Source organism: Mercurialis annua, linkage group LG2 (genome assembly GCF_937616625.2).
Source record: "Mercurialis annua linkage group LG2, ddMerAnnu1.2, whole genome shotgun sequence".
NCBI lineage: Eukaryota > Viridiplantae > Streptophyta > Magnoliopsida > Malpighiales > Euphorbiaceae > Mercurialis > Mercurialis annua.
Window position 1 is genome coordinate 5673686 of NC_065571.1, and position 138929 is coordinate 5812614.

At 32.4% G+C, this 138929-nt stretch overlaps 22 protein-coding genes across 34 annotated transcripts in view; 11 read left to right on the plus strand and 11 right to left on the minus strand.

Annotated features, from left to right (window-relative positions):
• Positions 1-4335: 4335 nt before the first annotated feature.
• LOC126669931 (classical arabinogalactan protein 25) lies at positions 4336-4994 on the minus strand. Its single transcript, XM_050363573.2, has one exon. It carries the CDS (start codon positions 4912-4914, stop codon positions 4513-4515), a length of 402 nt encoding a protein of 133 aa, XP_050219530.1. The 5' UTR covers positions 4915-4994; the 3' UTR covers positions 4336-4512.
• A 2548-nt stretch (positions 4995-7542) lies between these two features.
• LOC126669667 (bifunctional 3-dehydroquinate dehydratase/shikimate dehydrogenase, chloroplastic) lies at positions 7543-12192 on the plus strand. Its single transcript, XM_050363191.2, has 11 exons — positions 7543-7813; positions 7889-8160; positions 8240-8345; positions 8461-8679; positions 9579-9925; positions 10175-10238; positions 10351-10459; positions 10545-10688; positions 11045-11193; positions 11318-11480; positions 11969-12192. The coding sequence occupies exons 1-11, from the start codon at positions 7790-7792 to the stop codon at positions 12007-12009; spliced, it is 1638 nt and encodes a 545-aa protein (XP_050219148.1). The 5' UTR covers positions 7543-7789; the 3' UTR covers positions 12010-12192.
• Positions 12193-15406: 3214 nt separating this feature from the next.
• LOC126667748 (uncharacterized) lies at positions 15407-20234 on the plus strand. Its single transcript, XM_050360810.2, has 2 exons — positions 15407-15565; positions 16715-20234. The coding sequence occupies exon 2, from the start codon at positions 16878-16880 to the stop codon at positions 19836-19838; it is 2961 nt and encodes a 986-aa protein (XP_050216767.1). The 5' UTR covers positions 15407-15565; positions 16715-16877; the 3' UTR covers positions 19839-20234.
• A 1085-nt stretch (positions 20235-21319) lies between these two features.
• Positions 21320-26473, plus strand: LOC126667189 (uncharacterized). The gene is made up of 8 exons (XM_050360150.2): positions 21320-21689; positions 21861-22127; positions 22704-25069; positions 25154-25423; positions 25491-25571; positions 25838-25949; positions 26053-26119; positions 26249-26473. Exons 1-8 carry the CDS (start codon positions 21590-21592, stop codon positions 26343-26345), a joined length of 3360 nt encoding a protein of 1119 aa, XP_050216107.1. The 5' UTR covers positions 21320-21589; the 3' UTR covers positions 26346-26473.
• A 6-nt stretch (positions 26474-26479) lies between these two features.
• LOC126667190 (uncharacterized) lies at positions 26480-31163 on the minus strand. 2 transcript variants are annotated; one of them, XM_050360152.1, is made up of 8 exons: positions 30729-31163; positions 29109-29516; positions 28829-28934; positions 27950-28262; positions 27739-27811; positions 27183-27273; positions 27024-27103; positions 26480-26860 (listed from the first exon to the last, which is right to left on the minus strand). In XM_050360152.1, exons 1-8 carry the CDS (start codon positions 30777-30779, stop codon positions 26726-26728), a joined length of 1257 nt encoding a protein of 418 aa, XP_050216109.1. In that variant the 5' UTR covers positions 30780-31163; the 3' UTR covers positions 26480-26725. The 2 variants fall into 2 exon arrangements, with proteins under 2 accessions (XP_050216109.1, XP_050216108.1); XM_050360151.1 differs by having other exon boundaries at positions 29103-29516; positions 30729-31161.
• Positions 31164-31373: 210 nt separating this feature from the next.
• LOC126667226 (pentatricopeptide repeat-containing protein At2g36980, mitochondrial) lies at positions 31374-33855 on the minus strand. Its single transcript, XM_050360194.2, has one exon. The coding sequence runs from the start codon at positions 33642-33644 to the stop codon at positions 31791-31793; it is 1854 nt and encodes a 617-aa protein (XP_050216151.1). The 5' UTR covers positions 33645-33855; the 3' UTR covers positions 31374-31790.
• Positions 33856-34732: 877 nt separating this feature from the next.
• Positions 34733-36151, plus strand: LOC126670759 (uncharacterized). Its single transcript, XM_050364581.2, has 2 exons — positions 34733-35001; positions 35873-36151. Exons 1-2 carry the CDS (start codon positions 34902-34904, stop codon positions 35995-35997), a joined length of 225 nt encoding a protein of 74 aa, XP_050220538.1. The 5' UTR covers positions 34733-34901; the 3' UTR covers positions 35998-36151.
• Positions 36152-41167: 5016 nt separating this feature from the next.
• LOC126669467 (probable 1-deoxy-D-xylulose-5-phosphate synthase, chloroplastic) lies at positions 41168-44454 on the minus strand. The gene is made up of 10 exons (XM_050362938.2): positions 44134-44454; positions 43905-44039; positions 43647-43811; positions 43409-43559; positions 43049-43320; positions 42683-42956; positions 42302-42609; positions 41931-42212; positions 41559-41843; positions 41168-41418 (listed from the first exon to the last, which is right to left on the minus strand). Exons 1-10 carry the CDS (start codon positions 44254-44256, stop codon positions 41266-41268), a joined length of 2148 nt encoding a protein of 715 aa, XP_050218895.1. The 5' UTR covers positions 44257-44454; the 3' UTR covers positions 41168-41265.
• Positions 44455-46101: 1647 nt separating this feature from the next.
• LOC126669470 (uncharacterized) lies at positions 46102-46817 on the minus strand. Its single transcript, XM_050362943.2, has 2 exons — positions 46718-46817; positions 46102-46485 (listed from the first exon to the last, which is right to left on the minus strand). The coding sequence occupies exon 2, from the start codon at positions 46476-46478 to the stop codon at positions 46302-46304; it is 177 nt and encodes a 58-aa protein (XP_050218900.1). The 5' UTR covers positions 46479-46485; positions 46718-46817; the 3' UTR covers positions 46102-46301.
• An 82-nt stretch (positions 46818-46899) lies between these two features.
• LOC126669469 (NADH dehydrogenase [ubiquinone] 1 alpha subcomplex subunit 8-B) lies at positions 46900-48768 on the plus strand. The gene is made up of 3 exons (XM_050362942.2): positions 46900-47007; positions 47141-47349; positions 48393-48768. The coding sequence occupies exons 2-3, from the start codon at positions 47156-47158 to the stop codon at positions 48523-48525; spliced, it is 327 nt and encodes a 108-aa protein (XP_050218899.1). The 5' UTR covers positions 46900-47007; positions 47141-47155; the 3' UTR covers positions 48526-48768.
• Positions 48769-48987: 219 nt separating this feature from the next.
• On the minus strand, positions 48988-52886 carry LOC126669468 (serine/arginine-rich SC35-like splicing factor SCL28). Of its 2 annotated transcripts, none has more exons than XM_050362941.2 (7): positions 52548-52886; positions 52396-52473; positions 52094-52258; positions 51908-51969; positions 51722-51761; positions 50153-50383; positions 48988-49265 (listed from the first exon to the last, which is right to left on the minus strand). In XM_050362941.2, the coding sequence occupies exons 1-7, from the start codon at positions 52721-52723 to the stop codon at positions 49256-49258; spliced, it is 762 nt and encodes a 253-aa protein (XP_050218898.1). In that variant the 5' UTR covers positions 52724-52886; the 3' UTR covers positions 48988-49255. The 2 variants fall into 2 exon arrangements, with proteins under 2 accessions (XP_050218898.1, XP_050218897.1); XM_050362940.2 differs by having other exon boundaries at positions 51908-51972; positions 52548-52884.
• A 5293-nt stretch (positions 52887-58179) lies between these two features.
• Positions 58180-63796, plus strand: LOC126669386 (squamosa promoter-binding-like protein 7). The gene is made up of 10 exons (XM_050362839.2): positions 58180-58972; positions 59059-59231; positions 59315-59514; positions 59626-59700; positions 59805-59912; positions 60431-60548; positions 61053-61188; positions 62231-62387; positions 62605-63138; positions 63261-63796. The coding sequence occupies exons 1-10, from the start codon at positions 58356-58358 to the stop codon at positions 63549-63551; spliced, it is 2409 nt and encodes an 802-aa protein (XP_050218796.1). The 5' UTR covers positions 58180-58355; the 3' UTR covers positions 63552-63796.
• Positions 63797-77854: 14058 nt separating this feature from the next.
• Positions 77855-79498, minus strand: LOC126667266 (1-aminocyclopropane-1-carboxylate oxidase homolog 3-like). The gene is made up of 3 exons (XM_050360238.2): positions 78904-79498; positions 78509-78830; positions 77855-78391 (listed from the first exon to the last, which is right to left on the minus strand). The coding sequence occupies exons 1-3, from the start codon at positions 79428-79430 to the stop codon at positions 78137-78139; spliced, it is 1104 nt and encodes a 367-aa protein (XP_050216195.1). The 5' UTR covers positions 79431-79498; the 3' UTR covers positions 77855-78136.
• Positions 79499-83722: 4224 nt separating this feature from the next.
• On the plus strand, positions 83723-84865 carry LOC126669200 (chaperone protein dnaJ 50). The gene has a single exon (XM_050362605.2). It carries the CDS (start codon positions 83807-83809, stop codon positions 84707-84709), a length of 903 nt encoding a protein of 300 aa, XP_050218562.1. The 5' UTR covers positions 83723-83806; the 3' UTR covers positions 84710-84865.
• Positions 84866-84963: 98 nt separating this feature from the next.
• On the plus strand, positions 84964-88788 carry LOC126669201 (LEC14B homolog). Of its 2 annotated transcripts, XM_050362606.2 has the most exons (5): positions 84964-85459; positions 85541-85660; positions 85974-86045; positions 87386-87524; positions 88181-88788. In XM_050362606.2, the coding sequence occupies exons 1-4, from the start codon at positions 85274-85276 to the stop codon at positions 87410-87412; spliced, it is 405 nt and encodes a 134-aa protein (XP_050218563.1). In that variant the 5' UTR covers positions 84964-85273; the 3' UTR covers positions 87413-87524; positions 88181-88788. The 2 variants fall into 2 exon arrangements, with proteins under 2 accessions (XP_050218563.1, XP_050218564.1); XM_050362607.2 differs by lacking the exon at positions 88181-88788 and having other exon boundaries at positions 85974-86579; positions 87386-87523.
• Positions 88789-90063: 1275 nt separating this feature from the next.
• Positions 90064-94755, plus strand: LOC126670180 (LEC14B homolog). Of its 2 annotated transcripts, XM_050363848.1 has the most exons (11): positions 90064-90305; positions 90481-90958; positions 91052-91171; positions 91400-91477; positions 91652-91828; positions 91967-92044; positions 92353-92528; positions 93351-93509; positions 94040-94100; positions 94381-94568; positions 94684-94755. In XM_050363848.1, the coding sequence occupies exons 2-11, from the start codon at positions 90563-90565 to the stop codon at positions 94700-94702; spliced, it is 1452 nt and encodes a 483-aa protein (XP_050219805.1). In that variant the 5' UTR covers positions 90064-90305; positions 90481-90562; the 3' UTR covers positions 94703-94755. The 2 variants fall into 2 exon arrangements, with proteins under 2 accessions (XP_050219805.1, XP_050219804.1); XM_050363847.2 differs by lacking the exon at positions 90064-90305 and having other exon boundaries at positions 90317-90958.
• Positions 94756-96510: 1755 nt separating this feature from the next.
• LOC126667192 (uncharacterized) lies at positions 96511-100213 on the plus strand. Of its 2 annotated transcripts, XM_050360155.2 has the most exons (3): positions 96511-96739; positions 96825-96939; positions 99741-100213. In XM_050360155.2, exons 1-2 carry the CDS (start codon positions 96589-96591, stop codon positions 96935-96937), a joined length of 264 nt encoding a protein of 87 aa, XP_050216112.1. In that variant the 5' UTR covers positions 96511-96588; the 3' UTR covers positions 96938-96939; positions 99741-100213. The 2 variants fall into 2 exon arrangements, with proteins under 2 accessions (XP_050216112.1, XP_050216111.1); XM_050360154.2 differs by lacking the exon at positions 99741-100213 and having other exon boundaries at positions 96512-96739; positions 96825-97314.
• Positions 100214-110989: 10776 nt separating this feature from the next.
• On the plus strand, positions 110990-116132 carry LOC126669167 (nucleoside hydrolase 3-like). 5 transcript variants are annotated; one of them, XM_050362553.1, is made up of 13 exons: positions 110990-111095; positions 111381-111580; positions 111814-111993; positions 112079-112189; positions 113087-113425; positions 113509-113685; positions 113785-114069; positions 114154-114276; positions 114354-114551; positions 114628-114881; positions 115002-115206; positions 115285-115554; positions 115644-116132. In XM_050362553.1, the coding sequence occupies exons 2-13, from the start codon at positions 111419-111421 to the stop codon at positions 115935-115937; spliced, it is 2598 nt and encodes an 865-aa protein (XP_050218510.1). In that variant the 5' UTR covers positions 110990-111095; positions 111381-111418; the 3' UTR covers positions 115938-116132. The 5 variants fall into 5 exon arrangements, with proteins under 5 accessions (XP_050218510.1, XP_050218508.1, XP_050218509.1 ...); XM_050362551.2 differs by lacking the exon at positions 110990-111095 and adding an exon at positions 111143-111248; XM_050362552.2 differs by lacking the exon at positions 110990-111095 and adding an exon at positions 111190-111291.
• A 1740-nt stretch (positions 116133-117872) lies between these two features.
• Positions 117873-119894, minus strand: LOC126670747 (histidine-containing phosphotransfer protein 1). Its single transcript, XM_050364567.2, has 6 exons — positions 119527-119894; positions 119316-119446; positions 119170-119238; positions 118460-118531; positions 118264-118336; positions 117873-118116 (listed from the first exon to the last, which is right to left on the minus strand). Exons 1-6 carry the CDS (start codon positions 119584-119586, stop codon positions 118057-118059), a joined length of 465 nt encoding a protein of 154 aa, XP_050220524.1. The 5' UTR covers positions 119587-119894; the 3' UTR covers positions 117873-118056.
• Positions 119895-126611: 6717 nt separating this feature from the next.
• Positions 126612-129932, minus strand: LOC126669620 (probable prolyl 4-hydroxylase 4). The gene is made up of 7 exons (XM_050363126.2): positions 129729-129932; positions 129598-129655; positions 129397-129501; positions 128974-129031; positions 127770-127945; positions 127202-127271; positions 126612-127095 (listed from the first exon to the last, which is right to left on the minus strand). The coding sequence occupies exons 1-7, from the start codon at positions 129866-129868 to the stop codon at positions 126800-126802; spliced, it is 903 nt and encodes a 300-aa protein (XP_050219083.1). The 5' UTR covers positions 129869-129932; the 3' UTR covers positions 126612-126799.
• A 1915-nt stretch (positions 129933-131847) lies between these two features.
• LOC126668898 (receptor-like cytosolic serine/threonine-protein kinase RBK2) lies at positions 131848-136466 on the minus strand. Of its 3 annotated transcripts, none has more exons than XM_050362123.2 (8): positions 135404-136466; positions 135184-135320; positions 134585-134995; positions 134191-134442; positions 133658-133812; positions 133492-133571; positions 133126-133261; positions 131848-132536 (listed from the first exon to the last, which is right to left on the minus strand). In XM_050362123.2, exons 1-8 carry the CDS (start codon positions 135457-135459, stop codon positions 132177-132179), a joined length of 1587 nt encoding a protein of 528 aa, XP_050218080.1. In that variant the 5' UTR covers positions 135460-136466; the 3' UTR covers positions 131848-132176. The 3 variants fall into 3 exon arrangements, with proteins under 3 accessions (XP_050218080.1, XP_050218079.1, XP_050218078.1); XM_050362122.2 differs by having other exon boundaries at positions 134585-135016; XM_050362121.2 differs by having other exon boundaries at positions 134585-135028; positions 135404-136465.
• A 240-nt stretch (positions 136467-136706) lies between these two features.
• The window catches only part of LOC126668899 (uncharacterized protein At4g15545), a 3336-nt gene continuing 1113 nt past the window's right edge, over positions 136707-138929 (minus strand). Inside the window, exons 5-9 of one of the 2 annotated variants that reach the window (XM_050362125.2) lie at positions 138631-138723; positions 138215-138472; positions 137471-137513; positions 137184-137262; positions 136707-137100 (exon numbers count right to left, since the gene is read on the minus strand). In XM_050362125.2, the coding sequence (XP_050218082.1) occupies positions 137008-137100; positions 137184-137262; positions 137471-137513; positions 138215-138472; positions 138631-138723 (566 nt within the window). In that variant the 3' untranslated portion in view covers positions 136707-137007. Of the gene's footprint in view, positions 137101-137183; positions 137263-137470; positions 137514-138214; positions 138473-138630; positions 138727-138929 lie in introns of both variants that reach the window. The other variant, XM_050362124.2, reaches the window with a different exon arrangement.

A 138929-nucleotide genomic window follows, 5' to 3' on the forward strand; every position in this document is an offset into this window, starting at 1 on the left:
ATTATTTTACAAGTGCTTAGCTCTTTTTCTAAATAGTTTTTATTTGGAGATTATTGACTAAGAATTTTTTTGAATCGTCACAAATTTTGTATAAGTATTAAGAAAACAAGACAAGCTATAAATGACATAGTTGGAATCGTACAAGAAACAACGTCAGAACCCTTCAATGACTTAGAGTTATGCAAATGAATTTCACTTGAGCATCATTCTTCTTTTCATAATGAAGGAATCATATGTATTAAATTTATGAAGATTTAATGAAGAAAAGTAGGAGGTTTTTAATCATTTTTAAATATATGTATTTCAAATTTATAATTATATAATAAAAATATTTATTTATTTGAAATCATATGTTTATATTTAATCTTCAATCACATGTAACATTTATTATTCTTATTACTATTAAAGGATGACAAGTTTAGTATGCAACAAAAAAATAAATAGAAAAATAAAAATAAAAAATTACAAATTATTGAAATAAATATTTGATATAAGTATATGCTTTAAAGAATTAATAACATATTAGAGATAAAAATTAATAAAAAGATTTACATAATTATTTATCAAATATATAATATATACTATTTTTCTCCATAAATAAATATATAGCATATTATAGTATTCATTTAGGAATTACACATTTATAATTTAATTTATTTTGAATTAATAATGAAATTATTAACTTAAAATTATAAACAGTTAAATAAAAAAATTATTATAGGATATAGAACATATGATTGATAATATAATTTATACTTTTCTTATTTGACACATTCCAATCCCACAATATTTTCATATTGTTTATAATTTTCATGACATCACATTATTTATTTTGATGACCTTATTAACAAAAAGAAAAAAGGTATAATAAATTTTAATTGCAATTTAGAATTTAAAATAATAACTGGAAATATTTATTTAGTTTATTATGAAATTAATTTGGTATGATAGATGCAAATGAAGTTGTGTAAATAAAAAAAAATTAAAAATCTAGCGTAGAAAAGATAAACCTATAAATTTGAGATGAGTTGTTATTTGTTTTGAATAAACAAATACAAATATAACCTCTAAAGCAGTAGTATAAAATATTAAAATTTTAAAAATAGTTAAAAGAGGTGATCTATTTTTTAGTTTTATTAATTAAGAAATAGAAATAAAATTCGATACGAACATGAGTTGTGTATTATAAAACGTAATCTTAACAAGCCGTACCTTGAAAATTACTAACATTTAGAATTAACACTTATAATGAAAACTAATTTACTTATTTTATCTTTTGAAAACAATTTAATAGCTGCAAATATTTAACTACAAAAATATTAATTTATCATAATACCTAAATATAAAATAAGTTACAATTAGTTCATAAACATAATTTTATAAATAAAAAATACAATCAAAATCTTACTAATTAAAATTTATAAAAAGTATTAATAAAAAATAAAATAAACAAAAAATGTGCAACGCACAGGTCTAAAGCTAGTTTAGAATGGAACAAGATGCATAACCTTATTCATAGACCACCTAATAAGATAACAATTAAATTACATAATTACTTTACCATCACAATAATTAAATTCTTAACTATCTGATAAAAAATAAAGACAAATAAATTTTTTATAAAGAAAGACAGCAAACATGATAAAGTTAATGTGGTCTCCGTCTATACTTTTAAAAGGTTTTGATCTATTTTTTTATTGATTCACATATAAATTGAAATTTATGTATGCTTCGTCAATACACTTTTAACCAACCAAACAAAATGATAAAAAATATTTAGATATTTGTTTTATTCTATTGAAAATAAAACAACTTAAAATGGAATTAATGACTGCTTTTAATGGCAAGAATAATTTATTGACGGCTATTGAAGAGAAAAATAGATAAAAAATTAGACGACTAGAGTTTTTTTATTTGAAAAAAAAGAGAGAAAATACAATTTTTATTTAGTTAATTAAATATTCGAGCACAAAATGAATTTATTAACGTGCGTGGAGTGTAATTGGAAATAAAAAAACTATCGTTGGAGCCTCACAACTTGAACTAATGAGTGGATTGGTTATTTGACGAGAAATGTTATATTCTTGCTTAGTCACTTGAAAACAATATTCAGTTTTTCCAATAAACTTAATTTTTTTAAAACCGAAATACGCTTATCAAAACTAGACTTCAGTTGATAAAATTAAAAAGCCTAATGGTAAAAAAAAACAAACCTTTACGACTTGTTACAATTATATCTAAACCTTTCAATTTTTGCAATAATATCCAAATTGCATTTTTTTTAGTAATAATAGTCAAATTGATGGCTAAATTTATTGTTTTCAATTAAGATATTAGGCTATTATTATGTTTTGATAATAATATAGTAAAAGTCCCAAAAATGGCAAAAAACCTCAAAAAAATTCACATAAAAAGTGTAATTTGGATATAATTGCAACAAAATAATGCAATTTGGATATTATTGCAAAAATTAAAAGGTTTGAATATAATTGCAACAAGTCGTAAAGGTTTGAGTTTTTTTTCCATTAAGGCAAATTAAAATATTTGGTCATAGATGAAAAAATAAAAATAAAATTCTTTTGAAAATATTAAATAAATATTTGCAATTGAAATGTATTCAACAAAACTAAGCTAAAATCAGCGTATTTTAAAAAGTTCAACTGTAAATGAAAAAATAAAAAAGATTTGATATTTTTCTAATAGTTAATCTATATTCAGGGTGAGTTTTTGATGGGATTAGTGGAGGAATTTGAAATCGGCACAGAAGTAGAATTATTTAGGATATTGTCACTATTCAAGATGCTGCAGATATGATTGAGAACCTTATTGCATATAATTCTCAAAACTAGTTTGGATCAAGAGTTCAAGAAATTGTTCTACATTTCAAACTATTTTTAATTAATTTCCTGCATTTACCTTTTTATAAGTTACTCTGCTTCTTGCAAGAAACTGTATAAGCCTCTCTGTATTCTTTTTGTCATTGTCATCAATTCAATATGTTATCATTCTATAAAGGCCTAACGCTTTAAAAAAAATCCAACCATTTAGCCTTTTTTAATCATATTCCGACGTTAAAAACTTGTAAATTTTATCCTATTTTATATTTTTGTGTTTTAACTACACCCTAATAAAAGTATTGTTGTAAATATATCTACCTATATTAAGGGTAAATAAATAATTTATAAAGCTCGATTAGACACACAAGCTTATCAAACCAAATATTTTGTAGTTTAATTCGACTTGGCTTGATAATTAAGTCGAGTGACTCGAATTCGAACTAAACTCAACTTGATATCGATCTTTAATACTTTTCGAATCAATTTTAAATAACTTGCGAGTTAACGCAACTCCGATACACTCCTAATGCTACCATGGAAATTCTTTGATTATTGTTTATGTTTAGTTATATGGAAAGATTTTTCCATCTTTGAAACCCTAACCCTAAATGGATTCACATTAATGTAGATCAATTTAGACTTGGGATTCTTCAAGAGAAATGATGACAATGAGAAGTAGACAAAAGCATATTAACCTAACCAGCATTATTATTTTATCATTCATAATTAGTTAACATGTGACACATTTTGTTTACAAAAATTTCACCTAATACATGGCCTCTCACATGCTTTTTTGCAATAATAATTACTCCCTCCGGTCCATAATATTTGTCGCATTTGAGAATTTCTTTTGGTCCATAATATTTGTCACATTAGAGTTTTAAGAAAGCATTAATTGCTATTTTTCCAAAATTATCCCTAGCAATAAATACTTTGTAAGGGTAAAAGAACTAGTCAAACATAAAATAAGTGGTAATTAATATGGACAATTTAATAAAACTATACACAAATTAAAACATATTTATTGTTTTTTTAATCTATATGAAATGGCCAAATGCGACAAATATTATGGATCGGAGGGAGTATCATTTGTCTCCATATTGGTTTGGATCAAGATGAGAGAAATCCTGCTGAATTGCTCACTTACTGGAAACCACTTCAATACATATTGCACTAAATTGCTATATACGCATTCAACTAGGGGTGGTATTACATTCTCGTCAAACCGAATCGAAAATTTAGAGAACTAATTCTTCATATTAAACCGAGTTAGTCGGTTAAATTGACTTTTCAATCGCTTTATACTAAAACTTAACTAATTTATTCTATGTTTAAAACCGAACTGCTAAGAAAATCACATTCTCAAAATATCAAACTGAGTTTATCGTTTTAATTATTTAATTTGGTTCGACTTTCACGCATCCCTGCGTTTAACTCATAACAAGATAAAATAACAAAAAAAATGAAGAAAAAAAAAATAGTGCATCACTGCACAGTCTGCACGAAAACTTATCCAAATTTATTCTACGCCGATTCATTTTCGTAATCATGAAAACTTCAATATAACTTTAAATTTACAACTAAAAAATTAAAATTCCGCTGTCTTTCTAACTCAGCGTTCCGTTTCAGCATTTTCATTTCCGTGCCATAATGTTCTATCCAACAAAGTAATAACTTACATTTTGAGAAGTAGCAGTAACCAATATGATATACATCCAACAAAAACACTCGAGTTCACTAAACTTTGAGGTGAGGCACAGGAAGCTGGAAATGGAGAAAATGCAGAATCAGGGCCTAGTGCAGCCCAATGATCATCATCATCGGGATTAGGTGGGCTCGGAGTTGAGGAAATGGTCGGCAGAGATGAGACAGCCGGAGAAGGCAAGGTTTCCCCCGGAGAAGGCAGGAGCGGAGCAATATCCGGTGACAGTTCTTCGAAAGGATCAGAAAGTGGAAGAGAGTCCGAATTTAGCAGAGCAGCTGATGATGAAGAAAATAATGGAAAGGTTATTAATAAAGATGCAATAAAGAACCAAAAAGAGGCCATTCTAATGATGAAGAAAATCAAATGGTGCATTTAATTATTGGAGAGTAGTAAATTATCAAAGTTTTTGTGTGAGGAAAATATGTGGGGTAGACAGTAATGATTCAAGCTTTTTGAAGGTCTGACTTAAGAGCATTATATGGGCCACATGGGACTCGTGGTAGGGTATGCATCCGGTTCAAATCCAACTAAAGCAAATTGAAATTTTAGTTTTTTTTTTTTTTTTTCAATTGAATGAGCCGAATTTATAAGAATAGTGATTTTTATAAGCCAAATCGGTGAGTTGGGATGATTTTTCAGTTTGGTTCGAGTTGTATTTTGTATTCAAACTTAATTGAAAACTCTTATATAGAAAATCAAATTGAACCAAACTGTTTATAAATTTAATTATTCAATTTGATTCGGTTTTCACACATATCAACGGTGGTGATGAGAAATGGAGGTTAGTTGGCATGTATTTGCAAGAGACAAAAATTTGGTGAACTTAGTTGGATTGGGATTCCCCTCAAGTTGATTTTAAATTTGAAGGGGTCATGTTCACGATCTACACCGTTCGTTATAAAATAAACGGTGTAGATAAAAAAAACACAATTTTAATCAAATTAATTATACCGTTTATTTTATAATAAACGGTGTATATCGTGAATATAACCCTCTCAAGATCAAATGAATTTGAGGGAATCTCAATCCAATTTAGTTTCATATATTTGTTTCTTGGCATTGTAGATTGATGATTGATTCTTGGGGTTTTCTTAATCTAAATATAATCAGATCTTTCATTTATTAATTTTAAATCTAATGGTAAAAAATATCCAAATTTTTATAATTTGTTGTAATTTAAATAAAATTATTTAATTTTTATAATAATAGCCAAATTGATTTTTTTATTACAATAATAGCCAAATTGCTGACTAAACTTGCAACAAAAAAATGCAAGTTTGGCTATCATTGTAATTAAAAAAAAATGCAATTTCACTAATATTACAGAAATTACAAAATTTAGGTTGAATTGCAATAAATCGTAAAGATTTGAATTTTTTTAACCGTTAAACCTTAATTTTATCAAGTTAATTGATTACTTTCTAATTTGTAGTATATTTGTATACTAAGCAGTCGAGCTTAAAAATGACACACGTAAAAATTACTTGTCTATCAGTCTCTGACTGTATCTTCGATCTAAAGTAAATCCATTAAAGATAAAGGTTAATCATCTAAAAATATTCCACATTTACTTTTTCGCATTTATATCTCAATATTAATATTTTTATCACATTTTTCAACTTTTAATTTCAAATATAGCTATTTATTGAAAAAAATAGATTTAAAAATATTCAAACATGTACCTTCATATTTGACACATAATCTAAATAAAAAAATTATATTTTGAAAAGTACTAAAGATTAAAATTGTTTATCAAATATGAAAGGTGTGTTTGAACATTTTTTGTCTGGAATTCCAATTTTAAAATGTAAGTACATTTAAAATAAAAAAATAAGATAAAATTGATAATTTTAAAAAATTGGAATATAAATAAAAAAATAAGTATTGTTTGAATGGGTACATTTTAAAATCAATATTATTTTCATGGACAATTAACATAACTTTGTGGACAATTTACCCTTTCAACTTGTAAATATGGACAATTAATATATAAATTAAGTTTGTGGACAAATTAGTCATGAATATGGTGACTATGGTCAATTAACTCCATTTTCACAAATTAACTTACAAGCTGAATGGCAAATTACCAATTGAGTGAACAATTGGCTTACAATTTGAAGGGGTATACATTTACAATAATGAAGAAAATCACAAAAAGATGGATATTGAAAAAAATTACTAAAAAAGAATTAGTTAATCATAATCATCAAATTTACGACTAATTTGCTTATAAAATAAATATTATATATTAATTGTTTATTACTTATAAATTAAGGGGTTAAATTACTATTTAAGTCTAAACTTAATTGTAAATCAAATAATGAAGTTTGTTCATTTTGTTAACTAAAACAAAGGAAGTGGTGGTAGAGATGTCGATAAGTCGAATCGGATGCAATAAAAGTGGTGGCAGATATTTAAAATCTGGTCTTGTTGCTTTGGAACTCATTTTTGAGAATTGTGTCAATTTAGTAAAACAGTTTAATAATATTTTATTTTTATCTGCGAATCGAGCTGCACATTTAGTAGCGTAAAATGTCCATTTTATTTCAGATCATCATAAGTGATTAACTGTCTTGTATTATTAATGAGATTCCGCTTTTATTAAAAAAAAAACAACAAACAAAGGAATGAAACATATTCGAACAAAGGGTCAACGCGCCCCTAAACTTGTAACACGGGGTCATCTAACCCAATTTATACTTGTTTGAGCAACTAACCCCAAAATTCTTTATTTTTGAATCAAATAACCCATAATTATATTTTTAAAACGCGTAAAATATAAATCGAAGGTAAGGTATGCAAATTAATAATTAGATATTTTCCTAATTGTTGCGATATAATTATTCTAAATTTATTTTTTGAAATAAAAATATAAATTATGGGGTTATTTGACTCAAAAATGAAGAGTTTCAGGGTTAGTTGCTCAAACAAATATAAATTGGGTTAGATGACCCCGTGTTACAAGTTCAGGGGGCGCGTTAACCCTTTGTTCAAACATATTCTGATGGGGGAGTAGGTCCCAAGATTTTCCTCAGGTTGATGATGGCGGATAGCCTGATTTTAGCAGCAATATGTCAAGAAACGACGTCGTATCCCCTAGCAAAAAACAACAAAGACTGATATTGACATTATCACTCACCTACTACTTCATCATCTTCTTCTGCTACAATATTATGCTATTTCTTATCAACACTTAAACCACCTAACATTCTCTCTGCCACCATTGTTGCAAGCTAAGAATCATCGAATGGAATCAAGCGGCACCGTTTTGGTAACTCTTATTTTTTTCTTTATTCCGCTCAATATAAAACAATCTTTCACTAATTTCGTTTCATATTTCCAACAGTCGGCTTCTTCATCTTCTTCTGCTGACGGGGCGCAAATGAGGAGCGGTGGAGCAGGAGCAGGGGGAGAATTAAGGAGAAATGCAACCCTAATTTGTGCGCCAATTATGGCGGATTCTGTTGATAAAATGTTGATTTTGATACTTAAAGCTAAAGAAATTGGTGCTGATCTTGTTGAAATTCGTTTAGATAGTTTAAAAACCTTTACTAATCCTCACAATGACCTTAATACCCTCATCACTCGTTCTCCTCTGCCCACTCTTTTCACTTACAGGTAAATAGTCTTGTAATAAAGTTTAATTGTGTTCTTGTTTGGAATATGTTATATCTTATTTTTGAAATGTGTTTTATAGACCAAAATGGGAGGGTGGTCAGTATGATGGTGATGAAAATGAAAGATTGGATGTACTTAAATTGGCCATGAAGTTGGGAGCTGATTACGTCGATGTTGAACTTAAGGTAACTTTTACGATAACTGTTTTTTTTTATTTAGATTAAGCTTGATTTTGCGTATTATATGGTAATCTTAGAGGTGGCAGTTTAACTACTCGAAATGTGATTCCATAATATGAAGGTTGCTCGCGAGTTCAATGATTCCATAAGTGGAGAAAAGCCGGAGAAGTGCAAAGTTATTGTATCGTCTCATAACTATCATTATACTCCTTCTGTTGAGGAACTTGGTAACCTTGTGGCAGAAATACAAGCTGCTGGAGCTGATATTGTGAAGTTTGCAACTACTGCTGTTGATATTACTGATGTAGCACGCGTTTTCCAAATTACCGTCCATTCCCAAGTAAGCAGCTTTTTTAGTTTAATGTTCTGTTTTATTTATGTTTCGTGCATACTTTCTGCTCATCATCTGCTGGAAGAAGATAGCTTCTCTTTGCACGCCTTTGTTGCTTATGATGCGAGGTGGTATGATAGCATTTTATTTGTAAAGGGCTGATATAGTGAACATTGTGAAGAGAGAATATTTATAGCATCGTATCTCTTGAAGAACCTTGAATTGCAAAAGAGAATACTTATAGCATCGAGGGTAAATGGCTGATATTATAAACGTTGTGAAGAGAGAATACTTATAGCATCTAGGGTAAATGGCTGATATTATAAACGTTGTAAAGAGAGAATACTTATAGCATATAGGGTAAATGGCTGATATGATAAACGTTGTGAAGAGAGAATGCTTATAGCATCATATAATGTAAAAGAAACTTGAATTGCCGAAAGGGAAGGGTTATTGACATTGTTATTGATTTTCTTGCATTCTGGTTATGATGATTGTGCTAAAATATGGTCAATTGGTGCAAGTAATGTTAATGGCATCTGAAATGAATGCCTATTTAAGTAATTTGTCTAAAAAGTGATATTTTTTGGTGGTGATAGGTGTCACTTGCATTTCTAATTAAAGTGTTTCAAGTCCCAAATTTATTTCTCATGGCTTTTGTTTTATTACTTTTTCCTTTTGGGCAAAGGAGCATTCTGGAATAGAATTCTAACATACTTGTACTAAAACTTGTTATAATATGCTTGCTCACCTATTGGCCTACTATATTTGTCAGTATGTTAATGTAATTTCTTTTTCTCAGAGGTTTCTTACTTTCAATTTGTTGTGTCTAATAACTCTGGAAGTTTATCAGTGATGGTTTTCTAAAGCATAATCATTTGTTTTAGATCATTATTGACACTTCTCAGGTTCCGATTGTTGGAATGGTTATGGGTGAGAGGGGTTTGATTTCACGGATACTTTGTGCAAAATTTGGTGGGTATCTCACTTTTGGCACCCTTGAGTCTGGTATAGTTTCAGCTCCTGGCCAACCAACGATCAAGGACTTGCTGAATCTATACAATTTCAGACAAATTGGAGCTGATACAAAAGTATATGGAATTATCGGGAAGCCTGTTGGTCACAGTAAATCACCTGTTTTATATAATGAAGCATTCAAGTCAGTTGGTTTCAATGGGGTCTTTGTGCATTTGTTAGTGGATGACATTGCCAATTTTCTCCAGACTTTCTCATCCACAGATTTTGCAGGATTCAGGTTCAATTTCTATCAGCATTGTTGTTTGCCAAAAAAATTATGTTATATTTCTCTAATATAGCGATTTTGTTTTGCCAATAACATTTTCTAATTTTTTCCTTCTTCTGGTGGGTGTGATCTCTGACTAGTTGACGGAAATGGGATATGCTATTCATGTTTGCTCAATGAATTTCCTCTGAAATTTAAACTTTGCTTTGATTTTATATATTTTTTGTATGTGATATAAATTTATCTCTTCCCCAAATGCAGTTGTACAATTCCTCATAAGGAGGCTGCAGTGATTTGCTGTGATGAGGTTGATCCAATTGCAAAGGTAATGGTTGTCTCCGTTAAGAAAAGTTTATAATCATAAATCTCCATAGATTTTCAATATGTAGCTTCTTTTATATCATGAATAACTTACATATCTTTATCAATTCTCACAGGCAATAGGAGCTGTTAATTGCATTATACGAGGACAAAATGATGGGAAATTGTTTGGTTACAACACAGATTATGTCGGTGCTATCTCAGCTATTGAGGATGGACTACGAGGTTCCAATTGTTTTGCACCTAAGCATGCGTTAGTTTTAAAGGATCTTGCTTCAGGATGTTTTAGGCTTCTATTCCTATTTTGCAGTTTCGAAAAAGAGTAATGATTCAGCTGGTTCACCTTTAGCTGGTAAGCTTTTTGTAGTCATTGGTGCTGGTGGGGCGGGCAAGGCACTTGCTTACGGAGCAAAAGAAAAGGGAGCAAAGGTTGTGATTGCTAATCGAACTTTTGGTGAGATATCTGAATTAGGTCATTTAATGCAATTTAGTGAAAATATTTTGCTCTCTCTTCACGGAGTAATTATCGCATGCAACAGAATTGCCACATCATTTTACAACATATACCTCTCTTGTGTTGGCAAATTTTACCTTTTCTGTTTAAACAATCAACGCTTGTCTAAAGTAGGACCCACGTATTTGTATATGTGAGATGTGTTGTAAAATGACGTGGCACATCTATTGCATTGGATAATTTCTCCTCTGTGTAAATCCAACTACTGTCCTGTTTTGTGCTATCATAATATGGAGTTTTGACTTGATGATGCTAATGACTAATTTTAGTTTCTCCACTGTCCATTTGACTTCAAGAACGAGCGAAAGAACTTGCAGACTTAGTCGGAGGAGATGCTATATCTCTTGCTGCATTGGAGAATTTCCATCCAGAGGACGGCATGATTCTTGCAAATTCAACTTCTATCGGAATGCAACCGAAAGTCGACGAGACGCCCATTCCTAAGGTTCACGCCCTATTATTCTGCTTTTTTCATTACAAGTTATGTTGCTACTTAAATGTAGAGATAAGCTTAGGCTGATATGTAAACTTTTTTGAGAACATTTCAAAATGACTTGCTATTTTTGCAGAATGCATTGAAGCATTACTCTCTGGTATTTGATGCGGTTTACACCCCAAAAATAACCAGACTATTGAGAGAAGCAGAAGAATGTGGAGCCACAACTGTTTCAGGATTGGAGATGTTTATTGGGCAGGCATATGGACAATATGAGAGGTTCACCGGATTACCTGGTAAAATTACTATTTTCTTGTTCATAAAAGTATGGCATAACATATTTTGGGTTCCTACATTTTGTCCTGTTTTTGACATTAGATCCTTTGACTTTTATTTGTCAAACATCGAGTCCTTACACTTTTAATTTTGTAGACATTGAGTTCCTCTACCATAGAAAGTGCTGACAGTGTCAATCAAATAAAAAAAACAGCTTAGCGACTTAATGTCAACAAAAATATGAGTGCGCCACAAAATTTTGATGAGTTAAAGTATGGATACGAATGAAAAACTTATACCTGTCTTACTAATAACGCATGAAGTACACGCATTCTATTTCCGTGAGAGAGGGATTTAATGTTATAAAATATAAAGTATAGGAATTCAATATTTACAAATAAAAATATTGAGATTTTATGCTAAAAAATGAATAAGTGTGGGGATCCAAATATACATTTTGCCTAAAAGGATCTTCATTCTATTTCATTTTGTCATTTCTTTGTTGCAGCACCCAAGGAACTGTTTCAAGAAATCATGTCAAAGTACTAATTCCAGCTTCCTCTTCAATCTAATCATATAGATGGCCTTCACTTCCATGATTAATTAAAATTAATATCTTTATCTTCTCCCTTTGTCATTTTGGGAGGCAGAAAAGGAAATGTCACTTGATTCATTTTTTAGGAAATTGTAAGATTTATTTCTTTTATATAATGTTGGCAAAATTTATTCTGATTTTTTTTGAGTCTTTTGACTTTTATTATATTATATTGGTTAAAAATCCACCAACTTTTAGCCTCTTTTTAATTTCACCGTAATGTTGTAAAATTGCGAATTGTATTCAAATCCACACCTTTGAGTTTCAGTTCCACCATAAAGCATCAAATTGACCTCTTTATCATTTATAAAAAATTCAAATCAATACTTTATATTGTAACATATATTTTAAATAGTTCTTGATGTAATAACTAGAACACAACTTTATTCTTTTCATAATTTAAAATCTTAAATAATTTAAATAAATTATTTGAAATAAATTATTAATTAAATAAAAAGATTTAAATAAATTATTAATAATTTTTTGAAGAAAAAAAACATATATTTGGAAAATAGAACTAGATCTGGTTCGTCGGAAGAAATAGGAATTTCAATTCGGCTCGGTTGGAACCACCCTTATATGGCTTCATGTAAATTGTTATCATACGTGACAAGATTTTTAATGAGTAAAATGATAAAAAAAAAGTCTCAAATCAAAATTTTAAAGTAGTGGATATCATTTTTTTTTATTGCTTAAACCCATCATTTAAGTTTGGCTTAATTACTTAAAAATCACTCACCTTAAACTTTTTTTTCGTTTATACCCTGACCTAGGAAAAAATTCATTTATACCCTGACGTATGTATTTATGTTTCACCTCTACCCCGAGGCACTAAATTAACCTCTTTTTATTAAAAAAAAGTTTAAAATAGTTCTTCATTTTTAACCTAAGCTAATTAGAGTTTAATTATAAATGAATTTTTCTCTAAATGAAGGACTATTTTAAACTTTTTTCTAAATGAAAAGAGGTTAATTTAGTGCCTCGGGGTAGAGGTGAAACATAAACACATACGTCAGGGTATAAATGAATTTTTTTCTAGATCAGGATATAAACGAAAAAAAAGTTCAAGGTGGGTGATTTTTAAATAATTAAGCCTTTAAGTTTTTATACTACTTATTTAACTTGGTGTTTAACAATTATTATGCATTTAAATTGTGACTTGACTATTTAATTTCTACATATGCAATCCTTTTAGGCAAATCGTTTCATGTTAATCAAAATGCGTTTTCAAACTTCTGTACACAAAAGGACCACACATATACAAATAAATGTTTAATAGACTACTTAGATGCATAATATTCGTTAAGCACTAAATGAAATAAATGTTCATAGTATAAAGACTTTATGATAAATTTAGTCAACAAAAAAATGATATATCACTACTTTAAAAAAAATATTTGAGATTTTTTTAATTATTTTACTGATTAAAAATCTTGTCACGTGTGATAACAATTTACATGAATCCACATAGGAGTAATTCCAACCAAACCGAATCAAAATTCCTCCATTTTTCAAAATTGAACCGAGTCAAAATTCTTGAAGCTTAATCGAACTGAGCTGGCCAATTGGGTAAGTTGTTTTGGTAAGGTTTATGTTAGGACCTAATTGAACTTTTTGAAGTAAAACATGAAACAAACCAAATATATGAATGTTTATTGCAATATTAACTCAAACCAAATTGAATTTGTCTATTCGTTTTGGTTTTTAAGATTCCGTTGGTTTTGCACACCCCCAAAGCCACATATAAATAAATAATTTAAAATTAGATCAGACTGTCCAGTTAAACCAGTTGAACCAAAAAACGGCCGACTATCGGTCCAATTGACCTTAAAAACCAAAAATATGGTCCAACCAAATTGGATCGACAGAACCGAATTGAACCAGCAATTGAACCAATTGAAACGAAAAACAACCGACTATATGGTCCAATTGACCTTAAGAACCAAAAATACAGTCCAACGATATTGGATCGGTAAAGCCGAACTGAACTAGCGATTGAACCAACAATTGATCTATAACCATGCCCAACATTTATTTTTATGTAATTTTATTCAACCGATTTCACAAATGATTAAATTGGTTGAACCGAAAATCGATGGCGGAAATGATTCGGCCACCGGTTCAATCTTTAGAATACTACATAAAATGGATCCAACACAAAATCATATTAATAAAAACACATTATCTCCACTCAAACTTTGCAATTAGACTATAATTGGAATATAATTCTTCAAATTAGATAAAATTTAATAAAATTATAATTTTTAGCATGTGCAAAATAAAAAGTCTGTCTACTTTTATAGGATAGGGGGGAATTTGTTTGAACGAAGGGTTAATATGGGCTTCAAAACTTATATCTCCGGATCTAGTAAATACATTTTACGTTTTTTGGATCAATTAAATCTCTAAACTAGTATTTTATAAGTCATTTTACTTAGTGTTTTAAAAACTCGACCAAATCGGTCGGTGGATCGGTTTAGCCGGGAACCGGCGAGTGGTCCGGTCTAAAACTAGAAAAAATCAAATTTTTCAACGGAACCGGGTTGGACAGGGTCAGATCGATTGAACCAAATTGAACCGGTAAAAAACCGGGAATTGAACCAGTGAACCGAGTTTTGAGCCGCCGAACCAATTTTTTTAATTTTTTAAAAATTCATTAAACCGATGCCCTCACCGGTTCTCAGTTTTTAAAACACATATTTTAATTCATTTTTAACTTTATCAGTCAGTTAGGTCTCTAAACTCTCTTAATTTAGGTCAAATAACCTCAAAATGTATACATCAAACGCGGACTTGTTTGACCCTTGTTCAGTTCGAGCAAAATCGTCGAGACGTCTACGCGTGGGGTCATTTCTGACGCTCCAAACAATTGCAATTGTGGAAATTTTTGAAATATAGTGGGGTGGGGCTTAGCCTCAAGTTTGGATTGTGCCCTAGTAGTCGCACTCTTATCTTACCCAGGTGTTGCCGTTTGTTTGCCTTGTTCGGAGGCTCCGGTTTCAAATCTTTCTCAAAGATAGATGATTGTGGGTCCTGGGAGGAGCTATTGGATTCTTCATCAAACATAAAATTAGGGACCTAATTGACAAAAAAAAGTTAAAATGTACTTATTTGATCCCGAGACATAAATTTGAGGGCTGAGTTGACTCTTTATTCGAGTTTGATTTATGAACTCACAAAACTAAAAGCCCCTATTAAATAAAAAATACAAATAATGGAAGGATATATTAGCAATTAAGCTAAACAAATCTTGAAAAGGGGACCTATTTGTGAAAATTAAAATTGGTGTAGGGGTATATGAGCAAATATGAAACTTATAATCCTTAAATTGCCCCTGGAGTTTACAATAATAACATGCAATTTAGCTATGGAACTGAAACGACTAGAGTGGCAAAATGAGAAATGCGGTCAAAGTTGATAGTTATTGCTTCAAATCCGTAAACCCTCATTCATTTTGGTCTGCTTGATTTTACGATCCTCGGTATTCTTCTCTTAATAATTTCATAGCAGGTCAGCTTTTACTCGTATTATCGTATGGGTTCCGTTAATTTTATGTTTTATTATGTTAATTTTTGCTGTTTGGTTTTAATTTTTTTTAATTGTGCATTGAATTTGCGCGGTTTGAATGTAGACATTTTATTTGCAGTTGCAGTTTTCTAGTTGTGTTATCCGTTTTGCGTGTTTATGTTATATTATTTACAGGTTTGGTTAGTTTGTTTGAAGAGTTTCAAATTTTCGTGTTTAGAGTTGGAGTTTTCCTTATTTGGACGTAAAATTAGGGTTTGTATAGTCAGAATTACGTCAGTTAACAGAAACATTCTGTATAATTCTGTGTTTGACATTAATGTGTTCTTGGTTGTGTGATTCTGTTTGTTTTGTGAAATGGTTTAGGCATTTAGCTTTAATGGCTGCCGGTTTAGGGCATGAAAGCGTGGATTTACGTTGTATATTTGGTAGTTTTTTTCTTCTTTGTTGGTATCATTATGCTTAAATGTGTTAGCTTAGTTTAACGACAACTTTGTTTGTGTGTTTGAAAACGATACTAGAAGTTCTGGAAGTATAAAGTCAGCTGTTATGACTCTTAGAATTTACTATTAGTCACTAATATTGTGCTAAAAACTTTTTCGTATTCTCTTGTTGTCCAACTTGTATAAACCCTGCTGTTTTTGTCTTAGTCAACACTTTTTTCTTGCTTTTGTGAATTCCACATGATACTTGATTATTGGCTTGGTTTCTGCTTCCTTCCGTAGCTGAAGGTTTGTTAACTCATTTGATTAGAGTTAGGGCCCAAGCCTTAAGAAGATCAGAATATGTTTATCTTTTCCCCTATTCATAAATTAGGTTTCCCCACTTATTTAAGCATGAGCAGGATTGATTGAGCAGGATTGATTTTGTATTCATTAATGGCTCCTGTATGTTTTGGATATTCTTTTCAATTATTTATATAGGTATATATTTTTAAAGGACATATAGTGCCATTATATTGGCATGAGTTCTGCTGGTACTGCGGTTTTGAGCAAAATATTTGCAGTAAACTTTTCATGTAATATTTAGTGCTCGGACAGATATTATTTAGCTCCAATAAGCTTCCTTTCTATATAAACTTATTTTACAGTCAAAGGAAATTCATTGCTTCTTTTTGTTCCTACAAATTTACAGGGCCTATGTGAATTAGGAAATTGACAAGCATTAAATTCCGAGGTTTTGTGCTGCTTAATATTTTGACTCGTCTGCTAATACATTAAACCTCAAATGATAATTTGATATAGCTTATTGGTCTGTGCACTTTAAGATCCGGATTGTTCTTGGGGTGTTAGTAGTGATGGAGTGCAATAAAGAAGAGGCAATAAGGGCCAAAGGGATTGCCGAGAGTAAGATGCAAGATAAGGATTTTGATGCTGCTCATAAAATTGCTCTGAAAGCCCAACAGCTTTATAAGGATTTGGAGAATATTTCCCAGATGCTAATGGTTTGTGATGTGCATATCTGTGCTGACAAGAAAGTCTTTGGGGATGAGAAGGACTGGTATGCCATCCTTAAGGTTGAGGAGGCAGCTGATGAGGTAACAATCAAAAAGCAATACAGGAAATTTGCTCTCTCACTTCACCCTGACAAAAATAAGTTTCCAGGTGCAGAATCAGCTTTCAAGTTGATTGGCGAAGCCCAAAAGGTGCTTTTAGACAAAGGAAAAAGGTCATTGCATGACATGAAACGTAAATCTTTTCGAGTTCAATCAGTACCAGCGTACAGGCCCCAGCCAAGGCCAGCTTATGGCCCTAATGTTGGAAGTCAAAGGAGCAATTTTGCCAGCGTTAATTTAAACCGGCAGCAGACGCAGCAGGCAGCTGGTCACCAGGGTTTCTCCAATGGCCGTGCTACTTTCTGGACAGCTTGTCCATTTTGCAATGTGAAGTACCAATACTATGTGGAGGTCATGAATAAGTCTCTTATTTGTCAAACTTGTAGTAAGCCCTTTGTTGCCTATGAGAGTATCTTGCAAGGGGCTCCAGCAGCAGCTAACGTAAATCAAGCAGCTAACTTAAATCGAGCAGCTAATGTAAATCGAGCAGCTAATGTAAATCAAGCAGCATTTCCCCAAAGGAGAGAGGTGCCTAGCAAGGGCTTTAGCAAAGTGGAATTAGGTGGTCAGGGCAATTCAAGTGCAGAGCATTTTAAAACAGAGCAGTCTCAAAAGAAAGGTCGCAGTAATGATTTTTCACAAAAGGTCAATGCTAAGAGACAGAGGAAGAGAGAAGCAGATTCAAGTGAAAGTTGTGATACTGACAGTAGCATTGAAATTGAAGAAGATGAGGGAGAATTTAAAGCAGAAGGGGATGTAGGAAGCCATGAGCGCCGTAGGAGATCTGATCGGCAGAAGCAGCGTGTTTCTTATAAAGAAAATCTGAGCGATGATGAAGACTTTTCAAGCCCTCAGAAAAAGGCGAAGACGAATGGTTGTGCCACTGAAGAGGTGAACAGAAATGGATCAAAGGAGGATTTTCTTAATACAAATAACTATCCTGGTCTTAAAGATCACAGTGCAGCAAAACAGAGAGAAGGTACAGGGAGTTTGCCTAATGAATTTAATGACACCAAGAATGTGGAGGGAAAGGGAAAGATGGACGATTATGGTTGTGGGGAAAGTTCTGAAGCTCAACTTGATTCTAATTCAGATGCCAGCTCCAAGTCCACTTCAGAACCAGAATTGTATGATTGTCCTGATCCAGATTTTAATGACTTTGACAAACTCAGAAGTGAAGGGTGTTTCTCAACCGGGCAAATCTGGGCTGTTTATGATACCTTGGATGCCATGCCTAGATTTTATGTTCGAATTAGGAAAGTTTTCGTTACTGAGTTCAAACTGCGAATAACCTGGTTGGAGTCAGACCCAGAAGACGAGGATGAAACTGAATGGGTTAATCAAGGCTTGCCTACCTCTTGTGGGAAGTTCAGAAATGGGAGCTCTGATTATACTGAGGACCAGCTTATGTTCTCTCATATGGTACAGTGGGAAAATGGTGGCCAGCGGGACACTTACAGGATCTTTCCAAGAAAAGGAGAAATTTGGGCTGTTTTTAAGAACTGGGATATTAAATGGAGAAGTGATGGAAACCCTAGCCATAATTATGAGTATGAATTTGTTGAGATCTTGGCAGAATACACTAAGGATGTTGGTGCACGTGTTGCTTACTTAGGCAAGGTGAAGGGCTTTGTGAGTCTTTTCTGTCGAATGAAGAAGGAGGGGATTGAAACATTTCAAATTCCACCAGGGGAACTCTTCCGTTTCTCCCACATGATTACGTATTTTGAATTGACAGGAGAAGAAAGAAAAGGCGTGCCAAAGGGATCTTTCGAACTGGACCCAGCTTCTTTGCCCAAGAGCATTGAAGAGATTACTGTTCCTGAAGATTTTGTGGCTGAGCCTAGTAATTGTCATCCCAATGGTTCATGTTCTACATCCTCAGATAAAGTGAAACCTGAAGTAGAGTCTGAGGGTTGTATTTCTGGAGACCAGGCTGATGTGAAGGGTGATGATCTAGAGCCTGAAGTTGATAATGTCCATGAGGATTGCTCTGATCCTCCTGCTACAACTCCAGAAGCTATGGAAATTCCAGAACCAGAATTCTTCAACTTTGATGCTGAGAAATCCATTGAAAAGTTCTGTAATGGTCAGATTTGGTCATTGTACAGCGATGAGGATGGTTTGCCAAAGTACTATTGTCAGATTAGAAAAGTTGCTTCTGACCAGGGTTTTAAAGTGTGGCTTAAGTGGCTTACTCCATGTGGACTGCCGAATGACGTGATTCGATGGCACGATAAGAAAATGTTTATTTGTTGTGGAAAATTCATTACTAAAAAGGGCGAATCACAATGCTACACATCTGCAGCCTGCTTCTCTCATCAACTAACCGCAGAACCCACTAGTAAAAAAAATGAATTTTCCATCTTACCCAGAAAAGGTCAGGTTTGGGCATTGTATAAGAACTGGTCCCCGGAATTGAAACTTTCCGACATGGATAATTGTCAATATGAAATAGTGGAAGTCCTTGAGGAAAATGGTTCAAGCATCAAAGTTTCATATCTGGAACAAGTAGACGGTTTCAGCTCGGTTTTCAAGGTGCAGTCTAAGGAAGGATCGGCTGAGGTTCCGCGTGCTGAGCTACTTAGGTTCTCAAATCAGATTCCTGCTTTTCGACTAACAGATGAGAGGGACGGGAGCCTGCGAGGACAGTGGGAACTTGATCCGGCAGCACTACCAGTACATTATTTTGACAGAAAGTGAAGCAGAATGTTGCTGTGATGCAAAATGTTTTGCAGTTATGTCCTTTCTGTGCGGCTAGGGTATTTTTTGGAAATAGATTTTGGCTCCCGGCTAGTGCAACGTATCTGGATACCAAGTCTACCAGCATTTGATACTATGATTATGTACGGATGCTGTCTGCAACTTCTGGTTTCTGTTTAGCTGCATATGGAGACGAGGGAATCTGCTTGTGGAAACTTTTTGATCCCTCCAAGGTTAGGCCACAAATTAGTGGTAATAGGTTGGAAAATTAGGCAAAAGCATTATTACAAGTGAAATTTCTTTATTTTGTGCTCACGGCAGATAGTCTAATTTTATAATTTCACTTTACAGTCCCTGTAAACTCTGATTTTCGAAGGCTGCTTAATTTCTTTATAATTTGGATGTAGAAATCTGAATGATAGTTCAGTTTAGCTCAAGAATTTACATATCCGGATGGAATCTGATCATCTCTAACTTGATCATGGTTTCGTAAGGTATTGGTGGTAGCCTTTGGTTTTCTTTTATTACAATTTTACAGCACAAACTAGCGGTATGGTTTTCGGTTTGGGTAGGAGTTAGATAATAATATGTTATATTTTTTTAATTATGCTAACAAAACATTTCAGATGAAAATATTAAACCAAACTATTGAAAAAAAATGTAGACATAATTGAGGGGAAAGTATGTATAATATCCAAATCTAATATTTTATGGCGGCTTTTTAAAATAAAAATTTGAGCGGATACATACGATTTGGAATTGATGACGGATTCTCTATAAAAAGAAAATAACAAGTTTTTTGTTTTTATTTTGATAATTAGAGAGGGGGAAGCGTTTATAGGAGGATTTGAACTTCAGACGAGTTAAACCCGTAATTTTTTCTAATGAAATTATAATAAAGAAAATAAACGATATTCTTTGGATCATATAAGTGGGTTCCATTGATAATTTTTTTTTCAACGCTAGAATTACGTAGATAGACTAACTCGTTTACAAGATAGAAATCTACTATTCACAACTATCCTGTCGTCTTGCAATTACATTACTTTACCGATTCACATCATTTTGACGGAATGATGTTGCATTTGACGTCCATAGCTGTTAGTTCCGTAGTTTTTTCAGTTTCTCGTAGTCTTCCATCTTCAATTTACAAATATAAATCTCCATCTTTAATAATCTCATAATTCTTCATTTAATGTTTTAAGATGAAATTTGAAACAAATGTACCCTTCACACAATCTCTGTCAGTATATGTCTTTAAATTGGAAAACTGGAAACAAATATATACCCTTCACACCAAATCTAAGGACATACTAACAGAGTTGTTGTGGTCCTTGTGGAGGGTATATATTTGTTTCCAGTTTTCAAATTTAAGGACATATACCAATGGAGTTTATGTGAAGGGTACATTTATTTCCAGTTTTCAAATTCAAGGACTGCGTTAAGCAGAGAAAAGTTTGAGGGTTTAAATATCCTAAAGGAAAAAATCAGGGCTTATCAGCATCTTTTGCCTTTTTCAGAACACTGGTTATAGGAACTCCCCGTTACAGTACAAAATAAAGTAGAAGGGGGTAAAATCTGTAAAAATCGCACAATCAGTTACTAGTAAAGTGATCTCTATCTTAATTTTCCCTCCAAAAAACTTCCCCATTGTCTTCTCACAGCACTGTGTGTCATCGGAACCCTAACCCTAACGCAAAACTCCGTCACTCTCATTTCTCTCGTTTTTCTCATGAAATTGAATTAATAAAATGGGTTCTACTGGAGACTCTGCGTCCAAAATCAAACCAATTGAAGAAACTCAAACCCTCAATTTTAACACTCAGCTCTTCGATTCCCAGTATTTTACTGGTAAAAATCCACTCCCATACTCAATAGATTTACGTTTTCTCTAACCATAAGTTTCAATTTTTAACTGTAATTATTAGTTTGCATTATTATGACTGTGTTCATTCAGTATCTAATATTTTTCTGTTATTATCTAATTTAAAGTTTTGTGATTAAAAAAAAAAATATGAACAGGTGAAAAAGGTGGTGATGTTAATAGAGCACAATTGGGGAAAAGTACTGTACCTTTATATGATAATGTTTCAGTTAAAGATGCAGTCTTTGAGACTCAAATATTAGATCTTTGTGATGACACGCAACCACTCGATGATGATCTGGATATCCTTGAACATATGGATACTCAGTTGATAGATGAATTTTTTTCTAATGGTGGAGATACTGATAAAACTGAAGTGTTGGATGAAAGTGATCAGCTCTCTGATGGCGAATCTTGTAGACGAGGTAAATGTGAATCATCAGACGTGGGAATTGTTGCTTTTTTTAAGTGTAGTTTCAGTGAGTGTTATGGTATATACAACTTCTATGATTTTGAAGGTCTTCGATTTAGAAGATGCATGGTCTGAGATTTTTTATTTTTCGTATTTGTTCTCATATAAAAATGTGGCTATTTGAGTACTTTTGTTGGTCGGATCATGGATGTATAGCTTGTTAGAGTCAAACTGATTTATTTGTTTGATATTTGCAATGTAATTGTAATGATTAGAACTAAAAATATGATATTCTCTATGCTTTGCAGAACTTGATTCTTCTTCTGAATAGCCAATAGTCTAAGTCAGCAAAGAACTGAAACCTGATTTGTGTTATTTATTCTGTTTTTTTGTATTTCAAACATTTATATGGCGTTTGGATACTATTTGTTGCACCACTTAAAAGGATCATGTATATCGTATGTAACTCTCTACTTACATTCTTTTCACATTGGGTGAGAAGTCTGGAATTTATTTATGGCCATTTATGCAAGTTCCTTGACCAAATTAATAGCATGAAAATATTTTTCACAAATTGTTTTCCTTGCAGTTTCTTCCTCAAGATTTACTTCAGTTCGTGTAGCAGCTTTTCGGGCCTCTGGTCTTGCAGCTCGTAGAAAATCCGGGGAAGGAATCAACAGTGATTCTTCTTTGCTCCTGATTAGTAACCTTCATTCAGAGGAAGATACTATTAAAAGTGATGGATTAATAATACGGGAGGAAGCTGATAATGGAAGATGTACTGATGAAGTGCAGGGATTGATGAATGGAAGCAGCTGTAATGTTGGCCATTCTACAATGAGAAAGCTTTTCGATAAGGACTGTGATGATGAAGGGCTTGCCTCTTGCAGCAAAATTCTGGGAGATGAAGAAATGTTCGAGTTGCCATTTGGTGATGATGGGCTGGCAGGATTGAGCTATATTGACTCGCAAGAACCTGGAGAGTCATCTCAAGCCAATGCTCTTGCCTGTGTGCAAAGGTTGCTTGACGAGAGCAAGGTGTTGTTTGATAATGAATTTGACTTGAGAAAAAGTAGTACTGGAAAATCAAATATCATTTCAATAGCTAAAGGTCCACAAAGCTTGGCCAAGAAAACCACTGATAGGATTAACCAGAAGAAAAGAATTTTTGAGTGGGATGATGCACAAGAAGATGAGGGAGGGGGAGACATTTTCAGGAGGAGAAAGGAAGAATTCCTTGGTATTCAAAGATCCTTGCCAAAGCCTCAGAGGGCCAAAGGAAATCATACGGATGGATGCAGAGACAAAATAGGAAATTTAAATGTTCAGAATGAAAAAACTGTTCATTCTGATTCAAAAATGGTACTGCACAAGTTAAAACTAGATGGCAAGACATTACCTGAAGCTGAAATAAACATAAGGAAGAATCTTGTGAATGAGTTCGACGAAGAGTCTAATCAAGAAACATTGGCCGGGAGACTCAAAGCTGCTGTTACCAGGAAGGATATGCCAGAAGTGCTTAGTGTGGGTTTGGACACTCAAATGGCTGCTGAAGCCATGGAAGCTTTAGTCAATGGTGATGGAATTTCAAACTCTGATGGTGACGATGTGCTGGGAAATTCCGAGGATACTTTAAAAGGATTGCAAGGAAGGAAAGGTAAAAAGAATTCTCGTTCAATGCGTCAATCTGTTGATGGAGACTATGATATTGGAGTTTCCACAAGGCAATCCAGGAAAACAAAGAGCAGCAAACAACGTTCAACTTCATATCAGAAGGATTATGAGACTGCTAGGATCGAGTGTGATATGAATCTAGTAATGACAAGAAGCAAGAGGGCTAATTTAGATGCTGAACTCAGTAGGACTAATATAGTTAAGAAAGTGCGATCTAAAACGGCACGACAGACTAAAAGTGTCCTACTTGATGAGGTTGATGGATGCCATAAAACTGTTTTGGGCGGAAGTAAATCAGCTAAGAGACAGAAGTTGGTGGAGCGACATGCTTCTTCTGTCCCTGTTGCTCGACGAACTAGGCAAACATTGTTCACTTCTCAAGATACAGCTGCTGAGATTGCATTCAATGACTGTGGACAAGAAAAGAATTGTATAGTGGATGTTGGTGCCATAGAAGAAACTAAAGCTGGTACAAGTGTTGAGACTGCTAAGGTTTTGGAAGGTAAACGGAAATCATCAGATGTGGTTTTCACGCAATTTGGAGAACTTGAAACTTCCACATCAAAAATGACAGCCATGAATAGTGGCTTTAGCTGTCCAAGACGAAGAAGATCTAGTCAGCGATTATCTGGTCCGCCAACTGGAACTTGCAACTTAGATGCTCAGTTTAAGCTATCTGATCAGCCAGTAAATATTAAAAAATCTGCACCTTTGAACAAAAGATCACGGAGTACTGCCAAAATTATTATGCTTTCTGAATTAAGAGCAAAGAGGAAAACACGATCCTCGACAACTGTTTATCCAGATATGCCTTGTCCAAATTTCAATGGAGAACTACCAGCAGAAACTTTGGACAAATCAGGTTTAGGTGGTGTTTCTCGTAATTGTCCTTCTCCCTGTGGGACTATGGTTTCTAAAGATGAAATCGCTGAGAAGAAAGTCAAGCAACCTGCAAGACAGATTTCTGATTATGAAGTGCATGCAGATAATTTACCTAAGGAGGCAACTGAACCATCTAAGTCAAACTGTGTTTCCCCAGTTAACCTCACAAGACTTGTGAATGATGCATCACCTATCTGTATCAGCGATGAAACTTTAAAACGATCATGCAAGAAGAGCACATGTAAGTTGTCCCTCGTGAGAGAAATTAATAGCTTATATAGCACAGAGCTGGAATATAGTTCTCAGTCAAAAGAATTAAGGAGGAGAAGAGATTTGGCTAGTGTTAGAGTCTTGTTCAGCCACCACTTGGACGAAGACACAATTAAGCAACAAAGAAAGGTAATTCTTTGGTTTGCATGAACTTTGCTTTGTAGCTTACAATGCTGTTTTGAGTTGATATTGCATGTTGATCTCATCTTGCAGATTTTGGACCGTCTTAAAGTTCCCATAGCATCCTCTATTGCAGATGCAACACACTTCATTGCTGATGAATTTGTGCGTACAAGGAATATGCTAGAGGCGATTGCTTCTGGAAAACTGGTGGTGACTCATTTATGGCTTGAGAATGTTGGACGGGCTAAATATTACATTGATGAGCAAAAATACATTCTGCGGGACTCAAAGAAGGAAAAGGAGATAGGATTTAATTTGCCAGTTTCACTAGAGCATGCTCGTCAGCATCCACTTTTAGAGGTAAGTGTTTTATCGTGCTGGTTTATCTTATTGGCTAAACCTGCTAAATAAATTTTTATTTCTTCAGGGTCGGAGAGTTTTAATCACTCCGAAGATAAAGCCAGGCAAAGAAATAATTTCAGGCTTGGTGAAATCAGTTTCTGGTCAGGTGTGTGCTGCCATCTTCATTGTCTGATTTGAAATCAAAAATTGCTGATTGGGCCTTTGTTTTTGTGGTAACATATAAAATAAATATAGATGGTCATGCATGGATTCAACAAAATCTGAGATTCATGTCACTTGCTCAATTCATCGACCCACTTGTTTGTCAATGTCGCACGCTTTCTCCTGTTTTATGTTGATTTTTGTTGCTACTTTGTTACTCTCCTTGATTTTTGAGGTGCGATATGTAATGTCTGGTGCCATGGTACTCAGGCGTTGGAGAGAGTTGGCAGATCTTCTCTGAAGGATGATACGATCCCAGATGATCTGCTGATTTTATCCTGTGAAGAAGATTATGAAGTTTGTATACCTTTCCTCGAAAAAGGTTTGGATAATGTTGCTTATCTCTTGGAATTTTCCATAAATTACAGATCCATAACAATTATGCAGACTGATGACACTTATACATTCTTCACTTATCCTTTCAGGGGCAGCTGTTTACAGTTCAGAGCTGCTGCTGAATGGAATTGTTACGCAGAAGCTGGAATACGAAAGGTAGGAACCCATCATCATCTTAGAATTCCATCATTACTGTGAGTATTGGTTTTGACAATTAGTTCAGGTCAACCAACATAATATCTATTCTTTTTGTAACTTTAACCGACGGGCATTTCTTTATAACAGGCATCAGCTCTTTGCAGATCATGTGAAAAGAACTCGTTCTACGATATGGCTAAAACAAGATGATGGTCGTTTTAGTCCTGTGATAAAACCTAAATAGTATTCATTTTTTTCACCCTTCTCTTTTATTTTGTGTGTATAAAATAAGTGTTCTTAGGTTTATTTTCTTCGTTGTAATGTAGAAATAAATTAAGCTGTATCATCATCACAATGTATAATTTTTCCTTATACATCTTATCTCAAATTGTAGTTAATTCTTAACAAACAAATGAAAATCCAAGATAAAACCTTTCATCTATTGCGGATTGAACACAATTCTACAACTAAAGCGGACTGATGGAAAACATGATGCTCTCTTTTTGATAGCAAAACGGACAAGAGTAATGCAATTTCCCATGTTCTCGGAAGCACCGATCTTGAGCAACTGAATTTTCGAGATGTTCATTAATGGCCATATCAGTTCTGTTGCTGGTTTCCTAGTTATACTGCAGTGGGGCTCTGCACCACCTGAACCCGCCAAGCATAATACTGAATGTACAATGAGTTGAGAGTCATAGCTAACCCGAAACCCAAAACTGAAGAAACCAAAATAGCAAAAATCGCCTTAAGTTGAAGCTGCAAGACAATTTAATAAAGCTTTAATCAGTGAAATCACATCTACATTCATGCCTTTATTACCATCACTATTTCATTATAATAAACAACTTAGGTTCAGGAGTATATACTGAACAGACCTGTAACGAGATTTCGAGAGAATGCTAGCCAGAAATTTACTAACCATGCTATAAAATAGGTGAACAAAAATGGCCACAAGAGCGAATTGAAGTGCCGCATATGTCCATACATACTCTCTGATAGCTGCAAGTCATGCAAGCATACACTAAGAAATTGCAGTCAAAAAAATATATTGTTGAAAATTCCAGAGGGTGAGACATACCTAGGATGACAGCAAAAATGGATGCCAAAAGTCCCAATGTAAAGGCAAATGGTGCAGCAATTATGATTGCTCGTGTCTTCATCTCTTGAATCTACAAAATATTAAAACAAAAGAATTAACACTATTAATGCTCAAATATCACAGGATGGGAGGAACAAAAGAAAAAGTAAAGGTGTCAATCAACCCCGTGAAATGCTATACATAGTTCAATTTTTTTACCACTTCTGACCCAGCATGAAAGGACATTCCTGAAGTGGCTGCCTGACATGCTACTTCAAACATGAAATGTAACATAGCAGCACAATTCCTTTAGGAATACATAGGGCTCACCCGGTGCACGAAGTGCTCTCCGGTTATTCCAAAGTGTAGGGGGGTTATGGACACCCTTATACGCAACCTTCCCCTTACAATTTGCAAAGAGGCTGTTTCAATACCTCGAACCCGTTTATTGCTGTGCCGAGTTAAAAATCTAAAATAACCGACTAGATAGATGACAAATTGATTCACATAATCGAAAAAAAGAAGCTATATTTGCTTCTAGCCGCTAGCAACATACCAATAATTGTTCCAGGAAGAAGAAGTAGCATATGGTGCTAATTATGACGAGCACTACAAAGTCCTGCCAGACACTGCATGGGCATTCATAAAAATATAGGTCAGAACTAGCATAAACCGAAAAATCAGTACAATTTACAAGCAACTGAAATTTAATTAAAATAAAACTAGTGTTCAGTTTCTTAAGCATGATTCACCACATATTATATCACCTTATTGCTTGAGACCTCGATCGTCGCTGACTCTGGTCCTGCCTGTTATATATTTGAGCAGAGCTCGTCACCCGCAGTAATGTTACAGGTAAGTTCTTAACCTCTTGCCCACATACTTCACAGTTCTTGTTTCCTTTTATGCTAAACCATTTGATTGCACATTCTTCATGTACAAGTCGAAGAGCGCCTTTGCAACTGCACTCCATTTTGAGCGTATTTCCCTCTTCACATACATCAAAACAGATCCTACACACAGCTTCCTCTTCAGGGATTTCTTCATCCTCAACTTCTGCTGGCGCGGAGGATATTTGATCTGCGCTTCCAAGAAACATCGTATAAGCATATGATTGAGGAATATCAGCACATAGGGGTGTGAATTGGTCAGTTTGGTTCGGTAGTAGAAATATCAAAACCTTTCTGTTTTCTAAGAAAATAAAAACCAAACCGAATTAAAGAGTAAAGTTCGGTACGGTTTGTTCAGTTTTTGGTTTAATCAAAGTACAAGATTTTTTTTTTCAAATCTAAAAGATAAAAAGTAGAAGATTAATAGAATAGACATTCAATTTATAAATCAAATATAAGCTAAATTATAATAAATCATTTTACCCATTTAAATACATCAAAAACAATTTTATCCTTGAGAAAATAATATGATTCTTACAAAAATTACATTACATAGATGTACTTTGGTATATTTTGTTTTTCAGTTTTTTTTCTAAATAGAAACCAAACCCAAACTTTTAAAAAATTTACAATAAACAAACCAAACCGACTATTTTCTGTTCGGTTTTCAGTCAGGTACGGTTTTTACACACCCCTACCAGTGCATAGGTAAATCAAAGAACTCAATAACTCGACTAAGCATGCGCAATTATATACCTTCATTGGGAGTTGCCGGAACATTCTCATTGCGAGAAGCAAAAGAAACAGATCTCACAATTACTTTAGAAAGGGACCTAGAAACAGCTCCCTGGACAGCTCCTTTCTGAACAAAGATTAAGACGATTATCTTAGAACTGTTTTGTCTTATAAAATCAACAGGCCGCATAGCATGGATAATTGAAGCATTTATGCAAACCCGTAGTGAAATGAAATTTATGGCTAATGTCTGCAACAGGCAGCAGAAAACAGTGCGTGCAAAAGTAAAGCTTACACTTGCTTTGATAGATTCACCAGGCAATCTTGCTGAAACAGGCGTGGAAACTGAAGGTGACAAATTTGATGCGTGTGTAACGGGAAGAGATGTACATCTTTGCCAAGAAAATGCAGCTCTAAGATTTGCAAGAACAGGACTATCGGGAGATGTCTTAGCGTCTGAATTGAGGAGAAAGCTACTCTCTGCATCAGGCACAGAAATCTTGTTCTTGAAGCTTAAGGCCCGCAAAAAGCCACCTGATGATGAACTACCTTTACTTGAATTTTGAGTGTGCGTAAAGCCTTTCCCACTCCTACTAGTGCCAAACCCTGCAGGTCTAGGTGGTACTTTAACTAAAAGATCTGAGCGCCTAGCATTTAGTCCTGCATTTGAAACTTCTCCATTGGAAAATTCCCCAAGGTTTGGCTCAGTCTGCAAGTAACAAGATCAACCACTAGTCATATAGCTATGAAATTCCTGAACACGTAAATTTAAAGCAGAATATACGAGTATGGCCCATCTGAGATGGAATGCATATCCAGAAGAATGTGTTCATACCAAAAAAGAATAGATGGCCCCTCTGACCCAATCATATCAATATTGTGGATGCTTTCTTAGCATTGAGACCTATTTACAAAGCATGAAGGTGATTTACAGCATTCACATATCAGGCCTTGGTTCGGTCTCGTACAGTAAAAGGGAACAAAGGAATATTGCTTTGAAAACGAAAGATATATAATGGCGGGAGAGGTTTTAATACTAGAGAAGCATCTTATTCAAAAAGGTACCCTTAGCTGAAAAAATGGAAAGTAAGCCGCATCCTTTACCAAAAGTCCAAAATTCAAATTTCTAAGCCAAGCAATGAAAAAAAAGGTATTTTCCTTGAATATTCTATGGCGCCAGCTTTACAGACATGAAACTGCAGAACTTCTAGTTAAAAAGAGGACAGCAGTCCAAATTTAGAAATGTGAAATACCAGATGCAAAATCTACATGGCAACATCAAAGTTTGATTGTCTGTAAAGAATCTAAACTCATTTTTGCTACCATAATAGAAGCAAATACTTACTATATCCAGTTCCTGAAAAACCTAAAGTGATAGATACCCAACTTCATAATTATTTAAACTGGATATAGGACTGTAATTTCACCAATACCCTTTTTAAAACCACCTTAAAATGTTTATAGTTCAGTAAATTCCTCAAAGCCAGTACCAATAAAAAATACTGTAACATTTAGTAAAAAGATCAGTACTTTCTAAAAGTAAATATACAAGTCTCACTAACAAGAAATCAGCAAAATTTGAAGAACAATGATCAGATCAAGAAGCCACAAAAGAAGAAACATAAGTTCAAAGTGGCAGGTCAGGCAATAATTAGAAAGGATCAGCCCCTAATTATTTATACCTCTATCACAAGATTAATAAAAAGAGCATATTTTTCATAAACCCATAAAATATAAAGAACTGAAAAGTCAATAGAAAGCTTTAAACTATTAAAAAACATGGATAGCAAGTTGCAGTTTTTTTAACTATATTTTTAGAAGTAAAGCAGCAGAATTTCACATACCCAGTAAAAAAACATGCAAATCTATGGGGGGAAAAGAGAATACAGAGTGATGGAGAGCCTTAATTAAGGACACAAACCTCTGAAGAAACCTCAGCAACTCCATTAGTAATTGGTTGAGCAGCTTGCATTATTTATTAATAGTAAGCCAATTTCAAAAAGATGTAATACCAAATAGGAATTAATATAAAGAAACTACTATTTAGAGAGATTTATGTTTCAAGATTGAAAAAAGAAACAATCTTTTAGACTGGGAAAACGAGAAAAAGACAGTGAAAGGTAAAGAAATAAACAAAGGAAGTTGCTTTGATTTTGTTGTGATCTATAAGCTACAATTATTCTTGTGTTTGAATATGATCAGTAAATTAATTAGAGATATGATTAACTAATGGATTAATAAAAAGAGAATTTGGATACGAGGTGTGTGTGGTGGTCAAGACAGGTCCCTTAGTTTCTCACTTGCTACTGTCACTGTGTCTCTACTTTTTTGCTATGTTTCCTGTCGTTTCCCCCAGTTTAGCCATTTTTCACTCACCCTCTTTATATTGCTAAATCTCGATCAAGAAATGAAAGAAATTGGTAAAATTAGTTGCGGATTTAGACTCACAAATTGAAGTAGTAAAAATTTACATAACTGCTTATATAATATAAAAAAATTGGTTTTTTATTATTACCAATTTTTTTTAATTAACATAGAGATTTATATTATCTCCAAATTGAATTGAATTTTTTGACACCAAAACTGAACTAAAAAATCGAATGTTTTAATTTCAAACAAAATAGTTCAGTCACTTAATTCGGTTTCGGTTCAGTTTTGATATCGTTCATGACTAATGACTTGTAATGTAGTCAGCCCGGAATACCTCTGTAGTCTTTCGCTCCGCTACTTTGTCCTTCATTCATTTTCTATTAGTTGCCGTAGTTTCTGCGCTTGCTGAGGGTTCTCCTCATTTTTGGAGGGTAGTGACAGGTAGCACTACCGGGCGACTATGTAGTATCAAACTCCAATCGTCACACCCCGAATACAGCCCCACTCGTTCGCCCCAGAGTTGAATCAACTAACTATCCCGGTTCTATATACAAAGAAGTCATCAGCATTTGGATTCACCTCTATAATTACTGAAGCTCAGACTGAAGTACCATCAACATGGATTTTTCATTTCAAACTCGAGCATATATAACATCTTATACAACTCATCCATGTGTGAACAGAAATAATTTCCTGCTACAAAAGATGTAACCTTATTTCTCACTTCAATCCAACTACAACCAGGCATTTTCTTCAACCCTTGGTCCACCATTGCCTTTCTAGCTCTCTCTGCTTCGTTCCACTGCCCACGAGCACAGTACAGATTTGACTGAACCACATAGCTTATCTCTTTATGGGGATCCATAATCTTCAAAATCTCCCCCATAAGAGTACCCATCTCAACTTCACCATGAGCAGAACATGCTCCAAGCAGAGCCTCGCACGAACTGGCCTCAGCATCGATTGTTCTCGAATACTTCTTAGCCAACTCTTTCGCTTCCATTAAGTGGCCACCTCGTCCAAGCATATCCACCATACAAGCCACGTGATCTTCGTCGTAGGGAAGTTCGTGAACTGACTTGATAGATTCAAAAAGCGCACCACCTTCTTTTACGAGTCCTGAGTGACTACAGCTCATTAGTAAACCAATCAAAGTCATTTGATCTGGTTTTGTACCAGATGCCATCATATCCTCGTACAATCGTAAAGCTTCCCTAGCCTTTCCGTGCAATCCAAATGCAAATACCATAGCATTAAAAGAGACCAAATCCTTTGAAGAGATATCATGAAATGCAAGAATTGATCCATCTAAATCTCCACATTTAGCATACATGTTCATTAAACCATTGCCAACATACACATAAGTATTGAAACCATGGCGAATTGTACAACCATGCACCATTCTACCATGCCCTAATACTGCTAACCTCGAACACGCGTGTAGGACAGCTCCAAACGTAAAATCATCCGGAAGCAAACAACTTTTTCCCATGGCTACAAAGAATCTAAGAGCTTCTTCTCCATACCCGTTTCGAGCATATCCTGTAATCATAGATGTCCACGAGACAACATTCTTTTCCGGTAAAGCTTGAAACTTGTGAAATGCTTCATCGACATTTCCAACTTTCATATAAGCATCAATTATAGCATTCCAAGACACCTGTGTTAACATTCCAGTACATTCAACCACCTTCATAGCATCATTCAAGGAACCAAGTTTTGCATACAAGCTGAGAACTGCATTCTTTGCCTCCACTGCGGAACTCCAACCGCTCTTAATAAGAACACCGTGCAACGTACACCCACTTAGAAACTCCGATGATTCAGCACAGGCACTTAAAAGAGAACTATAAGTCCATTGATCAGGCTCACAGTTACCAAGTCGCATCTTTCTAAACAAATCAAAACATGCTTCGATTTCACCATATTGACCAAGCCCAACAATCATAGTATTCCAAGCAATTCCAACCTGCTTAGGCATTGCATTGAAAACCCCCATTGCTTCATTAAACTGACCACAATTGGTATATGCAAACAAAAGCGAACACCATGTTATTTCATTCGCATTAATCACTTCTTTAAACACCCGATCAGCACTCAACGCATTAAAACACTTCCCGTACATATCGATTAGGGAATTTTTAACTGGCAATGAAGATTGGTAACCCAAAACAATAACTAGAGCATGAATTTTGGTTCCATTTAGCAATGACCCAGCACCAGCACATGCATTTAAAGTTGCAGTGAAAGTGAAATGGTCAGGTCTGTTATTGCTGGTTCTCATTTGATAATAGAGAGATAAAGCTTCTTGATGAAAACCCTGTTGAGAATAGCCAGTAATCATTGAATTCCAAGCAAATGTGTCTCTCAGTGGCATTTCATCAAACAGTTTCCGAGCATGAATAATGTAACCAGATCTTGCTAAATCGGTGATCTTGGAAGTGATTCGAAATAAATTAGAGTGCATGATATCATTATAATTCTATTTCATATGTTTTACGATTTTAATGTATCGATGAGATTCGCCAAATTCCTCTTTAATTCATCAAATTTGATTGAACTAGCTGGCCTTTGTCAGCATATATCGTTATCGCTCCAGGAGAGTTTCCTTTTGGGTTAATAATTAAACGTCCTCAAAGTTTGCCAAATTGTCCATTTTAATCACTACATTAAATTTTAGTTTTGAAGTGGAAGTCCCTAGATTTCCTACAATAATTTCGTGAACAAAGGGTCAACGCGCCCCCTAAACTTGTGTCACGGGGTCATCTAACCCAATTTATACTTTTTTGAGCAAATAACCCCAAAACTCTTCATTTTCGGGTCAAGTAACCCCATAATTGTATTTTTAAAACACGTAAAATACAAATCGGAGGTAAGGGATGTAAAAAAGTAATTAGATACTTCCCTAATTGTTACGATATTTTATCCTAAATCTGTTTATTTAAAATAAAAATATAAATTATGGGTTATTTGACCCAAAAATGAAGAGTTTTGGGGTTATTTGCTCAAAAAATATAAATTGGGTTAGATGACCCCGTGTCACAAGTTCAGGGGGCGCGTTGACCCTTTGTTCATAATTTCGTACCATGTAAACCACAGTGGGTGTGTTACTACTTCTTTCTTGGTTAGATCACAAATATTTGGCGTTCGTTTTGAGCTTTAAATTTGAATTTTTTGATGAATTGAAATTCTTATCATATCATTAAAATAATAGTTAAAAACGAAATATAGAAATTTTAAAGATGCAAATGATATAAGAAGTTTTTAACTATTGAATTCTTTCTTTACCCGTCAAAATTTTAATAAATTTTATTTTTTTATATTATACTTTTATTTTGTGTACCAATTGATTTACATTTTACTTCAATATTTGTTTTAATATACTCTATCTTTGATTAAAAAAAATATTTAAAAAAAGTTTTTAAAATTTGATTTTTTTAATCTCCAACTCTTACCTTCATTTTATTTGTTTGTTTATGTAATTAAAAGTAAAGCTCTACTTGACTTATAAAAGTAAAATTTCATGTGGATGTTGATAGTAGAAGGGGTAAAGTGTTAATTTGCAAAGAATAAGAATCAAAGTATTTTTCATGGTAAATATTAAGGTGTTTGTGTTGACTAGCATTATAACATACTCCTTCTTTTCTTGTTTTCGGGTTCAGATTTGGTGGCGTCGAATGCCGATAATTGAGCTCTGTCAAAAAGAATAAGGACAGGTTTTGCAATGGTGAGGATGAAGTTTTTGGATTGGTATGCGAAAATAGCAATTGGGTCTGCTCTAGTGGGAGCTTCAATGGAGTTTTTCATGATCAATACGGGCTTCTGTGTGAGAACCCTCCTTCTCATCATCCTTTTTTTAACGACCCTCTTCTTACTTTTGAACTGACAATGTTACAACATCTTGTTGATTGATTTTGTCGATTTTAATTATAAATTGCAAATGTTTGATTAGTTAAAAAAATCTTTACAAGCCCTTGTTTACTGATTTTTCTGAGCAGGGTATTTGGGATTTGGACCTTAGAAGAGTAAATTGATAATGGTGATTACTTTAAATGGCGATTGATTTGTTTTCAAGTTCCAAATACTTATTTTTGCATGTGTTGTGCTTTCTCGCTTATTAATTCTATATGTAGGTTAATGTTTTGATTTGTTGTTTTATGATATTTGTATTCCATTCATTTTTTAAACTTCACTATTGTGCAAAGGGGTTATAAGATGTTACACATTGGGTAATTGGATTTTGTACTTGTAGACTATGTAACACGGACATGGAAACGGGGGAAAGGATACTTACTGTGTTATTTTAAGGTTCCTATGTTAAAAATGAAGTGTCGTGTCCGAAACGCCAAGTTTCCATATATTTCTGAAATGGGAAACACATTGATCGAATGAAGTGTCGGTGCTACTTAGCTTGTAGAAAAGCAAGCATCTTTGACTGAATGGCTCAGTTGTTGAAGTCCAAATCAAAGATAAATTGCTTATCGGCATGTTAAAAATTGGATGGTATGCTGATGAATGTATACTCTTGACAAAGAATTGAGGGTTCGAGAAAGAACTTAAACTATTTCGGATTGCCATTTTCTGTATGTCATTATATGTTTGTCCCTGTGCTTTGATATTGTGCTCTAAAAGTGTTCCTTGTCAAACTGTAACACAAGCAATTATGAGTTACTTACTTGCTATGTCTTCATGCAGATGATAAGGTGACTGAGCTGGAGTCGGAGAAGAGAGCTTGGGAAAGCTCCCCTGAAGCTGCGGCAGTTCGAGAAGCTTTAAATCCTTGGAGAAATCATGATGCAGAAGTAAGAAAAAATCCGTAGATTTTATCTTGGCATGAAGAGTTTTTATGTAAGGTTTTTTCTTGATCGTTTACTTATACATTGGGACCTGAAGCTTATTACACAGAAAAACACAATTTTGGAAGTAATTAGGCTATTGACTCGTTTAATTACCTATAATTATTTGTAGGCCAAATTTTGTCCCTTCATATCCCTCGAGCATATTTGGCAATCCTGCTATTTGCTCCATGTTATGTCTTAATTTTTTATCATACTCAATATAAGATGAATAGTAAGTCATGGGAAATGAAATTAGATGAAAAAATTGTTCATTTGTGACTTCTTACTTTATTTCATGCTTTTTTTGTTACATTTGGATTTGCGGTTCATTTTTCAAAGCTTTGATGGTTGCTGATTTCAATTGCATAGGATCCACTATTATTTTTCGGGTCAATAGTCCTCTGGTTGCTGATGTTTTATACTTCTTACTACCCTGTCTGCAGATAGAGTAGTAAACTTCCCAAAAAAAAAGTATACAGGATGCATTTACATGCATTGACGGTAGGGGTGTGGATTGGGTTCAATGAGAACCAAACTGAAATTTTATTCGGTTCAGTTTGATTTGCACTAAAACTTAACTAAAATCTATTTATGTCCAGAACCTAACGGAAAACCCATTTTTATAATATCAAACCAAACGAACATAATTTGTCGGTTCGCTTGGGTTATTCGGTTTGGTTCGATTTTTATACATCCCTAATTGACAGTATAAATGAAAAATAGCTACGCATAAAATTTATAAGCTTTCATCGCTTGAGTAGTCTGAGACGTCATGTCCAAGAAACTCCTAAATATGATGAATTTCTTTATAGAGTAATTTAATTATTATGATTTAAGAGTAAGATGGACAAATACTTTCTTGCCCTTGTAAAATAGCAGAAAAATAGATGATTTATTGGCTGTGCCTGAACATTTGTTGACTGTAATAAATCTGTAGCTTCTCATAAGCTAACCATAATGAGTAACATATACAAATCAGAGTTCTTGTCCGCTACGGGTTCCATGCCTCCATGGTATGGAAGCATTGAAGTCTGCCTTTTGATGCTGTTAAGAGTCCTGATGTTGTTTTTCCTCCACACCTGTTAACTGATTACCGAGTCAACACAACAAACTTAGACTTCCAGTTTATCATTTTGCTATGTTGTAGGGGTGAGCAAACCGGTCTGTTAAACTGAATTAACCGCTTAAGCTGATCTATTTCAGTTAAGTTTGGCTGAATTAGTTAATTTGGTTAGTTCGGTTATGGTTAAGAGTTTAAAAAAAAACGGTTAATCGGGATAACCAAATTACGATCTTTTATATTTTCATTTATTTTTAATCATTATTCTTAATAGTTTTATTGGTTTACAGAATTAACCGACTAGTTTCGGTTTTTCTTTTTAAGATTTTAGTTTGTTCACTTAATCAGTTCAGTTCAATTGATAATTTAATCGGTTTGGATAGAAATAATATAAGATGGTGAATTCCATTTTGATTAGACCGGTTGGTTTTTAACCAAACTTTCCGTATACTCACCCCTAATTGTATTCATAATTGTGTCTGAAAGCTGCCACCTAAAGATAAAATATCTTATTGTTGCCGAGGAGGCAACTGAAGTCCTAGAATCTTTGAATTCAACCATCACAATGTTTAAACATGCTTTTTTGTTTGTCATGTGGAGCTTTCAAATCATGGTTAGTGTATGGGGATGACAGGATTAACATAATAATGCATATTTATAATTCTATTAGGCCGACTTTATTTGACAACATGCGACCACTACTAGTGGACTTTGACACTTGATATGAAGCATGGTGCTTTGTATCACTAATTAACATCATTTTACCTTTTGAATGAATGTAATGTACTGTTATACAACTAGTCGGTACAACCCAGGTTTTGACATTGCTCCTTCAACCATTTTGTTGAATGCTACTTCTGTATTAAAATATTTCAAAGATAGTCGTCTTTTTGTGATTTCAAGATTTATATACGTTCTTACCACTAGATTATGTCTCCGGGAACCTTCTTAGTGTCTGAAACTCATAATCGTTTAGATACTATATCATTTATGTAAAGTTGTATTCGGTATATATAGCATGCATTGCTATGTTAATGGTGTAAATAGTACCTTGCACGTATGTAGCACTTTTTGTACTCTGCGACTATAATAGTAAAGTTGGTGAGTAAATTGCTCTTGCATCTCAAACTGATGCTCGTAGCGTAATTGGTTCAAATGGATTTCATAAAATTTTATGAGATTCATTTGTAAATGCTCATCTTGTATTTGGTTTCATGAACTTATTTACAAATAAATTTAATTTAGTATAGCATTGAACGCAATGAGACAGGAGATGCCAATATTTACCTAGTGAGATGTAGTTTTTTCAACTTTTTGTGGCCCGATCTGTAGGTCTACTAACGTAAAAGCGAGGAGTTGAGCCTGAACTAGAGACCAATAAGATTAGTTGTGCTTAGCAAACATGAAGTCATTCTAACATCAGACACTCTGGTCTAAACTTAGTAACAGATGTCACTTCATCAGAATTAGATCTTGAATAAACTTAAACTCCAATTTAGAACTAACACTAAACTTTTCCCATAGACATGGACATAGTCATTAAAATTTAATCATTATTTTAAATAAAATAAAATCTGAAGTAAAACAAGTGGGTTTTTCTTAAACACACATCAGTCTAGTGCTGGTATTTCATGGTGGACTAAAATTTAGCTCCATGATGATAGTCATTTAGAACAAAACCTTAAAAGAAAAGGACCTTTTAACCCAAAATTAAGGTGCAGCTATTGCAAATTACTAATTAACAGGAACTTAGTTATCGACAAAGTATATAAATAAGCAACAAGCAGCAAAGAGAAGCAGGTTAAGTTGATCTAAGCTAGATATATCACAAGATTAATTAAGCTTAATGGAAAAGAAAAATGGAGGGGTGGATTTGTCCTCTTTTCTTGTGATTGAAGGCAGTGCAGACTCAGAGGTAGACTTATGTAAAGATGTGATTATGGAGCATGAAGATGATGCTGAGTCATGCAGCTGTGATAATACTAGTGAAGTAGTATTGAGTTTTCTTCAAGCTGTTGACTGCGATGACGACGACGACGACGACGACAACGATGAAGAAGATTATTGTAGAGATATGTGTGAGGAGGAAATGGAAGACATGTCTACTGAAGATGGTGAAGAGGCCATTAATGGTGGATGTACTAACTTCAGTGTAAACAAGAAGATGGGTGATGAAATGGAGGACAGACTCTTTTGGGAGACTTGTCTCGCACTAGGGTTTCCATAAATTTTCTATTACTTGTTTCATTTCCTTATTTTAAAATTTCAAGTAGGTAGAATTTTAGCTTGTTATTTTTGCTTATTTCATTTTTCTTTATTAGATTGGAGCGTATGAGCTATACAATGGAAGTGATTCATTCTCTTGTGATACTAAACCAACATATATATATATATGAATATTGCAGTAAGATTCGAATTTTATACTAGTATTTTAAAAATTAAACCGATGGCCGAATTGGTAAGGCTATTGATTTTTGGCTCAACCAATTGAATCGGTTGAAGGAAATAATAAAAAACTAAAATTGGACTTAGCTTATATAGTTTAACGGTCTATTTTTTTCTTCAATTTCCAACTTTGTCTGACTTGGCCAGTTTAATTCGTTTTGATTTGATTAATTGAATTTTTAATTTTTAAGAGTTAGTTGGACCGGATAAATCAACTTTCCAGTCCGGTCCAACCACTACTTTAGATCTTTATAATTTTTAGAGTGTGAGAACACCAATTATATTGCTCCTTAATTGATTTTCTTTTTATATTTTGTGTATAGCCTTTAAATTTAATCACACTCACAATTTTGTTTTATTTTTTCAGAATTTGACTTTATGTATTTTTAGAAAATATTATTTAATTTTTAAAATTCTAAATTTTATGTATGTAATTGGAGTACAATTACTGAAATCCTCTTTAAAAATATTAGTCAGCATTTACAGTCACAAACATTTATGCCACGTGGAAATGCGTTCTTGTCTGCCACATGGCAAAATAAGTGAAATCTTATTGCCACGTAAAGGCCAGCAAGCAACTTCTTACTGACGGAGCACCAGAATCGCCGGTCAGATAACCTGCAACGAGAGCATTTGAGCCAAACACTTTCTGGTTCCGATGGCTGCAAATTAGTGGCGCTTTTCTCCTTGCTCGGAATCTTACAATCTGAAAATCTCCGGTCATTGAGACAAACATTTACCATCACACTACACTGACAGTTATGTCTATTCTAACATGAAGAGCAGAACGAGATTAGTTTCGTACAAGACAAGAAACTCGGCATCATTATTTACTTCCACTGCTTCAGAATTGAAGAGATGCGTGTTCAGTTCAATCTTACCGAAATTGCTGTTGTTAGGCAATACGGCATTTGCCATTCACCTTGATTAGACTTCAAATCTTGAATGTAAGTTTACCTAATTCATTTGATTTTGTCTTAACATTTTCCTTCTGAAAACGAAATTGATCAAATTAAGACCTCGTGGTGCCCAAAAGCTAGAAAAGTTCGACAATTTAGACATTTGTTCAAAAGTTCTAAATCTATCTCAATTTAATTAGTTCGCCAAAATCTATCTAAATTTTTAAAATTGATTTAATTGTCTTTATATGAAAATTGAATTTGTAGTTTTATAAAATACTTGATGGTAATTGGATGTGTGTGTTTTTGGAAAAAAAAATTAAAAAAAAAAACACTGCCGAGTGGAGTATGCCACATGGTTCGTATAAATCGATTTTGAAGAATTTACTAGATTTCCAGGATCGTCCAAATTAAAATAAATTTTACAACTCTTGGAAAGTTTGGATAGATTCTCAAAAAGTTAAAAAGATATCGCTTTTTCTTACACCATTAAATCTAAATTTAAATGTTTGAATACTTGATCAATTTACATCTTCCACAAATCAAATACACTTGACATAATTGGACATCACATCAAATCACTAGATTATTATTGGACTTTATCATATGATTTGATTTTTTAACATATTCTTTATAGTCAATTGTTGGTTTCGAATTGGCAATGGCATTTGGAGCACCGCCCCATCTGATTTTGTGTGGATAGAATGATTCAATCTCTTGATGCATCTAAGTTAGTGGGATTTGGTACTATGAAACAATATTGAGATTTTCTATTTTACATTTTACACTAAATGGATTATGACATGACAAATCTTACTGTGATTTTCTATTTTACATTGTTCTACTCTATGCTGACATTATCTGCAGAGCTTCTCTTTTGTTTCCAAGTATGTTCAATACTGTTGCTGCTATGTGGGATGGTGTTAGACCTGCATCTACGAACTGATCAGCCGGTGATCCATGGTCGATGTACCTATCCGGAAGAACCATTGGTCGCCACTGCCGTATAGAAAACACTTAGGTGTAAGCATACAAATAGGTTGCTTCTACAAGCCAATTCAAGAATGTGCATGCATAAACATATATATATACGAGAAACATTCATGAGGATCGAGCAATTCAAACTTTTAGATATGTACCTTTAGTTTTCCATCAAGAAGACCGTCGAGAGCCAGAAAATGAGCAACATGAGATCCAAAGCCCCCAACTGAACCTTCTTCCACTGTAATCAGTATTTCGTGTGATTTTGCTAGACTTCGAATAAGGGAATGATCTAAAGGTTTGCAGAATCTAGCGTCTGCAACTGTTATGCGTAAATCGTGGGTTTCCATCAAAGAGGCGGCAGCTAAACAGCTCTGAACTGCTGACCCATAACCCAAAAGTGCCACTCTTTCTCCTTCAATTAAAATCCTGCCTTTACCAACCTACAAGAAAAGCACCAGGAAATGTTTAATTGGTGGCCATTTGCCTTCATTAATCTGGGATGATATAAAGATTCAGTTGAAGTTCACCTCAAGAGGTATGCCTTTGTTTTCCGGCGGCAGCAGAACACCAACGCCGTTGCCTCTTGGGTAGCGGAAACAGCTAGGGCGATCATCAATGGCTGCGGCAGTAGCAACCATGTGAAACAGTTCTGCCTCATCAGAAGGAGCCATCACCACCATATTCGGTAGGCAAGCCATAAAAGTGACATCAAAAGCTCCACAATGTGTAGGACCATCTGCTCCAACAAGCCCTGCTCTATCCATTGCAAATCTTACAGGCAGTTTCTGCAAATCCACATCATGTACCACCTGTGGTGTTCACACAGAATATGATTGACCCAATGTATACAAATTTCATGCTAAATCAACTGAATAAAAGGTAAATACATATTGCTTGCCTGGTCATATGCCCTCTGCAGAAAAGATGAGTAGATGGCACAAAAAGGTTTAAGACCCTCACAAGCTAGTCCTGCAGCAAATGTGACAGCATGTTGTTCTGCTATCCCAACATCAAAGCATCTTTCAGGGAACCGCCGCATGAAGAGATTTAAGCCGGTTCCACCTCCCATTGCCGCATGAATTGCGACAATATTCTTGTCAGCTTCTGCTTCAGCGATTAAAGCCTCTGCAAAGTATGTTGTGTAAGACTGTGTACTAGCTTGGCCCTTGAATTGCTTTCCAGTAGCAGGATCAAACTTGGTCACTCCTGAAAAATATACAGGTTACTGTTATTCCTTTTTCATGAGAAGTGTGACATAAAGTAATAATAATTTTCTTACCATGATATTTATCTGCAGCTCTCTCCGCATATGGATAACCCCGGCCTTTCTCGGTGATAACGTGGATCAAAACCGGACCAGTTGTTCTAGTACTCTTAACCTCTTTGAGAATAGCAGTAAGATCATCTATGTTGTGACCATCGACGGGACCAATGTAATATAGTCCGAGCTCTTCAAAGAGAGTTGACCCAGAACCACTGATCATCCCACGAGCATATTCATCAACCTTTGCCGCCAGTTCATGCATAGGTCCACCGATCTGCTTTGTAACACCCTGCAATAATTTCCGTTCCGACAAAAATCAGTTTCCGCACTTAAAGGTTAGTAAAGCATTCTCTTCTCTGATCTCCTAAGTGTATTTATTACCTTGGCAACCTCTCTTAATTCTCTTAGAGGCTTGTTTGATTGCAACCTACTGAGAGCACTGCTTAAAGCTCCGACGGGTGGTATTGGTCCGTCGAGACTAGCAGTTGGTAGAGAAACTTGTTTGTTGTCATTAAGTATAACAATCATATCAGAATCCAAATATCCAGCATTGTTCATAGCTTCATAAGCTTGTCCTGCTGTCATTGCTCCATCACCTATAACAGCGATAACATTGTTCTTCCTTCCTTTTAAATCTCTGCCCACAGCCATTCCTGTTCATTGCAGAAAGCTTAATACATTTTGTAGTTTTGGAGAATGAAGTCATAGAATTTGATAATGCTTGAAAAGAAGATTACTTACCCAAGCCAGCAGAAATAGTGGTGGAGCTATGGCCGGTCCCGAAGCAATCATATTCGCTCTCTGATCGCTTCGTGAAACCAGCAAGTCCGTTCGTCTGCCTCATCGTATGCATCTTGTTTCTTCTCCCAGTCAAGATTTTATGTGGATAAGACTGAAAATTTAAAATTACAACCTTAAATTCTCAACAGCAAAATTTTCTTGCTGCTATAAAAAAGGAAAAAAGTTTAGGACAGAAAACCTGATGACCAACATCCCATAAAATCCTGTCTTGAGGAGCATTAAAAACATAGTGAAGAGCAACAGTGAGCTCAACAACACCAAGGCTCGATCCTAAGTGACCCCCAGTTTTCGAAACATTGAAAATAACATCTGAACGCAGTTCATCTGATAGTTGTTGTAGCTCCTGTTTGATCATGAATACAAATTCTATTAAAATAACAACAAAAAAACTATCTTTTTCACTATATTAATGTCGTTTAGTTATTAAATTATATACCTTGGTTGATAGATTTTTCATGTGAATTGGATAGTTAATGGTGTCAAGCAGAGGTGTCGGTGGTCTCTGTGAATAATACTCTTCTGTCTCCGACAGTGATGCACATATCCCAACTGCCCTTTTCTTTCCCTTTGTCTAAACAGTACAAAAACATCATTAACAAAGATGAACTCTAAGTACAGTTCTCAGACATGGGTAGTTATAAGAATTAAGTAAACATAACAAAAACCTGATTAAATCTCTGCAAAGATTGACCCAACAGATCTGTTTTGAGCAACAAATGAGAGAACCCATTGTAAAGATCTGAACTTGTTGCAGCATGAGAAGGAAATGAAAATGCACAGAGAGCCATTGCAGTAAACAAAACTGCAAGAGTTCAAAAAAAAACTAGAAATTTATAGAAGAAGAACAACCCAGAAAATGACCCACTAATTGGTTGAATAGTTTAAGATTATGTTATGTGGTTGACAATTAGAGAGTGATGTGTTTAATGGTTTAGTGCAAAAACATAAGAGTTTAAATCTTGGTAATATATATATAGGCTTTTCTTTTGAGTTGAGCACTATCAACCAGCAAAGCAAAAAAAAGGAAAAGTTCTATTCGGTGACAGGACAAGAAAATGGGTGGTTTACTCTCATTGGCCCACGTCATCAGAAATCACAAATGGATAGATAGAATAGATAGATAGATTTGTAATAGGAAAAATAATGTATATTTAATGTTCATTTGAAATGTGGGGCTCTGTACTTAATAAATGGTGCGTTTTTAAAGATGTGGTAAAATACAATAGTCTGAGGTAAATTGGCTTTTTTTGGTTAGGCTTTTCTAACCTTTTTTAGTTGTATATGTTCAAGAGAACAAAATAAAATCATTGTTCTTAATGTATAAACATGGCATGCTTAGTAGGCAGCCAATTAGTTAGATATTAGTGTTTAGAATATGTTTGGTAAGAAATTTATTTTAAAATTGTATATAGTTGATTAAGCCAATAGGGACCTAATTTGGATAGCTAAAACACCTCTAAATGCATTAGGAGGTTGTGAGTTTAAATTGAGACTTTACGAGTCGCTTATTGTTAAAAAAATGGCTGAAGATGGCCATCATATTAAAAAAGTGATAAATATACAAAATGAATTTAAACAAATTTGATTTTTTTTATAATTGGGAGAATAGAACACACAACCTTGATATTTTCCAACGTTTATCCCATTTGAGATATAATTCATTGGTTAACCAATATGATACTTAATCAAATTAAAATTATTTGAAATAAAAAGTTAATTCATTTAAATAAGTTCTGCACTTAATTTTAGAATATCATACACATAATAAACAATTTATTTATAAATTACTTATTAGAATCCAATTAAAAAATAAATTAAACTTTAAATTGAATAGAACGCAATTTTAACAGTTTTTTTTTCTTATACATAGTAAGTAAAATTTGTCTAATTTTTTTTTTAATATCTTCACTTTCATCGCATTACACATTCGAATGGACATGCGAGTGTATACATGATTCTTCAACAGCTTCACACTAGCCTAAATGAGCTTGTCACCATCTATCTCTATTGTCCTGTGCATTGAAAAATATGATGTCTCCAATTCAAGATAAGTTGCGTAATACTACTGGCTACAGAAATTAGAAACTCTCGTGATACATGCCCATACAGAGATCAAATTCTAGTGTAGTAACAGCAAATGAGAAAAGGACCATCTCCATCTGGAATTATTTTAATTATTTTTTTGGTGTAGGTACCGCTCGATGGCCAAAGCCCCTGTCCGACTAATTCAAAGCGAGCCGAATAGGACTCATTAACAATGACAATAAGTGTATGCAAATACACTTCAACTACAATGACAATAAGTGTATGCAATCCGAGGGCTCAAAACAGCTTCATAGCATGCATAACGCATAGCATCTTAATGATTTAGCACATAATATGTATCCAAACGGTTCAATCTCAAGGCGAAAGATAAATCATTTTCATCAATTTAACAAAAAGAACCATCTTAAAACAGCTTCGGAATGTGCACAACACTTAGCATCTTAATGATATAGCACATAGAATTTATCTAAAGTACCAATCTCAAGGCATAACATAAAAACATAATTTTGGGGATTCAAATGAGTTCAAAATCCCATTTGCAGCAAATACATTACTGCATACACGGGACTCTCCGATCAAGAAAAACATCACGAAAACACTGATCATGCTATCAAGTAAAATTTAGAAGGTCAATTCTTATGCAAGTACTACTAAACGATCTAAAAAGATGCGAATGACTAAAAAACATTCAGACGGCTACCAGCAATCCAATGCGACAATGCAAGTATATACCAAACAGCACAAACTTGATAAATTGTAGATCATTACAAACATCAAGCACATAGCCTCATTTCATTTTAGCCTCCGTGAACAGAACATGGCGATTAACCCGAGGATCATACTTTCGAAACTCAAGCTTCTCAGCAACTTTCTTAGCACTCTTTCTCTTCACATAGAAGAACCCGGTGCCAGCCGCCGATACAAGGCGGATGAACATAAAAGTCTTCTTCTTCTTGTCACCCATCCTCTAACTGCGTACACAGCACAGGAAATTCATTAATAATAAGCAGTAATAAGGAACTAACAATTATTACACATCTACAAAAAAATAATCTAATTTTATCAAACACCATGCGAGCAAATTTCATAGTATAAATTAAAAACAAACTCTTCAACACTGTTTTACTTATGCCAAATATTGAGCACTAAAATATACTGAAATTGAATTTTTCTTACTTATAGAATAGTAAAAATAAAACTCACTTGTCAATCTTCTTCCGAAAATGAAAATCGATAAACCCTAGAGCTTTGAACTTATAATTTTGGGTATCTATTTTATTTTCTAGTAAATTATATAAAATGACATAAATAGCCTTACTAGCTAATGTATATTACTTAGGTCTGTTTTATTCCCATCTCTGCCACTTCACCCATTGGCGCATGTTAGCATAACTGAGTTTCTCCCGAGTCTTGAGTACTTAAAACGATCTCGTTTTCCCTCTCTATCTTGACGAACGCACTGTTTCTCTGTTTTCTCTTACTGATTCAGCAAGGTATGAGAAGAAAGTTTTCTCCATTTTTCTATTTTTTTTTTAAAAAAAAAAATCTATGATTTTCTGTTTGGTAGCTGAGAAAATGTGGAATTACCGATGAATTTAATGTTCTGTTTGTTTTTATTTTGTAAAGATTAATTAATTAGAGATGTCGATGGCGAGTACTGTAGATGCTACCGGGAATCCGATCCCGACGTCGGCTGTTCTGACGGCATCATCGAAGCATATAACGTCGAGATGCTTCCAAGAGAATATTGAGTTTCTTAAGTGCAAAAAGAAGGATCCGAATCCTGAGAAATGCCTTGAGAAAGGCCAACAAGTTACTCGCTGCGTCCTTGGCCTGTAAGTATTTCATTTCATGTTTACAATTGGATAATAATTCTACTTCTTTTAATTGTTATGAGTATCAAAATATGTATTTGATTATATTACATTGATAGTTTGATTGCATCTCAATTGAGATTAGAGAGCTATTGTAAGCACTGTTACCTGAGACCATAAAGAAATCCTTCAATGCCTTAACCTTTTAGTAATTGTATGGAATTTGTTATAGTTTTTGCGGAATCTATTTTTCGTATTGTTATAAGAATTAGAATGTTATAGTCTTGGTTTATGCTGCAATCACATCTAGGTAGTATATTTTGTTCTTGTGAATTTCACGCAGTCTTAACGGACATGTAAAGTTCCTTTTGTAGTCATGTGGTAACTCTTCAGCATCATGAGGTGCATGGTTCGGTTTCTGTAAGGGAAGGATCTCCCCCCATTTTGTACTCCGTCCAGATTTAGGTGTTTGACTCGTTTTCTTATAACAAAAAAGGAACCAATGGCCATGTTATATGGAGAACAGGATAAGTTTTCATATGTTTTAGATCCTTTCTAACCCATTCTGTCATTCCTCCCATTTTAATTGGTTTTGATTTGAACCTACTGGACCGCGGCCTAACTCTGTCTTCTCTATCGTATCCCACTATGTTCTTTCTTCATATGCTACATTGCTACCTGTCCATGTATATTACCACTATGAATTCTGTTTTCCGCGCCATGTAAAAGGAAAAAAATCACCTCAGAAGTTTTTTATACCTTTTTTGTATCCACCAATGCATCCCGTGATAGCAAATGTCCAAACTTAACACTTTCCTGTATATTAAGTTGAGCAATTTCCCTTTATCAGATCGTTGGTGCACTTAGGGTGTTTGATGGTCTTTGTTTTCCATTCCTATTATGCAAGTAACATGCTTTACTGTTGTTTTACATGCCCGACTCCAAATTTGATATTGAAGTTTAGTTGGGTAAATTGAACTGTATTGCAGTTGCAAGTGTTCAATGCTAATCAGTTGATTTGTTAAATGTAATAAATAAAATTTACATGATGTTTGGTATTGCAGGCTCAAGGATCTTCACCAAAGGTGCACAAAACAGATGGATGATTATGTTGGCTGCATGTATTACCATACAAATGAATTTGATTTGTGTCGCGAACAGCAACAAGCATTTGAGAAAGCTTGCCCTTTGGAATGAGTAGACAACTGAACTTGTAATGCCATGTTTTGCAATAATTTAGAGCAGCTTGCAATGAGCGTACACTGATGTTGCCTACATTTTTTCTGAATTTTGGCGTGAATTGTCACCGTTCTGCTAAGCTCGGAATGTTTTTTGGCAATTGTTTCCAATTAAAGTGGTCCTTAAACCTCCTTTCAGAGTTTAAGCACATACGCTTATTACATAATAACTTGTCTTTTAAAATATTTGGGATAGCTGATATTTTTACTCATTATTTTTTATCTATTTTCACTTTGATTGCTATGTTGAATAAGCTACAAAAAAATATAACCATTTTAATCTGCAGGTATATTTATCCCACACCATAAACTGGGAAGATTTTAATCTTTTGTGCCAGGTTGAATAGGCGCAATAAACTTTTGTTGGCAAAACATTCATCGAATTGTGTAAAAGTTCAATAGCTACAACTGCAAGAGAAAATTGGAAATTTCAGATAACCAAGACTCCTTGAGAACCTTCAGTTTAGTATGTTATTCATATAGACAACATAAACATTAACGAATTCCCAGCTTGCAGTACAAAGTAATAGAACAAAAGCTAATATCATCTCCACCAGTTGCACAACTAAAAAAGACGAGATTTAAGCAAAAAGAGGATCGACATGTGAGATCTGATACAGCAATCATCTATGTTCACCGAAGCTCAAATGCAAAACGCACAGGCAAGGCAAGAGACAGACTACCGGCCATTACTGAGAACTGCCAAGAGAAAATTCAGAAAAAAATTAGCAATCCAACTTCACACTTGATATGAAGAATGCAAGAGGCTCATTAATGAAATTTTACATCTACTATTGCATTAACCAAAATAATTAAAACTTTTGCGTATTCAAGAGAAAACAGAAGAACTAAAGTGATATTTGTTCAATGATCAAAGTGCACTATTATAGCCTAAGTCACAAATGCAAACAATCGAAACAAATTACTAACACCACCATAACCAGATATTAAGTGTCATGCACCAGCACGTGATATTCATTCGATAAAACCTGTAAGATCAGTATTATGTTTTAATCTGACAAAATTAAGTTTATGAAATGAGGAAGAGCCTAGGCACAACAAAAAAACAGCTCTTTTAGTGAATTGAAGGTCACAGGGTACAAAATGCAAGAAAAGGCTGATACAAATAAGTCTAGCCTCTCCTCAGCCCCCACAATAGCTGAGGAACACATTTTTTGTACCAGGTGAGCCTTTGTGATTAAGTTTACAATATAAAAATAATAGCCTGACTTTACAATGAATATCTTCAGCACACAGAAATAAAAGAATTTTAATACAATGCCTTCAAGATGCAATCATAAGAATTGCATAACTAATATTTGACTGACATGAAATGGTCTAAACTTAAAGTTAATTCTGATACTACTACCACAAATTTCACCTTTGTGCCTTGATGCACATAAAATAAAATAAACAAAATCTCAACACATTCATCCAACTCAATCGGATACTTAAACCTAGAAACAAAAACCAAACACTCCAGATCCCAATTTAAATGAATGATAGACCCATATGGGTTAGATAAAAGTACAGATTAAATGACATTTTATTCAAACAGAAAAAAATAAAAAGGAATGAAGACCTACCCATGAGATCGTGAGCGAGACCTCGATCGAGTGCGACCATTCCCCCTTGGACTAACTGATCTGCCAGGTGCATGTTCCCTTTCATCAGGGGGGCTCCGACCATTCTCCCTTGGGCTTGGGGACCTCTGGCTTGACCTATGATCCCTCTCATCTAGCGGAGAACGAGAACGTGAAATTGACCTGGATCTCCCTGGAGAGCGATAATCATCCCTCACACCATAATCCCTGTCTCTGGAAATTAAAGGCGCACAATAGAAAATTTAAGTATATGTCCTATCAAGGATGAGAACACAAATAAAGGTAAGCCCATTTAGCTGTTAGGAATCATACAATACAAACCATCTTCATCACAAACTCACAATGAAACATTATATAGAGTTAAATTTCTTCTCATATCCTTGGTATGTTAAAGCAAAAATACTTACATCTCGAGTCAAATTTAATTAGCCAAAATATGACCTTTACCTGCACCTTATCATGATTCCTGGAAAAAATTAAGAAACTCGGATGGAAACACTTTCAGAGTTGGGCTCTATAAGGTGTACTGGTTGATCAGCATCTGATAACTTCATATCTCTCTTTGCCCCAACTCAGTAAAACCTCAAATTATCTTTCCTTGGAAATAGTCATCATATCTCTACTAGTTAAACTTTGAAAATAGCTTTCCTTCTTTGAGGATGATTTCTTTCTTTGCCCAACTATAAGCTTTATATTCTTTATTAACTGGATAGTATATGCAAAACAAGATATCAAACTTAAATGGACTTCCTAACTAGAATATTTAAGAGAGAAAAAGAAATACCCCTATTATTTCAGTTATCTCTCAAATCGAAGTAACAACTTAGTTAGCAAACTTCACAACCCAAAAGTCATAGAATGATAAAACCAACAGATAATGGAGATGAACGTTGATGAGGGTGGCATTATGGTAACACTTTAAAAGCATTTCATTGAAAGATAAGCATGTTGTCCATCACTTTATGACTCTATTCTCGTTAATCTTTATAAATCCTGGAAGTCTTTAAAACCTTTCATTTCACTTTTCTATCTGCATCAAGAAGGCCACAAGCAGACAATATTCAAATTCAATAAATTACATTCCATATCAGATCCAACAGACAGTAGTCTGATCAACATCAAAATTTAAATAGTCAAATCGAGAAGCATTGGACCTATGAGAAATACCGACAAGCCATAGGTTGAAAGGGTATATGAGCTTGATATATGTATAGAGAGAGAGGGAGAGTACATAAACCAATGAAAGTGCCACTTATAGCCAACATGATAATTTAGTACAAACTATATTCACTGATATTTAAATCAATGATTCTTACAACATTTTATAAAATATGAACATATGTTAGTCATCAATGATTCTTGCAGTCAAGGTTAAAATTGAATAAAAAGGATCACCCACGGTCCCACACACAAAAAAAACAAGAAAATCACAAATTAAATTGCAAGAGACAATGAAAATGGGGAAACACGATAAATTGATATAGTATGATATAGAATAAGAACAAACAGAAAAGGAAAGCATGACAACTCTCTCAGAATATAAAACCAAACCTCGAGTCTTGCCTGGCTGGCAAAGGTGAGCGCGAGTATGCTGCAACCAAAAAGGAAAAGAAAGAGAGATTTAATATTGATTTTCTTTAATGCCACAAAGAGATTGAAATTTAAAGTGCAAAGTCATAAAACCATGAAGACTGTTAAAGGAACTTCAGATAATGCAAAAGGTAAGTTTAAACTGACAACGATTCCGGCGTCTTGGGGACCTTGGTGGTGATCTACCTCTACTGCTGCCACCATGTCGACTACTGAATATGAAAGAAATACATAGAGAGCAGAAAAGTAAACCAACTGCTAAAGCAAAACTCCATTTCTAAAACTTGAAGCATACCAATATTCATACGCATTTCTAAGGGACTTGAAACATACCTCACACGCATAGTCGTACGCATTTCTAAAGGACTTTTTCTGTTCTCCTCAGCAAAAACAATTCTTATCTCACGTCCGCCAATAACTTTATGATTCATGCGCTGCTTTGCTTCTGCAGCATCTTCAGCATAACGGTACTTCACAAATCCAAAGCCTCGTGGCTCACTACACATCAATGAAAGGTTACATAAGTAATCCCAATTATAGGGGACAACAGTCAAGAGGACCAGCAACATAAATAATTTCCAAAGTAAAAGAAAATATCATATCCTTTGGCAGTGTAAAATAAGCAAATACCATACCCAGTGTAATAGTTTTTTGGCAGATAAACATCCTTTACGGGTCCGTACTTCTCAAATGGACCTCTAAGGTCTTCAGTCCTGCAACATCATCATATATTATATATCTTTGAAAATCCATTAAAATACTGTAAACACTATAGCGAGAGAGAAACCTGGCGTCGAGAGGAAGATTACGGACGAGGAGGCCAGAAGGCGCAGGAGAACGGCGGTCACGGTAAGAGTGGGAGTCACGGCGGCGATCCCGGGGTTCTTCATCGTCGAAATACTGCTTACGGCTACGTGGACGGCGAGGACTGTAGCTCCGGCTGCGGCTTCTGTACCTGACCATTTTTTTTTGACAGAAATTCGAGACGAAAGCCAAACCCTAACTAGAAAGAGGAAATTAATTGAGTTTCGAAAATTTGGAGGGAGAGAGACAGGCAGCTAATGCATGACTATATCATTTGGTTGGACTATAAATCCCTTCAAAATGGATCCTAATTCGTCTTGAATTTGAATTGAGAACTGTGGGCCAGGGCCCATGTTGTAACCTATTAGGCTATTATATTGACTCCCACTCCACCAGCTCGATTTATAATTGAAAGTTTCAATTAATTTCGTTTACTATTTGTTTTCTAAAATTATAAATTTGAATCAATCTAATCAATATAATATCTACTTTTCTTTTAAAAAAAATCGTTATTTACTTTATTTATTTTAATTTTTTAAACTAAGTTATCAGAATAAATTGATATTTTTAATTTACAGCATAAATTGAGTTTAATTATATTTTAATAGGTTTAGTTATTTAACTTTAAAAAAAATTAGTTAGATGGATCGAATTAAATTGATAGGTTATTCGAGTTTGAAATTAATTTCTTTATTTGTACTTTATAATATTTTTAATTTCAAAAGCAGTAAAGGAATTAGTTGTATACAAATTCATATCAATTATTTAATTGGCTTATGACATTTTATTTTAAAGATTAAATCACCAAAAAATAGCAACTCTTTGTGTATTTTGTCAACTATATCAAAAATAAAAAAATACCCATTTTAGCTTATTTTGAAATATTTAGCTTCTCTTGTAGTCATTAGTAAAACAAATTTTTATTTTAACAAAACATCTGCAAGGCTGCCATGTTAGCGGAAAAAATTGAGTTAAGCTGACACAGCATCATGACACTAAATTCACAATTCGACCCGACTGGAACCAAAATCAACCAAACCATATTATGAACTTAAATCTAAAACCGGTTTGGTTTGTTTTATGGGGCGTTTTGTTGGCACAAAAAATCAATTTGGCTCGTTAACAAGTATAAAAGAAACCAAGTATCTTAAGATGGGTTAAATGGTCTGATTTTTAAAAGTTTGAATATAATTGCCAAAATCTACTTTTTGATGATTAAGCCTGTTTTGAAATAATTAATTAGTTGTCTATCAAAATTTTGTTTATTAATTGATAAGAAACCGATAAAGATATAATGTTTGGAGACGTAGAACCAAAATAGCTAAATAAAGAAAATCCAGTCAGGATTTGTTATTATAGGTTAGAGAAAGCGGATTGAGGATTTGAAGGACATTAAAATGTTAACTAACGTATTATGTTTAACGTTACAAATTTATTGGTAGTAAACAATTGTATCGTATTAACATAACTTAATACTATATAATGTTTGAATTCAAATTTTTGACGTAACTATTTATGTGAATTATTGTTGAATCATTAAATATGTGATAATGTAAATGGATATATGATTTATTTGCGACACTTTAATTCAAATTATCTACACTAATGTAAAGTTAAATTTAGAGAAATTATTTCTACAAATTAAAAAATTGTTTGTGATGAGAACGAATAAAGTTTAGGACTATCAATATAAATTACTTCTTACATCTCGTATTTTGTTCGAAATAAAAGTCTATCTCATTTTTTTTGTCATTTTTTCATTTTTTCATTTTTTTGTCACTTTTTCATTTTTTTATACTTCAAATGAAATAGTATCATTTTTTATTAATATATATACACATAAACAGAGAGAGAGGTATTATTGTAATATTAACAGGCAAGAGAAATTCTTAGGTAGACTCAGTCCACCGCGTCATCTTTGGACTAAGCCTATCACATAATGACACGTCATTAAAATGATGGCAATCTTATAATATTACTATTCAAATGTGTAAATAAGTAATAAACGAATTTACAAGATTGCCATCATTTTAATGACGTGTCATTATACTATAGGTTTAGTCCACGGATGACGTGGTGGACTGAGTTTACCTAAAAATCTCTCTAACAGACAATGGATATATAGGTTATTATATAAAATTAATGATGTATTTGATTATATTATATTGTATACAACATAAGTTTTTATAATATTTATGTATTTTAAATAACTGAAAATAAAAAACGACAAATAAAATGAGATTTTTGAGAAAAGAGACCCTAGCTCCTCCAATTCGTGTTTTTTACCAAAAAATCCTTTATGTTTATGAAAAAATATCCATTAGGTATGAATTTTATTTTAGTATTAATTGGTCCATTCAATTTTGCTTTTCTTCAAATATTGTTATGAAATTGGTTCTTCCTAAAGATTCATCCTGCTCCACCATGCTGATACCATATATGGGAAGTGTTTATCCTATACAACTGTTGTGTCACGTTATTTTTACATTAAACCAATGAGCATTTACGATAAAAAAAATCTTCTAATTATTATTTATTCTTTTAATTATTTAATTTTCCACATTGTTAATAATCAATTGATTTATTATACAAATGACATGGCGGAACGGTCGTATTGTAGTATAATTAGCCGTAGATTAGATATTATTTGTAGACTAGAGATAGTTGTAGACCGCATAAAAAAAGAAATGAGCCTTTAAGGAAGGTGAAAAGGCAAAGATGCAATTATTTGTTTGTATCAAATCTGTGAAAGAATTGTGTGCTTTTTGTTTGGAGGGGATCATAGCCGTCGGTTACATCATTACTTTGCATAGTCTTCCTGACAACGATGCTTCATCTTCTCTCTTCCACTCGCCAACACTGCACGCAACTTCTAACAACCTCTATTTTCCCATTCATATCTCTACTTTATACTCAACTTTCCTATAACTACTAGTATTAAAATCAAAGTTTGTATATATATAATTCATTTATATTATAAAATCAAAGTTTGTACATGTGTTTTAATTTTTTTTAGGCTTAATCAACAAAAAAATGCTAAATCTATACGTTTTATGTCAATTATAGCAAAACTTTTAAAAATTACCAGATTTAGCCAAACCTTATATGTTCTGTTTTTTTTAGCTATTTTTGAATCGAACCAGTTTTTTTGATACCGTTTCGTCCACGTCACTGCCAACTAAGCAATTGGCTGGCATGGCAACTGAAATATTTAAATAAGATTTGGCTATAACTGACACAATATGCATAGGTTTGGTATTTTTTGGTGAATAAAACTAATTTTAAAATTAAATAATTAAATGATTAATTATACTATAATAATATTCATATATATTTAAAAATAATATTTTATTTAACGCTAATTAAAATTAATTTATTTTTTTACTAAATTAAAATAATTTTAATATTTTTTTTACACATTTGATGGATATATAATTAATTTAAATTCTATTAAAAACAAAAAATATCATATTCATTTTAATTTTTTTTTTTTGTAAATTCCAGTCGTTGGTTCTTTGACACTGCCGCCGTTTGAGACCCAATTGTTCGTCTTCCGACGAACAATCTGAAAGTAATATACACAACAAACATACGACAATGTTCATAATTCAACTATACACACATAAACATAAAAATAATCACTGGATAAATTGCTTATTTAAAGGACGAGTGTAATTATTTTCTCATTTTTTTTCTTTAAAAAGTGAAGTTCATTGTGCTGTAATTAATATATATCATGAAGTGTATATGTCATTTTACTAGGCATAGCCAAAAACTTACCTTAATTTACACATACTTATTTTATTTATTACCTAAACCCAGTCATAACAAAATCTCAACAACATTAAAAATAATAAATCAAGTTCAAAATCATCATGAACATTAAACCCTTTCACCAAATTTAATTCAACATTAATTTCTAAGTAATACATTAATTTATTTTTTTAATTACATATTCATTAAAATATATTATAATATAAATTTATTAGATTTAATTAGGTTTAATAAAAATTAAAACTAATTTTAATTAGTATTAAATAGGAAATATTAATTATTTTTAAATATATATAAATTTCATAAATGATATAATTAATTTACTAATTATTAAATTTAAAATTTAGCTTGAATTTAAAATTAGGTTTATTCACCCAAAAAATACGAAACCTATTTTTTTTTTGTCGGTTATAGCCAAACCTTATTTAAATATTTCAGCTGACATGCCAGCCAATTGCTTAGTTGGCGGTGACGTGGACGACACGGTGTCAGAAAAACCGGTTCGATTCAAAAATGGCTAAAAAAGAAACAGAACATATAAGGTTTGGCTAAATCTGGTGATTTTTAAAGGTTTGACTATAATTGACACAAAACGTATATGTTTGGCATTTTTTGGTGATTAAGCCTTTTTTTTATCACCATCCGATCTACAAGTTCAATAAAATTAAAAAAATTGAAATATGATTCATGATGCAACTAACAGTTTAACTACTTCAACCACTTTAATGTTTATTTTATTCGTTAGTTTGTCCAGTTCAATTCGATCTAATTTGACCAAACCGAATTATAAAAATTTCGAATATGTAGAATTGAATATTTTTTTTAAAGTTATATTCGATTTAACAAGTAAGAACATCGTTATTGCATTGTAAATAAAAAGCTAATAGTTTCAATAATTTTGTATAACACAATTAGGTAAATAAAATGATAATTTTTAATTACCTCATCCTTTCTAATTTTTTAATATTTTTAGGAATAATAATTTATTAATTATTAATTAAAAAATTATCAATTAAACAACATAAAACAAAATTAATTCTTATAAAATTATCAATTAACAAAATTATTGGATAGTTTTTTTTTTTTTTTGATAATTGGGGACGGGAAAGCGCTTGTGGGAGGAATCGAACCCACGACCTAGCAGTTTGCTGCCTAGCGCTTATACCATTTGAGCTAGAGCTCATTGGTAAATTATTGGATAGTTAAATAAAGGAGTTGAATGTAACTTTAATCTCATTTATGCTACTTTAAAAAAGTATATTTTTTGACGGAAAAAAAAGAAAGTAAGTGTTTTAGACAATTTTCATTTTATTAATTAAATTTTGTAGAACTTTTTATAATTTTTTTATTGCATGTGTGTATCTTTTATTTTTGAAAAATAAAGCTTTTTAACTGTAAATTGCACAATTAAAATAATATGTCTTTTCACATTATTGAATGAACAATAAAAATTTAAGCTTAATTAAAAAGCCAGTTTTTTTACATTAAACCTCAAAAACTAATAGTAAAATAACATTATATTCAAAGCAATAACTAATAGATGTAAAATAAGATTTTTTATTGATTATTTTAGTATAGCTTAAAATATAAAATATGATTTTATCGCGCATTATATTAATAAAATTATTTTGTTATTTTCTCTTTTCTTTTATAGTTAAAGATATTTTAGAATATATCAATACACTATACTCTTCCAAAATAAAGAGAGAAAAAACAGTTTATAATATCTACAATTACTTATGATAAATTTTTTTTACAGCGGCGCGTAGAACAGACGACGCGCGAACTTGCCATTTTTACAGAAACACTCATAAAATAATGTATGTCGCCATAATAACCTCATTTGTTTTTCTTCCTTCGTTTCTAATCAACGACTTCGATTCACCACCTAACCGGCTAACCACACACCAACCCGCCCCAACCACCTCACCGGATCTTCTTTTCTCTAGCGTCCCGTGCGCGCCACATTACTGTACCCTTCCTTTTTGTGGTGCTCTAAAAAAAATCTAGGTTTTTAATGGAATCATCAGCACTACCACCTCCATCACCATCTTCACCCGGTGGTCAACACCTCCAAGTCGAGACTGGGGAAATGGGAACTCATCAAGAACCGGCATCTTCAACGCTTTGGGATTGGGGAGATCTTCTTAATTTCGCCGTTGACGACGATCAGTTTCTAATTTCTCTAGATTCCGTTGAAATTCCCTCCGCTTCTTCCATACCTCCACCGCCGCCGCCGCCGCCTGAAGTTGAAAATCCGATTGAAACTTCGGCGAAGGAAACAACAAAGGCAAAACGAAGGGAAAGGAAAAGTCAAGCGGTTCAGGATCGGGCGAGGAAGCGTGACCCGAGATTGACGTGCTCCAATTTCTTAGCAGGTATAGTACCGTGTGCTTGTCCTGAATTAGATGAAAAGTTAGAGCAAGAGGAAGCGATGCGCGGTAAAAAGCGTGTCCGTACGAGTAGGTCAAATTTAGCTGGAGGAATTTTAAGGTGTCAAATACCTGGTTGTGGTGTTGATATTACTGAGCTTAAAGGCTACCATAAAAGGCATAGGGTTTGTTTGCGTTGTGCTACTGCTACTTCTGTTTTACTTGATGGAGAGTTTAAGAGATACTGTCAACAGTGTGGCAAGTAAGCTTACCGCTTACTGTTATCAAGCTTAGCTTATTTGGTACTTGGATAGATATATTGAGTTATATTTTGTGTTAATGTGGCAGGTTTCATGTTTTACCGGACTTTGATGACGATAAACGGAGCTGTAGAATGAAATTAGAGCGTCATAACGAGATTCGTAGAAGGAAGCCAAATGATTCTAAGTCTTCTGTTGAAAGGGAGATTGAAGGGGATTTGAATAGTGAAGAAACTGGCTTTGATGATGAAGCTGGAAAAGGTTGTCCATTAGCTTAGAAAACAAACTTAATGTTTTTTTATGATAACTTAATAATTGGGTTGATGTGAATTTCTGCCTTGCAGATTGTCAGATAGTTGAGAAAGAAGCATTTGTTGAATCTGAAGATGGAAATGTTTCCGTCCCTCATTCAGCTCTGGATTCTAAAAATGTTAACAGCGATAGTAACGGGTCTGTTGGAACCCCCAAACATGCTGGAAAAGATGATTCAAAATTTTCGTTTTCCCCGTCCAATTACGACAATAAGAATTTTTACTCATCCGTGGTGGGTACCTTTTTTCTCTCTTTTTTAAATAGATGCTACACATCATTTACTGCAGTTTGCTCTGTTGAGAAAGTTGTACTTGCTGTGAAGTGATAGGAACTTTTGTTGTAGTGCCCAACAGGTCGGATCTCATTCAAGCTTTATGACTGGAATCCAGCAGAATTTCCTAGAAGACTTCGCCACCAAGTATTTTAAAGAACTCTTACAGTTTAGTATTTCTAGGTGAATAGTATTTTTGAAGGGTCAGCAATTTCAGGAGTGGGTTAATTTATGGTGGACTGTATTTGCAGATATTTGAATGGTTGGCCAGTATGCCAGTTGAGTTAGAGGGTTATATTCGCCCCGGTTGTACAATCTTGACTGCATTTCTTGCTATGCCAACGTGTATGTGGGCAAAGGTAATATATTTGCAGATGTTATCTGTATATTATCTTCCAAAATTTACACTAGTGCATGAATTCGCTTAGTTGATAAATTGAAAACTTTCTTGTGATGCTTCTGCAGCTGAATTTTTGCAAAGTCCAGTTCATGTATGTATTTTATTACTATATGATAACTCTATAATAGCCATCAAGTATATTACTAGCTTTAACTATCCTTTGAATCAAAAGTTATAGAACAACTGCTGTTTCTTATTTGTTTCTCTGTGCATGATACAAGTGCAAACAGAGAACATTTTTCTGTTTATGCTGAATTTGACGCTTTTCATTTTATCTTCTGGTCTGTTACATTGCCAACATATGAAGATGTCATCTTGTTATCATTTTGTATTATCAATGGACATTTTGATTTTGAAAAGAATACTAGGTTGTTAAGCATAAGTAACTTGTGCAAATAATTTTTGTCTTATAACTATATTGTCAATTTCTAGAAGAATCCTCATAACAAAACTTTGACTTTTTGTCAAATCAAGCAGTTGTTTGAAGATCCTGTCTCATATGTGCATAAGTTTGTTGCTGTTCCTGGAAAGATGCTGTCCAAGAGGGGCCCAATGCTTGTTTACTTGAACAACACGATTCTCCATGTTATGAAGGGTATGATAATCAGGCAAATATTGTTTCTTGTCCTTTAATTCAAGTAGATCTGTTGTCTGTTATGTAATGCAGCTCTATTTCTAGAAATGCAAAGCTTTGTGCATATTGACTGTTATACCTTGGTAGTTTCTGACCTGGCCTGGTCTGTTATGTTTTGTTGGTTTCTCCTTTTTTCTTCTGGATATTTGAATAATTATAGTGAACATGTACATAATATATTGATAAGGATTTTAATTTATGGTCGAACTTTTTTAAATTTTTGTTTGTTTTTGCTACTAGAGCCTATTGAACTCATTGAGTGAATGGCTTAATCTGGTCCAGTCCAACCCACTGACTGAGTATACAAAATTGTATATTGAGTAGGAGAATGCAATTTTAAACATTCCTATGTCAAGTAGTTGAGAAGACACCTCTGAAGCTCTCCTAAATAATTATTTTGCTCTCTTCTTTTTCAATTAGCGGCTTACTCTTTTCTTTAATTTTATAATTCTATCATGTGTTTAGATGGAATCTCAGTGGTTAAAGTGAACACGGAAGGACAGACCCCAACACTTCATTGTGTTCATCCACCATATTTCGAGGCTGGAAAGCCTATAGAGTTTGTTGCTTGTGGAAGTAATCTTTTGCAGCCCAAATTTAGGTAAGTAGTCCCAATTTGAAAACTTACCAAGTCTAAATACTATTTTATTCTATCTGATTTGTAATAATGTTCATTGTATCTCTCAGCTGCATGATTTTCTAGAAGCTGTTTTTTTTTTGCTTGATTGGATTTCAGTTCATGGGAGATGTGATTAATTGGGTGCATATTTGATGGTAGTTAGATGCATTATTAAACTCGCCTTAGGATTTTGATTTCTTCTACCCAACTTTCTTGGTTTTTCTAGATTTTAGACATCAAAAATTTATCAGGAAATAGAATGTTGCATTGAGGTTAGTACTATATAGATTTCTACACAGGTCCAGCTTCTTGAATTAGAGGAATCTAAGGTCTCTATTTCTTAGTACGAAATTCCCTTCCCTGTGTGGATTAGCCTTGCACCTATCTTAATTGTTTATTGTAATGCATCTTGATAGGAGACCTGGTCCTCACCTTAATAATGGCAAAGTTGGACGATGAAGGCTACAAAAAATAACTTTTTGTACTCGCCTCATCTGCATGCATGCAGATAAGGCTATTAAACCTTGTCAGAATCTTCTATTGCTGTTCCAAGCTTTTCTTTAGGAAGACAATTTTTTGGGAATTTTTCTTATTCAGCTTCTATTGTATGGGTAGCTTGAGTTTAGTGTAAAATTCTTTAGTTTATCTTATTTTTGCTAGAACCATGTCAATACTATGGTTTTTGTTTTGACTTGACGATTCTAAACGGTGAATGTTCCACTGTCAAAACTTCGGCATCGGTTTTTGCGTAGGCATTCATATTTCTTTTGAATAACTGTTTTGCTGCTAATTACTAACCATAAAATGCACAAGTTGTAAGATGGAGTTTCTGGAGCATTTTTACTAGTATGAATTGCATCATATTCTCTTAATATCTTAAGAGTTCTGTTGGCTAGGCTTGCATTTGTAATGAAAGTTTCTGTTTTTTGCAATTTTACATGCTAAGTTTAGAAATCATTTATTATTGCTATGTGGCTACCTCTTATGTTATTACTTAAGATCTTAACTGCAACAATGATGTCAGGCTTTTGGTGTCTTTTGCTGGGAAGTATCTTGCTTATGAATATTGTGTAGCATTGCCGCATGGCTGTACTGAAGGATGTCCTGATGTTGACCATCAGTCGTGCAAGATATCTATTCCTCATATCGGATCTAATCTCTGTGGCCCTGTATTTATTGAGGTATGTCTCATGTATTTTTTTTAAATGCTTTATCGGCCATATTGCCACCGTTACAATCAGTTTATTTGGTAATGATTTTAAGATTAGATTTTTATGCAGACATCATAATAGTTTCAAAATGTTTAGTATTTATAGTGTGTATTGTTTGTGGGCTGTTTCTGACCACTCTAGTCTCCATTTGAATATCTGGCTTCTCACCTGTAAATTTCTTTTTCAGGTTGAAAATGAGAGTGGCTTATCGAATTTCATTCCTGTACTCATTGGGGACACAGAAGTTTGTTTTGAAATGAAAAAAATTCAACAGAGCTGTGATGCATCTTATCTGTTAGATGGCTCGGAATGTGAGGTTTATGCTCAAAGACAAATGGCATTTTCAGAATTTGTTGTGGATATAGCATGGTTGTTAAAGAACCCTTCATCAGAAAGTTTTCAGCGGATTATGAGCTCTTCAGGGATTCAAAGACTAGATTCTCTGCTGAAGCTTTTGCTACTCCATGAGGCAACTGCCATTATGGATAAAATTTCACAAAATTTGAAAGTCATCTTGTGTAAAATGAAGATAGATTATGGCAATAATGATGATAATGTGATTCTATTACAGAAATACATTGATTACACCAGTGATATTTTTAGTCAAAATGTTAAGAAGAGTGACAGTTTAACAGCCCAGCTGGAAGGTACTGTACTGGAAAGGGATTGTGGAATATATTCCAGCAGTGATGTGACATCAGTTGCTCCATTAACAAGCGAGGTTAATTCCATTAATTTATTTCTAATTTTATTTGACAATTTATGTTACCAAGTTATATCACGAAATTGATGCACTTTTCATCATTCCGCTGAGGATTTACAGTCTACACATTATTTTTGCAGGATACGGAAATGAGGCAGAATGGGAAGTTGGGAATGACGAAAAACTCATCGGCTATTATGAAACATGACATGATTCCACTTTTGCAAAGAGAGGTTGTTATGAATATGAATCTCTTTCACGATAGTCCAAAGCAATCGTGTAGTCTTGTCTTGTTCAAGAGTTTTCGGGCTACAGTACTTTTAATCGCTACAGTTGCTGTTTGTTTGGGTGCATGTGCCATCCTTCTCCACCCTACTAAGGTTAGCAAACTTGCAATAACCGTACGCAGATGTTTGGCAGATCAATTTTAGGTGGAAAATAATACCTCTGTACATTCCATTGTTCACACTATTAGAGCGAATCGAGCTGTCTCGAGCTTTGGCACGAGGGCTGGAGTTCTAACTCAGTGTTTGTATACTAGTACTTCTCTCTAGGCACTGCCTTTATCAGTTTGCCATTGTCAAGTGATGGCATTTACAGAAGCTTTGAGTTTTCCTTTTATTTCCTCTTTTGTAAGACGAATTTTTGTTAGGCATGTCTGTATCTTCTTCTTCTAGTCGTTTTTGAGCTGAAGCTATAGGTATTTATCTGTTTTGTTGTGTATTTTCTTTGAAAAGTTAATTGCTGAAGCAGGACATTTTTTCAAGGTTCTTACAACGTCGCAATAAATATCATTTGCACTTCCTGCAGTCTAATATTAATTTGTGTTTTCAAAAGAAAAAATATTAGTCTTTGTTCTTTTCACTATTAGACTATTATTTTATGGTAATTTTTTCTGAGATACATGTTTTGGTAACTTATTTATATTTTTACCTATCAAGTTTTAACTTTTCTTTTCTGAGTTTTTTTATTTACAAAAAATATTTTTTTTATAATTTTATAAATACCTTTCTCGGTTTTTGGTTTTTTCGGATCGGTCGACTGAACCTACTGAACCGACCGATTGCACAGTCCTATTTTTCAGTGGTTAATAATTTACTCTTTTTTATAGATTTTTTTTCCTGAATTTGTTTTCATTTTTTTATAGTGTGACAGTAGTGTATGTATAGTGTTTTTATGGTGTTTTTATAGTGTAATATTAGTGTATATATAATATATTTATAGTGTATTTATGATATTTTGTAGTGTTTTTATGGTATATACCATGAAAACACTGCAGATACACCATAAACATTGTAAATACAGTATAAGTATACTAAAAAACGGCAGAAATACACCAAAAAAATATAGATATCCCGAAAAACACCAGAAAAACTATAAATATATCAAAAATACATTAAAACGTAAATATATTAATAAAATTACTATAAATGCATCATAAATCAATTTGTTCTTTACAAAATCAGTAGCGATAAACAAATCTATAAATAAGAGAAAGACAAGATAAATAATTATATGAATAATAGAACAATTTTATAAACAAAAAATTATAGATCTACAATAATTTATTTACAACATGTTTAAATCATTACAGAAAACTTAAATAATTACACAAATCTAAAAACGAGTCGAGAAATCCATAGCGCGAACGGAAGAGACGAACGGACTAGCGCGAACATAAAAGACGAACGGAAACAACGAGAAATCCATCGAAAATAGACGAACGGAGCGCGAACGGAAAAGTAACCAGAAGAGACGAACCGAAAATCAAACGAAAAAGAAGAAAAACAGAAGAAGAAAAGAAGAGAGAACTTTGAAAGTAGCTAAGTAAAAGTTCAACCTAAAATGAGATAAGGTGTCTATATATAGTGGATACTGTTGTAAATAAGTTGGAAAAATAGATAGCGTAGGAAATAAGGGAAAGATGAGCCTAAATGCTGTAAATATATGAGGAAATTAAGCACACCACTGTGGATGCCTATATTATTACCAAAAATGCGGCCAGACCATTCTTCCTTTGCTGCAAGTTGAGTCTCTTGCATATTGAGACTTTTTTTCCTTTCAGTTTACTATTTCTCTACTTTACAATACGGTATTTCTTAAACCACCTAGTTCTCCATATCTATTTATTTGTTTTCTTTGTCTAAATGTGATCGCTTTTTTGTCGTTACCGCTGCTGCATTGAAGAAGGACTCTGATAATCCGATCTCCAGCTATATCTAATCTTTTAATTTTTGATTCATTAATTATAGATTAAATTTTGTTGTTATTTTAATAATGAAGGTCGAGTCAATGATCAGGCTTAATTTTTTCAACTTTCAAGTCAAAAGAATCTCCAATTCTTCTATCTATCTAAGACATTACTCAATCGTGACTTATCTTGCGCACTCCATCGACCGGCTGACTCGTATCCTGTAAAAGAACTAACACTCGTTTCGCTTAACTCGTCTAACAATTGAACGACTATCGTCTATTTATCATGTGCAGATTGGTACTTTATTTGAGATTATGGGTTTGTCGCTTGATTTTTTTATGCTCAATGAACTGTTGGATATGATTAATTTTGACTGGTTTAGATATACTTCTATTGTTTATTGCTTGACCATCTTTGGAAGTTAGTAACTGAAATTGTAATTACAAGATTTAGACTTTGTTTGTGTGTTAAATGTAGTTCTGATATGAGGATTGATGAAATTTGCTACTTTAGAAGTTAGTTACTAAGTTCTTTAATTATGTGATAATTTTGTTGTAAAAGAACAACAATACGAATATGTAAAACCGTTAGCAAATTCGAAATTAAACCAGTTTGTAAATGGAGTAATTAAATTGATAATAAACTGCTGGAAATACTGTAAAATAATAGTTTATTTGGTAATATGTCTTGTGAATTCTTTACTTTGGGTAGATTAAAGATGTTTTCTGTGTTGGAATTTTTTAATTCCGATATGGGCTTCCGTAGTATGGGCTTAGTTAATGGGCCAGTGTTTTATTAAGTCCGTGTGATCAAATAAAGAGGGACTAGACTCTAATTTGTGTGTGGAGGATAAAGTGCGGGCTGGAGTTAACGGGCTTTGATGGGAGCCCGTTCAACTCCTTAAGTAGTATAAATAGCTAGGTCCCTTCCTTAATCTCATAAGAAGTATTCTCTGGTTTTCTTATAAAGTTCTAAAGAAACATAAAGTATAGAGAATAAGGCCATCTCCTGATTGAGATTTAGAGGAAGAAGATCATAGCTTCAGATCAAGATGGCGTCTAGGGATCAAGAACTCGAAGTTTCCAAATCAGGTTCCGTTTCTTGATCTCGTATTCAATTCAATTGTTTATGTGTTTTAACTAATGCGTATATCGATCTGGCTAACATGTGGTATCAAAGCTGGGATACGTGTTTTTAAAACCGTTTTAATTTTCATTAAGTTAAGAAAATTAAAGAATTGAATTGAAATTTAAACAATTGAGGATGTGTGTAAATTAATTGATCATTTAGCACATAAAGTTGATTAAATTCATTTTGCATAGATTGGGTTAACTTTTGTAAAGTTTTTGTTGTAATTTGGCCTAAATTGTGTTTTCTGTAAGTTGGAATTTGGATGCGGGTGAAGGAAATTTATTTCTTTCAATTACAGTGACCACCGCTTAAAGCAAGGGAAGAAGACGTGCATGTGCCACACTCGCGAGTGAGGCCCACGCGCGTCATAGAGATAAGAGCGCGTGCTTACCATGCGCGCGTGGAGAGCACGCGCTCGGTGGAGATAATTCTGGAATTTGGATTATTGTCCAGATTGATCCATGTATTTTTGGTCTTTTACCAGATTGATTATAAAGTTTATTTTATTTCATTTAAGGCCCGGATACTGGACAAATATCCAGATTGGTCCCTATGGTTTTGGACTTTTACCAAATTTCTCATGAAGTTTATTTTCTTCCAATTTAGTCCTGAAAAACTTGCAGTTTAGTCCAAATTTAAAACTTTTAACCCAAATTCATCCTAATTTGACTATTAAGTCAAAATAATTAAAGTTTATGACAATTAAAGAGATATATTGTATCTCATTAATTTATATATGCATTGAGCATAAAATTGTCATTATAAAGGAGAATTTTTTAATTCTCATATAGTAAAATCAACAATGTAACTTAAAAATTATGATTTTAGAACAAAAAAGGCCCCATGTTCATGAGGATTAAAATCATAATAAATAAATAAATTTTTAGTAGAACAATATAAAGGATATCTCGATGTAGGAATTTATTTTAAGTTTGGTGGAAAATTGTAGTCACCAAAGTGGCATATTTTTCCTAAATTTTTAATAAATTAAAGATCCTACATGTTTTAGAGATGTCTTAAATTAAATATATAATATTCTGTCCAAAGGTGTTTATTATATGTTAGATTTAAGATGATATATATGTAGTATGATTGAAAATGAAGTTGTCTAAGTGGTTTATTCACCCAAAGGTGGTAAATTTACGAAGATTGCTAAATTTTCAGATCCACTCTATATATGGAAATTTTTTATTGCATGCTGTGTATTCTGCCCAAAGGTGTTTATATAGTGATGCGTTAAAATTTTCCTGATTATGCTCTTTTGTGGCTTGGAGCATTTAATTGTTCTAAATTGTGCTAAAAATAAAGTGTTACATTGTTTATTTTTTCAGTCACCTTTTCGGTCAACAACAATACTGTCACGATTGTAATGTTGAATGGTTCTAACTTCAAAACTTGGAAGAGAGACATTGAGCTGGCTATGGAATTAGCAGATATTGATATTGCATTGAAAGTTCCTAAGCCTGATGAGCTCACTAATGCTAGTTCTGATGTGGATAAGGAAATCTATACGACCTGGTATAAGACAAATCGCATGTGCTATTTGACTATAAAGAGGTCGATTCCGGAACATTTGCTGAGTGGTCTTCCTGATACCACTATTGCAAAGGATTTCCTAGAGGCTGTATCCTCGAGATACAAAGTGTCAATCAATGCTGAAATAGGTACTTTTCTGAAGAAATTATATTCCATGAAGTATACTGGTGTCGGAAGTATTAGGGAGTACATCCTGACGATGGTTCACATTCAAAATAAACTGAAAAATCTAGACATTGTTCTTCCTGATGCTTGTATAGTTCATCAAGCATTGAACACTCTACCACAGGAGTTTGGAACGCTTATAACCACTTATAATTCTAGGGAGGTTCCATGGAATGTCAATGATTTCATTTCCATATGTGTTGCTGAGGAAGACAAAATAAAGGCAGAGCGCAACAATACAGCTCTTTTTGTCTCTCAGGGTCAATACAAAAGGAAAGGTAAGAAATCTAAGACTTTTGCTCCTAAAGAAACCGGTCAATCTAGTGCTGTGGGTAGTTCTAAAGGTGTCCTTAAGAAAGAATTAACATGCTTCTTTTGTAAGAAGAAAGGTCATAAGAAAGCTGACTGCCTTAAATTTAAAGTTTGGTTAGAAAAACGCAAGCATACAGGTAACTCTTTGGCTCTTGTATTATGTGAATCCAATTTTATCGATATCACATCAGGTTCTTGGTGGTTAGATAGTGGAGCAACTAAACATGTTGTTTTCACATTACAGGGGTTCACAAACAAGAGGAAACCAAATAAGGATGAGTTAGCGCTTGTGGTTGGCAACAACGCCAAAGTGGTTGTAGAGTTTGTTGGAGACGTTTCTTTGAAACTAGGCTCCGGTTTTGAACTCATTTTGAAAGATGTTTTGTATGTACCGTCTTTTAGACGGAACTTAATATCGGTTTCTATACTAGACGAACTTGGCTACTCTTTTGAGATAAGATCTGGTTGTATAAATATCTCTTATAACTCAAAAGTAGTATGTCGTTGTGTTTTGTCATATGGTTTATATAGACTCTGTTATGATTCAGATAACATCTGTACCACTTTGTGTAATGTTGAAAATGTTGTTGCTAAAAGACCCTTATCTAAAGATAAATCTTCCATGTTATGGCATAAAAGACTTGGCCATATTTCTAGGGATAGGGTTCAAAGGCTGATTAAAGTTGATATTCTGCCTACCCTTGATTTCAGTGACCTAGAAACATGTGTTGATTGTTGTAGGGGAAAATTAACCAAAATAAAGAAAAAGGGATCTATTCGCAGCTTAGACCTTTTGGAGTTGATTCATACAGACATTAGTGGACCTTATTCACCCACAATATGCAATAATAAGTATTTCATTACTTTCATTGATGATTTTTCCCGATATGGATATCTGTATTTGATTAAAGAAAAGTCTGAAGCTCTTAATAAATTTAAGATCTTTAAGACTGAAGTCGAAAAACAGCTGGGAAAAGTTATCAAGATTGTTAGGTCTGACCGGGGTGGTGAGTTTTATGGTAAACATGGTGTTAGTGGTCAAATAAAAGGACCATTTGCCAGGTTTTTGGAAGAATGTGGAATAGTAACTCAGTTTACTATGCCAGGTAGCCCTGAACAGAATGGTGTAGCCGAAAGGCGAAATCGCACCCTTAAAGATATGATCAGGTGCATGATGTCTAGAACTAATCTTCCGGATTACTTATGGGGCGAGGCTATTAAGACTGCAGTTTATATTCTTAATAGAGTCCCTAGTAAGTCCGTGATTAAAACTCCTTTTGAATTGTGGACTGGACGGAAACCTAGTTTAAATCACTTCCGAGTATGGGGATGTCCTTCAGAAGTACGTCTTTATAATCCCACTGAAATTAAATTGCAATCAAGGTCCACTCGTTGCTATTTCATAGGGTATTCAGACTTCTCTAAAGGCTACAAGTTTTATTGTAGAGAGGGAGGTTCTAGAATTGTGGAATCACAAACAGCTAAGTTTTTGGAATTGGATGTGGCTGATGATTTAAACAATCCTGAAACCATATATAAAGAAAAGCAGACTGAGGTTATTCATATACCTATACCCAAAAATGTTGATATTACTTCTGTTGTTGATCCAGTGGTGGAAGAGCACATTCATGAACCAGTGCCTCAAGTAACTCCACCAACACAAGATATAGTTCCGCTGCGTAAATCAACTAGGGTAAGACGGTCTGCTATTCCTCCGGATTATGTGGTTTATCTAGGTGAACAGGATTATGATATTGGCCATTTAATTGATCCATTAACTTACGAAGAGGCTGTTTCTAGTCCTCAATCTGATTTATGGAGAAATGCAATGAAGGATGAAATGCAATCTATGTGTGATAATGACGTTTGGGAACTTGTTGAGTTACCTGAAGGCTGTAAACCCGTTTGTTGTAAATGGGTTTATAAGACCAAAAAGGACTCCAAAGGAAACATAGAGAGGTTTAAGGCAAGGTTGGTTGCCAAAGGATTCACTCAGAGGGAAGGAATTGATTTTAATGAAACTTTTTCTCCTGTATCTTCTAAAGATACATTTAGAGTGATCATGGCAATAGTAGCTCATTTTGATTTAGAGCTACATCAGATGGATGTCAAAACCGCGTTCCTAAATGGAGATCTTGATGAAGAGGTCTATATGGTACAACCTACAGGTTTTCATAAGGTTGATCAAGCCCATCTTGTTTGTAGACTTAAAAAGTCTATTTATGGCTTGAAACAAGCTTCCCGTCAATGGTACCTAAAATTTGATTGCGTAATCTCTAATTTGGGCTTTATTGAAAGCAAAGTTGATAGATGCATATATACCAAGATCAGTGGGAGCAAATTTATTTATCTCATTTTGTATGTAGATGATATTTTGCTTGCATGTAATGACCTGGACATGTTGCATGAGGTAAAGCAACTTTTGTCAAGTCATTTTGATATGAAAGATCTTGGAGAAGCATCATATGTCCTTGGAATTAAAATTCATAGAAATAGATCTCAAAACTTCTTAGGTCTCTCTCAGGAAGCATACATTGATCGCATATTAAAAAGATTTAATATGCATAACTGTAAGTCTTGGGATGTGCCTATTGCTAAAGGTGATAAATTGAGCTTGGCACAGTGTCCTAAGAATGAAAGTGAGAGAGAATCTATGAAAGCAATACCATATGCTAGTGCAGTTGGAAGCTTAATGTATGCACAAGTCTGCACTAGACCGGATATTGCATTTGCAGTTGGTGTTCTGGGACGATTTCAATCTAATCCTGGAAAGGATCACTGGACTGCTGCTAAGAGAGTTTTGAGATATCTTCAAGGGACAAGAGATTACATGTTAACTTATAGAAAAACTGAATATCTAGAACTGATGGGATTCACAGATTCAGATTTTGCTGGTTGTTCAGATGATAGAAAATCTACATCAGGTTATATTTATAAACTAGCAGGTGGGGCTGTCTCGTGGAAAAGTGTCAAACAGACATTAGTTTCTTCTTCCACTATGCAAGCGGAGTTTATAGCATGCTATGGAGCAGCTATACAAGGAACTTGGTTAAAGAATCTTATTATGGAGTTTTCCGTTGTTGACTCCATATATAGACCTATCCAGTTGTACTGTGATAATTTGCCGGCTGTATTATTTGCGAAGAATAATAAGAATATCACAGGGTCTAAGCATATGGAAATAAAGTATTTGACACTGAAAGAACTGGTTAAGAAAGGTGACGTGATTGTAGAACATATCGGCACCGATGACATGATAGCTGATCCTTTAACTAAGGGACTTCGACCTAATGTTTTTCAAAAACATGTTGCTAGCATGGGGTTGTCGAAGTTTTCTGATACTTTAGTTTAGTGGGAGGCTAATGTTGTTCTACTTATGTTGTTTTTTGTATGTTAGTACAATGTTGTTTTTGTACGTGGGTACAATGTTGTATGTTTGTGCATTGGTACAAATTTAGTTGAATGTTTGCTATTATGTATGAAATGTTGATTTCTTTGCAAACATTGTTGAAATGACATGTCATTATTGAAAGTCTTAAGACACGTATCATCTTAAGCAAAGGCTTGGGGCATAAAATGAAAGCCTTAATTGTATGTCTTGTGATACATACAGATCTCGAGATTTAAAGAATTTAAGACATGCAGACTTTTTATAAGTCATAAAGGATGATTTCTGATGCGTACTTGTGTTGCATGAAGTAAGAAATCATGGTGACCGATAAGATAAACAATGCATTCAGAATTTGATCATAAAGTGAGCATTGTTTTATCTTACCGTACTACCACACTTAAAGTCCTATTAGAGCTGGATAAACACTATAACTATTTTGAAAAGATATTTTGATATTAAAATATTTTTTAAATATCTAAGAATGTTTTATACCATTAACATCGCCCAAGTGGGAGAATGTTGGAATTTTTTAATTCCGATATGGGCTTCCGTAGTATGGGCTTAGTTAATGGGCCAGTGTTTTATTAAGTCCGTGTGATCAAATAAAGAGGGACTAGACTCTAATTTGTGTGTGGAGGATAAAGTGCGGGCTGGAGTTAACGGGCTTTGATGGGAGCCCGTTCAACTCCTTAAGTAGTATAAATAGCTAGGTCCCTTCCTTAATCTCATAAGAAGTATTCTCTGGTTTTCTTATAAAGTTCTAAAGAAACATAAAGTATAGAGAATAAGGCCATCTCCTGATTGAGATTTAGAGGAAGAAGATCATAGCTTCAGATCAAGATGGCGTCTAGGGATCAAGAACTCGAAGTTTCCAAATCAGGTTCCGTTTCTTGATCTCGTATTCAATTCAATTGTTTATGTGTTTTAACTAATGCGTATATCGATCTGGCTAACATTCTGTTGCAATGAATGATCATGTTGGTCCAATTCCATCATTTTTCGGTCATCTTGATTCTGTTTATTTTGAGGAAAATGATAAATTTTGTGGAAAATTTTTATGTCTTACTGCTTATTTATTGTTTGATATTTTGTTGTGGGGGGGGGGGGGTGTTTAGGTTCATTTGAGATTTACTAGGATAAGCAAAAGTGGAAAAAGAAATTTGTAGACATTATGATAATACTAGTTGAGCTATTAAAATAAGTTTACTTCCTAAAAAAAAATTAAGTTTACTATTAGTTTCAGGTACTTAAAAAACAAATTTACTATTAGTTTATTATCAGTTCACTACCTATTTATTATTGATTCACTATCGGTTGAACACCGCTTTACTATCTGTTGACTACCGGTTGACTATCCATTGATGACTACCGATAAAGCTCTGATGAAATACTTACGATCAATAAATTTATCTTTCAGTAAACTGAAAGTGAACTGATAGTAAATTGGTAATAAAACTCTGACGAGATACTTATGATCAGTAAATATATCTTTTAGCAAACTGTAAAATGAACATTTAGTAAACTAATTGTAATCTAAAAGTAAATTGATAGGAAAAACCAATAACTAAACTGATATCAATAGTAAATTTATCTGTTTGTAAATTGAAAGTGAACTTATAGTAAAATAATAATAAACTTATCATGTAGTAAACTGAAAGTAAATAAAATTGATAAGTAAATTGATAGTATACTGATGGTAAAAAATAGTAAACCAATAGTGAACCGATATTAACATGTTTTATAATACAATAAATCTTATAATGATTTATTCCATTAAAAGTAATGGTTAACACATAGTAAACCTGTAGTATTTTACTATGTCAAACTAAACATATAATAAATGTGCTATTTTTTTTTTTATTTAAATCTATCGTAAATATTTTATAATCTTATTTTGCAATATAACAAATTTTATAATAGTTTATTCCGTCGAACTAAACTTATGGTAAATCTTTTATACAATAATTCATCTTATTTCCTTTCTTTTTCTTTTATAAATTTTGTCTTTCAAAAGTGCAGCCAGAAAAGAACATTATTCTGCCCTAACAAATGGAGAAGAACTCATATATCACTTCCACCTCCATAATAATTCTCCTTTTTTTCTTCATCCCACTTGAATTATATGTACTTGAATGCAATAATTCATCTTATTTTTTCTCTATGGATTGAAATCAAAGAAAGTATAATCTTTTTACCATAACCTGAGAGACCTACTAATTAAAATCAATAAATTTTGTAATGGAGTATCTAAATCAAAATCTACTCGCAGGAATTGTTGATCAAACACATGAATTCACGATTCTCAAGTTTTGATAATTTCAATGATCTTGAATTTATACAGTGTTTGTTATTGCTATTTTTGCTTCGATTTTGCAATTGATCGTAAACAAAAATCGATTTAATGCTGTTCTTTGTTAATAAATTTTGAGAGAATCAAAGATATGAGAGCAGTGACGGCCACACCAGAGCAGCGATAACAACAGCGACGGAAAAATTTTGTTTGCATGTAACAATATATCTCTAATTAAGAAGTTTAATTATTAAAGAAAGTAAGGTCAGCGCAGTATTGAATCAACACGGAATGGTCAACCCATAATATTGGGATTAATTAGCTTCTGTATGGGCAATTCTCATTTTTTCTCTAAATAGTTTGCCAAAAACAGGCATTTGAAAAATAAACCCTATTATTTTGGTAATTGTTAGTGACCTATTATTCCGTAAAGAAAAATTCCTTTATTAAGCTAGCTTTTATGTAATTATTTGAGGTTTAATGAACTAATCGAGAGAATAATGCGTCGTAAAAGTGATAAACTCTTAATATAGTAGCATGGAGAATCTATTCAAAAAAATTATAATGTATGTCAATCAGGAGAAATTACTATAGAATATGTGAATCTGTATATAACTGATATTTTGACCTTTCTGAAGCATTAAGAAAAAAAAAACAAAGTAGTTATACTAATAAGGGAAAAAGGTCAAATGAGCCCTTCATGTTTGGCCTGAGAAGCTGATTGGCCCTCTATGTTTGGAAAGGTGCTAAAACACACTTAACGTTTAAAAAATAGCTCAAATAGGCCCCTTCTTCTAACACCGTTTTAAAAACCGTCAATTATTGCTTAGGTGGCATCTGACGTGGCTTAATAAACTTGAGGTGGTTCAAATATGCCCTCAATGTTCAGCATATAATTCAAATATGCCCTTCATGTATAAAAATGTTCAACTATGCCCTTCACGTATAAAAATGTTCAAATATGCCTTTCATGTCTAAAAAGGTTCAAATATGCACTTCATGTATAAAAATGTTCAAATATGTCCTTCATGTATGAAAAAGTACAAATTGAATTTGAGCATCAAAATACTTCGCTTGATAAGCCTGCGTGCCTGGTCGAGCTTTAATAAAAAAAATTATTCTTTATTATTATATATTTAAACACAATAAAATCTTTATTGTTTTCATAAAATTTTATTTTTAAATATTAATACAGATAATCAAATCAAATCGATTTTGAATTTCAATTATTCTATCGAGTTTGAGCTCAAGCTTCTAAAATGATATTTTTTCAAATTAAGTTTCAAACTTTAAACTTTAAAATTGAATCGATCTCGAAACTGATTGTATTTTTTTTAGAATAATTGAATCTCAAAACGAACCAAAAATGAAATATCTATATTTTTTTTATCAAAACTGAACTAATAAACCAAAATTTATAATCAAACTCACCGAAAGTTATCAGTTTGGTCAGTTAATTTGGTCGATCGATAATTTTGCTCACCCTTACTGGTGATATTTGAACCTATTCATACATGAAGATTGTAAATTTGAACCTATTTCTATATAAAAGGCGTATTTGAACTTTTTCATACATGAAGGGTATATTTGAACCTTTTCATACATGAAGGGCATATTTGAACCTTTTCATACATGAAGGGCATATTTGAACCGCATGTCAAACATTGAAGACATGTTTGAACCAACTCATGTTCAAAAAGCCACGTCAGATTCTAGGTAGGCAAGAATTAACGGATTTTCAAACGGTGTTAAAAGGAGGGGCATATTTGAACTTTTTTAAAAACGTTAGGTGTGTTTTAGCACCTTTCCAAACATAGAGGGCCAATCAGCTCCTCATGCTAAACATGGAGGGCATATTTGACCCTTTTCCCTACTAATAATATACATAATGTATATAAAATTCGGTAAGTAAGCAGAAAATACTATAATCATTAAAATAAAAAAATTAGTACATATATATAACAAATGTACAGTTTACATAAAAGTAAAACATTTAGAAGGTATTACCAAAATACAATAATCATTAAATAAAATAACCAGTACATATAACAAATAATACATATATAACAAACATACATCTATACTATATATAAAAGCACGGATTGGGGGGGGGACAGGCAAATTTACTGAATAATCCTTTTAAGTTTACTACTAAATAAAGATTTTATAGTCATTAACTAATTAGTTATTTAATTAATCACTATTATAATTAAAATCCTAATTAGAATAGGTAACTAAATTATCTCCAATTTAGTTTTTAGTATGTAAAAATAATTAAATTATCTCCAAATTAGTAGGAATACCTATCTTTTAGTTTGATTGAATTATAAAATTAAAATATTGTATTTGATCAATATATTATTATTTAAATTTCCATCTTATTATTTTTAAACATATTATTAATAAAATTAAATTAATTATGGCTATTATAGCTATAATAAAACCAAAACAAGAATAAATTCAGTATGGGAAAAAAAATTAATAACCGAATATATTATATTTATTTTTATAAAATTCTTAATTAATTTAATATTAATTATAAATAAAAATTGATATAATTATAGTAATAAATTTACTAATATGTTCATTGACGAGTTATGTTACGAGCCACGTGCATAGCACGTAATACGAAACTAGTTATATATAAAACATACAGAAAGTATACCAAAATATAGTAATTGTTAAAAATAAAAAAAGTAGCAACATATAGCAATCAAAACTAATACTATGCAATATACAAAAAATATGCTAAAACAATATAATCAACTAAAATAGAAGATTTAGTACATATAACAAAACAAAGCATGGTTAAAATATATAGTAAATTATTATTATAGACGGTTAGTATAGTGAAAGTATACTTCACATAACAACATATTTATAAATTTGAAAATATAATAAATAAACACAGCATCACAGAATCCAATTGATACATTCTTAATATATTCAATATGTACACAAAAAGTATATCAAACATATCAAAAATTATAACAGAAATGACATTAAGAAGATGAAAATTACTGATGATTTGAAATTTTAGAAACTGATGATAGATGATTCATACCATGTTTCTTAAATTTTAGGAACAAATGATTCAGATCATCCTTTTCTGAAATATTAGAATTATGATGAAGAAGCCAAAATCGATTTCTAGCTAAAATCACCTTCGGATGAAAACCAAAGATTATAATTTTTAAAAGGTTTGATTTTAAAATTAAAACAAAATCGAGAGTAAGAAGATGAACTTATCAGTGAATTTCGGCTTGAGCATGATTTTCTTCGATTTGATAACAAGATTGCATTCTTTTTCGTTTGACAGAGATGAGATTCTTGATGAAACACAAATCATGTGTTGGATCAAAAAGATATTCCTAAAACACGTAGTGAAGCAATTCTAGTAGTTCGAAAAGTGTTGATACCAAAAAAAATAGAAGTGCCCGTATATTTGAGAATATTTTGGATAAATTTGGTAATTTTCAACAAAGCTCTAGAATTAACTGTATTAACAATAAAAAAAATACCTTGATAAAATTATATATTTACAAAAAAAATAGTAACTTTAAAATGAAGAAAGCTTTCTATACTTCTCCATCAGATTTATAATTGCTCATATTTTTCCAAATTACAGACATAAATAAGCTAACCGAATATCGTACATGCAGATTAACCACATTGAAAATAAATCTCTCTCTTTTTCACTCAAATATTCAACAGCTTCGATCACAACAACACCACAACTTACATTAAAAAATATAATTGTTTAACAAAAATAATACATAAGATAATATTATTACAAACTGTAAATTGAAAAATTATGAATAACATGCAAACACTCTTATAGAGTAATTTGAGCATTAATCCAATCAACTACTCATTGGTTGACTTGACCTCTTAGCATCACAAACTCATTTTATTCTCTTCATATTAGCATCACAAATTCTGATAAAATATTATAAGATCACTACTGATTTTGACATGTTGATTGGATTGCGAGGTTTCAGAACTTTAAATAAAGTAGAGAAGAATTTCCATCAAGTCCTCTAGCATTAGTGTGTTCAAAAAATTCTTTGGTTGAGGTTTGTCTGTATTTTGGAGGGTTATGTTCCGATATAAGCTCCTCAATAGGTCCATAAAGTCTTGGCACAGACAAAAAACCTGTGGCAAAGAAGCACGCCACCGATACTCTTGCTTCTTCTCCACGGTTCGCAAGCACCCGATGATCAATGCTTTTAAACTTGTCATTCGATACGAGCTGAAAAGCATCAGGTAAATCAAACCTTAGGCGCTTTAAAATTCAAAAGCAAAACGTAATTTGATTTATATTTCCTTGGAAAAATGCAAAATTCATTTTTCATTTAGAAGGGCTTGCCTGTAGAAGATCTCCAATGTTAACCACTAGGGCACCAGGCGTGGGAGGAACATCAATCCAGTGATTTTGATGCAGGATTTGTAAGCCGCCGATATGATCTTGGAGAAGCAGAGTGAGGAAGTCACTGTCGGCGTGCTTGCTTGTGCCGAAGGTTAATTCCGGCTCAGGACACGGTGGATAGTAATGGCACAAAACAAAAAGACCTTTGTCACAGTCCATTTCTTCCAAGTGGTTTGGTTTCAGACCAAGAGCTTTTGATAGTAATTCCAACATTAACTTCCCCAATTTCATTATTTCGTCGGAATACTCCATCAGTATATCTCTGCAGTTTTCATTTTTGTTAGGAAATCAGAATTATAAATTAGCAGATGATAGCACTCTAGCTAGGAACATACCTGCAAACTTCTGGAATCTCTTCAGGTTGTGGAAGATGAGGAGCCATTTGGATAGCCATCGTATCTCTCCAATTAGCTGCCGGTGCTGTATACAAATCAAAATTGCTATTATAAACTACCTTTTTAGTTAAATCGCGAGTATAATATTCCTTTTTCAGATTTGTATCTTGCTCGTAAAATCGACGAACGCCATCCTTCATCTCCTCAAGAACATTGGTAGGAATCCCATGATTGACAACTTGGAAAAACCCCCAGTTTACTGACGCGTTATGTACCTTTTCTACAATTTCCTTGCGTGAATCTGCACTATTTTTGATATTTTGAAGATCTATGATAGGAAAGACGAACTTGGTATCAGAATCATTGGGAGCGTGTGAACTATCGAGTAAAGCATTCAGAGGTTGATGGAAAATTCGAGGGATTTTGGTAATTCCAGCATCGACAAGTCCTTTAACACCAGCTTTTGTATCGTCAAAAGCTTTTAATTCGCTTGTTCGACAATATTCAGCATCTATTGCGGAATTCATCTTCTTTTCTTCAACAAAGAAACAGTACTAGAAAAGTGAGAGCTGCAAGAAAAGTTATGTACAGTCGATTAGTATAGTCTTCTTGCTAAATACTCAACTTGGCAAATAATTCCAGAAAAGTCATTTTCAGACTGAAATAACCAAATCCTGAGAAGAACAAAACAAGTGGACCAGATTAATCCTACATGTATTATGTAACGCCAGTTTCATGACTTGAACGGCAAGAAATATCAAGTTGAAAAAAATATCAAATTCAGCCATAAAAAACCATAATGATCAAAAAGAGAAAATTTAATGAAAATTTACTTTTTGCTACTAAAACCGTCAGAATTTTGGTCTTTATGCCCAATCTATAGAATTTGTATTTACAGATTAAGCTAGAGTTTAGATAGACGACAGGTATTTAATAAAAATAAAATAATCGATATAATCGAACCGACCTAAATATAAAATTTGATACATATAACCTAACTCTATTTCTCTTGAAATTTATAACAATGTGCCGTCTCTGCTTGTTCTTAATTTTTTCTTTTCAATCTTTATTATTTCATTTGATTTCTTCAAATAAACCCTGTTGCTGAACTTATTTGTTTTTTCCATTTTGATATGTTAAACCATTATTAGTATTGTATTTAATCTGTTTATAATCAACTTTTTCTATTTGTATTTGATGTGTTATTGAGTTAATGTTCTTGAATATACGTGCTTCTTGTTCTTCAACCTAATTAATTTTTTCATCAAAAAAATAACATGGATTGCTCACTTTGTGTAAAATTTTGGTTCGATTGGTCAACCTGCTGATCCTTGACTCGAAATTAAATAATGCACTTTCGACTATTTTAATCATATAAAGATAATTGTTTTTACTTTTATATCAATAAGGATAAAATTGTGTAAAATGAACAAATTCAAGAGAGATATGATCTATGACCTAAAAGTAAAAATATTGTTCTTAATTGTTCTAAAAATTGTATATTTGTATATAGTTAATCAAAATAAAAAAGAAGAATTATTTAATTTCAAATCATAAATTAAAAGACATGACTGACCTTTAATTCAGAAAAAAAAGAGACGTTTCAAAGTTTTTTTTTTGACAATCCAATAATTTTTCATTAATAATAATAAGCAGTTACAGGTGTAAAAATTCAGAAAGGGTATAACCGCGTCTAATGACATGACATGGAACAAGATGTAAACCTTGATTCGCAAATCGCCTTATATAAAAAAAAATCAAAATTACATAACTACTCTATCACAATAATATCCAATCCTTCTCTGTCTTACAGAAAACTCAAAAACTCTTCATAAAAAACAAACAAATCTTTCATAGAGAAAGAACAACAAAACTTCCGTAAAGAAAGATGTCACTGTAAAATAGTTATATAAAAAAAAACTAATACATCCTATAACGATTTCATCTTCAATCTTGAAAGGTCTTGATCTATCTCTAATTTTTGATTCGTATATATATTGAAATTGATGCGCCTCGTCGATAGATGTACCCACAAAAATAAAAAAGACAAAAAGAAGTCGGTCATTTATTATATTCTAAAGCAATAAAAAATAAATGGCTACCGCCAACGGTAAAAATAAACCATTGACGACAGCTGAAGCGAAAGACAAAAGAAAAACTCTTGACGGCTAGGGTTTTCTATAACTGCTTTTGTTATTACTCAAATGACGAGAAATTATTACATGAACTGGTCTAACACGTCATCAGACCTAACCAGTTAAATTAGAATATATAGTTTTATTTATTCATATCATTTATATATTTACATTGATAGTTTTCATTTAAAATATTAATAAAGATTTTTAAAATATAGTAATTCATATTAACTATATATATTAATAAAAAAAGTACAACCCTTTTTAATTGAAAATTTCTATTTCCTTAAAAGTTTTAATAATTATTACCAAAACTATAATTTCTTTCTTCTATTAAAAAAATAGATTATTTACAAAATATCCTATTTTTAAAATTTATTTACACTATTTTGCCATCTTTTTCTTATTTCTTACGATATCTATTTTTCTAACCTATTTACAAAAATATTCGCAATGTATAGAAATCTTATCTCATCTTAGGTTAAATTTTTACATAACCACTCTTTTTTTTTCTCTCACTTCTTTCTCAAAGTTCTCTTTTCTTTTCTTTCGAATTTCAGTTTATCTCTTCCGGCTGCTTTTCCATTCGTATTTTCCGTTCGCGCTTCCGTTCGTCTACTTCCAATGGATTTCTCGTCGTTTCCGGTCGTTTTTCCGTTCGCGCTATGAATTTCTTGATATCGTTTTTAGATTTGTGTAATGTTCTAGGTTTTTTGTGATGATTTAAACATTTTGTAATAAATTATTGTAGATCTATAATTTGCTTGTTTATAAAATTGTTCTATTATTCATATAATTATTTTATTTTTCTCTTATTCATGGATTTGTTTATTGCTACTGATTTTGTAAAGAACAAATTGATTTATGGTGTATTTGTAGTGATTTTATAATATATTTACGTTACAGTGTATCTTTGGTGTATTTACAGTGTATTTCTGGTGTTTTTTGGGATATCTACATTTTTTCGTGTATTTCTGCCGTTTTTAGTATATCTATGGTGAATTTGCAATATTTATGGTGTATACATCACAAAAATACTACAAAAATATCATAGATACACTGTATACACTATTATTACACTGTAAAAATACCATAAATACACTATATATATAATGTTGTTATACTATAAAAATAGGATAAAAATAAAAAAAATTCCAGTATAATTTTTTTTTATTAAAAACTGAAAAATAGGACTATGAAATCGGTCGGTTCAGTCAGCTCGGCCGGTTCGATCGACCGAACTGAAAAAACCGAAAACCAAAACTGGGTGAAACCCAAAACTGAAAAAAAGTATTTATGAATTAAAAAAGAGGTATTTTTTGTAAATTAAAAAAATCAGAAAAAAATCAAAAACTAATATGTAAAAGTGTAAATAAGTTAGAAAATAATCTATTTTAGAAAATTACAATTTAAAAAAAAACGATAATTTCTTAACATTTTCCAAAATTTAAACAATAATGAATTAAAAAAGAACATTCTAGACAAATTATAAAATCTCAAGACATTGTTAAACAATTATTTTTTTTATCATTCTTTTGGTTTTAAAAAAGATAATTATTTAATTTAAAAAATATAAAAGTAAAATAGAGATACAATACAGTACACTCTTACTTTACAAATTTAGATTAGAAAGTGACAGGTGATTTTATGGACAGGTAAATTCTCACTCTATTTATTTTGTATTGATGGAAAAATAAGAATCTCAACTCTAATCACAATATTTATTAAAATACTGAAATATTTAAGTGCAATTTATTAAAAATAATTTTATAATAGTATCTCTTTAATTTCAAAAATAAATTATTGGCGAAGTTATTATAGTATTTAATTAATGGGTTAATTTCTAAAAACATCACGAACTTTACACAAAATTTCATTTTAATCATGACCTTTAAAAGTTGTCATTTAAAGGCACGAACTTTTATATTGTTTCAAATTCATCATTTCAATGTATCTTAATTAACTAAATTCTTCACTAAACCATTAATGAAAGACCCAAATTATTAATCAACATTAAATCTTATTATCTTTCAGTTAGAGTATCTAGGATTAGAAATTTTTAGTCAGCTGAAATACACGGGTTAATTCCATATAAAATCACCACCTTTACACATTTTTTCATTTTAATCACGTACTTTAAAAAGTGTCAAATAAAGTCACTACCTTTCATTTTTTGTAAATCTTTCATCGATGAGTAAAATTTGATGTCTTTTTCCTAACAAATAAATGTTTTAATCTGAGTAATGCCCTATTAACACATAAAATACATTCTTCTTACTATTTTTTTGTTGATTCCGGTTGTCGAGTTAACAAACATACACCGGATTTTCACATTCGTGATAGATTTGAAAAAAAATGAAAGGTTGTGATTTTATTTGACACTTTTTAAAGGAGTGATTAAAATGAAAAAACATGTAAATGTGGTGATTTTATATGGAATTAATCCTAAAATACACCGAATTTTATTTTGATGATAGATTTGAAATAAAATGAAAGTCCGTGCCTTTAAATGAAAACTTTTAAAGGTCATCATTAAAATGAAATTTCGTGTAAAATTCGTGATTTTTTTAAGAATTAACCCATAATTAATTTAATTTTTATTATCAAGTGATATTTTATTTTTATTTTATTATTAAGTGAATACATTTTGGTGCAACTGTAGTGATAGCCCATTAACCAACACGTTCCCTTTCATCTTCAACAAAACATAAAATAAAAGCAACAGAAAAGTCAAATTCACCAAAATATCCAGAGAAACAGAATCAGTTATGGCGATACCGGCACCGATCAGCCGGGGCGCAGCTCTATTATTTCTCATTCTCTGTTTCACAATCGCTCCTTCCACCGCCATTTACTGCGACGAAGACGACTGCTACGATCTGCTAGGGGTTTCTCAAAACGCTAATACATCAGAGATCAAAAAATCATACTACAAACTCTCATTAAAACATCATCCGGACAAAAATCCAGATCCAGAGTCAAAAAAACTATTCGTGAAAATCGCAAATGCTTACGAGATTCTCAAAGACGAAGCGACTCGAGAGCAGTATGATTACGCAATTGCCCATCCAGAGGAGGTATTTTACAATACAGCTCGCTATTATCATGCTTATTACGGTCATAAAACGGATCCTCGTCTTGTCCTGGTCGGTCTGTTAATTATTGTCTCAGGGTTTCAGTATATGAATCAGTTGACTAGGTTTAATCAGGCTGTGGCAACAGTTAAAAAAACTCCGGCTTATAGAAATAGGTTAAAGGCGTTGGAATTTGAACGGAGTGGTGGAGCTACGTCGAAGAAGAAGGGGAATAGGCATGTTGATAAGAAATTAGGGGAGGATTTAAGTGAAGAGCTTGAATTGGATATTAAGGGAGCTAAAATACCTACTGTTTGGGAACTCATTGGTGTTCAGTTTGTAATTCTTCCTTATACTGTGGCTAAGCTGCTGCTGTGGCAAGGGCGTTGGTTGTGGAGATATAAGTTGAAGGGAGCTTCGTATTCTTTTGAAGACGCGTCTTATTTAACACGGAGGTCGCTGGGAGTGCCGCTTGATTCGTGGATAAACCTTGATGAATCGAGGAAGGAGGATCTTGTTGGGAGACAAATGTGGGTGAAGTCTAACTTGGAGAGTTATCTTACGGAAATGCGCAAAGAATCTAAGCGCAGAAGATAGCGGATTTATTTTGTTAGGGTTCGGTTTTGTTGTTTGCTATTTTGCTACTTTCTTTTGTTAGTTTCGTTATAGAGAATGATCAAATTATAAACAATTTTGTTTATGTTTTTACGCATATGGATGAAACAATGCTTAAATTGAGATTCGTAACTTCAATTCTTTCTTTTATTTATTTGCTCAAGTAATTACAGTTATTCTGTTTTGCGTAATTTGGCATGTTCTTGTTGTGTGTAACTCTGTGTTTGATTTTTTGAACTTTGAAAATTGTAATCTTTATTTATTTTTCCTCATCGCATGATTGCTTAGGTCACAGTTAATATTTTGTAGGTAGGGCGTAGTTAGTGGAATTCTAAACGATTAATATGATGAGTGGGTTATTTAAGAGTAGTAGTAGAAATGGTGCTTGTGATAATGACAATGATTCTTCTGCATCATTTACAAGCGAAGGATCAAATGAGAATTCTGGTATCTTGATCATGAGTGCCAAATAAGTTTTTGAGTTGGGTCAGTTGGCATGTGCCTGATAATAGTAGATTGAGCCTGTTGCCTGTCCCAAATGTGAAAATGTTGGCTGGTCGAGTGAGTAATTATTCTGGGAAAGGAAAATTCTCATCTACCGATAGTTGTCTTGTTTTGAGTCGATTCTTGCAGGCTAATGGTCCTTGGAGAATTGATCAGATGAAGAGCCGTGCTCACTGCTTATATTTCTCTGTTTCTGATGATGGCACTCCTTTTGCTGCAGGATTTCAGGTACGTTTCTTTAGTCTTTGGCTAGAGAGGTTACATATGAGTGGATTATTTTAATTGTTTCTGTGGTTTTGTTTCAAATAGGGAGGCCACATTAGGGTATATAATGTGGACAGTGGATGGAAACTTCAGAAGGATATCTTGACCAAAAATATGAGATGGACAATTACTGATACATGTCTTTCGCCTGATTGGCGACATCTTGTAAGTTTGTGATTTCTGTTAGACAAAGAAAGAGGCATGCAACATGTACTGTTGAAATGGCAAGTTAGAATCATTCTTTAGTGGCCAATGTTTACGATATACTATTCGAATGGCAAGTTAAAATCATTGTCTAATGGACAATGCATTGATATACAGGTTATTTGATTGTGATTGAGAACCTATACCTTTTTGCTGCTCACATGTTCTGTAAACAATGTCATTGTGTTTTAGATCATTTGATGTAAAATAGTTTCATCGTTTTTCATATATCAATAAAGTCTATTGTGTTGAGACAATGGCTTCTTTGTTGCAGGTGTACGCTAGCACGCCACCCATTGTGCATATTGTAGACGTTGGATCTTCTACGACTGAGTCACTTGCAAATGTAACTTTTATGTGGCTATGATTTCACCTCTTTTCATATCTCTGTTTTGTGCTCTAATCTTTAATCTACTTAGCCGTATTTCCTTTATCCAGCATCTCTGTTCTCTTTGTTTTCTGACTCTCTTTGTCTCTATCCGTATAACAGTTGCGGTGAATAAGGTAATTAAAGGTTATTTATGTTTATGCTGAATTTAACGCATTTCATTTTATCTTCTGGTTTATTCCTTTGAAGAAACTGCTTAAGTATGAAGATAGTCATCTTTGTGGTTATCATTTTGTAGTTTCAATGGGCATTTTGAATTTTAAATGAGTACTAGGTTAAGCATAAGTTACTTATGCTGATAATTTTTTTCTTAAAACTCTAATGTCAATTGCTGGAAGAATAATAGAACTTCAACTTTTTGTCAAATTAAGCGGTTATTTAAAGATCCTGTCTCATATGTGCATAAGTTTGTTGCTGTTCCGGGAAAGATGCTGGCCAAAAGGGGCTTGATGCTTGTTTATATGAACAACATGATTCTCCATGTTATGAAGGGTATCTTGCATATATTTTCCTCATCTTTTGGTGCTTCTTGTTCTTTACTTCAAGTAGCTCTGTTATCTGTTAAGTGTTGCACTGCATCTCTCTTTCTAGAAATGCACAGCTTTGCTATGGTACACATTGCTGTTATTCGAATCTCTCTTTTCAAGGGATTATTATATGCAGGAGAAGAAAAAAACTACTCAGAAACTTTATTAGAAGAGTCCTTTTTTGTCATGATGTTTTTCTTGACCGTCTTCAATTTTTTTTGGCATTTCCTGTGATAAGCATCTGCTTTCTACTATGATGTTCAAATATTTCTATAATTTCAAACCGAATTAAATTGAATTTGTCATGCCAATGGTGTTAATAGTAAGAAGAATGCCTTGCTGGAATTATATTTTCTTCTATATGTGCATATTGACCTTTATACCTTGGTAGTTTCTGACCTGGCCTGGTTTGTTACGTTTCTTTGGGTTGCTCCTTTTTTTTTTTTTTGGATAGTTGAATCATTATATGAATATGTACATAACATTGATAAGAATTTTGATTTAAGGTTGGACTTTTTTCTACTTTTTGTTTGTTTCTGCCACTAGAGCCTAGTGAACTCATTGAGTGAATGGCTTAATCAGGTCCAACCAACTGACTGGGTATACAAAATTGTGCCTTAAGTATGAGAAAACAATATTAAGCAATCAATATCATACATCAAGTAATTGAGAATATAGATCTTAATCTCTCCTAACTAATTATTTTGCTCTCTTTCCTTTCAATTAGTGGCTAACACATTTCTTTAATTTTACAAAAATTTATGTGATCAGATGGAATCTCAGTGGTTAAAACACTGAAGGACAGACCCTGATACTTCACTATGTTCACCCACCATGTTTCGGAGGCTGGAAAGCCCATAAAGTTTGTTGTGCGTGGAAGTAATCTGTTGCGCTTGCAGCCCAAAATTAGGTAATTAGTCCCATTTTGAAACTTACCAAGCCTAATTCCTATATTATTCTATCTGATTTACAATAATGTTCGTTGTATCTCTCAGCTGCATAGTTTTCTACAAGTTGTGCTTTTTTTGCTTTATTGATTTTAGTTCATGGGAGATGTGATTGATTTCGGTTTTTGATTTCTTCTACCCAACTTTCTTGGTTTTCTAGATTTTAGACATGAGTGTTGCACTAAGTTTATTGCTATATAGATCTCTACACGTTTAATGTATCTTGATTCTTCAAGAACTTAGTAAATACTATATATTTTTTAAGTCACTTTACAAGAAACAAAAGAAAAAACGATTCTATGAAGGTAATGAAAGGGTAATAGTGCTGATTGGAATGTGGCATTAAAAATAATAATTATAAAATGTCCACTTTAGAACTTTGTATTATTTTATTACACTATGAGGCAACTGCCATTGTGGATAAAATTTTACAAAATTTGATACACATTGTATAAAATGAAGATAGACATCGGTAGCTCCATGAACAAGCGAGGTTAATTTCATTTATTTATTTTTAGTTTTATTTGAACATTTTTTATGACAAGTTATATCATGAAATTGTTACACTTTTCCTTAGTCCGCTGAGGATTTATAGTCTGCACATTATAATTTTTTGCAGGATACCGAAATGAGGTTGAATGGCAAGTTGGGAATGATGAAAAACTCAACTGCCGTTGGTAAAAATGGCATGATTCCACTTTTACGAAGAGCATTCCGTGCGACAGTATTTTTAATTTCTACATTGCTGTTTGTTTGGGTGCATGTGCCATCCTTCTCGACCGTACTAAGGTTAGCAAACTTGCAATAAACAGTAAGCAGATGTTTGGCAGACCGATGTTAGGGGGAATATATGACTCTGCTCATTCCATTGCTCACACTATTAGATCAAATTGAGCTGCCTCGAGCTTCGGCTCGGGAACTAGATATCCAGCTGTCAGTGTTTGTATACTAGTACTATCTCTAGGCACTGCCTGGATCCTGTGTCTTGATCAGTTTGCCATTGTCAAGTGATGGCATTTAGAAAAGCTTTGAGCTTTTTTTTCTTGTTTTCTTTTGTATGACAAGAATTGTTTGTTAGGCTTGTCTGTATCTTCTTGTTGCAGTCGATTTGAGCTGAAGCTATAGGTATTTATCTGTTTGGTTGAGTATTTTCTTCGAGACAGTAATTGCTAAAGGATGATAATTTTTCAATGTTCGAACCACGATGCAATCAATATTATTTGCATATCCTGCAGGCTCATATTACTATCATTATTGTTATTATTATTTGAGATTACCAAAGAAGCAATTTAATCTTGAAGAAATTAAAAACAAGACTCATTACACATTTTTTTTACCATGGTGAAAGTGATAAACTCTTAATATAATAGCATGGAGGATCGAATTAAATATTTTCATAAGTAATTTTTCATAAATTTTGTCCACAATACGATCCGTAAACAAAAGTAATTTGTAAAATGCTATTACATCATTTTATAATTAAATATGTTAATGAAGTATATAATTACTTTTTATATAGTTATTTAATGATGTCTTAGTATTTTATAGACTTTGTATAATTTTATTCAAATTATGAAATTATATTTTTTTTGATAATTTGGGGAGGGGGGAGCGCTTGTGGGAGGAATCGAACCCACGACCTAGCAGTTTGCTGCTTAGTGCTTATACCATTTGAGTTATAGCTCATTGGTAATTATGAAATTATATTAGTTCATTCATTTATACCAAACACGAAAATTATGTAAAAATTCATTTACAGTTTTAAATTTTTGTGTTTGGAATAAATAAATGAACTAATATAATTTCATGATTTGAAAACATGGAATTAAATTTAGTTATAATTTGGGATTTGCAAATCCTATTAAAATAGATAAATTTGCAAAAATATTTATAAAATAAAAAACACATCTTTTTTGACTGATTTGTCAACTTAAAAATTATATTTTCTTTCTTTCTTAGTCTTTAGTTCTCGTGGCTATTATTAGTCTGTTTTTTTTTTCTACTTTCTCTTTTTTATTTTTATTTTCATCCTTTCTATCAACCAATACATTATCTACAACAATAAATCTTGATTATAGTGTTAGGTACTTTAAAATATTAGTGATTCTAATATTATTATTTTTAATTATTTATAAAATAAATTTATATTATAGAACAAACATAGTTTGTTATTTTTATTATAGAATAAAATTTATCTGTATTAATTTAACTTTTATATAATCTAACTTTTATAAAATGATTATAAGATAATCTAAAAATAAAATGAAATTAAATTAAATTTGAGAATTCGTTTAAAATATAAATGTGTAGAATTTATCACAATTCTATTTTTTTTATTTCAAGTGGCATAATTTATTTAAATAGTATTTTATTAATAATTTAAAAAATATGTTTGTTGAAAAAACTGAACACACGATCTAACTATACCATCTGAGCTATAATTCATCGGTAATTTCAAGTAGTGTTCACCTATAAATGAATTAGATTAGCCAAATGGCATTGCTCTAAAGGGCCTAAAGAGATTTTGGAGACAAAGGTGGTGGTGTGATTCAATGTCAACGACTCAGCCGTCTCTTTTTATATTTAACTGCCACGTTCCAACCAAACATAACAAAACCATCACCACCCCTCCAAAATCCACTCAATTTACTCAAATTAAACACCCACATCTTCTTCACAATTTCATTTCATTTCCATCACAAAGCTCCAAAAACATCCAATTTCATCTCACCCACCAAAATCAGGTCTTTTTTTATTTGCCCATGATCAAAGTTCAAACCTTTATCTATTTTCTCAACTAATTACCATCATTATGTATTTATGTTCACGTAATTTTGCATGTTCTTGTTCTGTGTAATTTATGTTTCATTTTTTGAACTTTACAAATTTGTAATCTTTATTTATTTTTACTCATTGCAGGATTGCTTAGGGTACAGTTAATCTGTTGCTATTATGGCTGTGAGCTAATAGGCAGTGTGTAGTTAGTGGAATTCTATTTAACATGATGAGTAGGTTATTTAAGAGTAGTGGTAATACTAATGGTGCTTGTGATAATGATAATGAGGATGATTCCTCTGCATCAACTATAAGCAAAGGATCACATGAGAATTCTGATTATTTTGATCATGACATTGTTCAGCTTACTAAGTTAAGATCAGTGCCCAATAAGTTTTTGAGTAATAGTAGAATGAGCTTGCACCCTGTCTCAACTGTGAAAATGTTGGCTGGTCGAGAGGGTAATTTTTCTGGGAAGGGAAAATTCTCGTCCGCAGATAGTTGTCATGTTTTGAGTCGATTCTTGCCGGCTAATGGTCCTTGGAGAATTGATCGGATGAAGAGTCGCGCATATGTTTCTCAATTTTCGGATGATGGCTCTCTTTTTGTTGCAGGATTTCAGGTATGTGTGTTTCTTTAGTGTTTTGCTAGAGAGGTTGCATATGAGTGGATTGTTTCAACTTTCAAGTGTTTTTGTGGTTTTTGATTTGAACAGGGAGGTCACATTAGGGTGTATAATGTGGATGGTGGATGGAAAATTCAGAAGGATATCTTGACAAAAAGTGTGAGATGGACTATTACTGATACATGCCTTTCACCTGATCGACGAAATCTTGTAAGTTTGTGATTGTTGTGGCGAGTTAGAATCTTCTTATAATGGACAGTGCATTGATATATAGGTTATTTGATTGTTATTTATTGAGAACCTATTTTTTTTTTTTGCAGTTTATATGTTCTGTAAACAGTTTTATTGTGCTATTGATCATTTGATGTAAACATAGTTTCATCATTTTCGTAAATTATTAAAGTCTATTGTGATGAGACAATGGCTACTTTATTGCAGGTGTATGCTAGCATGTCACCCATTGTGCATATTGTAGACGTTGGATCTGCTACAACCGAGTCACTTGCTAATGTAACGGTATGTGCTATAAGTCATATTTATCTTTTATTTTGCCTTTTTGGCTGGTTTGTAGCCGCACATATTTGTTTTTCCTTTTCTTTTTGTCCGTCGAAGAGACCCAAAACTGTTTGCTGGAGTTCCTGTCGGTTTGTTCCTGAAAACTCACTTTACATTTGAAGTCCTCACATGCAGGAAATCCATGATGGCTTGGACTTCTCTGGGAATGAAGATGAAGATAACGAATTTGGGATCTTCTCTGTGAAATTTTCAACAGATGGGCGAGAGCTAGTAGCTGGAGGTAGTGATTATGGGATACATGTTTATGATCTTGAATCAAATAAGAAAATCCTCTGGATTCATGCACATCAGGTAGTAAATAAGTTATAACTATGATATATAGAAGATTTTATATTGAAGGATGTTTTTATGTTTGAAGCCTTGTAATTTTTGTGGATTCCTTCATCTACCTTGTACTCATGCTAAGTTGATTATCATTTTCTCTTACAGTCTGATGTAAATACAGTGTGTTTTGCTGATGAAACTGGACATCTCATATATTCCGGAAGTGATGATAACCTATGTAAGGTAAAAATCACCTCTTTCCATTTAATAATTCTTCACTGGTACCCGAGGTTCTTTGTGATTAACCTCGTTGCAGCAGATTTTTCTATGATGGCTGAACATGACCTTTTTAAAGGGAGTTGGAATACCATGATGACTAATTATCCTATTGCCCAAATAACCAACTTAATGCTATTTGAAAACTGAGGCATTCTCAACAGATGCTAATAATGCTATTTTTTTTATTGTGAAGCTAGTTCAGCCATTCACTTCTCAGTCCTAATGTTATTTTTTTTTAGATAATTTTTTTACTTAGTTTTTAACTGCTGCAGGTGTGGGATAGGCGTTGCTTTATCAATAGAGGACAAGCAACTGGTATTTTGACAGGACATCTAGAAGGCATTACATTCATAGACAGCCATGGAGATGGGCGTCATTTTATATCAAATGGAAAAGATCAAACTACTAAACTATGGGATATTAGAAAGATGTCTTCTAATACCACATGGTATGTAATATTGTTGTGGTCTATTTCTTATTTATTTGACACTAACACGCATGCCTTTTTCCTGGATGTTTGTTACTGCTTGCAAATCTCTCTTCTAAGTATCCACTCATATGATTTTTGTTAGAACCATAATTAGGATGCAATCAATTGATGCTTGCAGCTTGTCAAATGCATATAATTAATTTTATATACTGATGGATGATGCTTGGCTGGAGCCAAGGTTTGTTCCAAACCGACTGATGTTAACATGATCTTCAGTTTGCACTTTATAGTAGTTGATTTTTTTCCTTATCTGCCTGATATCAAGTTCACACTTTGAGATTTGGATTTAAACAAGGGTTGCTGTTAATTTTTGGTTGTTTCATTTTGTACTTATCATTTTCGCCTGGAAATGTGTGACACGCCTTTCAACGTTGGAGAGTCATATGGATAAACGTAAATCTATGCTCGAGTGAGAAAACTTAAATTCCATTTCCTATGATGGAATCACATCAAAAATAAAACAGTCTGAACAATTAGAAGTATATAAATTACTATTAGTGTAGAACTTTTTAGCTGAATTGACGCATCTACACTTTGAGAAGGGTTTTCAGAAATTGAAGTGTGTATGAGGAAGGAGATTGTTGTTGGTGCTAGTTTTACATATGCATTCTTAAATGCTGTCATAATACCTTTGTTATTACTTCATCTTTCAAACTGGTTTTGCCATCTAGTGTGGAAAAACTCAAATTTATTTTTAATTAATTGGAGTACCGATCTGCATTGATGCTAGAGTTCAGTTATGCTCAAATATAATTGCTCCTAACATTTCTATTCAACCAGCACCACAATCCTTAGAGACCCTGAATGGGACTACAGATGGATGGAGTATCCTTCCAGTGCAAGGAACTTGAAACATCCGAATGATAAGTCATTGGCCACATACAGGGGTCATTCAGTCTTGCGCACTCTGATCCGCTGCTACTTCTCTCCGAAATATAGGTAAATATAAAAAAATTACCGCTGCTTATGTGATTGAAACTAATATATCACTTTACTGCTGCCGTAACTGACTTAATTTTCATTTATAGCCTTATAATGCACATTTTTTGAGGTTTAGATTTTTCTCAAAATTCAAATATTGGTCCATAGTTTGATTCAGACTTATTTTAAAGAAAAAATGTTTTTTGTCAAGGAAGAAAATAGAGGAATATACAGCCTGAGATTAAGGTATCCTTACCTAGCCAATAAAGGTAAGTATCAAGACTAGACATATCAAACATATTTGCCCCTAATGACAGTACATGACACATTTAAAACTTTGATTTCGGCTTTGCTATAGTTAAAACTTAGATTTCCGCATTGCTATACTGCATTTGTTTGGTCTCACCTGAATTATTGGATAAATGTTGGTCTGCCAATGGTTAGGTATAGGAAGTGGTTTTACTTGATGTTATATTCTTTTTGTCACGATACTCACAATTCTTAAGAAACTGATTCATTACTGACTTGTAAAATTACTTTTCTTGCAGCACTGGTCAAAAGTACATCTATAGTGGATCTACTGATGGTTCCGTTTACATTTATGATCTGGTACGTGATTGTATTAGTACTCTTCAGAATCAAAGACTGTATCTTAAGTAATTATTTTGTTGGATGTCAGAATGGAATGTTCCCTATCCGTGTATATGCCATTTTTAATGCATTACAATTATCTAGTATAGATATTTTCGTATCTGATTCTGACATGATAAAATTCACTTCACCTCTGAGTAAATGAATATAAGTCGCAAGGCTGAAGAAATGTGATTGCCTATATTTAGAGAATGGCAAGCTAAGTTCGGTGGTCACTGTACCTTATTTGTTTGTACAGGTGAGCGGAGCTGAAGTAGCGAGACTCGCGTATCATGAAGGTCCTGTAAGAGATTGTAGTTGGCATCCTGTCTATCCTATGCTCGTTAGTTCTTCATGGGATGGCGTCATTGCCAAATGGGAGTTCCCAGGGTCTGAAGAAACACGGAATCCAGTTCATCGGAGGTCAAGTAAAAGATCAGGTCGATGGTGGGATTTCTACTGAACTTGGCATGATTTTAGATTCTACACCAGAGCATAGTTGGTGTGTTTTTGTTTCCGTGGAATGAGCGGCTACTAAATTTTTTGTTGCTCTCAATGTCAGGGTTGCATATAGCAGTTGAAATCTTGTACAGCAAAAATGTCACGTTGTCTCTTGCTTTTAGACTCTTATACATATATGAAAGCTGAACATCTTATCTTGTTATATTATTGTTTGATATTGGTATTCATTTTAGGGTTAATTATATGTAAAACTACCACTTTTATACAATCTTTTAAAGATTTTAATTTTATATATCACCTTCTAAAATTTTGCAACAATATTGGTGTGGCGGTTTAAAATTTAATTTAGGACTCCATGCTTATATGAGATAACAATACAAAGCAGCAATGCCTATTTGAGATAACAATACAAAGCAGCAAATTATGTTCTAAATTATTAGTGTAAATTATGATCAACTATTTGTGGTATTTGATTTATCTTACCTCATATAATTCTAAACAATGAAAAGATGGGATGTGAAATTAACAACTTTTAAAAATTAGGCCTAATGCTTTAAAAAAATTCTAACCTTTTAACCCCTTTTGATCCTAACCTAACGGTGAAAACTTACCAATTTTACCCTATTTTGTGCCAATTTTTTTACTTAAATGATGAAATCATTCAATTAAACATGTTTAAAGATAAAATTAAATTCATTTTCATTCAAAATATACAAATAAGTCCTTTATTTTTAAAAACTAACTAAAAATCTTAATCAAATTTAAACTAATGTATTTTTTTAATTAATTTAACTAAATCTAAATAAATTTTAGACTAGTACAATTAATATATGCTATACATGAAGAACATTTTTAAATTTTTTATCAAATGAAAAAGACGTCAATTTAAAATTTCAGGGTACAATTGAAACGATAAAATGTGAAATAGGGTAAATTGATAAGTTTTCAATGTTAGGATAAGATCGAAAAGGGGCTATAAAGTCGGAATTTTTTTGAAAATATTAGGCCTAAATTTATATTAGAATTGTAAATTTATATAAATATGATGATTTTATATGTAACTACTCCTTAATCTTTTCGAATGTTTGTATCAAAAAGTTGAAATACGCTTTCAAAGGTTTTCTTTTACACATTAATTACACTTTCCTTTTTATTGAATTTTTATCTATTATATTTATTAGATTTTTTTTTTTAAAAAGCGCAATGCATTTGATATAATTGGGTGTGCAAATAAGCTAAATTTAGCTCGGATTATGCCAAATTTGAGCTCGAGTTCATATGTGTTATATAAGTTCAAATTCGAGCTAGTTTAAATTTTCAACACAGAAGTCGAGTTTGAATGACATTCAATTTACTCAAGTTTTATTCACTATAAAATGTAAAATTCAACAATTAATATGAGATATTATCTAATTTAGAGATGTAAAAAATTAAAATATTCAAAAAACTAAAGTATAATTTCGTTTATATAAGGAATTTATGTAGATTTAATTAAATTTGTGTGTCTCAATTTTTATTTGATATTTGCATTATTTGAGCTTGAACCCGATTTGAAATATTCCGAGTTAGATATAATATGGAGGTAAAATTACATACACCTTTCGGTAGATAAATTTTTTATTTTATTTGTTTCAAAATATAAATAAATTTGTTATTTTAGTCTAAATAGTTAAACTAAATATTAATTTTAGATAATATTAATTCAATTACTTTTACTATAATATCTCCAATATTATAAATTCCATTTTATTCAATTTAATTATAAATAAAGTCAATTTTAACATTTAATTCTTCATCTCAAGCTGTATATTTGGTGTTATCATATAATACAATTAATAATATTTATAAAATATATAATTATGTAAAGATTATCATAAAATATTAATAAAAATAATCAATTTAATTGTAAATCTTAAATTTTTAATATAAAATAAATTTTACTCCCTCGCTCGTTTTACACTACTAGCTCATTTTCTCTCGCTTTTGCTCTTTAATCCCGACGAAAATGGCAGCATCACCGGCATCAAGAACCACATTCCGACTAGTTATAGCGATTCTACTCATAATGCTTCTTTTCTACGTCGGCCGTCCTCTCTACTGGAAAATCTCCGCCACTGTTCAAGAGATCCGCCAAAATAAACGCACCGTTCAACAAGGTATCGTCTAATCTCTAACCTGTTTTAACTTAATTATACATGCATTTCTATCATTGCTAAACTGAATCTCTTGATTTGACCACAGGTATTTCTCAAATAGTTTACGAAGCTCAAAAATCGGTTGGCTGGTTCCACGATGAGTCTGATTCTGGAGTCCGTGAAGATCGTAAAGCGACGAATCGGCGGTTACTCTTTTAAAGGTTCAATTCCTTTTACTGGACAGTTTAACTGAATTATGTTCTTATATGTATATATAAAAAAATAAATTACTAGATCTGGTTTGATGTAGGAGTAACTAGAGGATGGTTGATGAAATAGTGAATTTATATTGTTGATTTTTGATAACTTTTGAGGATTTTGTTTGTTTTTGTTTGTTTGTAAAACTTCACGTATCATACTGTTGTTTTTTGTTTTTCAAGGATGATAGTGTTGATTAGGTTAGGTTTTGTGTTATAGTGGTGGCTGTGAGTATGGAAAAGTGAGATTTGTTTCTTTGTGGGTCTAATATCTTAATCTGAGTGTTATAAGGTTGCAAGTTATGAATAAACTAATGCTGAAGAGAATTTTGAGCTGGATATTGAAAGGTATATTTTGAATCTTGATAATACTTATGGTGATTTAGTTCTGGTAGAACGATTATTAATGAACGGATTTCGTTTCATGTTTCATGAGCGTGTTGGAGTTAATGAATTAGAAAGAAGTTCTCTTATGTTTTTGAGTTGGTAAAAGAGCTTTTGGCTTTGCTAATGCTTGTTTATTGAATAAGCGTGAACATAATCTTGCTTCTTGGCTGGGAACCCGTTTTCATTTCATATAGAATTGCTATTCTTGCTTTGGTTCATATAATGGTACATAATAATTCTATGAAATTGTTACTTCATGATTTTTATGGAATAACTTTTCTCTCAAAAAGTAAAGAAAAGTTGTTACATTTTCTTCAGAGTAGCTTTTTCATTCCATGTGTATTCGATTCCATAAGCAAACATAGTCTAAATCTTTTAGCTCTTTGGTCTTTACTTCTCAACTATCAGCTATTTAGTTTCCTTATTGAAAAAGTACAATTGCATAGAATTAGTTCTTACCAATAAATAGGTAGTTCTAGGCTTCTAGCAAGCCCATTCAGTAGTGCAATCATGAAAGCTATTGCACAATTTCATCCCTTTGATGTTTATTAGAAGATTGGACTTCTTTCAATTCGTAGAATTTCTGCAGATCAGATCTTCATTGGAAATTCTGCGTCATGCCAATTATGCCACTTGTTTTTTTTTTCTAGAAAGGCAACTTTTGGTTGTTACAAAGTTCAATAATCAGTAGTGAAAGACTACTAGTCATGGTCATAGTTGAGTAATCGTTTGGACTTTGAAGTAATTGCTAAGATATGTTCTTCATTTCACTACCTTGCGTTGATATTCTTATTTCCGTATCCTACGGTATGGACTATGGAGAAATACTTTCGTGAACCTAGTTTACCATGTAGGATTGTGAAGCATTCATTAGTTGCATGACACGTGACATTATTGAATGTAATAACCAATTATTAAAGAGCTAATTTTAATTAAATTATCACTAATTAATGTGATATTTATTGATTGGTTAATTGTATTTAATAATGTCATGTTCACATAATTAATAGATGGATCACAATCATACGTGGTGAACTGAGTGCATATAAGAATTTCTCGTATTTAGGGAGACCATAGGGTTAGTTATTGCAGTTGATTATGTTCAAATAGTTTGGGTGGATTAGGATATGCATGTTTGATGTAAACAAATTCACTGTAGTTATAGAATAGTTTATTGTGTGTACTGTAGTTGCTTGATGAAATTATTTTCTTCTTTATATCATTCTATTTTGTTTTTTACACTTCTCTCTTTGCCTTCAATCCCATTTGACTACATAACATTGGAAAATATGAGCCTGTGAGCTGCTTGATGTATTGGCACCCAGGGAGAACAATTCTGATAATTATTATGGATTTAAAACTTGAATGTTAAGTTTAATTCATGGAATGCTACATGAATCTTTTGGAGTTTAATTAGGTTGCTTAACCAGTGATTGCTCCCTTTATGCAAGCATTGGTATCCATTAGGGGCGGCGGCCTAGACATAATAAAATAAATTTCGGAAGGGCAAAAAATAACTTAATTAGTATTTTATAATTTTATTATATTTTAAAAATGAATTTTTAAATAATGCATATAAAATATAAACGAGCCAAGCTGAATTTGAATTAGGCTAAATTTGCGATCAAGTTTGAGTGTGTTATGCAAGTTTGAATATAATTTGAATTTGAATGAGTTTAAAATTTTCAAGTTCGACTTCAAACTAGATTTGAGTTCAATAAAAAACAAAAAGAATAATGAAAGGATTATCATATTTTATGCATTTTAATTTTTTTATTATAAAATATAAAATTTTAATCAATTAAAACAATATGTATCAAAATTTAAAGATATCAAAATATTAATATATTAAAAAAATATTATTTTTATGTTTGAAAGAGGTTTGTTTAGATATTTTTAGGCTCGTGAGCTTCATGAGTCTTTTTATTCGATATTCGAGTTTAACTCGAGTAGCTTGAGCTCGACTTGAACTTTTATAGTCGACTTTTAAATTTTTTTCGAGTTGATCTCCAGTAACTCATGGGTATCCCAACTCGTTTTCATCCTTAATAAAAATTTGAAATTTAAATCAGGATTAGTTCCCAAGTTGTGAGCCATTCTTGCACCTTTCGGAGTAATATTTTTGATTTTATTTTTTGAGGGTGTCGTGGCCCCCTCTGGTGCTACCCGCGGCCCGCTGCCGTTGATTAGGGGTGTATATGAATAGAGCCGAGCCCGGCTATGCCAAGCTCGACCTCCTCGAATGATGCTCAAACTATTTGATCTCAACTTGAGAAAATATTTGATCTCAACTTGAGTGAGTTTGAGTTCTATAAAATAATTTTTTACTTAAGTTCTTTCTAGTGGCTCAAAACATAATTGGCGTTATGGGAAAACAGGTTTCAAACACGGAATCATTACTTAAGCTTAAGAAGGATGAAAGGGAAAAGAATTCTCAAGGACAAAACTTTGGCTAGTTGGCCTTATTGTTCGGACCCAAGGACTAGAGCTCTTTTTATAAGCCATTGATCTGTCTTTTGCTTATATTGTTGCAGCTGTGTTCTGTTCTTTAAATATCCACTTAGACAAAAAAACATTTCCTTTTTTTAGATTGTAATTCTATATAGGAAGAAAAGTCATTTAAACCCCTAAGGTTTGACTCGAAGATTAAGTAAGCCTTCAACGTCTAAAAAGGTTCAAATATGTTTTTAACGTCTTAAAAAGTGAACAAACATGCCTCCTGATTTTGACAACCAAGCTCCCAGTGTCTTATTTATGAGTCAAAATCGGGGGCTGATTGTTCATTTTTAGAGGCTCACTCAATCCTGTAAACAAAGTTGAGTGGTATAAATAACCTTTTCCCTTCTATATATCATGATTGTATTATGACGGGGCCAAACACCAATCACCCCCCTTGTACTTTCTTCCATTACAAAGCACCATGAGCATTAATACTTCAACAAAGGCCCATTTTATCTTCTAAATTTGACACAAAAACTCAATGAATAAAGGGTCAACGCGCCCCCTAAACTTGTGACATAAAGTCATTTAATTCAGTTTTAACTTGTTTAAACAACTAACCCCAAAACTCTTCTTTTTTGGATCAAATAATCCCATAATTTATTTTTTTTATTGCAAAAAATAAGTTTAGGATAATTTTATCGCAACAAATAAGAAACATTTTAATTTCTATTTCGCATTCCTCACCTCTGATTTGTATTTTACGCGTTTTTAAAATACAATTATAGGATTATCTAACCAAAAAATGAAGAGTTTTTGGGTTAGTTGCTCAAACAAGTAAAAATTGGGTTAAATGACCCTATGTGTTGACCCTTTATTCAAAAATCAATTAAGGTCAAATTCATGACTTTGATAAAAAAATATCACAAACTATGCATTTTAGCTTGTTTTACCCCCTTCAAATAAGGTGTTAAAAAATGATTAGATCATTATATCCAAATTGGAGCTGAAATGATGGAAAATTATTAGACAATTTAAAATTAGAGGTAAAACCAGTTATAATATCAAGTTCAAAGTCTGGTCTTAAAAGATCTTGTGTACCAATCCAGTTACTTATATGATTAGATTTACATGTAATTTCTTGACTGATTAACTCGGTTGACAAGCTCAATCTAATTAAGTTTATGGTGCAATATCTAATTGAGGGCAAACTTCTCCTTGCTGATTCTATCAATGACATATATAAAAAGGATTCCTATGGTTTGTTTTCAAAATTTTAATCACACTTAATGAGAAGTATATGAAAGAAAAACAGTAAGTATGCAAATTAGGAATTACCCAAGTTCTGCAAAATACAATTAGTCACCCTCAAGATTGTTTGCCTCAATCCTTAGGTCCTTATTGAATACTTTTGTTCACTTAGGCCTAGACTAATTTAGTCAACTATACAGTATCTTCGAGAAAGAAAATATGACCAACAATGATATCATTGTTAAATTTTCATGGACCACTATCCAACCTTAACATTTAATGAAACCCAGAATTTCCAGTAGAGAAATTATGTATCTACCCCATGAAAAACTCCAACCCATCTTATTGCACTTATTGATGGGATATCTGAAGGATGAGTTGTAATTCACATTTGATGGATAGAGAAAATAGTTCAATAACTTAAAAGACTAGGTGGGTAATTCATTTTTAAAAGTGTATGTATGAACTAGTAATTATAACATAAAATCAGGATCATAATAATTATCCCCAACCTAATAATTAACTATATCAATCTATTTAGTTTTAATCTAAGAAATTATTTTATAGTAAGAATATATTTATTTTTTAAGTTAATGATTTTTTTAATTCCAAATAGTACATGAAAATTAACCTTATTAATTATTTATTCAACTAGTTGTATGTCTGTGCAATTGTGCGGAAATAATTTAATATAAATTTTAGATTCTTTTTATTATAAAATTGTATACTACATTTCTTTTATTTTATTCTGATAATATAATATTAGACATAATTTTTCTTTGACTCAGATTTAAATTAATTTAAATGATTGATTTCTTTATAATGTTAAATAAATAACTTATGTAAATTAAAAATTCAAGAAAATGCTATATGATAACAACTCTTTTGATAAAAAATATAATACAATATTCAATTGATGTGAATTGAAAATTTACGAGAACAAATAACTCATAAATACTCGTATAAATTAAAAATTACTGCAATAGTATATTAACTATTTTGGAATAATTTAGTCGAGAATCGTTTCCACAATTCGTCATCCATTACTAATATTAAGACATCTATTTATAGTGATTACAAACTACTTAAGAGTTAAAAATACAAAAATTAATATTAATTTCTTTTATAGCTTATAGTTTAAATAATAACAATAAAATGATTTTTATAGTATGAACTTCACATAAATTTGAAAGGAAGGTTTTGATTTTTGTCATTAGTAAGGACATTAACTTATAATAATTGATTTGTTAAATTTGAAACTCACGAGAATGCTCGTTTGGTATAAATATTTTATTAACTTTAGGAAATAATAAAAACTATTTATTAATAAAAAACTCTTAGAAAAATACATAAGTATTTTATCTATATTGAAAACTCACAAAAATACTTATCTAGTTTAGAAATTCATGAACATGTTCATTTAGTATTCTCAATTATATAAGCATACATATTAATTTTAATAAATAACCATATTTGCGTGCAAATGTAGCTTAATTCATACAGTTCCTTAGCCAAAAGAGGTAAGATATTTTAATTCATTGAAAAAAGAAGTGTTCTTATTACGAGTAAACACAAATTCACGTGGTAGGTATGCATTTTGAAAGTATTTATTGCACAATTAATTCAAATTTGCACTAGTATATAGATTTCTTTAAAATGTTTGGTAACGGTTGTTAATCAATAATATTAGCAATGTCCTCTATGCCACTCATAACTTTATTGAGTGTCCAAACATATACTACTAATAATTATTAAGGACTAAAAAGTGAGGTTTGACCATTATTAGCATAATTAGCAAGTTGCATTTGGGGTAGAAAGTAATGCACCTTTTGGTGCACGCCATAGCACGAATAATGCTAATTGATAAATTTTAATAGAACAAATGATCATTTTACCCCTCAATTTAGCACAAAAAATCAAAAATAGGAAATAAGATTATTTTTATTCCGAATATAGTAAAATCGGATCAAATACTCTCCCTTCTCACTCTCACATAAGAGAGTGAGACACATAAGAGAGTGAGGCACACTCTCCAGTTTTAATAGTAATTTTTTTTTCTTAAGTGGTTTTTGATGGTAAAAAGTTTAAAATGATCCATTTTTTAATATTTTAAATTAATACTTAATAATGTTTAAAAAAATCAATTTAATTATTTTAATTTTAAAATTTTATATATCAAATTAACTCCCTATATTTTATATTTTTAATTAAAAAATTAGTTTTAAAAAAAAATGTTCTCGGGCGAGGAGGAGTTCCTCCTCGCATGAGAAGAGGAGTTGTTGCTCCGGTGAGTCTCGTTCAAGAACAGGCCGAGGAGCTGCTGCTTCCTGAAATTAAAAAAAAAATTGATCGTTTTTTAAAAAGTTCAAAAAGGTCTCTAGATTAATTAGAATTTTAATTATAGAGTAAATTATGATATTTATGAAACTCACTCTCTAATTAGGATGACACGTCAGCATAAGGTGGTTTTTGAGCCGGTTTTCACAAGTTCAGGGTATAAGTGATCCGGTTTTCCAGTTTTTGACTTTTTTGATACTTAATTTGTGCCAAGTTGAAGAGGTAAAATTATCTTTTGTTCAATTATATTTTTATATATATATATATTCGCTAATAAACTGTGTAGTACATAATATAATTTAAAAAGAAAATGCTTGAGCATATATAATACTATTAATTTTTTCATTTCATAAAGATAAAAAAATGTTACATTTTTTGCAAATAAACTAAGAAAATATAATTAAGTTACTGTAATGTTTCTAAAATACGCTTTTAAATTTCTAAAGTAAATAATTATAGAATATTGATTTAAAAAACTACTACAATGAATTTATAAATGATAAGACTGCAAGGGTATATTAATAATTTTACTAACATAAAATGTAGTCCTTTTTGTAATTTTTTTGGGATAATTAAAGTATTAATTTTTTTTATCTATATGAGACAAAGAACGAATGAGGTTAACCATAAAACTGCCCTAAAAAATTGGTTAATATTTAGAAATACTCTATAAACTTCAAAAATGCTATTTTTATTTAAAAATAAAAATCTGTTCACTTTTCACACTTTTATTTTTATTTATAAAAAATAATCATAGATAAATATTTGATACCTCAAAAAAATATATCAAATTTTTTAATAAATCTCTGATACGAAGAGGACACAATAAGAATTTTTAGGTGTTGAGTGAAAATATTTTTAGTGTCGGGTGAATAAAAAAATGTATTTTAATTTTTTTGCCGTTTATAGGATTTTTTTTTACAGTTTTCTCTTAACCACAAAACTACTGAAAAAACACTTAATTTTCAAGAATATGCTATAAGCTTAAATATTTCATCTTTATTTTTTTTATTACTTCTTATACTTTTATTTTTACCTATAAAAATACATTGTAAATACATACTTGATACCTTAAAAATACATAGTTGATAGATCTTTGATACGGAACGCATAAAACAAAAACTTTTTATGTTTCTGTTTATATTTATAAAAAATACATCATAAATACATGTTTGATACGATAAAAAATATATTTCTGATACATTTTCGATACATCTCTAATACGGAGCAGACAAAATAAGAATTTTTAGGTGCCAAATGAAAACAATATAGATGCTATATAATTGTTTTCCTTTTAAATGCGTTTTTAAAGTTTTTGACCATTTTTAGGAGTTTTTACATTTTCTCTAAATTTTATGACTTTTTTTAAGTCTCCTTTTTGAATTTGCCTTCGTTCCCAGTTCCCACATAGTCGGTACACCTAATTAATCCTCTACTGTTAAGAAAAGAAATGAGGCTAATCTAATAAATAAGACCACTTTGAATTAAAAAAAAAAACTAAGACCACTTACAAATTTCATGGTTTGGACCATCTATAGTTAACATGGTGGAGCTTCAAACACTTATCAATCGGATAATACACCAATAAACCGATTAAGATTTCCCATAGTAATTATAACTAATCAAATCATTAAGAATCCGAAATAGCTAAACATCCAAATTTGTTAATTTTTAGTTTTACTAATGTGATGAAATGTGATGGAGACTAAATTAGTAATTTATAGGGTTAATGTAAAAAAAATCACGAATTTTACACGTTTTCTCATTTTAATCACGCAGTTTAAATTGTCTCATTTTCATGCACGAACTACCACTTTTTCTTAAATTCATGCACGGTGTTGAAGTGACACTCATTCATTGGTGTAAAATGACCTCCACCTCAGCGAATTACACCAATGGAACTATGACACCTCAACACCGTGCATGAATTTGAGAAAAAGTGGTAGTTTGTGCATGAAAATGAGAAAATTTAAACTGTATGATTAAAATAAAAAAACGTGTAAAGTTGGTGAATTTTTATGACTAACCCTAATTTATAACGTAAGTCTTCATACTGTTAGGAATATGGCTTAAATCTTATTTGATTAATTATGCAAGAATATTTATGTAATATAAATTAAATCATTTTATTGATTAACTCTGTGGAGAAAGAAATTAAAAATTGAATATAATATATTTCTCTTTCTTTGTAATTAATTAATGTATTCTATATATAACATGCATAAAGACAATTAAAGTTATATATTGAGAGGCAACAAATATGCAATCCTAACATTCATTTGGATTCTTTTTTTTCGAGAGAATAACCAACTTTGAGATAAGAAATAATTTTTTTTATCAGTGATATGATATGCATGTTAAAGTGGGAAATCCCACATTGGTTGTGTGTGTGAATGGATTTGTGTTTATATATTAGTTGGGCACCTCCACTTAACACCAATTGGTTTTAAGATGGAATCTAACATGGTATCAAAGCCTTGTCCATTCACACAATTTGAGTTTGGCCCGGCCCACGTGAGATTTACGTGAGGGGGGACTTTGTTGCTCGGCCCGTACACGCTACGCGTGAGGGGGAGTGTTAAAGTGGGAAATCCCACATTGGTTGTGTGTGTGAGTGGACATGTGTTTATATATTGGTTGGGCACCTCCACTTAATACCAATTGGTTTTAAGATGGAATCTAACAATGCATCAGTGTTAGTAATTGGTTGGAATAACATTTTAAAAAAATTCACTAACGAGAGGCAAAATCAAACCCCTGACTTTTCGAGAAATGTACAGTGACGAGTGTAGCTATTGGGTTACACCCTCATGTACTAAGAAAGTCTATTCTTTTTAAGAAAAATTGATACAATACGATTGTTGCATTATATATCATTCATGCAACAAATAAATAATGCATTAGCTATGTGAAATAAATAATACATTAGCTATGTGAAGTATTTTGCAATATAGTGAAATTCAATAATATTTGTTATACTTAGTGTTTTACTATTTTTTATATTAAAAATAGCATAAGAAATACAGCATGCAATGAAGATGGTCTTTTAATAATGCATTAGAGTTAGATTTTAAAATTTAATGCTAAATTATAGTATTACCGCTGCATTTTAGTATTACATTGAAAACGCTTTAAACATAGATAAATTGACAAACCATGTAAATTTTTTATATTTATATTTATTTATTATTAATTATCTTCAATTAAATGTTATTAGTTTTCACCGCATACAAATTATGTAATTTCCATAACAATTTATAACATTGTCGAGCTGGTTCCGTGTGCATATTGAAATTGATCATATGCGTGAATTTCTATATAAAAGAATATTGAAATGTTAACTACTAACAATTCTGTTTTAGCAACAAAGAAGAGAAATGGAGGAGAAAAAGGGCAAATGACTTGTTTTAGGTTAGAATCTACTTACATATTAGTCCGTCGGTAATTTCTAACCAAAACGGTTTGTTTAATGGATTACCTAATCCGTCGGCAAATTTTCCAAACAAATTGGCGGGAATTCTCCCGCCATTTTAGCGAGATACTATCCGTCGTTAAACTATGGCGCCATTTGCTCGCTCCATTTAGTGACGTATTCCATCGCTAATCCGTTGCTATATCACAAATTACCGACAGATTCTAAATCCGCCGTTAAAATCCGTTGGTAAAATCAAGATTTCTAGTCACTACTAAAATCCAGCCTTTTAGCGACGGATTTTCTGTCGCTAAAAGGCTGAAATCGTTTGGCTATTTTTAATATAACGGATTTATCGTTCTTTTACCCATAGACATAGATCGACTGTATAATTATATTAATTTGTATTTTTAATCTAAAAAGAAAAAATTCGGGCACAATGAAATTACAATATTTCCATTTTTGGAAATAACGTTATCATTAAACTACATCAACTGTCAAAGGATTCCAAAATTGATTGAAAAGAGAGAGATAAAGAAGATTGCAACTGTTAAAACGGAACAAGAAAAAGCAGAATAAATTCAGTATGCCCATAAAGCCATATATATACGTAGGAATGCACGAACAATTAAAAATTTAATAAAAAAGTTAGTGTGATGGCCAATCACCGTCTTAGAATCTAATTATTTCAAGAATATCATTTTGTCTAATCAAATTCCATTTGACTAACTAACACATTAATAAGATATTTTACATTTGACCCTCAAGACTCAATATTTAAAATTTGTTAGGGAAACATTTGATACAGAATTGTCTGATTATTACTCGCAGTACATAGAGAGTATTCAAAAACAATTAAACCAATTAACTCAAATCGATTCACCAAACCAAATTAAATTATAGTTTCAATGATTAATAAAACAAAAAATTTAATTATTCATCTGCTTTGCGGTTATTATAATTTAAAAATAAAGGTTCTTCTATAAAATAATATATTTTATATTTTTTGATAATGAATTTTTATTTTTTTATTTTTATTATCGTTTAATGAATATTAATCTTTTTATAATGTTAGGATATCTATCATATAAACAAAATATATAAAATTTCTATGATTTTTTTTTATTTTTAGTCATTATTATAATTTATTATATAAATATAAATATATTTTATGATAAATAAAAAAATAAAAAAATTATTTTCTTATATTATATAACACATAAAATAACTATTTGATGATGATTTGAAATGAATCCAAAGACTTTGACAAAAAAAAAGAACCGAGTCTAAAGAAAAAATTATCAAAGCAAATTAAACAAATTTTCAGGTTTATTATCTATCTGATTTGATTTTGATTCTAAAATTTATCAAATCACTTTAATTGGTTTGAGCTAAAATATAAAACAAATTATTATGAAATCCCTTACATTTGACATAATTCACATTTTAATCCTTTTTGTTTGAAAACTAGATTATATCGCCCCTCACTTTTACTTATGTCAATATTTTAGTCCCTCCATCCATTTTTAGTGTTAGTCAACAAAGTTAAAGGACTTATGGATAAATTAATTATCAAACCCGAGGGACGAAATAGTTGTCAAAAACAAAATTGACGGGTGAAATCGTTGAGAGAAAAAAAAGTGGGGGGCCATATAGTTTCGTTGACTTCGTTGACTAACATCCAAAATGGATGAAAGGACTAAATCGTTGACAAAAATAAAAGTGAATTTTTCAAACAGGAGGGACTAAACTGTGAATTATATTAAATATGAAAGATGTCATAGTAATTTGCTCTAAAATATATTTACTACAAATCATAGCATACCATATATACATCTTTAGTAGTTGTAGTAGTAGTTACTCCATGATTATTAAATTGTAAATAGAACCATTAAGATTTTAGGTTTTTTTTTATAGAATAAGATGTTAGGTTAAATGAGTAAAATTGGTGAATGGCATAAATAAAAAGATATAGATTGGCATCTCAATAATTGATTTTTTTAGGGCATCCATGCGAAATGGTTAAAAATAAAATGATAAAACCCATATTTAAGTTTTTTCACTATCATATAGGTCCCTCACTATCAAAAATGAAATTGCATGAAATAACCAGATTATTTTTTTTGATTGGGATTCCTTCAAGTTCATTTGAACTTGAGGGGGTCATGTTCACGATTTATACCGTTCAGTTTAAAATAAATGGTGCAGATTACTTTAAATAAAATTTTGCTTTTTTGCTATTTTTTATCCGTTTCTTTTTTTGCCCAATACAGAGTATGAACAAAAAAATAGCAAAATAACAAAAAAAAATGAATAAAAAATTTGAATTATTCCAAAAAAAAGATATGACATTGACAATAATTCAAATTTGTTCCCAAAGCCGACCATATGAGATCCCTCTCAACTCAAATTATTTTGCTCCTTTTGTTGTTCTTAGGGTATTGGGCATATGGCTCCCACCAAGTTCTTAAAACTAAAAACCAGTTGACTAATTTTTCAAGAAAGCACAATTAGCTCCCTAAATTTTCTCATAGTTTTTCTTGGCACCTTTAATTTAATTTTCAAGGAAACTTCATTATTGTTCTAGATTTTAATCAATCCTGGCCCCTGAATATTTATTACTGGTTTTGCCCCACTTAATGATATGATGGTAGAGGACTTATCTTCCACTCCATTACCTTATATTTATATGTTGGTAGGTTCTACAGAAAAACCGAACCAACTTGGAAAACTGAATCAAATTGATTAATTTTGTTTGCATTGGTTTCATATTAGTATTATTTTGATATGTTAGTTTGTCTATGTTGGAAAAATAAAAAAAAATCAGTTAAATTTTAGTTCAAACTGAACAAACAGACTAATTCAGTTCGAATTGGGAATTTTTATATTGTTATAATCTCGGAATCAATTTGATTTTAAAGTAAAATAATATTTTGATGAGGTCCGATTCGAAATGAATGCACCTACCTATATGTAATATGTTGGTTAGGGGTGAGCATCATTCGGTTCAGTTCGATTGGAATTTTTTCGGTTTTCGGTTTGGAAATTTTTTAAACCGAACTGAATCAAACTTTTAGTTTGGAGGTAAAAATTCGAACCGAACCAAACCGAAAATTTCATATCGGTACGGTTCGGTTAAAATCGAATTTGACTATTTTTTAATTTTTTCTATTAAAATTAATTCAAATATTAAATAATTATAGTCTAACAAACTTTCATATTTGTTTAAATAGCAATTATTAACTCATATATCAATAATAATTAAGATATAAAGAAAAAAAAACATATAAATATAAGTATATATGTATATTATTTTTAATATATATATATATATATATGTATATATGTATATGTATATATATATATATGTATATATGTATATATATGTATATATGTATATATATGTATATATGTATATATGTATATATATGTATATATGTATATATATATATATGTATATATGTATATATATATGTATATATATATATATATTTTATATTAAAATTCGGTTAATTTGGTTTTTCAGCCGGTTCAGTTTTTAAAACACCCAAACCAAATCGAACACCAAACTTTAACGAAAGTAGAAACCGAATCAAACTGTTTTCACCAAAAAAACCGAACCAAATAATAAAGTTCGATTCGATTCAGTTCGATTTTTCGGTTGTTGCACACCCCTAATGTTGGTACCTCTGCTTTTACATCAGCTTTTATCTTATCATATCCACTACTGTTTTTATTTTCTTTCCTTTTTCCTTACAAAATTCAATTCTGCTTTATACAATTTGAAAATTTAAACTACAAGGTATTTTTTCTCTTAAACATTTTAAATTGATGTAATAGTTAGGATAAATTCTATCTCAACCGGTCACCGGAATTAAATTTTAACGGTGAATAATAAAGAGACAATTACACCAAACTCCAATAGTAAAAAAACTGAAAATGACCTCACTTATTTTGTTTAGTACAAGTACTGTTCAATGTTCAAAATTCAATAGTAAAATACTGAAAATGACCTCACTTATTTTGTTTACTACAAGTATTGTTCAATTTTCAAAATTCAATAGTAAAAAAACTGAAAATGACCTCACTTATTTTTTTTAGTACAAGTACTGTTCAATGTTCAAAATCACTGGTCAGACTAATTTAAACCGAGTTAGGTAGGACATGTTAAGACGACAAAACTCCTTCCGATGTTTTATAAAAATGATTCATACTCAGAGCTCGAATCCAAAAAATCTAATTAAAAAAGAATGAACTCTCGCCGGTAAAGGGACCTCAATTATAAATTCAAAAGGTGACATCTATAATGAAATCAACATTCATTCATGACCTTTCAAATTGAAATCATTGCATTGATTTTTAAGATAATGATACTTTTTTCCTTTTCTTTTCTTTTTATTCATATTGGAGATATCAGAGTCAAAAATCATTTCTATGACTGCTAATTGTATTTTCTGTTGTCTCTTCTCTTGCTTTTTTTCATTATTCAGGTTTTATGGATTTTTTATCTTTTTTTTTTTTTACTTTTTTTAGTAAGATGAATGTAACAGTTTAGAGTATTGTTAATGTTATTTTGCAGGTTTGGAAGGAAAGGTTTTAATAGGAGCAAAGAAAAAAATGCTGGTGTTACAGAGGATTTTCTTGATACTTGTTCTACTGGTCATCACAGTAGTACAAGGTAAACCAGAAAGGATTGTCTTTGATACGGATGTAGATACCGATGATTTCTTCGCTCTATTGTACCTCTTGAAGCTTAACCGGTCAGAGTTCGAGTTGCAGGTTAGTCACCTTTTATGTTGCACGAAAACGAAAATACTAATACAAAAAACTGCAAAAATGACATTTTATAAATAGTATGTTATTAATATACAGTTTTGTAGTTTCAGAAACGTTTATAGAAATGAACTGTGCAAAATAAATAAAACTCAAGTTACTCGATAAATTTCCGTGCAATATGTCAGGTTAGTCTCTATATAGCGTGACACTAGCTAGTTCGAATTGTGTTGCTACAGGGTATCACTATAAGTGCAAATGCATGGAGCGATGCAGGGCATGCTGTGAACCATATTTATGACATTCTTTATATGATGGACCGTGACGATATTCCTCTCGGAGTTGGTGGTGAGGGTGGAATTCTTGATGATGGTACTATACTTCCGAATGTCGGTGGATACCTTCCGATAATCGAACAGGTTAAATTCCGGGGGCTTGTTTGTTTGATTACTATCACAGAAAAATAAACTGTTTTCTCTAAATAAGAATTGCTTGTCATGTTAGGGAATTTCAACAGTAGGAGGCTGTCGATACAGGCAAGCCATTTCTTTAGGTATTCGAGGACGACTAGATGTCGATTCCAACTTTGGTTTGAGGAAAGCCTTTCTGCCGCAGGTACTGCTGAGTTTGTTCTTTGTTTAATCTGTCAAGTTCTTAAATAATTTCCTGTCGAACTCAATGCATTCTGTTTGAACCGAATGGAGCGGAATCAAAATTTTGAATTTTTCTTTCCAAAATTAAAGTGAATCCAATTTTCAAGATTTTAAACATTTCAAACTGAGTAGGTTTGGTCGACTTCAGTGTGATTTTTTTTGGCTCGGTATGATTAAAAGAATGAACATAACTTTTTTTACTTTTCAAACCGGACCGAACAAAAATTACATACAGAAACAAACGGGTTTAGAAAGTTTGCGGTTATTGAACTATAGGTCTTTGGTTACCATTGTTTCATTTGTTATATTTTTATAATTGAACTTTCATTTTTACATAAACGGAAGGTTATTTTAGCAATTCAAATAAAAATTGCTTATGTAGCAGCGAAAATTTGTGTGATTATCCGACGTGTCTGGTTACCACATATAAGCAATTTTTAACCATATCTGCTATAGGCCAATGTAAGCCTAACCTGAATGGTTAAGGCATCTCTAGTGCATCAAGAGGTTGTGCGTTCAAACACGCTTCGGTAACTAACAACTAACAAATGAGATTTGAAAGAGTCGATTACCATCTTTGATAAAAAAAAAAAACCATATCTGCTATAGTTATAACCTCCGATGTAAAAGGGAAAGTCCATTTATCAAAATATAACAAATAAAGCGATGCTACTGTAAAGTCTATAGTTCGGTAACCTTAAAAAACTTTAAATATTATTGCAACAATCTTGAATCTGCTACTAAAATGGCATTACCATTGCAGCACTATGTAGTAATACTAATAGTATCTCAAACTTAAATCAGTAGTCAGTGATCATCATGTTGAATAAGATTCTGATAGTTTATGTTGGAAAACTAGGGCAGCAGGAAATATAATCCTCTCCGACAACCAACTGCACAACAAGTTCTGATAGACACAATATCTGCAGGTTCTACTAACGTCATTATAGTAGGAGGTCACACAAATTTTGCAATTTTCCTTATGAACAATCCACATCTAAAGAAGAACATCAAGCATATCTATGTCATGGGTGGCAGCGTAAGGTCACGAAATCCTTCCGGTTGCTGCCCGACAAATGCAACAACGTCGTCTTGTCGGAATAGACAATGCGGTGACCGTGGTAATCTGTTTTCAGATTACACCAGTAATCCTTATGCCAAATTTAACATTTTCGCCGATCCTTTCGCTGCGTACCAGGTAATAATGTATATGGTTACGGGTATAATAGATTTGCTGAACATTACAGAGACTGATCTGAAACTTAATTCTGATTCTTTCAGGTTATTCATTCAGGAATTCCGATAACGTTGGTGCCTCTGGATGCAACAAACACGATTCCCATTACTCAGGAATTCTTTAACACATTTGAGCTTAATCAGAATACTTATGAGGCGCAATACTGTTTCCAATCCTTGAAAATGGCTCGTGAAACTCGATCAGATGTCCAGTTTTACTCGGTAAATGTTCGATTTCTTTGTTTCAGTATCTTATTATGTTGATTGTTTTTGAGAGAAAAAATAAAATTGAAGAATAAGGAATGAAATTGAAATTTGCAGAATTATTTCATGTGGGATTCATTCACATCAGGAGTAGCAGTTTCTATGATGCGTAATTCGCTGAAGCGAAACGGAGAAAATGAATTTGCTGAAATGGAATATATGAACATAACAGTAGTTACTTCAAATGAACCATATGGAGTGTATGATGGTTCGAATCCATTTTTCGGTGGCCGTAAGCTTCCGAAGTTTAACCTGACAAGAGGTGGAGTACATAGTGGTCATGTACAAACAGGCCTGAGAGACCCTTTTTGCACTGCACAGAATGGGAGAGGAAGATGCCAGGTCAGCTTCACATTAGTCACAGTATCAGAAAATGAGATTAGGGTTTTCGGTTATCGTACAATTTTCATTAGCTCTTATTTTCAGGATGGCTATACGAAGGAGGTAACAGGTCCTGAAGGTGTTCGTGTTATTGTCGCGACGAAAGCAAAACCTAATCCAAACACTAGTAGTGAACTTGACAAGGCCTTTTTCAAGAATTTCTTGGAAGTAAGTTCTTTTTTTTGGACAGAATGTTGTTTTTATTGATCTTGATAATCAAGTTTGTTTCCCCTCATTCTGTGTAGGTTTTGAATAATCCTGAACAAACTGGAAGACTCAATTTTACGACACAGTTTCCTTATTACAGAGAAATTCTTTACAAGCCGGATTTTGGAAGCAAAAGACTTGGCAAACCTGTTGTCTTTGACATGGATATGAGTGCTGGAGATTTTCTTGCTCTGTTCTATCTCCTTAAATTGCCTGTAGAATTAATAAACCTCAAGGTAACTGATAATTTTTCTCAGTTTCTATGAATAAATCAAGAGTGACCTGAAGAATACTGCTTTCCAATTCCTTCAGGCTATCATTGTAAGTCCGACCGGGTGGGCCAATGCAGCAACTATAGATGTAGTGTATGACTTACTGCATATGATGGGTCGTGATGACATTCCGGTTGGCCTTGGAGATGCTTTTGCTAAAAACCAGTCTGATTCCATTTTTCCTTCTGTTGGTGACTGCAAGTATGCGAAGTCTGTTCCACACGGCAGTGGCGGAATTTTGGATTCTGATACTCTTTACGGTCTTGCTAGGAATCTACCACGAAGCCCCCGAAGGTAATTGTGACATCTTAAATAAAAAATGTGAGGATGGTTAGAATGGTTTATATATAATTCTCAGGATTCAGCTACAAATTAACTTTGGTTAATCATTTTGGGTCTCGTTTTCTTGTCAAGGTATACTGCACAAAACTCTGCAAAATTTGGAGCTCCTCGCGACACTGATCATCCTGAACTCAGACAGCCTCTAGCACTTGAGATTTGGGAGTCTGTCAAGAAAACATTGGAGCCAGAATCAGAAATCAGTATATTAACAAATGGACCATTGACTAATTTAGCAAATATAATTTTATCAGACAAGAAAGCTAGCACTGTGATTAAGGTCAGTAGACTTGTTGATCATCTGAATTGCAGTTTTAGATAATAAAACATTAAGTTGGTCTTAAATTTGTTATTTCAGGATGTGTATGTTGTCGGGGGACAAATTAGCCGTTCTAATGAATATCCAGAAATGAATATGCATCTTGACCCCTTGGCTGCAAAGACAGTTTTTGAGTCATCACTCAACATTACACTCATTCCGCTAGAGGCGCAACGGAAAGTAACTTCATTCTCCACGATCCTACAAAGTTTAAGCAAGACAAACAGCACACCTGAGGCATTGTTTGCCCGTCGTGTACTGTCCAAGCTTTACCGGTTGCAACAAAAACACCACAGATACCATCACATGGTAAAAGATTCGAATCTGATCAGAAGATTTGGATTTGGCTTGTCTGCTTGCTGTTTCTGATGCTATTACTAGATAATGTTGTTTTGCAGGATATATTCCTGGGAGAAATACTCGGCGCGGTAGTCTTGGGTGACGATTTGTCGTTGTTGGACGCGACATGGCAATTCAAGCCGATTAGGGTTGTTGCCGGGGGTGATGAATTTAGAGATGGGGAGATTGTGGTAGATGAAAAACAAGGAAAAATTGTGAGAATATTGGAAAGTGTAGATCCAACAGTTTATTATAACCGTTTTGCAACGGAACTAGGAGTAAAGAACCAATCTGCTGTGGTAGCAGGTTTTGAGGAGCAGGGAAGAATTTGGAGTCGCAAAACCAAATCCTGACAAAAAACTGAAGAATATATTTTGTTAATGCATTACACTAATTGCATATTCTTTGACAGCAGCAAATTCTTTGTTTTCATTTCAACATATGAAAGTTTCATTTATAAGTAATAACACTGGAAACATATCTTATACACATCAATTACTGTGACTGAACATTGATAATCGAAAAGTTTAGAGTTCGGTATTTGGCAACCGGTATTTTGATAAATTAAATGTATAAGGTAAAGTGAGTTCGTACTTGTTCACGCTTCAAGTCTAATATCGCGGGTGTAGGAAAGTTAGAAATTTACCTAACTCGAATTTTTCAGTTTATTCTTAAATCATTTTGCAATGCAATTACATTATGGTTGGTTGATCTGTCAAGATTAGGGATGGCGATGGGGCGGGGTGGGGACGGGGAAGCCATCCCCATCCCCGCGTCTATGGGGAATCCCCATCCACATCCCCATTTAATTAATGGGGATAAAATCATCTCCGTCCCCATCCCCATGGGGTACCCGTTTCCCGTACAATTAAATTTAATTTATAAATAATTTCATTATTTTCATAAGATATTTTGAAAAAATTAATTATAGAAAATACTATTATCTTTTATAATATTATATATTTATAACTAAATAGAAACTAATAAAAAAAATAAAGTTAAATTATTTAAAATTATAAATAACATACTAAAATTTATAATATAAATATGCATAAATATAAATTGGGTTCCCATGGAGACGGGGACGGGGATTCCCATGGGGTGGGGACTATACTCCCCGTCCCCTCCCCGTGGTTGGGGAATGATTTTTTCCCATCTCCGTATCCATGGGGGTAATCGGTGGGGATTCACCGTCCCATTAGGGGCGGGTCTCCACGGGAAACGGAAAATCCCCTCTCCATTGCCATTTCTAGTCAAGATAGATGATTGTGTCTGTCTTTCTCACTATTTTTTATTCATCCACCAAACATAAAACAAAATCATTTGGAAACACTCAATTGTGCTAGTGATGGTGATTGAACCTTTTTCTTGAAGGTTTTGAAGAACTATTTTTAGAGAGAATAATTTTAAAGAGGATAGTCTGATTCTGAAATAAATCAGTATCATTAATTATCGGTTTAATTATTGAAAAATACCTAACTTTGTTTTTGGCTTTTTTCATTTATGGCTCAAATTTTCAAAATCGTCAATTTTAGTCTATTTTTAAATTTTATAAATTATAGCCATTTGTTTAAATGGTTTGATGGTAAAATGACAAATTGGGTGGGACAACATTTGAACATTTTTACTCTAAATTGATCAAATAGCTACAATTAAAACTGAAAATTTAAAAGTAGATAAAATTGACGATTTTAAAAGTTTGTCCTATAAACAAAAAATGTTTAAAAATGGAGTATTTTTGAATGATTAAACCTTATTTATGTACTATTACAACAATGGGGAATCGAAACAAAAGATGCATTGAACTGAAACATATCAATAATTTTTAAAGAAGTGATGACATTAAAAGATTATGCGATTCCACAGCAGACATAGAGACAGCCTGAGCTGATTCCCAGGAATCAAATCTTCCCTGTGTTTTAACCAGATACATTGGCTCTCCAATGACCAATATTCTTGTTTGTATTCTAAATTTATTGCCATTGGCGCCTAAAAAAGTACTAATTAGTTATTGGCACGAAGACAGGAGACGTGCACATATAATTGGTTCCTAATTTCTAATTTGCGCTAAAAGAAAATGGTTGTTTATCGCATACAGCGGTTGCTCCACGTCATTTTTACAATAAACTAATGAGATTTGCAATAGAAAATCTTGTGTTCTTTTTTTATATTTAATATTCAGACATGGTAAACACCTCATCAATATCAATGACGTGACACAACTATTGCATTGTGTAATTATTTTTAGAAAACTATTATCGTCCAAAGATACTATAGAGATTAGAAAGTGAGAAAAGAGGAGCATTAACAACAAAAGTTATATCTTGATCATAGAAGATCAAAATTACAAGATGAGACTCTTTTATCTTCACAAAACTCATACAACCACAACCCCAATAATTAAACACAACTTTATGATGAGAGACACAAAACCCAAAAAGTTACTCTACAAACAATTTTCAGTAGATAACCTTAAAAGCTCAATTCTTCCATGGGGATTGACCCACCAGCTGCCACTATTTGTTGCTCCAACTGCAATAAGCAATACAAAATTAATAAAAATGTTACAAAACGGGATCGAGATCCTCTCAAGTTCACTGCAATTTGAGAGGTCAAGTTCAGTTAATCTACACCGTTACTTGCAACTTAAACAACAGTACAACAGTATACCAAACTGACCCTTATTAAAGCTTCAAGCTTTGTCTTCACAAGATAATACTCTTGTTTTACTTGCAGCAGGCATTTCTGGCAACTGCAATCCAACCAACAATTAACTTATTAGTACTAATATGAACATAGCCTCAAATTTAATGCTTTTACATGCCAAAGGTCGAGTAACGAAAAGGAAAATTGGATAGAGTAGTAGAATACATACGCTTCAGCATTCTGCTCCTCACAGAAGTTGCGGAAAGCAACACAAGCATTTTTAACTCTCTGTGCACCTATGCTGCTCAGCACAAACAACTGTTAGAAATAATACTATTTTTGGAGTCTCAGCTTGAACTAATAAATGAATTGGTTATTTGACACGGTATCAAAACCTTTATGATCGAAAAGTCTAGAGTTTGATCTTTGATAACCCCATTTGATTAATTAAATGCATAAGATAAGATAATATAGGCACCAATGAGTTTGATCTTTGATCCCACGAGCGCTCCCCTCCCCAATAATAGAAAAAAGATAATAGAGGCTTATACGGATTCATGCTTCATGCTCAATGGACATTTCGCGTGCGTAGATGTGTTAGAGATAATACTATTGTTGGAGTCTCACCTAACGGCTTGAATTTTTGAGTAAATTGATTATTTGACAACCAACCCATTTTCATTTTCTTTTCTCATCAAACAAAGAAGATAGCAACTTTTACTCTTCATGTCTCACTCTCTATTTACTGTAAATGTATTCAACTTTTTTTTATCTTTATTCATTGAATTTCTCTGATTCTAAAACGTGGCCATACAATATTAATGGAAAGTTCTAAAAATGTACTGTAGAACCCAATGATTGAACAAGAAACAGTTAAGACAATGCAAATTAAAAGGAAACAAAAAGTTTAGGTTTGACTGCAAAGGGTCTAGAAATTACCTGGAGCTGCTACCCTTCAATTGATGGACATGAGCATCAACCCTTTTGAAGTCTACAACTTGCTCATCTCTGAAACAAAAAAACATAAGACTAAATCAAATCAAAAATTCATAAAATAACAAAACTTCCATAAGAGGATGACATACAGAGCTCTGGTGAGATCAGTAAGCAGCCTCTCAGAATCTTCAAAGAAAAGAGACGCAACTTCGACAACAAAATCTGGGTTGCTCTCATCTTGAAGTAGCTGAAGCTGCGTAAACTGATTATCAAGAATCCCCTTCAAAAACAAACACAAAAAAGTTAGAACCAAGAACAAGAAAAACACCAAAAAAGATTGACTAATTTCTTGATTTATACCTCTCTGAACAAAGATTTTGTATACTCAACCCATGTTCTCTGCATCTGTATCACCTCCATTATTTGACTCTGCTGCTTCAGCAAAACAAGATTGCAGTTTTGAAAGAAACAAGAAAATTGAAGCAGTGACCCAAAAAGATAACTCTGTGGCTTAAATTTGCAGATCTTGATCAGAATTATTAATGCAGGATATGAGAATATAAGTGGGAATAAATGATAGAGTGAAAAGCTTCGAAATGCGTTTGATGAATTAAATGCTAAAAAGTCAAAAAAATTGCAAGCTTTTTTTGAGTATATATATGGACTATGGAGTACCCATTAGTGGGACGCTATCCTTCTTTTGTGCTTATTTATTCTTTTTTCAATTGTTTTGTTTTGTGGGTTTTATTACCTCTTCCAATATTTTTTGCCAACTTTCATTGTATTATTTCTAAAGGAAGAAGGAATTGTCCGGTACCAGAACATTTATATAAATGTCAATTAACTCCTACTTGGTAATTTTAATTAATTTAAAATAATACTTTTACCTACTATTAGATCATTGCGGCATGTGAACGTATTTTTTTTTTATATAATTCAGGAGTTAATTGATCTAAAATTAGAGAATATTGTATCTGAATTAACTGAAATCACTAAAAACATTTGAAATTGAATTAAAACTGTAAAATTTTAAAGCTTTAGTTAGAATTATAAAAAAGATAAAAAAATTGATTTTCAATTCCATTAGGTTTAAATTTATAAAAATTTGTTAGTTTTTACAATTCAATCGGTTTATTAGTTCACCGGTTCATACTATTTTCTTTTGAACATAATATATGAGTTTTTAGGAAGAATTAATGGCTGATTACAGAGTTTGACCCTTGAATTTGTATACCAATCTAACCTCCAAACTTAACGTCTCACCTATCAAATCCTGAACTTGTTAAATAACCCGATTTAACCCCCGAACTTGATAAATATGTAAATATTGAACCCCTCTGTACACAATTTCTTTTACAATGTTTCAAGTGACAGGTGGACACGAAGGATTCAATATTTACACATTTATTAAGTTCAGGGTCAAATCGGATTATTTAACAAGTTCAAAGGTTCAATATGTGAGACGTTAAGTTTAAGGATTAGATGGATAAGAGGGTACAAGTTCACGAGTCATACTATATATTAAGTCAAGAACTAAACAGAGCTTGCATCCAGTTTATGATCGAACAGGTCCTGTCCAATTCTTTAAACAGTGATTATTATAAAAATTAGTTGGTTGAGAGCAGCACATGGCTTTGACATAACTATTTTTGTTTTGTTTTATCAATGAAACGATTTCGAAAGATTTTGTTTCTAACACGAAATTTTGTTTGTTCGTTAGATAGTCTATACAAAGGTAAAGATATATCTGCAACCATAATTTAAAGCACTACGTGCATAAATATTAATTTTATGAAAAATATTTTATAATCCACCTTTTGTATCCCTCTTACGTTGTAAGGTTTCATTCATCCAATTCTTATCAAAAGCGTATATCTCATAAAATAAAATTTAATACATCAATTCGTTGATTGTCACGTTAGACGGTACAAAAAGATGGATTAAAAAAGATGGGATATATAACATTATTCTAATTTTATTAGCATCATCATGTATATCTTCAATTTTACTCAAGTTTTTGCATAACTTGTTTTAGCCAATGTGTACTATTAGAATATAACCTAATTAACCGACTAAACTATATTAATTTGATTTGATTTGATTTTTAATTAATTTAGTTCGGTTATGATTCATAGTTTTCAAAAATTTGGTTAATTCAATTCGGTTTGGTTATTAATTTAAAAATTTGAGTTAACCAAACCGATCGAGTTATATATTTATATAATGTCGTTTTTGTAATTTTTTGAAAGTTTGAGGTAATTTTGTAATTTTTATAGGATTTAAATATCAATTTGTCCTCTAAATTTGTATGTAATTAAAAATCAACACCAGAACTAATTCTATTCATTTTTTTTACTTTCTAATAATTAATATTAATAAAATTTGGTCATTTAGCTAACCGAAATAATCGTCCAAACCAAATAATTATTTTGGGTCAAAATTCGATTATAGGTGATTAGGTTATGGTTTTAAAATTTTAGAAAATTTTAATTGAGATCAATTCAGTATAATTTAGTTTTTCGATTGAACCGACAGATGCAACCCTACTTTTATATGTTTCTCTTCATTTCAATGCACTAGTGTCGCTTTACGTATTTTACACGTGACTCGTCAAATATTTATTAGTATATTAATTGACGTTAATAATTTATTTATAAATTAAATTAATCATAATTATACCGATATATGATATTTGTAATTAATATTAAATGATTTAGAATTTTTACCGCTTTAAAAAGTATTTTTATAAGTTAGATGAAGATGATTAATTAACTTTATTAATTATACTAGTGATAGTAAGTGTATTTTACGAATATAAATTAAAATTAATATCAACTTAATTAACAATCGTCTCGTTGTTTTATAGTTATATGTAGTTATATAAAACAAGAATTCTAATTTAATCTACTAGTTCTCTAATATTGATATGTTAAATGGACAAATAAATAATAAATTATGAAAGTACAGGGAAATTTATCCGTATTTATACCTATAATTAATGCAGTAAATAACAAAAATATTTTTAGTAATAGTAGTTGTAGCAATTAATAATTTTAATTTAAAATTAGAGAAATTTTTAAGGAGGCTTAGTCTATCACGTCATCCGTAGACTAAATCTATTATATTGTATACATTTATTATATATTTAATATACGGATAACATGATAGACTGAGTCTATATAATAATTTCTCCAATTTTTTTTATTTAATCTTATATCTGATCTGTTATAGGTTGTGTAGTTTCCTAATCCATATTAGCTTCTTATTCTTTTTATTAAACTAAAAGAAAATGCTTTATAACTCACCTTTTGATTTAAGTGGCAATCTGCCTTTAATTTGTAAATAATTGGCAATTAATATATAATTAATTTTATAGGCAAATTAGTCAAAAATATGTTGATTATGGGCAGTTAACCCCATCTTGGCGATTTGCGCCTCAACTTGTAAAGTAATTGTTTCCTAAATTGACAATTTACCCCCTCAACTTGTAAATGGGGTTAATTTTCCAAATGAGGTTAATTGTCCATAATTACAAGTTCCTGACTAATTTGCCCACAAAATTAATTTATATATTAATTGCCCTTTGTTTACAAGTTGAGGGATTAAATTATCATTTAAGTCCCCACCTTTTTAACCTAACTCTTTTAACCCACATTACGTGGCAAATTTTTATTCGTCCAATTCCCTACCAAAAATGTATATCTCAAAAAACAGAATTTAATTAATTTATTTTTTAATTGCTACGTCAAGCAGTACAAAATGGTGGGTTAAAAGAGTTGGATTATATAGCATTACTCTAAATCAAATATAGTAGGCAGAGTAGAATTTTACTTTGTAATGCCGATTTTCAGTTGTTATAATACAAAGCCAAACAAAACTAATATATTTGTTTTGCCATATATAGATTACTCTTTTTATGAACACAATTTGGTTTCTTCATTTTAAATAGAAGTATCCAATGCAACAGCTCACTGACTTAGCAATATGACAAATAAGTGCATACCCACGGGATCCTTTTACAATATGAAATCAAATCGAAAGGAATTTATTGGTTAAGTTAAATAAGTCTTGGTTGGTTAAATTTAATAAAAAAATACAACTAATCTAAAATAATAATAAAATTATATTTAGGCAACATAATTTTATATAACCGAATCAAAATCTCCCAAATCACACCAAACCAAAAACCTTCCAACACGAAATTGAAAACCGACTGACGTTATTTTCTTAACTGGAAACGAGCTGACCATAAAATAGAACCGAACCAAAAATTGATTTTTTTGGTCGGTTCAGTTAAATCAGAATATTTTTTTTCAAAATAAGTTTTAAAAAATTTTCAAGTATTTGTTTAATGGGATCAGTTATGTTGATTTCGATTTTCTAAAGTCAACCAAAACCGAACCAAATAATAAAAAAAACTAATTCCAAAACCAAATAGAGCTTAATTTTTACCAAATCAAACCGACCAAAAATCATCACTTTAGTGCGTTAAAACGTTCGGTCCGAAATTTTGATCACCCCTATTTGGTGGACCAATGAGAAGTATGCTTAATCGTCAATGATCCTTCTTCTCTTTTTGCTATTCGAATATATCATCAAAGATTGCATTTGGATACTGCAAATGATATTCTTTTCATATGGAGGAGACGTTTGTATTCCATTAATTACTCCGCTTCAATTACATAAAATATATTTTAGATTTGGAATCAATTTGTTTCATATGCCATTTTATTCCCCATCTTGTTTCAACAGCACCATGATTCTACTGAATTCATGATTTAAGTTCAGACTATTTAGGTACACCAAATAGATAAATGATTTCTTACATTAGGAATTTATATAAAATACAGATGGTTCGGATTGAATCGAACAAACGAAATTGAAATTTTGGTTTTTTCAAAACCAGATGTAATCTATAAAGATATAAGAATTTTTAAACCGAACTGAACCGGTCAGTTCAATTTTTTAGTGAAATATATCTATTTTTTTAAAATTGATTTTTTTTGAAATGTTCAAAACTGATTTTATTATATCTACAATAGCAATTGAATATGTAAATTTTTTCTAAAAGAAAGAAAAAATATTGATATTACTTGATTCGGATAAAATAATTTTAAAAAATTGAATAGATTTTTAACGAATTAGTCAAATAAAAATAAATTTACAGCTTTTAAAAAGTTTGAATAAATTTTCAAAAAGTTAAAAAATTAAACTGTTTAATAATACCATAGGCCAACAATTTATAGTGTCACACCAAACATAATTTATCGGTACAATTCAATGATTCGAATTTGGTGTTTTTGTTTTCACACCTAAACTGCAGCTATTCTTTTAAGTGGCACTATATTTTTGCTATAAGTTGACTCAATAATTGATGTACCAATCTTTAACCATTTTTCCAGTGACACCCACTTTTTCTAAAATAATTGGACATTATTAGATCAGCTTTGGTATTTTTTGGCTGCAGGTACCCCCCTATGGACATCTTAACCTTACACTAAATGGGGATGGCCTTACCCTTTTTTCTGTTGATATTATGGGAATCTAAATTTGTACCTTACACTAAATGGAGATAGCCTTACCCTTTTTTCTGTTGATATGATGGGAATCTAAATTTGTGACTCTTCACCCACAATATAAAAATTGAAAAATACAAAAGTTCTATACCAAGAATATCAATTGTTTATAGTGTGATAATAATAGAATTATAGGGCAATTTTCACTCTCTTCCAAAACCGTTATTACACTCGGCATCTCAATTTAAATTCTATCGGATCTATAGAAATTTTCAAAATTTATATTGCACCCATTAAAATCTCAAAAATATTCACCTTGTTGGAGTGTTTTTATGCTTTCAATAGAAATTTTAGAACTTTAACGAGTTCAATAAGATTTCATCTGACTAACATGTCACAAAATGGACTATCAAGTCAAGTGACACGTCATAAAAAAATTCATGGAGTTTAAAAGGTTTTTTTTATAATAATAACGATATTTAGATAATAGTACAACTTGATCCAAAATTAAATGAAGCATTACATTCAAGAAGTACAAAGCGATAAGAACATCGGTAAAATAATAGAAACTTATATCTAAAATCTTCAACCGCCTCGACGAAGCTCTTTGAATGTGCAATTCGGTGATCCGTCCGCTCCACTTAATGGTTATTTAAACCAATCGACTCTTTTATCTTTAAATGAGTCCGATTGAAGAATTTTGGAAAATAAAATTTCTATAGATAATACTTTAGATCTACGCTCCAAAACAATATCCATAAAAAATTCCATAAAGGGTAAGATGGAAAGCTCCACAAAAGAAATAAATTCCATAAAGGAAGAAAAACTTAAAAACATATCTAAAAACCGGAATTATAGAACTAAAATAAACAAAGAGTTAAATTTAGGCTTAATTGCATAAAAAAATCACCAACTTTCGCGTGTTTTTGGTATTTAACATAATTTTTTTTTCTTGGCATAAAAAATCACCAATTTTCATTTTTTGGCATATTTGTCCACGGGATGTGAAACAGCGTCGTTTCGAATGTAAAACGGCGCCGTTGTGCGCTAAAACGGCGTCATTTGCGCTTAATTTTTCAAAAGAAACGGTTATGTGGACGAATATGCCAAAAAATGAAAATTGATGATTTTTTATGCCAAGAAAAAAAGATTATGTTAAATACCAAAAACACGCGAAAGTTGGTGATTTTCGGTGCAATTAAGCCTTAATTAAAGTGATTTAAGGTTAGATAGGTGATTTTAGACCAAAAATGGTCAAAATCACCTCCCTTGAAGGTGTTAGACTCTTGCGGCTAGGGTCTAGAAACCAGATTATTAAATTAATGGAGTTTAAAAAAAGTTCATTGCAGGAACAACCTAATTATTAAATAAAATTTAGGATAATTGAGGTGCAAATTAAAGTTTAAGGATTATTTTGAAAAGGAGAAGATAGTTCAGGGAACAGTTAGTATAAATTATCCAAAAATTATATGATCAATTTATTCTTAGTGTATTTTGTCCATTTAACCATCACATGAAAGTGATTTTAATTCATTCAAACAATTAAGTGAACATATTTTTGTAAAAAAACAAGGTTATCATAAAAGACAATGAAATACGAATGAGCTATATCTCAAATGGTATAAGCATTTGACAGCAATCTGCTAGGTCGTGGGATCGATTTCTCCCACGAGCGCTCCCCTTTCCCCCAATTATTAAAAAAAAAATAAAAGCCAATGAAATAGTTCGAGCAGCCGCATTTTAATTGGACGAAAGCCTCATAAACAGGCCACTTGAACTTAGGGAATTATGACCCAAACCATTCTCCCTTTCAAGCATATTCATAGATAAAATTTTATGGGCATGAATGCAAATGCTTTGGAAATTTGGATGAAGATGATAGAGAATCAAGACAATACTCAAAAATCAATTATACTTTGGATGTTGAGGTAGCAAAACATATTGGTGGTAATATAACATTAACATACAAATTTCAGAATTGTTTACAATATTTGCAAATCTAAGAACAAACTGAAATAAGGGCAACACACGAAAAAATATCAGCACTATAATGCAAAGTGAAACATAAACCTAGAAGGACTCTCGACGTGGAAATCGTGTAGTAGTATGCTTATTTATTAGCATACCTTGCAGCTTCTCCTACAATAGCCAGGAAGTTCTGGAGATCCTACCATGTACTCTGGGTTCTTGGTGCATTCCCCGAGGGCAGCCCACCTATCGCAGCTCTCGTTCTTATCGGTGCAGTTCCCACCGACTTCAACGGACTTATCAAATGAATCCACGTGAATCCACTTCGTGGCAGACCATTTCTCCCCTTCAATCACTGGGCATCCAGCATGAAGAGACTGTGGATCTGGAATGGCTGTCGGATGGAGGCTGAAGAAAAGAAGGGCATCGCCTCTCCGTGGTTTCACTGAGTAGAGAAGACACCAAAAACATTTCAACTACTAGCTATTCCAATTGCCACCCAGGAAATAATAATACTTGATGTAACTAATAAGTCATGCAATGCGACTAACCTGCAATTCCTTTTTTTGCACATTCAGACAACTCTTCGTGGCTTTCAGTAGCTTTACGCCGTGGAGCTTCCTGTTGCAAATTTGTTACATGAAAAGAGGTCCATCTAGTTTAACAACAGGGAACAGCCGAGTAGCTAATTTTTTTTCCTCTTGTCCCAGCCCCCCAAAACATCACATATGGATCACTATCTGATTTCTCAAGAAGTCTAACCAATATTTACACTCTTCAAAATATCAAAAATAAAAGATTTATCATTGTGGAGTGCTCTCAGTAGCTTCACACCTTTTTAAATGCTTTCCAAGCTCTAACAAATTATTCAACATGTTTGACAAAACATGGTAAAACAGTGTAGCCTTACTAGATAAAAATAAATAATCAAATCATGTTTGTCTAACTAATCTAGGTCTGTGTTCTAACAAAATACCTAGGTTAGCATTCTGATCAGGAGAGAAATAAATCGCTCACTCTGTCACTCGCTACGAAGTGTGAAAATCCTATGAAGTCTGCATAAATAATGAAACATGCAACTGCATATATTGATAAGAAAAAAAAGATAGTTGCAACAACCTCTGCATTCGGGAATACTGTTTCACCACCTTTTACCACATCAGTAAGATACAAGAGGACAGTTGCCAACCGATGGCCACCCCGGGCAATATTAACCTTGTCAGCAAAGTAATCATAGTGGGGATCATATTTCTGGCCATGTTCATATCTCAAAACTTGAAGGTCTTCTCCATTTTCTGCAAAAGGTTTTTTGAGAAAAGAAAGATGATCAATGCATATTATACGATAAAGGGAACATAACACAGATGGTAACAAATGCTAAGTTCATTAGTTTGGAAACCAGCATTGCAAATGTGTTTCTGCCTTATCCCGTCATAGCTGTACTTTGAACCTCAATTAACCAAACATCTATTCCTCCAAAATTTAAAATGTATACACTTCCTTATCCAGTCCTAGAGATGGGAAATGAATTTGAAAGTATGCCCAAATTCTTCATGTTAAAATACAACCAAGATGGTTTAAAATCCTTTACTGCACCTAAAACAGATCATAAATCTCTATCGAACTGCCAACTCAATGGTACTTTTCCATCAGGAAGATTGCGTGACCATCTCCAAGTGACAAGTAAGATTTTATACTAAGAACAAGTTTAAATTTAAGAAGGCACTTTCTCAGATTGTAAGAAAATCCAAAGGATTGTTTCATATGCCTGATATGTCGCAATTTACAGTTAATCTACTATTGGTAATGTCAAAACCACAGGAGACGGCCCGAAGCTTTGAGAAGAGAAAGCTTGTGAAGACACTAATGAGTAAATCGAAAGCTCTAGTTTAAAAACTTATGCAGTACGTGAGTAGGTAGACTTCTTGTTTCAGATTTGGCCAATAACAACAAGTGTGGCTTTGACCTGTCCTCAAAGGCTCTAGTTTAAAACTAATGCAGTACTTGAGTAGATAAACTTCTTGTTTCAAAATCGGCCAATAACAAGTGTGGCTTTGACCTGTCGTCAAAGGCCAGGTCTTACATTTGGAAATAGCTATTGATCCAACTTTTCATGCTCAATTTCTCATTTTTAGAATTACTCAAGGAAATGAAGTAAGATTTTGAAAGCTGCCTAAATGAGCAAGCATTACAATAAACAGAAAGTTGCACTTTAGCTTCAAAAACTAAAAAACTCAACTATGATAGAACTGAAAACAAGTATTTAGTTGATATAAGACTTGATGCAATCATGCAAATAACTGATATTACTATTGTATCATACCTTTTGGAAGAAAGGTCCATGTTGCGAGTTTGTCTTCTATACCTGCAACAATAGGATCCTACAACACACAATGAAAAATTTGGAAATAATAAGTTTATGAACTCCTTCATGATTCCAGCAGAATATCCAATGAGCAACAAAGTATATATTATAAGTATAACAAAACGTTTTAACGTTCCTCGTGACTTAATAACCCTGAAATTGCCAAGCGTCATTATCTCATCCAGAAGTAGAAAGTTTCCGATAATTAACTAATGCACAAAAATTAAACAAACTGACCTAAAATAGTAACATTAAGCCAAACTAAAGTTGATCCGAGTTCTGATAAAGAAATAATACTAATAAATGCTAATTAATTAGGCGTTATCAGCGGACAATCAATTAGATTAGTAATGAATACATATAAAAAACCATTGCATTTACCTTTCCTTTAGGAATAAACATTCCAGAGCTAGTTCTAACTTCGCTAAGCTTACTCTTTCCACTGTCATTATCCGCTACTGCAGATCTCTTCAGCTCCGATTTCGCCTAATTTTCACCCAAAAAAAAATACAAAATCAATTCAATTACACAATCCAACTGATTAACAAATACAAAATTCAACAATATCTGATGTCAACTCACCAAAGAGATCAGGTGATCGCATTCTAAATCCGTAAGAAAACCTTCGTACACAAACGCCCTGCAAAAACATCAAGATTGTTAAATTCTTTTCATAGGAGCCAAACAGTAATGGAATTAAAGACGAGAATGACCTTGGCTTCCATGAGACTTGTTTGACTTTGGAAGGGTCAATAATGGAAAAGGACGAGCCTGGATAAGAGTTGGATTTGTTGAAGAGTAGAGAGATGAATAATAAAAACATGAATTTAAGAGAATTTATGAAAGCTGCCATTGGAGATCAATGGAGATATTTTTCATGAAAATGAAAGCTTCTGTAAATATTGTTTTAATGCAAGTAACTTGTTATTTGACTTTCAACCGTCATTTTCGCGTGTAAGATCTTGCTACTTGTTAAATTAATCAACAAACGACGTCGTTTAGTAAAGTTTCATGTAACTTTATGTTAATTATGATTTGAAAAAAGAAAAAACAAATTATGTAACATTAATTATGTGAGCATGATTCTGGAGAATTCATAATTTTAGAATTTCTAGACTCGTATTAAATTTAGAGATTTTAAAATGAAAAATTATTATAAAAAAATTTAAAACTCTTCGTACAGTAACATTGAAAAATTTGTGACGGTTTGATACAATACTTCCAGACTAATGGAACGATATGGTGTAGTTTAGATCGGATGTGGAAAACAGAGTTTATAGTAAAATAACAGGAAAAAAATGAGAGAAAATACTGAAACTTTGGTTTTGATTAAAAGGACAAAATTTTGATTTAAATTATGTAACATATTTTATATAAGTATGAGTGAAGGTTCAAAAACCCCCCTGAACTTGGCACGAAGTATCAAATAAGCCCAATCTCGCAAAAGTGGATCAAACCACCCCAGAACTATGCAAAAACGTATCAAATACCCCCTTCCCCACTCTCACCCTAGAGAGTGAACACACTCTCCGGTTTTACATTACTTTAAGTGGTTTTAGAGGGTTAAAAGATTAAAATAGTCCTTAATATTTAAATCATTCACAAAATTAACATTTAATATATTTTTATAACTTATTACATTTTAATACTTTAAAAATCAAATTGATTTCAAAATAAAATCAAAGGGATCTTTTTATGCTTTTTTCCAACTATCATCTTCTTCTCCGGCCACATACCCACCGCCGCCGAACATACCCACCGCCGCCGCTCTCCACCGTCGCCGCTACTCCCCGGGCGTCTCTGCCGCTACTCCCCCGACGTCTCCGCTCCAGATCCCGTCTGGGATCTGTTTTCAGTTGAAGAACAGATCCCAGACGGGATTTGTTCTTCAACTGAAGAACAGATCCCAGCGTGGGATCTGTTCTTCAAAACGAAGAACAGATCCCACACCTGGGATCTGTTCTTCATTTGAAGAACAAAATGAAGAACAGATCCCAGGTGGATCTGTTCTTCATTTGATTATTCCGGAGGTAGGTCGGGGAGGGGTGGCCGGAATTGATTCCGGAGGTGGTCGGCGGCCGGTTTAGTATTTTCAGTTTAGTAATTAGGGTTAATTTTAGTGAGAGTGATTAGAAAAAAGGTAGAAAAAACCCCCAATTATATATTACTTAAATTTTAAATTAAATAAATCAATTAGTGTTTTAATTAAGATTAATTAGGGTTAATTTTTAAAAGTAGCTTATTCCACTCTCTTTTTTGGTCAAAAGGGTGAAACCGATCCGGTTTTGACAAGTTGTGGGGTGGTTTGATCCGGTTTTATGAGGTTGGGCTTATTTGATACTTCGTGCCAAATTCAGGGGTTTTTTTGAACCTTCACTCATATAAGTATATATAAAGATTTAGTTGTGTAAGTACATTTTAAGTTTAACTTACTGATTGGTATTAAATTTAAAAAAATTATTTAAGTATGATTGTAATTTATCATATTGTAAAACAAATTATATGGGAATAATTATGTGGATGTTATATTAGATAAAATTAAATTAAAAATAACAACTAATGATAATAGCTATTTTTTTTGGTAAATTGATAATAGCTATAATTTATTGCATAATATAAGAATCTATTGTAATTCATATTTTCATTGCCTTTACCATAATTGGTTTTAATATGCCAAAAAACATGGAACCTTAGTCAAGATAATATTATTCTTGCATCAAAGAAGTCTTCTACGGTTTTCGAACCGTACTCATATATGCAGCCGTTTAAAACTTGGGGCCAGAACTTTCCCGCAAGGGACCTACCCGGCTCGAATGGGGATTAGTCTGAATGTGGAAGGCTTAAAGGTGCCGTTTCATAGTTGGAACCCGTTAAGGACACCTCATGATCAGATCAAAAAAGTCTTCTACAGTTTTTTTCACACAAATGGAATTTTTAGATGTATTTTACAGATTACAACATTCACATTCCTTAACATTTTGATCACACATATTTTATACACAACAATAGCTGATATACATCATCAATTACTCAGCCAGTATACATTTTTTTTCATTTCCGATGTTGTTATCGCCTTTTTTTTCTGCTATCGACATCTTTTCAGCCTTCTACGTGGCACAGAATATATACAGATTCATGGAAGAATCAAGTTTGAACAAAAACTATTCAAGATCGAGATCTTCTTTAATCTTCGAGCTTCCGTGACTGTCTAAAAGAACTTCCATGTGTCGATTTAGATCGTTTAGATGCTTTGTTGAGTTATATTCATCTGCATCAAGAAGCTCCTCAGAGTATGTTCTTTGATGCATTGAATTCTGCTGGCTTTTTACCTCTTCTAAAACATGTTCATTTCCCTGCAGAATCTCTACTACTTGATTCATTTGAGGTCGCTGCGTCGAAGTCTGATGTATACAAAAAGAAGCGGTTAGGACCAAACGTTCCAACTGTTTCTCATCGTAGGAATCTCCGAGAATTGTGTCGACAAGTTCTTTGATACTGTTCTTCATAAGCAATGGTTTTGCCTGCACCAAATTGTTCAAAAAAATTGTCAACTTGTTACAGTAATTAGGCCATGTTTGGTTCATGGAATAGGTGCGGAATGGAATAGCTATTCCATATAGAATAACAATTCTTTGATTTGGTTCATGGAATAAGTATTCCATGGAATTGCTATTCCATAATTTTGTGGAAAAACTACTCCTCTCAAAAACTAAAAAATGGCTATTCCATTCCTATTCCATGTCATTCCATTCTATGAAACAGAGTTAGAGATAATATTATTATTGAATTTATTAGACATGGTATCATAGGCTCAGCAATTGAAAGGTTCCATACTTGGCAACTCCATCTGATGGTTTAAAAAAATTAAGAAAACTGTTTTGTAAAAAGTTTATAGTTCAGTAACTATTAAAAACTTTAACCCCATTTGAATAATTAAATGTATAAGACAACATAAGCCTATGATTGTTCACGCTTCAAATTAAATAGATATTCACGTGCGAAAATACATTAGATTTAATCTTATTGTTGGAGTCTCGCCTAACAGTTTAATTTTTTATTTTTTGTTTGGAGGAATTGATTATTTGATTAGCAGAAACAAGGAATACATACCCACATCACAAGGCTTTGCTGAGAACTGTCTACAGCTTGCTTTCCAGTAATGAGCTCTAGCAGTAGTACACCATAAGCATAAACATCTGTTTTTTCATCAACTATCCCATGCATGAAGAACTCAGGAGGAATGTAACTGTAACCATAATTAGAAATAAGATTGGTTGATTGCTTTCCGATCAAAAGCTATATTGCACGAAAACTTATCGAGTTTTACGTTTCAGCATTTCATTTCCGTTTCAGGAAATGATAACTCCAAACTTATATTTATATTCTCCTATTTCAGTATTTTCTGTTTCAACGTTTCTGTTTTTGGACAACATAGGTAAAAAGTGATTCAGAAACGGAGTAAAAAGTATTACGAACCCGAATGTGCCTTCAACTTTTGATACAGTGTGATGAGTCCAGTGCTCAGGTAACCATTTTGCAAGTCCAAAATCAGAAATCTACAGAAGTTTGAATTTCCAAAGCAGGTGGCAATTAGACACTAAATAAAGTTTAGGCACTGCTTTTGCTTAAATTTTCACATTACCTGTGCCTCAAAATCTTCGCTGAGCAATATATTAGAAGCCTTAATATCCTTATGAATAATTCTCCTTTGGCAGCCTTCATGTAGATATTGAAGGCCAATGGCAGTTCCTAATGCAATTTTACATCTGAGTCCAAAATCAAGTTTTTCTCTTGGCCCTATAAAATAAAATGTCAAAAATTAATTTAGTTATAACCAAATTTAAGAATATGAAGTTTGTAACAATAGAAGGGTTAAAATTTTGTGCATTATCGAAGTATAGGCCTTTAATAAAACAATTCCGGCATTTAATTTGTTATATTTTGGTAACTGAACTTTCATTCTCACGACAACATGAGGTTACTTTAAAAAATCAGATCAATAATTGCTTATGTGACGACTCTGTTGTCACATAAGCAATTGTTGGTTAAAATTTTACATAAACCTCTTGTTGTCGTAAAAATGAAAGTTTAGTATCAAAATATAACAAAATGAATATCGATAATTGTCCTGTAAAAGGCCCACAATAACCGTAAACATAAAAGTAATTATCGAACCGTAAAGTAAAGATGCTAAGCTTCCATGGGCGGACAATTGAAGAACAAGATGCATCCCTCCTTCAACACCATATCCAATCACTTTAGCAATATTGGGATGATCAACATGAGCCATAATTCCAAGCTCAGATAAGAAATCAACTGTCATCTCTTCTGGAGAACCTCTGGTCAGCCTCTTTATCGCAACGAACTGCCCGTCTTCTAATTCCCCTTTGTAAACTTCTGCATATCCTCCTTCTCCAATCAAATTTTCTGCAACATACATATTTATCATAAGTAATTCAATTGGAAATGTTTCCGAAACAGGAAAATGCAGCATCATTATAGGAAATATAAAGTTTCAGAAATATTTTCCAGAACATAGACTTAGAATTCGATAAGTTTCTGTGCGAACCAGGGCTAAAATCATTAGTTGCAGCTCGGATATCGGACAATGCAAAGTTTTTCCAGGAAGATTTGAAACAACAAAGATCAGTATCGAGAGGAGAAGTCATATCCGGAATCAATTCCTCTCTCATTTTTCTGGTTTTACTTCTTGTAAGCCTCGGGCCGTGTTTCTTATGAGGGAATGTCTGAAAACTTTTCACATTTCCTTTCTTAAAGACCCGAAAGAAATCGCGCCATTGCGTAGCAACTAAGTTATGATGTGGATGACCATCCGATCCTGAAGTGCTGGCTTTAGAATCTGTTTCAGCTTCTGAGCCACTTGATCTGTGATCCTCTACTCCTTCTCTAGACAAACATTCCGATTCGCCTTTCTCCACCGCACCGGTTTTTTCGCATTCCTTCTTCCCCTCTCCTTCCTCTACATCGAAAGATTTCGTGTCTGAGAAAAGATCTAGCATCAAAAATTACAGAATAACAAGAATAAAAATCAATTTTCTTTTCGAAATATAAGAATTTTAGTTAAATTAGTATCAGAAACAGTTACAATATAGGAATACATTTCTGTTGACAGGACATAATACTTGTAAAGAAATAGAATATCCGTACCATGAGATATAAAAGAATCGGAAAATCCTGAACGTTTTAAGAATCTGCCGGCAACACGAACATCTGCCTTTTCTTCTTCTGAGCAATTAATTGCTGCCTTTTCTTCATTTTTTTCTATCGTGTCGCCCGAACCATTACTGCCCGAAAAATGAAATTTAATATCATTTACAAAGAACAACAAATAAAATTATGAAAAGAAAACCAGGTAATAGGAAATTACCGGGTGGCTTGGAATATTCCTAATCCGATATGAATAGTTCGAAAGCCTTTAACCATTATCAGAAATATATAAAACTGAGAACAATGTTATTGATGGTTATTTTTAAACCCAGAAGCTGAAAAGGAAAATGGAAAAATGTACCAGGAAGAAGCTGAAGATTGATTGACACCAGTCATGATAAAATATCAAGATTGGTGATCAAATCTAGAGAAAGGCAGGGACAGAATATGATAAAGGAATTTAAATAAAAATTGGCATGATTTTTCTTTTTTTCTTTTCTCTAAATATTTGTTAGTTTTATTGGGTAATTAAACCTGATTTTATTGCTTAAAAATCGGCTTTATCTGTCGATTCTAACTTCATTTGTTGGGAATTTATGATTTTCTTTCAGTACTTTATTCCAATTATCAACTTTTCTAGCTCAAAGCAAGAAAATAAAATAAAAGTACATTGAAGGTAATATAGAATCATGGGGCTTTTGGGTTGTTGACGCGTGTCATTGAAGTACTTTCTGCTCTAAACGCGGGAAAGTAACAGAATAAATATGGGAATTAATAAGTTAATAACGGTATTGAAATCCATTAACGTGCAACACCTTCAATATTGCTGCCCCCTTTATGGGATTTCGCTAATGGCGTTTATTTTTGAAATCCGGTTAGGATAATTAACTACTTGTTTAACTGATTGCATATGTGGAGAAAGTAGTTACAAGTTAGCTTTAGCTTGAATTAGACATACTTAATTTGGCACCCATTGCAAGTTTTATTGCACAAAACCCCTTTGCTTATCCGAAAAGCGATTAGCTGGCTTTGTGATTTATCAAATGTTATTATCGAGCAATTATGTAATTTTGATTTTAAATTTAGAAGATAACAAGCGGATGTCAATATATGTTTGAAGACATCTTGTTAAGTTTCAGGTCAGAGAAATGTTTCGATACTTTTCATTCCTTTCTTATCGTTGTATATGCATCGGATTTGGCTTGGTATTTCACCTATTCCTCTCAAAACAAAGCGCTTCCGTTTCTCATAACCCTTTCTTGAGGTAAGAGTTTTATGAATGCATGGGGATGAATATTTCATTTGACCTAATCAAAAATTTAAATTCTTTTTTAATTAAACCGAACCGATTTATAAGAATTTTCAAAAATAACCAACCTAAATTAGTCGTTTTGATCAATTTTTAGTTCGGGTTTATTATATTCAGTTAACTGAAGCTTTTTTACCTTCAAAATCGAACTGAATTAAATTTATCAATACGGTTTAATTATTCAATTTAATCTGATTTTTGCATACCCGACTCATGACCAAGAATTGCTTGCATGATATAAGCATCCAGTTGATGCTTCATTTCACTGTTTTTCCTAAAAATATGGTACAAACTATCCTCTCTAATTTAGGCATTCTCTTTAATCCTCATCTACAAAGGTTTGTCAGCAAGCCACTCACAAGTTGTTTTACTGATCATTGTTATTGATGTTAACAAATAGTAAAATTCAAAAGAAGGGGTTCTATTGAGAAGTGTCCTTACACCTGATATTGATGTACAATAAATAACAATACCCACGAATGCAAAAGCTCGATGCAGTTGGATTGTAAGCCGCTTCAATGAGCATTACGAGTGATTAATCCATCAAATATTGCATAAAGGTCCTTATTATCTGGTCCAAAAATCTCCTCAGCTTTTCTCAGAGTCTCCTGTGTATTACAGAAAATAAATTAGATACAAATGGTACTATGCATTTTGTTAACAATGAGAAATGCAGAGACAGGAGACGTACTTCTTTTGTTTGCTTGTGAGAATTTAACTCCTTAACATTCGCTAAAAATTCACTAAACTGAGCGTAAGACAGTCGGCTCCTGATTAACAGAAGAAGGGACTAAATTAGAAACTCCAACTGGCAATGAATTCTAGTTGTATGCGTAGAGCTTTTCAGTGTAAGCACAAACACAGATATTTAGAGCAAGAAATTATCTTCACGTCCAACTATATTACTTAATCGTTTAATCATATGCTGTTTTTTTTTCCTCTAGTACGGAAGCCTTTTTAACCACAATGAACTTTTACCTGACTTGACGGAAGAATTCTTTCCCATCCACACGGGTTCGCGCTGAAACATACAGATAAAAGCAGTAATGAGATGAAATTACAGAAACACAAGATAAGATAAACTTAGAACTATTTAAGCTACTAACAAGAGCAATACATTACAGTCCTTTAAGTATTTTCTACAGCACAAACGGAAAATGAGCAACAATCCTAAATTTGTTTGGTGGTGCATAAAAACGGATGTAGGAACGAATCTAACAAGTTTTCGACAAAAGTACCCTTATTCAGCCAACTGCCTGATTATTTATGAAATGTTATAATGCATGGCTGGTGTTTAAAGCATGATTTACATATGTTTTAAGATCGTTGCTGTGTCCAGTGTAGGTTGAAAGTTGACATGTTCGCTATTTCTTTAATTTTTTTAAAGGAATATTGACTAGCATGAACTAATCAAATTTACAATACAGTTCCAACGACTGTAATTCTCTAGACTTACATTATATCTAGAATCTAAAACAAGTAAATGCTAGAACTAATCATGAATTAATAATTTTAAATACAGCTCAAATTATTAGAGTTCTGTAGACATATGTGATATGATACGTTAATCATTATTTCTAAAATCTAAACAAGTAAATGTTAGAACTAATTATGAACTAATCAAATTTAAGATACAGATTTGATACGTTAATCATCGTATCTAAAATCTAAAGAAGTGAATGCTAGAGAAACTTGTTTCCACAATAAAAGGAAAGAACTAACCTGTTTGTGACCCTGTGTCACTTGACATGGAGCTATGCTGGCTTGGTGGTATAGAAGAAAATATAGAGGACCTATCGTCAGGCATGGGTCTTGAGACAGAAAATGACATTGAATGTCGTCTTGGGGACACTGGTTTAGACGTTCGAGTAGGAGATACAGAAGCTGATAAACTCGGAGGGGAACCCGGAGGAGTAAAACGGGGAGTGTTTATTTGAGATGCTAGCAAAACACCATGTGATATTCCTGGTCTTGATGGTGCTGCCATAATAATAGCAATATCTTGTCAGACTGCAAGCAGGTAAGTATTTATGCAACAAACACTCATTAACGTAAAGATGTTGAACAATTCAGCATATTTTGGTAAGTTTCATCAAAGAAGAAGAGATTCATTCAGAAAAAAGAACAATTGTGCATACCCTCTACTTCACGATCCTCTGCAAGTGAATTTCCCATTTCGGAGAATTGGCTCCGCATTGAAGATGTTCTTGAAGGTTGCGTCAAAGTATCATCTTCTGAATCAAATAAGAAACAGAATTTCTCTGAGATGACAAATTAAATCACAAACACTATAAAATAACACCAAAAACATAAATAGTTAGACGTCGAGTAGACAATCAAGAGTTGGCATTTGATTTAACCTATAACATGATATTTCCTTTCAAATCAACATAGAGTGAACAGCGTTGAAGCTTTGGAAGTTTCAGACTTGCCAATT

Coding starts and splice junctions, on each gene's coding strand:
- LOC126669931 (XM_050363573.2), bottom strand. CDS start 4,914: ATGCACCATTTGATTTTCTTCATCATTAGAATGGCCTCTTTTTGGTTC.
- LOC126669667 (XM_050363191.2), top strand. CDS start 7,790: ATGGAATCAAGCGGCACCGTTTTG. Junction 8,161..8,239: donor CCCACTCTTTTCACTTACAG/GTAAATAGTCTT, acceptor TGTGTTTTATAG/ACCAAAATGGGAGGGTGGTC. Junction 10,239..10,350: donor AGGTTGATCCAATTGCAAAG/GTAATGGTTGTC, acceptor CAATTCTCACAG/GCAATAGGAGCTGTTAATTG.
- LOC126667748 (XM_050360810.2), top strand. CDS start 16,878: ATGGAGTGCAATAAAGAAGAGGCAATAAGGGCCAAAGGGATTGCCGAG.
- LOC126667189 (XM_050360150.2), top strand. CDS start 21,590: ATGGGTTCTACTGGAGACTCTGCGTCCAAAATCAAACCAATTGAAGAA. Junction 25,070..25,153: donor CAATTAAGCAACAAAGAAAG/GTAATTCTTTGG, acceptor CTCATCTTGCAG/ATTTTGGACCGTCTTAAAGT. Junction 25,572..25,837: donor TGAAATCAGTTTCTGGTCAG/GTGTGTGCTGCC, acceptor CATGGTACTCAG/GCGTTGGAGAGAGTTGGCAG.
- LOC126667190 (XM_050360151.1), bottom strand. CDS start 30,779: ATGCAAGCTGCTCAACCAATTACTAATGGAGTTGCTGAGGTTTCTTCA. Junction 29,517..30,728: donor TTGCTGAGGTTTCTTCAGAG/GTTTGTGTCCTT, acceptor TGTTACTTGCAG/ACTGAGCCAAACCTTGGGGA. Junction 27,274..27,738: donor TCTTCCTGGAACAATTATTG/GTATGTTGCTAG, acceptor AATATTTTGTAG/ATTCAAGAGATGAAGACACG.
- LOC126667226 (XM_050360194.2), bottom strand. CDS start 33,644: ATGCACTCTAATTTATTTCGAATCACTTCCAAGATCACCGATTTAGCA.
- LOC126670759 (XM_050364581.2), top strand. CDS start 34,902: ATGGTGAGGATGAAGTTTTTGGATTGGTATGCGAAAATAGCAATTGGG. Junction 35,002..35,872: donor CATGATCAATACGGGCTTCT/GTGTGAGAACCC, acceptor GTCTTCATGCAG/ATGATAAGGTGACTGAGCTG.
- LOC126669467 (XM_050362938.2), bottom strand. CDS start 44,256: ATGGCTCTCTGTGCATTTTCATTTCCTTCTCATGCTGCAACAAGTTCA. Junction 43,560..43,646: donor TATGGGATGTTGGTCATCAG/GTTTTCTGTCCT, acceptor TTAAATTTTCAG/TCTTATCCACATAAAATCTT. Junction 41,844..41,930: donor ACAAAGGCATACCTCTTGAG/GTGAACTTCAAC, acceptor CTTTTCTTGTAG/GTTGGTAAAGGCAGGATTTT.
- LOC126669470 (XM_050362943.2), bottom strand. CDS start 46,478: ATGGGTGACAAGAAGAAGAAGACTTTTATGTTCATCCGCCTTGTATCG.
- LOC126669469 (XM_050362942.2), top strand. CDS start 47,156: ATGTCGATGGCGAGTACTGTAGATGCTACCGGGAATCCGATCCCGACG. Junction 47,350..48,392: donor ACTCGCTGCGTCCTTGGCCT/GTAAGTATTTCA, acceptor TTGGTATTGCAG/GCTCAAGGATCTTCACCAAA.
- LOC126669468 (XM_050362940.2), bottom strand. CDS start 52,723: ATGGTCAGGTACAGAAGCCGCAGCCGGAGCTACAGTCCTCGCCGTCCA. Junction 51,973..52,093: donor CGTACGACTATGCGTGTGAG/GTATGTTTCAAG, acceptor TTTCATATTCAG/TAGTCGACATGGTGGCAGCA. Junction 51,762..51,907: donor CCCAAGACGCCGGAATCGTT/GTCAGTTTAAAC, acceptor TTTTGGTTGCAG/CATACTCGCGCTCACCTTTG.
- LOC126669386 (XM_050362839.2), top strand. CDS start 58,356: ATGGAATCATCAGCACTACCACCTCCATCACCATCTTCACCCGGTGGT. Junction 59,515..59,625: donor AGAATTTTTACTCATCCGTG/GTGGGTACCTTT, acceptor CTTTTGTTGTAG/TGCCCAACAGGTCGGATCTC. Junction 63,139..63,260: donor TTGCTCCATTAACAAGCGAG/GTTAATTCCATT, acceptor TTATTTTTGCAG/GATACGGAAATGAGGCAGAA.
- LOC126667266 (XM_050360238.2), bottom strand. CDS start 79,430: ATGAATTCCGCAATAGATGCTGAATATTGTCGAACAAGCGAATTAAAA. Junction 78,831..78,903: donor GAGATTCCAGAAGTTTGCAG/GTATGTTCCTAG, acceptor TGAAAACTGCAG/AGATATACTGATGGAGTATT. Junction 78,392..78,508: donor ACATTGGAGATCTTCTACAG/GCAAGCCCTTCT, acceptor GATGCTTTTCAG/CTCGTATCGAATGACAAGTT.
- LOC126669200 (XM_050362605.2), top strand. CDS start 83,807: ATGGCGATACCGGCACCGATCAGCCGGGGCGCAGCTCTATTATTTCTC.
- LOC126669201 (XM_050362606.2), top strand. CDS start 85,274: ATGTTGGCTGGTCGAGTGAGTAATTATTCTGGGAAAGGAAAATTCTCA. Junction 85,460..85,540: donor CTTTTGCTGCAGGATTTCAG/GTACGTTTCTTT, acceptor TGTTTCAAATAG/GGAGGCCACATTAGGGTATA. Junction 85,661..85,973: donor CGCCTGATTGGCGACATCTT/GTAAGTTTGTGA, acceptor TCTTTGTTGCAG/GTGTACGCTAGCACGCCACC.
- LOC126670180 (XM_050363848.1), top strand. CDS start 90,563: ATGATGAGTAGGTTATTTAAGAGTAGTGGTAATACTAATGGTGCTTGT. Junction 91,172..91,399: donor CACCTGATCGACGAAATCTT/GTAAGTTTGTGA, acceptor ACTTTATTGCAG/GTGTATGCTAGCATGTCACC. Junction 91,478..91,651: donor AGTCACTTGCTAATGTAACG/GTATGTGCTATA, acceptor CCTCACATGCAG/GAAATCCATGATGGCTTGGA.
- LOC126667192 (XM_050360155.2), top strand. CDS start 96,589: ATGGCAGCATCACCGGCATCAAGAACCACATTCCGACTAGTTATAGCG. Junction 96,740..96,824: donor TAAACGCACCGTTCAACAAG/GTATCGTCTAAT, acceptor ATTTGACCACAG/GTATTTCTCAAATAGTTTAC.
- LOC126669167 (XM_050362551.2), top strand. Junction 111,994..112,078: donor ACCTTCCGATAATCGAACAG/GTTAAATTCCGG, acceptor TTGTCATGTTAG/GGAATTTCAACAGTAGGAGG. Junction 114,277..114,353: donor TTTTCAAGAATTTCTTGGAA/GTAAGTTCTTTT, acceptor CATTCTGTGTAG/GTTTTGAATAATCCTGAACA.
- LOC126670747 (XM_050364567.2), bottom strand. CDS start 119,586: ATGGAGGTGATACAGATGCAGAGAACATGGGTTGAGTATACAAAATCT. Junction 118,532..119,169: donor TTGAAGGGTAGCAGCTCCAG/GTAATTTCTAGA, acceptor TGTGCTGAGCAG/CATAGGTGCACAGAGAGTTA. Junction 118,117..118,263: donor AGCTTGAAGCTTTAATAAGG/GTCAGTTTGGTA, acceptor TGCTTATTGCAG/TTGGAGCAACAAATAGTGGC.
- LOC126669620 (XM_050363126.2), bottom strand. CDS start 129,868: ATGGCAGCTTTCATAAATTCTCTTAAATTCATGTTTTTATTATTCATC. Junction 129,656..129,728: donor CAAGTCTCATGGAAGCCAAG/GTCATTCTCGTC, acceptor ATGTTTTTGCAG/GGCGTTTGTGTACGAAGGTT. Junction 127,272..127,769: donor CAGTATTCCCGAATGCAGAG/GTTGTTGCAACT, acceptor AATTTGCAACAG/GAAGCTCCACGGCGTAAAGC.
- LOC126668898 (XM_050362121.2), bottom strand. CDS start 135,459: ATGGTTAAAGGCTTTCGAACTATTCATATCGGATTAGGAATATTCCAA. Junction 133,813..134,190: donor CTTAGCATCTTTACTTTACG/GTTCGATAATTA, acceptor TTTATTTTATAG/GGCCAAGAGAAAAACTTGAT. Junction 133,262..133,491: donor AAAGTTGAAGGCACATTCGG/GTTCGTAATACT, acceptor TTATGGTTACAG/TTACATTCCTCCTGAGTTCT.